Genomic DNA, 144,179 nt, shown 5'->3' with positions numbered 1-144,179 from the left:
ATGGGAAGTGAAAAGAACAGTGATGATGAGCAAACTCGACCGAGGCCGAAACCGGATGTGGAGTACTCGGCAACGGAAGACCCGGTGAGAACCAGATGACGAGTACCCGGCAAGAGCCGGATGGTGAAGACCCGGTGAGAACCGGATGTGGAGTACCCGGCAACGGAAGACTCGGTGAGAACCGGATGACGTGTGCCCAACAAGCGCCGGATGATGTAGGCCCGGTGAGGAGTGCTCACCAGATGAAGGGACATATTCGTAAATATGTTTCTGAGAGTCCATCGGGGCTATATTTGTAAATAGCCGAAAAGTCATATTAGTATAAATATGACTTAGGGCAAACGTTGTGTTGTTGTTGTTTTTTTTGGTCATTCTTTTTGGGTGCAAGATTAGAGCGCAACAGTGTACAGAGAGAGAGAGAGAGAGAAAGAGACGAAGAGTTCGTATCTCTGTTGTAACCGCCGCCTGTGGCGAAGACAGTGAACAAGAGGTCGTTGCCTTTGTGTTCATCTATTGTATATTGTCACATAGTGATAGTTAGCAATCAGTGGACTGCCGTGGTTTTTCTCGTGTTTGGGTTTTCCACGTAAACATCTTGTGTACTCTTCTCTCCATTGTGTCATGCATTCATTCCCGTTTTCTGTGTTTGATTCTAAGCTTTGGTTGTGGCCGAGCGTTGTTCATCGGGAGCGTGTAGTTCTTGACAGTTGTCTCGTCGCCGGCAAGGTTCAACTCACTCTCCTCGGTGATGAGCATCAACTCTTCTTCACTTGCCGTGAATGCCGTGGTTCCCTTTCCGGTCCGGTCCCCTCCGGTCTTTACCGTTACTGTCGGATGTCCGCTTCAAATCGTTACTGTCGGTTTCCTTGTCTTTTCAGAAGTGCCGACAGTTCTTCTGGAAGTGTCCCGGCTTGCCGCAATAGATGCAAGTAGGCCTCCCCCTTGACTTTGACCGTGTCCTCGACTTTTCCCGGTTCCTATGTCTTCTGCATTCCGATTCGGTGAGGAGTGCTTTGGAGTCAGAGCTCGTATCCTTGTCTTTCTAACGCGCCTCCTCATCTAGCAAGCTCGACTTCACTCTTGCTAGGGATAACCGTTTCCCTTCCGGTCCGGTGTTGCCCAAAGTGACAACCAACGTCTCCCAACTATCTGGGAGGGAACCGAGTAGGAGTAGTGCTAGTACATCATCAGCGAGAGGTACTTCCAATGATGTTGCCTGGTGGATCAGCCCCTAGAAGGCATTCATGTGCTCCGCCATGTTGGAGCCGTCTTGGTACCTGAGTCTTACTAGCTTCCGAAATACCGAAACCTGATTAACAACATTTTTGTTCTAAAACATAATGCCGATCTTCTCCTAGAGCTCATGAGCCTTTCTCTCTTCATTGAAGTACAATAGGGAGCACAGAGGCAACGACCTCTTGCTCACAATCTTCGCCTAGCGGCAGTTACAACAGAGACATGCTCTGTATCTCTCTCTCTCTCTCTCTCTGTACAGTCGTTACACCAATAACACTATACAGAGATAATCACAACAACTATGATGGTCACACACACTATTTGCCCTAGGTCACATTTATACTAATATGACATTAGGACTATCTACATATATGTCCCTTCATCCAGTGAGAGGTTCTCACCGGACCTACTTCATCCGGTTCTCACCGGGTCTTCCGATGTCGGGCCTTTGTATTCCATCCGGAGGGACCGAGATTCTAACAAGAAATGCGCGGAAAATCGCTCGGCCACAACCGAGTAGTAAGTCACTTCTATAAGAATCAAACACAGAAATGGGAAGTGGAGAGTACACAAGAAAATGGCACAAGATGTTTACATGGAAAACCCTAATAGGTAAAAACCACGAGAGATCATAGAATCCGAACTATCACTATGAAGAGAAGGGGTACAATCAAAGACTCAAAGGCAATGACCTCGAGCTCTGTTTCTTCGCACAGTGGCGGTTACAGCAGAGTGTCTTTCTGTATCTCTCTCTCTCCCTCTCTCTCCCTCTATACAACAGTTACAACAATATGACGACAACACAATCACACACACTCATATAAAGTGATTGCCCTAAGTCATATTTATAGTTATATGAACTTAGGGCTATTTACAAATATAGCCTTAATAGGCTTATTCAAGACATATTTACAAATCTGTCTTCTCTTCCGGTTCTCACCGGGTCCACCGATCTGGTTTTCGGATCTCTCTTCCGGTTCTGACCGGGTCCTCTTTATTCATCACCTGATCCCATCCGGAGAGACCGATTTCCCAACAGAACCCAAGTGCCCTCCTACATCAAGGAATCTCCAATCTGTAGAGCTTGGCCCCTCGTCAATCGTCGCTCCAATTCCTCTCCACCCCACTTTAACTATAGAACCCAATGTTAGTTTACCCAACAAGTTCGATGGCACAAGGGTGCGATTCCGGGGGTTCATAAATCAGATCAAGCTTATTATCCGGCTACAACCCCAAAGATATGTGAATTGTTTTTGCCAAGTTGGCCTCGTTGGGACTCCTCTCGAGAGCTGCACAAAGCTGGTTCACACCTTTGGTTGAAACATCATCGCCATTTCTCGACAATTTTTCTGCTTTCCTAGAAGAGTTCGAGGCAACATTTGGCGATATGGATCGGCGTCGAACAAGCGTTACCAAACTCTATGCATTACATCAAGGTAAGCGTCCAATGTCTGTTTATGCATCTAAATTTAGACAATTAGCATGTGATGTTCAGTGGGATGACCAAGCCCTTCATGACCATTTTCGTCAGGGCCTTTGAACTGATGTTAAGAATCTACTACTAAACTTCCCGGATCCGACTTCATTATCGCATGCCATCAAGCAAGGAGTCAATTGTGACAACAGTTTTTGAACTTCGACAAGAGGAACGGGCAACTTCCAAGTTGTCGCCCTTTCTCCAAGATAAACCTATGGCACAACCCCAAGTGACTGCAAGATCTTCTCCAACAACATCGTTCAATGATCCTATGCCGATGGAAATTGATTGAGCTCGAGCACCGCTCACCACAACGGAACAACACCATCGATGAACCAATGGGCTATGTCTATATTGTGGCACCTCTACCCATCTAATTCGTTTTTGCCCACTCAAAAGTAATCTACGACAAGTCTATCGGGACAATCCAACTAGCGGGTCCCAACATTCAAAAAACGACGATGTTCAACTACAGTAGGAGTCGTGCGGTTGGACAATAGACATACATGTTGCTGCCCCAGTCACAATGCACTTCATCTCAATGGGCAATGACTCAAAGTCGAGTACCCCAACTTTGGTTTCTATGAAAGCCAATCTGGACTCGCTTCCATCCAAATATGGTGATTTTTCTGATGTGTCCGAGAAGAAGAATGTAGATCACTTACCAGAGCATTGACCATATGATTGTCCCATCGATCTACAAGAGGGCACATTTCCACCCTTTGGGCCCATCTATGGTCTCTTTGAACCAGAACTAGAGGCTCTTCGCACATATCTCAATGAAAATTTGGAGAAGGGCTTCATCCAACCGTCTAAGTTACCAGATGGGGCCCCCATCTTGTTTGTGAAGAAAAAGGATGGATCGTTGTGTCTAGGTGTGGATTATCGTGACCTCAATAAAATCACGGTATGTAATCTATACCCTTTACCTCTCATCCTAGAGCTCCTCGATCGTCTTTGTTGTGCACAGGTCTTCTCCAAGATTGACTTGCGGGGAGCATACAACTTGGTTCGGATTAAACCTGGTGATGAATGGAAGACGGCATTTCGTACACGATACGGACACTTCGAGTGCAAGGTAATGCCTTTTGGACTCACCAACGCTCCAATTGTTTTACAACATATGATGAACAACATATTTCGAGAATATCTCAATCACTTTGTCATTATCTACCTTGATGACATTCTTGTCTTCTCGTCGATCATTGAAGAGCATACTCACCACATTCGATTGATTCTCTCGAAACTCAAGGAGCATGGACTCTATGCCAAGAGAGAAAAATGTGAGTTTGATTGCAATTCCATAGAATTTCTTCGTTACGTTGTCGCGTTGTTACGCGCGTGCGTGGAGAAAGGCGGGACCATGGAGGTCTTGGACTAGGGAGTGGAGGAGAAAGATTAGCTCAAGAGGAGAAGAGAACGAATATGACATTATGATAGAAGAAGAAGATGCAATCAAGATACTCAACAAGAAGTTCTATTAAGAAATGAATGATTACAACAAAATGGTGGCCGCCATAGCCGCACCAAACGACTATATGAAAAACCCTAAAGGAAAACCCAAGAAGAAAACCCTAACCGAAACCCTAACCCTAAAACGAAATGGGAAGAAGTAGAACCCTCGACTAAGTGGTATACCTTACTCACACAAAATAGGCAACCCCCAAAATGGTGCCTTCTCTCTCCTTTTATAGCACAAGGAGGGAAGACCGCTTACAAAAGTGAGACTAACATATCCCCTTTCATTCAAAGGGGATATTTGCCTTGATTTGGGGGAGGGTGAGATTGATGGCCCCTTAACTCCCACCTCCTCACAAACAACTAGGTACCTATGTATCGCATAGTACCTCTCTCTCTCTCTCTCGCGCGTGGATGTGCGTACAACCACATCACCTTTATACCTTTATTACTATTACAAATACATTATGTACGTGTGCAACGTTGCACATCGCTCTTTGGCTCTCGTTGCTCGGGTTTCCGCTTGTGGACGAAAATCTTCATGACAACGTTATCTCCCCCCAGGGCATCACCATGGATCCAAGGAAAATCAAGACAATTCAAGAATGGACCACTCCAAAAAGATTAAAGGATGTCCAGTCGTTCCTTGGTTTCGCAAATTTCTATCGGTGATTTATCAAGGGTTGTCCGTCATAGTCCAACCGTTGATTGAGCTTACTCGTAAAGGGCGGTCGTTTCAATGGACTCCATCTACTCAACACACCTTCGACCTACTCAATGAAGATTTTACCCGGGCTCCAGTCCTCCTTCACGTCGACCCTACTAAGCCTTTTCAAGTTGAAACAGATGCCTCTAACTTTGTCGTTGGTGCCATCTTATCCCAACCCGATGATGATGGCATCCTACATCCGGTGGTGTACTACTCCCGAAAATTCACAGCTCCAAAAATCAATTATCCCATCTACGACAAGGAGGTCGCGGATATAGTGGCAGCTTTCACGGAGTGGAGACCTTACTTGGCTAGGGTGCAACATCGGGTTCAGGTATTAACAGATCATAAAAATTTATTGTATTTCTGAACAACCTGTACTTTGAATCGACGGCATGCCCGTTGGTCAACTTTCTTAGCCGACTATGACTTTGAAATTGTCTTTTGACCGGGCGCACGAAACATGAAGGCTAATGCTCTTTCATGACGGTCGGATTTTGAGTTGAGCCCAAAGAATGATGCCTATGCTCAATAATCTCAATGTTTGCTTAAACCAAATCAATTCCAGCTCTTCGCCACATGCATGCTCCATGATGACTCTTTGCTTGAGGAGATAGCTAAAGCACTTCCCACTGACAAATTCGCCAATGCAATTCAAGAAGTTCTTATTGATCTGTCTAAATAGAAGACCAAGGAAGACCTTCACAAATCCCAGATGATGTCACCTCAGATCGCGGACCCCAATTTGTCTCTCGTTTTTGGTGGCGACTCCTTCAAACATTGGGTACTACAATGAATTTGTCTTTGTCCTATCATACTCAAACCGATGGCCAAACAGAGCGGGTGAACCAAATTCTTGAGCAATACTTTCGATGCTCGCTTAGTTACCAGCAAGATGATTGGGTTGACCTCCTACCCTTGGCAGAGTTCACATATAATAATACGCTACATGGTTCAACTGGGGTCACCCCATTTTTCGCCAACTATGGTTTTCATCCTTGCTTCAGTATTTCCATCCCTGGCAACTCTGTCAACCCATCCGCGGAAGGACATGCTCTTATTTTAGCCGACATTCATCAAGACCTCTCCCTCGAACTCATCCTTGCAAGGGACTGGTTGGTGATCAAGTTTGGCTCTTACGTCGCCATGTTGATACTACTCGACCTTGCGGAAAGTTGGATTACAAGAAGTTGGGGCCTTTCCTCATCATTGAGTGTGTCAATCCTGTTACTTTTCGGCTGGAACTTCCTCCACATTTCCGGATTCATAATGTCTTCCATGCCACTCTTCTCGAACCTTATCATCCATCCATTATTCCTAGAGGACACTCTCTAACTAGGTCGTGGGTTCACACTAGAGATACAATTGGGTAGAGTTGGCCTTTTAGGCCAACAGTATATACCTCCATACCTCACTATTCCTCACTATGTCCCTCTTACAAACACTTGTCCCCACCACCACCACCACCACCACCACCCACTTACTAACCATAAAAAAGCCAAGGTCACACCACCCCCACTCCACTCCACCTCTTAGTCTTTCCCCAACCTGTTTACTCCAACACGCCCCAATAAACATTCTCACATCCCCAATTCACCATCACCATACTTCATGCCTTCCTTGCATTTATAGTCACCCCTATCCATTACCCCCATCACCTTTGTTTGACACGCATGAGTCCGGACAACATAACCATCCATCATGGGGACTAGCATTTGACTAAAACAAAGGACCAACAAGTAAACAATTTGTTGGTCTTTGAACCCATGTCAACATCCTCCCTTATTCCTACAAATGAGATTTTGAAACCATTATTGACAAGAGTTTCACACTTGCCTACGTTACATTTAGTAGAACACCATCCCCCCTCTTTCTTAGAGATTATTTGTAATGTAAGCATAAACTAAGGAAATAGATGGTAGATAGTAAAGACACCCGACCACCCCCGAGCGAAGGAATCAAGACATACCCAAGCCTTGAACGACATTCTATAAATGTTAATGTGCGGAAGCGTCAGATAGAACCGGCTCATCCGGATAGCAATAGAAAATGAGATAAAGGTTTAATGGAAAAGCTTAAGAACACAGAGGAGATAGAGAGAGCAAAACATAAAACTATATTCAAAAAATTAACTCTAAAACTCTGTAGATACAACGTGCTAAACAACATTATTTATACAAGTCCATAAAGGACTGACAGAAGTATTGACAGGTACTTCAATGCTCACAAGTGTGACTGACACTAACTACGAGACAATGATTACCTAGTAGTCTAGGCTACTACTAGGCTTCCGGTTCTCGCTTGAATCCGGCTCTCTGATCCGGCTAGTTGTTTCCGAATACCAATCTGGCTCAGGCTTATTCAGCCAATCCGGATCCGGTTGAGCTTTCTCGCTCAACACTACCCCTCAAGCTCAACTTGAGGTTGGATCGTGGTGTTAGTGTCCGCGGTAGCCGGTTCTTCTACCCGGCTCCTTCTGGCATTGCTTCGTGAACTGTGTGTGTGTATGAGAGAGAGAGAGAGTGAGAGAGACAAGGAGTAAGACACAGAGTATACGCAAGGTAGATCATATTAACAAAGGAGAAAGACTCAACATTATACAAGGTGGAAGGAGGGTGCTTTATATAGTCACCCTCTCTCTTCATTAACTACAAGACTCATGGAGCATGGGGAATGTGAAAGCTCATAAGTTATGTGTCATAGAATATGATTCTATGACTCATACTAAATGCTAGAATACAAACAGGTGACATAATGGTGACTCTTGACCGTTGGAGTGTTTATTCACTCTCAAGGTGAGTTCACACACTAGACCAAGTTGAGCTTGATTCTCAACACTTCGCCTCACTCGCGTTCCTCGTCCGGTCCGGTCTTGTTTGCCACGACCCTTCTGGTTTTGCGCACCGACCTCCTTGGTCAGCTTGTCTGCTCAACAAGCCCATTTCAGCTCCCTCGTTGTTGTGACTCCGGCGCTTGTCGACTCGTTAGTTCCTTCATGTTGGCGTCGACTTCCGCTGCGTCCGTGTCCACTTGGCCTTTAGTTGATCCGGTTTCTCCGAATCTTGAACTGAATCGGTTTCCTTCGATTCGTTCTAGATCTTGTCCGAGTCGGTGTTCTCCAACTTGTCTTCCCGTTTCAGGTCCTTCACCACACTGGACCACATCTAGGTCTTGGTTGTTCTCTTCCAGTCGGCTCTGTCCTTCTTGACTCTGCCGCTTCTTCCGACATTTTCGGATATGCCGACTCCTTCGGTCGGCTCATCTTCCTTTTGACAAGGATATACGGAATAATGCTCGGCCATAACCGTGACTTCAATCACTTCATTAGAATCACAACCATAGAAGAAATGGGCAATGAAGGTAAATGCCGACAGTCCTTCTAGAAGTGCCCCAGCTTGCCGCAATAGAAGCAAGTGGGTCTCCCCCTTGACTTTGACCGTGTCCCCAACTTTTCCCGATTCTGGGGACTACGGTTCCTTTGTCTTCCACGTTCCGATTCGGTAAGGATTGCTTTGGGGTCTGAGATTACCTCTTTGTCTTTCTGACGCACCTCCTCATCTAGCAAGCTCTACTTCACTCTTGCTAGGGATAATTGTTTTCCTTCCGGCCCGGCGTTGCCCAAAGTGACAACTAACGTCTCCCAGCTATCCGGGAGGGAACCGAGTAGGAGTAATGCTAGTAACTGATCGGCGAGAGGTACTTCCAACGATGTTGCCTGATGAATCAGCCCCTAGAAGGCATTCATGTGCTCCGCCATGCTGGAGCCGTCTTGGTACCGAAGCTGCACTAGCTTCCAAAATATCGTAACCCGATTAACAGCATTTTTGTTCTGGAACATAATGCCAATCTTCTCCTAGAGCTCATGAGCCTTACTCTCCTCAAGGAAGTTGTTGTACAGGCTCATGTCGATGAAGCACCGTATGTACGTTGTTGTTTTCATGTGCATCACCTCCCATATTGTGGCATCGATCTTGTCCGGTCTCTTGTCCCCGAACTGTACCGGCAACCAAAGATCTTTAACCACGAGCATGTCCCTCATCTTCGACTTCCACACTGAGTAGTTGGAGCCGGTAAGCTTGAACATGCCGCCAAATGAATCTTCCATTTTCTGTGTCGTTTCGCTCTGATACCAGATTGACAAGAATATGTGGACTAATGCTTGGCCACAACTGAGACTTCAATGACTTCATTAGAATCACCACCACAGAAGAAATAGGCAATGAAGGTAAATGCACGTATACACAAACAATATGAGAGAGAGAAAGTACACAATATGTTAACGTGGAAAACCCTAAGAGGGAAAAACCATGGGAGCCCATAGACTCCAAACTATCACTATGTAAGAAGAATACAACAGTAATAAGTCACAGAGGCAACAACCTCGTGCTCTCAATCTTCGCCAATAGGCGGTTACAACAAAGATTGTTCAAGGTCTCTCTCTCTCTCTCTCTCTCTCTCTCTCTCTCTCTCTCTCTCTCTCTCTCTCTCTCTCTCTCTCTGTGTGTTACGCTCTGTATAGTAGTTACACCAATAACTCTATACAACAATCTGCAACAACAATACCTTTGTTTGCCCTAGGTCATATTTATACTAATATGACTTTCGGGCTATTTACAAATATAGCCACAATGGGCTAACAAAGACATATTTAAATATATCTCCCTTCATCCGGTGAGAGGTTCTCACCGGGCCTTCCTCATCCGGTTCTCACCGGGCCTTCCTTTGCCGGGTACTCATCATCCGGTTCTCACCGGGTCTTCCTTGCTGGGTACTCATATCCTATACAGAGGGACCAAAATCCTAACAAACTCCCCCTTCACTCCGGCATGGGATGCCTCATCAATCTGATCCTCTTCCTGCATGCATATAGCTTGTCGGGTGTCAACACTTTGTTCTCCTCCGTGTGGATCTTCGTCAGCACGAAATGCCGATCTTCTACTCGCTCCCGGATCTAGTGGTACCTGTGTTGGATGTGCTTTGTCCTGACATGATACGTCGCGTTCTTTGCAAGGTGGATGGCACTCTGACTATCACAGTAGAGCCGGTATTCCTCTTGCCGGATCCCTAGCTCTCCGATGAAGTCCTTCATCCATAATATTTCCTTGTCGGCTTCCATGACTGCCATTTACTCTGCCTCCATGGTTGATGATGCAACCGTCTTCTGCAGCCACGAAATAGCTCCCCTTGCATATGTCATAACATATCCCGATGTTGACCTGCTAGTATCCACATCAACCGACATATCCGAATCGGTGAAACCATCAAGTTGGGTTTTACCCAAGCCGAATCGGAGACACATACTTGAGGTGCCTTTCAAGTATCGGAGTATCGATTTTACCGCATTCCAGTGCTCCTTGCCGAGATTGCTCATAAACCGGCTCACCACTCTCACTGCGTATCCGATATCCAGTCGGGTGCACACCATTGCGTACATTAAGCTCCCAACGGTAGAGGCATATGGTATCTTCATCATATCCACCTTCTCTGCCTTCGTCTTCAGGCTTTGCTTACCGGATAACCTACAGTTTGTTGGGAGTGTCGATCCGACCGGTTTCGCATCTGACATGTTGAGCTGCTGAAGCACATTTGTCACGTACTTCTCCTATGACAGCCACAATTGCTTCTTTGACCGGTTCCGGATAATATGCATCCCCTATATCTGTCTTGTCGGACCCAAGTCTTTCATTGAGAAGGTCTGGTTCAAAGCCTTCTTCAACGTCCGTATCTTGACTTGGTCTCATCTGACGATCAACATGTCATCCACATACAGGAGGAGTATCAGGAAGTCTCCACCGTCAAACTTCTTCACAAACATGCAGTGATCGGCCTACGTCTTGTGGTATCCTTGATCCGTCATGAAGGAGTCGAACTTCTGGTACCATTGACAGGGAGCCTGCTTCAAACCGTAGAGGCTCTTCTTCAACCGGCAAACCAGGTGCTCCTTTCCTTTCTTCACAAATCCCTCCGATTGTTGCATGTAGATCTCCTCTTCGAGGTCGTCGTGGAGGAACCCCATCTTCACATCTAACTGCTCTAGCTCAAGGTTCATGCTTGGCGCTATGCTCAGCACCGTCCGGATGGAAGTCATCTTTACTACCAGGGAAAATATATCATCGAAGTCCACGCCCTTCTTCTATTGGAACCCCTTCACCACGATCCTGGCTTTGTATCTCGGCGGGTTGCTGGCATCTCCCAGTTGCAGCTTGTACACCCGCTTGTTTCGGAGTGCCCTCTTTCCTTTCAGCAACTCCACCAATTCATACGTGTGGTTCTCATGCAGGGAATCCATCTCGTCCTGCATGGCACTCAACCACTTGCAGCTATGGGTGTCATCCTTTGCATCTTCGAAGCTTTCCGGCTCCCCCTCATCGGTCAGCAACACATGCTTTGCATCCCGAAATCTCCGGGGGGGGCTTCTCTCTCTGAGAGGATATCTGCGTCCTTGGTTTCTGGCAACCGGCTCCTCTGTTTGTTCTTCATCCGAATCTGATTCTGGATCTTGGCCGGTTCTGGTGCCTGCTTCCTCTTCTTCTTCTGCCGGTTCGGTGTCCTCTCCGTAACCGGCCAGTTCTTCGAGTGTTAACCGGTTCTTTGCCGGTTGGGTTTGCATCTCATCAAATCGGTCCTTTCCGGTCAACTCGGAGTTCCTTATCTTCTTCTCTGACTCCTAGTCGGCAAGAGTCTTTTCCTCCATGAATATAATATCTCGAATCCGGAAATCCTTCTTGTCGACCAAATCCCACACTCGAGAGCCAAACTCATCATCACCATATCCGAGGAATATGCAAGGCCGAGACTTTGGATCCAACTTTTCTCTCCGGTCCTTTGCGACATGCACGTAAGCGAGACACCTGAACACCTTCAGATGCCGGTAAGACACTTCCTTACCAGTCCACACTCTCTGCGGCGTGTCTCCGTCCAAGATTACTGAGGGTGATCTGTTTATCACATACGTCGTTGTCAACAGTGCTTCAACCCAAAACTTCTTGGGTAGCTTAGCATGTGCCAACATGCTCCGGACCCTCTCCATTATGGTCTGGTTCATTCTCTCGGCCAGCTTGTTTAGTTCCGGCATCTTTAGCATGGTAAATTCGATCCGGATTCCCTTCGAGCGGCAGTACTCTTCGAATTGCCCCCTGTATTCTCCTCCGTTATCTGCTCGAAGCGCCTTCAGCTTCCGCCCGGTTTCTCTTTCCACTCTCGGGTGGAGCTCCTTGAAGACGGATAACACTTGATCCTTCATCTTGAACTATGTGGCCCACAGCTTCCGGTTGTGGTCATCTATGAACGTCACGAAGTACTGCGATCCGGCATGTGACTTCATGTCCACTTGACACACATCGGTATGCACCAACTCCAATGGTGCATTACGTCTCATCGGTGGCCTGGATCGGAAGGAGGTCCGGTTTTGCTTACCGGCCAAGCAGTCGGTGCACCTCTCAAGATGCACATCCTTCACCGGAATGAGGTTCTATTCGACAAGCCTCTTCATCCCCTTCTCGCTCATGTGACACTGTCTCTTGTGGCACAGCTCACCGACAGTGTCGGATACCACGTTCACGTCTTCCAGGCATAACCGGGCATTCATTATATACAGCGTGTTGACTTTCCCAACCTGAGCCACTATTAGGCTCCCTTTGCAGAACTTCATGACTCCATTCCGGATGCTACCCTTGTAGCCTTCATCATCTAGCCGATCGGCTGATATCAGGTTAAGTCGAACCTTTGGAACATGTCGGACATCCTTCAACAGCAGCTTGCATCCGGTTGATGTCGTCAACAACACATCTCCTATGCCGACAATTTGGCATGTCCCTTCCTTCGCCATGCTCATCGTCTGTGTAGGATGAGAAGGATTTCCGGTCCGGGGTAAGGTGGAATGACGCTCCGGAATCGACAACCCATGTTGTCTCATTGCCGGTAGGGTTCAACTCACTCTCCTCGGTGATGAGCATCAACTCTTCTTCACTTGCCGCGATCGCCGTCATTCCCTTCCGGTTCGGGCCTCGTTGTCGTTCCCTTCCGGTTCTCTTCTTCAACCGGCAAACCAAGCGCTCCTTCCCTTTCTTCACAAATCCCTCCTGTTGCTGCATGTCAATCTCCTCTTCAAGATCGTCGTGGAGGAACGTCATCTCCACATCTAACTGCTCTACCTCAAGGTTCGTGCTTGTCGTTATGCTCAGCACCGTCCGGATGGAAGTCATCTTTACTACCAGGGCAAATGTCTCGTTGAAGTCCATGCCCTTCTTCTGTTGGAACCCCTTCACCACGATCTTGGCTTTGTATCTTGGGGGGTTGCTGACATTGCCCGGTTTCAGCTTGTACACTCACTTGTTTCCGAGTGCCCTCTTTCCTTCCGGCAACACCACCAATTCATACGTGTGGTTCTCATGTAGGGACTCCATCTCTTCTTGCATGGCACTCAACCACTTGCGGCTATGGGTGTCATCCTTCTCTTCTTCGAAGCTTTCCGGCTCCCCCTCATCGGTCAGCAACACATGCTCTGCATCCAAAAATCTTTGGGGGGGCCTTCTCTCTCTGAGAGGATATCTACGTCCTTGGTTTCTGGCAACCAGCTCCTTTGTTTGTTCTTCATCCGAATCCAATTCAGGATCTTGGCCGGTTCCGGTTCCTGCTTCCTCTTCTTCTTCTGCCGGTTCAGTGTCCTCTTCGTAACCGGCCGGTTCTTCGAGTGTTCACTTGCCGCGATTGTCGTCGTTCCCTTCCGGTCCGGTCCCCTCCGGTCTTTACCGTTCTGGTCCGGTGACTGTTTCAAATCAGTACTGTCAATTTCCTTGTCTTTTTGAAAGTACCAATAGTTCTTCTAGAAGTGCCCCGGCTTGCCGCAATAGAAGCAAGTGAGCCAGCCCTTGACTTTGACCGTGTCCCCGATTTTTCCCGGTTCTGGGGACTTTGATTCCTTTGTCTTCCGTGTTCCGATTCGGTAAGGACTGCTTTGGAGTCGGAGTTCGTATCCTTGTCATTCCGACGCTCCTCCTCATCTCGCAAGCTCGACTTGACCCTTGTTAGGGATAGTTGTTTTCCTTCCGGCCCAACGTTGCCCAATGTGACAACCAACGTCTCTCATCTATCTGGGAGGGAACCGAGCAGGAGCAATGCTAGTACCTCATCGACGAGAGGTACTTCCAATGATGTTGCCTGGTGAATCATCCCCTGGAAGGCATTCATGTGCTTCGCCATACTGGAGCCATCTTGGTACCAGAGTCTTACTAGCTTCCGAAATACCGAAACCCGATTCACAACATTTTTGTTCTGAAACATAATGCCGATCTTCTCCCAGAGCTCATGAGCCTTGCTCTCTTCATTGAAGTTGTTGTACAGGCTCATGTTGATGAAGCACCCCCTGTACGTCGTCGTCTTCATGTGCACCACCTCCCACACCATGGCGTCGATCTTATCCGGTCTCTTGTCCTCGAACTGAACCGGCAACCAAAGATCTTTCACCACGAGCATGTCCCTCATCTTCGACTTCCACACTGAGTAGTTGGAGCCGGTGAGCTTGAACATGCACCGTAGGATTCTTCCATTTTCTGTGTCATTTCACTTTGATACCAGATTGGCAAGAATATGCGGAATAATGCTCGGCCACAACCGAGACTTCAATCACTTCATTAGAATCACAACCATAGAAGAAATGGGCAATGAAGGTAAATGCACGTATACAAAAACAATATGAGAGAGAGAAAGTACACAGTATGTTAATGTGGAAAACCGTAAGAGGGAGAAACCACGGGATCCTACAGACTCCAAACTATCACTATGTAAGAAGAATACAACAGTAATAAGTCACAGAGGCAACAACCTCATGCTCTCAATCTTCGCCAACAGGCGGTTACAACAGAGACTGTTCAAGGTCTCTCTCTCTCTCTCTCTCTCTCTCTCTCTCTCTATTACGCTCTGTATAGTAGTTACACCAATAACTCTATACAACGATTTGCAACAACAATACCTCTGTTTGCCCTAGGTCATATTTATAGTAATATGACTTTTGGGATATTTACAAATATAGCCACAATGGGCTAACAGAGACATATTTAAATATGTCCCTTCATCCGGTGAGAGGTTCTCACCGGGCCTGCGTCATCTAGTTCTCACCGGGTCGTCCGTTGCCGAGTACTCATCATCCGGTTCTCACCGGGTCTTCCTTGCCGGATATTCATATCCTATCCGGAGGGACTAAAATCCTAACATATTATTGGGAAGAGTATGGTTGAAAATAGCACACATTAAACAAAATTGGCAGAAGAATGTGATAACTTTCAGATGAGGGAAAACCAAAGTCTAGGTACCAACCTAAGAATGGGCCGGTACGAGCAAGTACTTGATGCCCCGATATGCTGAAAGTATTAATATGCTGGATGGATTGACAAATGACGAAATAGACCAGTACTTAGATGAACATTCCAAGATCGTACCGCTTTTCGAGGTAGATTTAGCCGTCACATCATACGTTACACATCAAGAGGACGAATTCAATGAGCTAGATTGGGATGCAATCCGGGAACAGGTGCATGAATCGTTAGAGTGAGAGATGGTCATATGCCAACGAGTAAAGGCATCCAACCTAGAAGAGGTTGACCTTGGGACAACTGAGGTGCCCAGACCGGTCAATGTGATGAAGGAAATGCCATTTGTAAAAGATTATGTGTGGAAGCAATACAAAACCAAACACACAGAAAATACGCAGGTTTAATGGAGATCTTGAGTATACGCAATACACGAGAGAGACAGGGAGAGAACACACAAGAAGTTCAATTCAAAAAATACTAACTCTGTGTACATACACCGTACTCAGTGAGCACCTTTTATACAAGCCCTAACAATCGGGCTAACACAAGTACTGACAATACTTGAATGCTCGTAAGTGAGCCTCGACACTCACTCCCAAAATTATTCCTTTACGAGGAATATCTCTCTAACAGCCTTTCGGTTTACGCACCGATACGGCCTCTCGTTACGCACCGATTTGCGTACCGGTTTACGCATCCATTTTACGCACCGGTCCGGCCTAACCGATCGGTCCCAACCGATCCGGTTCTCGGCTTGCACAGCCGATCCAGCCAATGTTGAGCTTGTATCTCAACACTCCCCCTCAAGCTCAACTTGAGGTTCCATCTGCTCTTCCAGGTCTACGCTCTGCTTCCTTCTAGCTTCATGCCTTGCTCGTGCTCTTCGACCTGTTCGATTCCGCACGCCTCGACCCTTCCGGTTGGCTTGTCTGCTCACACGGCCCTTCTCAGCTTGCTTGTTGTTGCGGTGTTGGAGCCTCTTTTGTTGCCTTTTCTTCCGCTTGGCCCTTGGTTGATTCAGCGTATCTGAATCAAACATCCGAACCGACTCGGCTTCCTCCGATCAATTTTCACTCTCGTCTGAGTTGGTTGTCTCCAACTCGTCCTCGGTCTTCTCACCCTTGGTTGGCTTCAGCTCTTTCTTTCGACTGTTCCCCTTATGTCCGCTTCTGGAATCTTCCGTAGGTCCACCCTCGGCTTCTTCAGCCGATCCGACATCGAATTCGTCATCCGACTCGGCGTCGCGGTCTTTGTCTTTCAGAACTTCTCTCCCTCTTCCATGGTCATTCGGGACGTCTCTCCCCCTCAAGTTCGGCACGTCGAGGTGATGCAACCCAAGCGTACCCGAGAATTGCCGCAACTTGTCCAGACCAAGAGGCTTGTTGAAAATGTCGGTGGTCTGCCGATCCGTCGGAACATACTGAAGTTCGACTTCACCAGAGAGAACATGCTCACGGATGAAATGGTAGTGCACCTCAATGTGCTTAGTCCGGGTATGGAAGACAGGGTTCTTTGCGAGATGGATGTTGTTGAGGTTGTCACAATAGATTATCGTTGGATCGGGTACCTCCACTTGCAGATCCTTAAGTAGCCGCTTCAACCATATGGCTTCACATGTCGCAACAGCCGCTCCTCTATACTCGGCTTCGGTGCTCGACAGTGCAACTGTCGGTTGCTTCTTGCTACTCCACGCGATCGCGGCACTCCCGAGAGAGAACGCGAAACCGGACATCGATCTACGATCGGCGACATTTCCGGCCCAATAAGCATCGGTGTAACTGACCAACTACGAGGCAGTATCGGCCTGATATAGTAGCCCCCAGTCCTTAGTGCCGCTTACATACCGTAGTACGCGTTGAGCACACTGACGGTGCTCCTCCATAGGTCGCGCCATGAATTGACTAATCACCCCGACCGGGTAGCTAAGATCTGGTCAAGTGATGGTCAAGTATATAAGGCTTCCGACGATCTGTCGGAACCTTGTCGGGTCGCATACCTTTCTGGAATCGGGGCGAAGCTTTACGGTTCTACCTGGAGGAGTCGAGACGGACTTACAGTCTGCCATCCCGAATTTGAAGAGCATTATTCAACGCGTAATGACGTTGCCCGATTAATATGCCTTCGGGGGTACGGATCACTTCGATCCCGAGGAAGTAATGAAGGTCCCCCAGATCCTTCATGTCAAATGATGCCACAAGCTGAAGCTTTACGCGGTTGATTTCACTTAGGTCGGCGCCAGTGATGACCAAGTCATCAACATAAAGTAAAATACTAACCGGCCCGAGTCGACCTTTCCGGATGAACAGTGAGGAGTCTGATTTTGACGTCGCAAAGCCCATCTGACGCAGTTGCTGCGTGATCTTTGCGTTCCAGGCACGCGGGGCTTGCTTTAGTCCGTAAAGGGACTTCTTCAATCAACACACCACCGAAGTGTTCGTTCTGGAGTGAAATCTGGGGGGTTGTACCATGTACACCCGTTCCTCAAGCTCACCTTGCATGAACGCATTCCTTACATCCATCTGATGTAAGTGCCACCCCTTTGCCACAGCGACCGCGAGCAAAACACGAACGGTCGTCATCTTCGCGACCGACGCAAACGTCTCATCGTAGTCGATGTCGTGTTTCTGCACGTAGCCTTTCGCTACTAACCGGGCCTTGTATCGGTTGACCGAGCCGTCAGTGTTGTACTTGACCTTGTACACCCACCCACATCCAATCGGCTTCACACCTTTCGGTGCATCAACCAGGTTCCAGGTTTCATTTTCTGCCAATGCACGCATCTCTTCCTCCATTGCAGCACGCCAATTTGCGTCCTTCGCCGCTTCTGCATAGCTCTCCGACTCACGCACTTCCGCCACTCGCGTCATGTACGCGTAATGGTGCGCCATGTATTCATTATAACCGAACCGCATAATAGGGTTCTTCTGGCGGGTTGATCGGCGTAATTGCTCATTGGCCGATGTTGAGGCTTTCTTGGCCAACACAGACTTCGGTCTCGAAGACTCGTTGTCACTTCCCTCAGAGTCAGACTCGTTGTCACTTCCCTCATTCCTATCCATGCCGTAATCCGACACCTTCTTCTTCCCATTTTCTTTGCGTGGAATGCACAGCTAAGTCTCCACTACTCGCCGGCTCTTCATCGGACTGGTCAAACCGACTCAGTCGTCCATCTGGTCCGCTTAACCGAAACGAAATTAGACTCTCTTCGGGGGTCCTGATTTCAGGCTCATCCGGAGGCACCTCGGCCTCATTGACTTCATCGTCAAAACTCGGATTGGAGGTGAGGACCGGAGTCGGAGGCAAGTACTAGGACGCGGACTCGTCAAACACAACGTCGCAGCTCACGCGCGCTTGTTTGGTGCGAGGGTTATAACACTTATAACCCTTCTGCTCATCCGAGTAACCGACCAAGATACACTTCTCGGCTTTCGCGTCCAACTTTCTCCTTTTCTCCTTCGATACATGCACATACGCAATGCTACCGAAAACTCTCAAGTGTCGTAGCTTCGGCTTCCTTCCGAAATACTGCTCATGCGCCGACACTTTTTCTCCGATCCAATTATGGATGTATACCGCGGTTCGTACCACCTCAGCCCAATAGAACTTGGGCAAGCTCTTTTCTTCTAGCATTGCCCGCGCCGCGTCCACAATCGACCGATTCTTCCTCTCGGCCACGCCGTTTTGCTCCAGCATGTATCTACAACTGAATTCGCGCCGAATTCCCATCTGTTGTAGATACTCGTTGAATTGACCGGAAAAGTACTCTTTTCCACCATCCGACCGCAGGCACTTGATCTTTCTTCCTATTTCCGTTTCCACTAACCCTTTGAGGTCTCGAAAACAGTCAAAGACTTCACTCTTCTTCTCAATAAGGTAGATCCACGTGTGCCACGTATAGTTGTCGATGAAGGAGACGAAATATCAACTCCCGCCAAGATTAACATTCTGTGTCGGCCCCCATACATCGGAATGTATCAAGTCAAGCTTGTTCCGGCTCCGGTTACGCTCGTTAGGAAAGGGAAGTTGGTGTTGCTTCCCTAGCTGGGAGGCTTCACAAATTTGTGCCTTCCGACAACTAAATTTGGGCAATCCGAACACCACCTATTTCGATTGCAGGTCCTGAAGCCGTTGATAGTTGACGTGGCCTATCCGCTTGTGCCATAAGTCGATGTCCAACTCGACTTTTTGTCCTTTCGCGAACATTGCGGTGCCACCGTCACTAGAGTCGAGGATAAACATCCTCCCGTCTCTACGCCCTTGCGCAATAACTCGGCCTTCTTCCTCGATGAAGCACCCGAGATGCGTGAACCAAACTTGCATCCCCTGGTCGACGATCTGCCCGACCGACACCAGATTCTTCGTGATTGTTGGGATGTGTAGCAAGTTCATAAGTTTCCCTTTCTGCCCAACATGGCTCAAGGGAACTTCACTAACATTTGCGATCGGATGCGGAGTGTCGTCTCCGGTTGCGACTACTCTTGGTTGCGTCGGTTTCTCAAGGTATGAGAACCACTCCTCGTGGCACGTTGTCACGTTGCTACGCGCGTGCGTGGAGAAATGAGGCGGGACCACTGGGGTCTTGAACCGAAGAGCAGGTGATAGAAGGGGAAAGGGAAAGAGAGAGACGCCCGGTCACGTATGAGCAAAGAAACACAGGTGGCACGGCCCGTCAACACAGAAGATGCGAATGGACACAGAGACAGGGAGACACAAGTGTTTGTATATTAATGAATATCAAATACACAACAGAGCACGCGAGCGGTTACAACCGAACAGGCCGGCGAACAGATGCCGATGCCTGTTCGTCTGCGCACGAAAGGAGAAAAGGGTGGAGGTGCTGCCAGAAGCACACGGGCGTTCCTCGAAGCAGCACGAGCCTCCCGAAACCCTGCAGAGAAGAGCGATGGAGAACAAATAGAGGAGAAGCGTTCGGTTACGGTCCGACAACACTTCGTCCTCCTTAATGCGCGATCCCTTTCTCCCCGAGTCTCCCTCTCCTTTATAGCTTCAAGAAGGGAGCCATCTCCCTCATTTACTTCCTACCTACCGAATCTAACTACCCCCGGATATGCCTATGTACTTAATTCCCTATTATATACATTAAAGGGCGCGCACGCATGAAGAGCCAGTTCACACGCGCTATACACCGATTGCGCTAAGGGACGGTTTTCTTCACGACAACGTCATGTGGTTTGACGCCCGGAGTCGACGTACCACACCTCCTCCGACTTCGGGGTGATCTTCTTCATCGAGTTTGCTTCGTGTCTCATCACGAAGACTGACCCTTTTTCGGCTTCTCCGGATCCTTCGGCGTAGTGCGATCGTTGCCGATTTCCTTTGTCAGTCTGTCCGGAACTTGTTCCGGACCCGGTTCTCTCCGAATCGGCGCGCTTTTTCCAGCACTCGCTCTCCATGTGACCTTTCTTGCCATAGTACCAGCATTCCATGGAGGATTTCCCTTGCCGGTTCTCTTCGCCTCGACTCCCCCTATTTCCGGAGGGTCCAGAATTGCTATCGGCATCACTTTGGTGCCTTCTTCCTTGATCCCGTCGGCCGCCTCCATTGCGTACCGACTCACCTCGTCCGCCACGACCACGAGACCTATCTTCCTCTGTGTACAGCATCTTGTTATCGGCATGTGTGCTTGTCGACGCACCCATGCGGTTCTCCTCTATAAGGAGCATCAACTGTAAGTCGAAAAACGACGGCGTATTCTCCCGTGTACACAGAGCAGTTCGGAACGCTCCGAACTTTGACGCCAGTCCCCCATGACAGATTTGCACCATCTCGCCTTCCTCGACGTTCACATCGATAGAGGCTAGAGAGTCCCATATATCTTTGATCTTCGAGGTGTAATCAGCCACCGACAAGTCGCATTGTCGTAAATTGCTTAGCTCCTGTCGGAGTTGAAGCTTCCTGGTTGTGGTGCTTGCGGCGAAGATCTTCTTCCGATTTCCCCCAGCATCCTTTGCCGTTTTCGCATCCCGAATATAGCTTAGGAGTTGTTCGCCCACACAAGATGCGAAGCAGTACAATACTCTGCTCGCCGACTGTTCCCAAGCCGGGAAGTCTTTTTGTGTCGAATCGGGTGCTGTGTCATTTGCTCCATCGACATAGCTCCAGTAACTGTGTCCGAGCATCTTGTAAGACCAAGACACGTAGTTGCTTCTATCGAGCTTCTCTGTTGCAAGCGAGCTTGCCATGCCTCTATCCATCAGTTTTGCCTGTTCTTCTTGGTTGGTTTTTCTTTCAAGCTATGTCGGCTGCAGAGGTTCTCAACCCTCGCGCTCTGATACCATGTAAAAGATTATGTGCAGAAGCAATAGAAAACCAAACCCACAGAAAATACGCAGGTTTAATGGAGAGCTTGAGTATACACATTACGCGGGAGAGACAGGGAGAGAACACACAAGAAGTTCAATTCAAAAAATACTAACTCTGTGTACATACACCGTGCTCAGTGAGCACCTTTTATACAAGCCCTGACAATCGGGCTAACACAAGTACTAACAGTACTTGACTTCTCATAAGTGAGCCTTGACACTCACTCCCAAAATTATTCCTTTACGAGGAATATCTCTCTAACAGCCTTTCGTTTTACGCACCGATACGGCCTCTCGTTACGCACTGGTTTGTGTACCAGTTTACGCATCCGTTTTACGCACCGGTCCAGCCTAACCGATCGGTCCCAACACGTCCGGTACTCGGCTTGCATAGCCGATCCGGCCAATGTTGAGCTTGTATCTCAACACAATCTAACGATAAAATGGCAATGATCGAATTGTTGAAAGAATTCAGGGATGTCTTTGCCTAGTCCTATGAAGATATGCAGGGATTAGACTCCAAGCTATATCAACATCAGATCCACCTCAGTAAGGATGCTAAACCAGTACCACAAAGACGATACCGGATGAACCTGAATTAGGTGCTAAAGGTGAAAGAAGAAATTGACAAATTGTTGAGAGTAGGTTTTATCCGGCCGGTGAAATAGGTCACTGGTTAAGTCTGATAGTCGTAGTACCAAAGAAGAACAGGAAAATCTGGGTCTGTGTCGACTACCGGAAACTCAACGCAACTACTGTGACGGATGCCTTTCCACTACCATTTACGAATTGAGTATTGGACGCGGTAGCCAGACATGAAGTTTACAGGTTCCTAAACGGATTTAGTGGCTATAATCAAATCTGGATGCATCCGGATGACCAGGAAAAGATGGCATTCGTGAGGGAATGGGGAGTGTTTGTTGGAGTCGTCACGATGTTTGGGCTAAAGATGGCACCGGCAACATTTCAACGGATTATAATGGAAATATTCGGAGAATATATTCCGGCCATCATGCATATGTTTCTCAATGATTTTGTTGTTTATAACGAGAGGGAGGACCACTGGGAGGAGGGTGCTTTATATAGTCACCCTCTCTCTTCATTAACTACAAGACTCATGGAGCATGGGGAATGTGAAAGCTCATAAGTTATGTGTCATAGAATATGATTCTATGACTCATACTAAATGCTAGAATACAAAGTGGTGACTTAATGGTGACTCTTGACTGTTGGAGTGTCTATTCACTCTCAACGTGAGTTCACACACTAGACCAAGTTGAGCTTGATTCTCAACACGCCCCCTCAAGCTCAAGTCGGGTCGGTTTCAGACGGTATCTGAAATCCGCTCGACTCACATTTATGCGGAGTTGCGGAATCCGTGCTCCAGCTTGCGTTGTGCGTAGTTGCGAAATCTGTGCTTCGACTTGCGTCTTTTTTCGCAACTTTGCACGGTAAATCGGCTCTTCACGGCTTCGTTGCGTAGATTCCATAATCCACGCGTTATTGCGTAATGTCTTTAGTACTCCCCCTCAAGCTTGGCGGGTCTGGGATCGTCAATCCGAGATCAGTCATGAATGGCCATAGCTTGTCGGCTCCTAAGGCTTTAGTGAAGATGTCGGCCGTTTGAAGATTGGTGATAATGTGTTGTAGGTCGACATCGCCAGCTAGAACGCGCTCTTGGATGAAGTGATAGTGCACTTCGATGTGCTTTGTCCGCGCGTGGAACACCGGGTTCTGAGCCAGATAGATACTGCTCGTGTTGTCGCAGTAAAGGAAAGTCGGATCCTTGATGGGTACGCCCAGATCCTTGAGTATCCTTTGGAGCCATACAGCTTCACATGCAGCCACTACCGCACCCCTGTATTCCGATGTGATTGAAAGGGTTTCATCATGAACATTCCGCCACGGTCGGACTTGTGTGCATACATTCCGCCACGATCTTCGTAGTCAAAGTTGTGCCCATACATTCCGCTATACTCTTCGTAGTCGGAATTGTGCGCGTAATTCGTGAGTTGCCAGCTTGTGGAAGCCGTTTCGCGCATCATCTTTTGGCACTCTTCTTCGTGGTGGCCGAGCTTTCCGCAATATCCGCATTCTGTTGCGTTTTGACGGCTCGGGCCGGAGTAGAAGCTCCCCCTTCTTGTGAAGGTTCCTCGTTGGCTTCTGTTTTGCGGCCGAAATTGGGAGTTATTGTTGTAGGTCAGACATCATCCGCCTTGTCCTTGGCCGAATCGGCCTCTCGCTCGTCCGCGTCCTCTTCCTCCGTTCGAGTGCGTGTAGAGCATGTGGCCTTCCGATTCGTGGCTCCTTGTATGCACGTGGTTTTCTTTGACCAATGGCATTGATTGGAGCTCGAAGAAGAAGGGAGATTTCTCCCTTGCTAGAACGGCAGTTCGCATCGCGCCGAACCATGGTGCGAGGCCGCCGAGGCATATTTGCATCATCTCATCATCATCTATACTTACGCTTATCGAGCCGAGTGAGTCGCAAAGCTCCTTGATCTTCAAGGTGTATGTTGTGATGGACATGTCCCTTTGTTGAATGTTGTTCAACTCTTGGTGGAGTTGAAGCCTTCTTGGGGTTGTGTTCACCGCGAAAATCTTTGGTAGATTTTCCCATGCCTCCTTCGGCGTCTTGGCTTCGTGAATGTAGCCGAGCATGTGATCGTGAACACATGTCGCCAAGCAATACATCACGCATCTTGCGGCTTGCTCCCATGTCGCATATCCGGGAGCCGCTTCGGCGGGTCGGTCTTCGTGCTCTCCTTTGATGTACCTCCAATAGCCTTGTCCGACAAGCTATTGGTGCATCTTGTACTCCCAAGATGCGAAGTTGTTTCGATCCAACTTCTCGGTAGGGAGAGCACTCCCCATTTGAGTATTCATTATGTTGATTCTTCTTCTTCTTCTCTCTTCGAATGCAAGCTATGTAGCCAAGCTACGATAGCGATGCACCGGTTCTTGGTCGTCAGCGTGGAGCACAACACACGATCACGATGAGGCGAATGGGCTAGATCGAGCTACCAAATGGCTTTGATACCATGTAAAGAAACGGGTGTGATTCTTGTGTAGCAGAATAGGTGTGAACTGTGTGTGTGTATGAGAGAGAGAGAGAGAGAGATAGACACAAGGAGTAAGACACAGAGTATACGCAAGGTAGATTATATTAACAAAGGAGAAAGACTCAACCCAATACAAGGTGGGAGGAGGGTGCTTTATATAGTCACCCTCTCTCTTCATTAACTACAAGACTCATGGACCATGGGGAATTTGAAAACTCATAAGTTATGTGTCATAGAATATGATTCTATGACTCATACTAAATGCTAGAATACAAAGTGGTGACTTAATGGTGACTCTTGATTGTTAGAGTGTCTATTCACTCTCAATGTGAGTTCACACACTAGACCAAGTTGAGCTTGATTCTCAACACATATGTTTCTCAATTATTTTGCCGTTTATAGCGAGAGGGAGAACCACTTGGACCATCTCCATATGTGTCTTGAGAAATGTTGGGGATATAGATTGAGTTTAAATCTGACAAATTGCGTATTTGGGGTAACCAACAGAGCCCTGTTCGGACGCATAGTGAGCAAAGAAGGAATTGCAGTGGATCTGGACAAAGTGAAAGCAATTCGGCAAGCATCGGCACCAACAAACGCGAAGACCTTGAGCCGATTCTTGGAGCAAATCCGGTGGCACAGCCGGATACTCCGGTACTTAGCGGATTTCGCCACTTAGTTGCATGCAAGAGTACATAGATTTACGTGGAATAGTGCTCGGCCACAACCGAGTCTTAAACACTCAATGGAGAAACAAAACAGAAATGAAGATTAAATGCACTTACACAGTATGAGACGACACCAGATGTTAACGTGGAAAACCCTAATCGGGAAAAAACCACGGGAGCCCACAAACTCCAACTATCACTATGAAAGGGAGGATACAATGTGAGACTCAGAGGCAATGACCTCAAGCTCTATGGCTTAGCCAACCGGCGCTTACAACAAAAAATACTTTCTCTGTCTCTCTCTTTCTATATCTCTATACAATGATAATAACAACCACATCATTACAAAGTCATTACCTTATGTCATATTTATACTTATATGACTTTACGACTATTTACAAATATCGCCATGAAAGGCACTCTAGAAACATATTTATAGATGTCCCTGGATCGGGTTCACACCGGATTCATCCGGATCCGTCTGGTCCGGTTCCTCCGGTTCTCATCCAAATCCCATCCTGAGGGACCGAATTCCCAACAAACTCCCCCTTCACTCCGTCATGGGATGTCTTGTCAATCCAATCTGTCTCTTGCACACATCCAACTTGTCAGCTGACAACACCTTGGTCAGCATGTCCGACCCATTCTCCACCGTATGGATCTTCGTCAGCAAGAACTCTTTATCTTCTACCTTTTCCTAGAGCTAGTGATATATTCTCTGGATGTGCTTGGTCTGGGAATGGTAGGTCACATGCCGCGAGGTGGATGGCACTTTGATTGTCACAATAGAGCCAGAATTCCTCCTGCCGGATACCTAGCTTTCCAATGAAGTCCTTCATCTAGATTACCTCTTTACTAGCTTCTACAGCCGCCATGTACTCAAATTCCGTTGTCGACAGTGCAACGAAATTCTGCAGCCTCGACTGCCATGATACAGCTCCCCCTGCATATGTCATGACATATCCGGATGTAGATCGGTTGGTATCCGCATCAACTGACATATCTGAATCCGTGGATCCTTCAACTTGGGGTTTTCCTTGCCCGAATCGGAGGCACATACTTGAGGTTCCTTTCAAGTATCGGAGTATCCACTTGACCGCGTTCTAGTGTTCTCTTCCCGGATTGCTCTTGAATCGGCTGACCACTCCAACTGCATATCATATATCCGACCGGGTACACACCATTGCGTACATCAGGCTTCTGACGGCAGAGACGTATGGTATCTTCATCATCTCTGACTTCTCTGCCTTTGTCTTTGGACTTTTCTTTCCGGACAGCTTGCAATTTGCTGAAAGTGTCGACCCGACCGGCTTGGCATTCGACATGTTGAACTGTTGGAGCACCTTTGTCACGTACTTCTGTTGTGACATCCACAATATTTTCTTCGTCCGGTCCCGGACTATGTGCATCCCCAATATCTATCTCGCCGAACCCAGATCTTTCATTGAGAAGGTCTGGTTCAAGGCCTTCTTCAGACTTCCAATTTTGGTTCAGTCCAGTCCGACGATCAGCATGTCATCCACATACAGCAGGAGTATCAAGAAGTCTCCTCCATCAAACTTCTTCACAAATACGCAGTGGTCGGCCAACATCTTTTGGTATCCTTGGTCGGTCATGAAGGAGTCGAACTTCCGGTACCATTGCCGGGAAGCTTGCTTCAGTCCGTATAAGCTCTTCATCAACCGGCATACCAGGTGCTCCTTCCCTTTCTTGACAAATCCCTCTGGTTGTTGCATGTAGATCTCTTCTTCGAGGTCACCGTGCAGGAACACTGTCTTGAAGTCTAATTGTTCGACCTCGAGGTCCATGCTTGCCGTAATGCTCAATATAGTCCGGATGGATGTCATCTTGACTACCGGGGCAAAGATGTCATCAAAATCCATTTCCTTCTTCTGCTGGAAACCCTTCACCACAATGCGGGCCTTATACCTTGGTGGATTTTCGGCATCTCCCGGTTTCAATTTGTACACCCACTTGTTCCAGAGTGCTCTCTTTCCTTTCGGCAGCTCCGTCAATTCATATGTGTGGTTCTCATGCACGGAATCTATCTCATCCTGCATGGCAGTTAACCACTTGTGGTTGTGGGTGTCTTTCTCTGCTCCCTCCAAGCTTTTCGGCTCCCCCTCGTTGGTCAGCAACACATGCTCTACATCTAGAAATCTCCAGGGGGGCCTTCTCTCTCTTAGAGGGTATCTCCTTCCTTGGTCCTCAACCACCGGTTCCTCCATTTTCTCTTCATCTAAATCCGATTCGGGGTCTTGTCCGGTTCCGGTGTCCAAATTTTTCTTCTTCGACCGGTTCAGTTTCTTGTCCGACTCCGGCTGGTTCTTCGAGTGTCGTCCGGCTTCCAATCGGATGGGTCCTTGTATCTTCTGGCCGATCTCTGTCGGTCAACCCGGAGTCCACTATCTTCTTCTCCGACTCCCAGTCAGCAATGTTCTTGTCTTCCATGAAGACTATGTCACGATTCCAGAAGACCTTCTTGACGACCAAGTCCCACACTCGGTATCCGAACTCATCATCATCGTATCGAAGGAATATGCATGGGATCCAACTTTGCTCTCTTGTCCCTTGCAACATGCACGTAAGTGAGACAACCGAACACCTTCAGATGCAAATAAGACACGTCTTTAACGGTTCATACTTTTTGTGATGTGTTTCCGTCCAAAGACGTTGAGGGTGATCTATTTATCACATGCGTCGTTGTCATCAGCACCCCATCCCAAAACTTCTTGGATAACTTGGAATGTGCTAGCATACTCCGGACTCTCTCCATTACAATCTGGTTCATCCTTTCGGCCAATCCGTTCAGCTATGGTGTCTTCAGCACGGTGAATTCCAGTCGGATTCCCTTTGACCGACAATACTCCTCGAACTGTCCCCGGTATTCTCCTCAGTTGTCCGCTCGAACCGCCTTCAACTTCTATCCAGTTTCCCTTCCCACCCTCGCGTGCAATTCCTTGAAGATAAATAATACCTGATCCTTCGTCTTCAGTGGTGAGACCCACAGCTTCTGGTTGTGGTTTTCTATGAACGTCACGAAGTACTGCGATCCGGCATGTGACTTTGTGTCCACTTGGCATCCATTGGTATGCACAAGTTGTAGCGATGCGCTCCATCTCATCGGTGTTCAGGTTCCGAAGGAGGTTCGGTTCTACTTACCGGCCAAATAGTCGATGCACTTCTCAAGCTGCACATCTTTCACCTCCGGAATGAGGTTGTCCTCGGCAAGTCTTCGCATTCCCTTTTGGCTCATGTTGCACAACCTCTTGTGCCACAACTCACCGGCAATGTCGGATGCCACGTTCACTTCTTCTTGGCAAATCCGGACATGCATCAGGTACAGTGTGTTGATCTTCTGGACTCGGGCCACGATCCGGCATCCTTTGCAAAAATTCATGACTTAGTTCTAGATGCTAAATATCTGTGTAGCCTTCATCATCTAGCCGACCGGCTGATATCATGTTCAACCGAACCTCCGAAGCGTGTTACACATCTGTCAACAGCAACTTGTACTCGGTTGATGTCGTCAACCACACATCTCCAATTCGGCATGCTCCTTCATTTCCCATACGGACAGAACCGTGACCTCCTGCTTTGTACGATGAGAAACACTTCCGGTCGGGGGTCAAATGCAATGACGCACCGGAGTCTAACACCCATGTCGTTTCGTTGTTGACAAGATGCAGCTCACTCTCCTCGGTGATTAGCAGTAGTTCTTCTTCACTTGTCGTGATCGCCGACGTTCCTTTCCTTTCCAAAATCTTCTTGAGTTGTCGTGATCGAAGTTCCCCTTTGGCTTTTTGGAAGTGTCGACAATTCTTCTAGAAGTGCCTCGGCTTTCCGCAATAAAAGCAAGTGAGCCTCCCCCTTGACATCAACCCCATCCCCAATTTGTCCCGGTTTTGGGGACTATGATTCCGGCCTCTTCCTCAATTATGGTCATCTTCCATGACCAAGGCCTTCGGATCGGTTCCGGACTCCCGGTCCCTCCAGTGAGCTTCGTCATCCAGCAAGCTTGACTTTACCCTTGCTAGGGACAACTATTTTCCTTCCAGCCCGGCGTTGCCCAAAGTGACAACTAGCGTCTCCCAACTATCTGGGAGGGATCCGAGCAGAAGCAACGTGAGTACCTCGTTAGCTAGAGGTACTTCCAGCGAGGTTGTTTGATTTATGAGTCCCTATAATGTATTCATGTGCTCCGCCATGCTGGATCTGTCCTGGTACCAAAGTCTCACAAACTTCTGGAATACCAAAACCCGATTTATGACATTTTTACTCTCCAACATGGTACCGATTTTCTCCCAAAGCACATGAGCCTTACTTTCTTCATTAAAGTTGTTGTACAAACTCCTGTCGATGAAGCATCTAATATATGTCGTCATCTTCGAATGCATCACCTCCCACGTCGTGGCATCGATCTTGTCCGGTTTCTTGTCCCCGAACTGTACCGGCAGCTAGAGATCTTTGACCACGAGCATGTCCCTCATCTTCGACTTCCACACTAGGTAGTTGGAGCTAGTGAGCTTGAACATGCTTCCAAATGAATCTTCCATTTTCTTCAAGGTTTAGAACCTTTGCTCTGATACCACGTTGAGCGGAATAGTGCTCTTCCACAACCGAGTCTTAAACACTCAATGGAAAAAGCAAAACAGAAATGAAGATTAATGCACTTAGACTGTATGAGACGACACTAGATATTAACGTGGAAACCACGGGAGTCCACAGACTCCAACTATCACTATGAAAGGGAGGATACAATGGGAGACTCAAAGGCAACAACCTCGAGCTCTATGTCTTCGCCAACCGGCGGTTACAACAAAAAATACTTTTTGTGTCTCTCTTGCTCTCTCTCTTTCTATATCTCTATACAATGATAATAACAACCACATCATTACAAAGTGATTGCCTTAATTCATATTTATACTTATATAACTTTATGACTATTTACAAATATGGCCATGATAGGTACTCTAGAAACATTTTTACAGATATGTCCCTAGATCCGGTTCACACCGGATTCATCTGGATCCGTCTGGTTCGGTTCCTCCGGTTCTCATTTGGATCCCATCCGGAGGGACCGAATTCCCAACAATATTACCATTCCAGTGCATAAAGCAGGAGGATAAAGCCTATCAAGCACTCAAAGTCATGCTTTCACAGGCACCGGTGGTACAACCTCCTGACTGAACAAAGGATTTCCACGTATTTGTAGATACGCCGGATGTAGCCATCGGAAGCGTCCTAATGCAACTCACGGAGCCAAAATGGTACCGACTGGTGTATTACGTGAGCCGGAAGCTTTCCAAGCTGAGCAAAATTATTCAACAACGGAAAGAGAAGCTCTTGGGATTTGTTTATAGTGTAACAAAGTACTGGCACTATTTGTTAGGCTGAAAATTTTCATTCCATGGGGACCACTCCGCGTTAGTCTATCTGGTATCAAAGGCGTCACTAACGGGGAAGCTAGCAAGATGGACCGTATTACTACAGGAATTCAAATTCAACATATATCATCAGCCCGGAGTGCAACATGCAATAGCAGATTATTTAAGCTGGTTGGAATCTGATGAATCCTATGACGGAATCTACGACGAGTTTCTAGACGTGGAGTTGTATATTCTGAACTTGGAGGTAGCGGTGGATGGTACGGTCGCCGGAGAAGATAAGTGGCTCACGAACATGCATCAGTTTTTAAGTATCGGATTACCTCTCGAAGAGCTGAGCCGGGACGAGCAGAAACAACTTGCAGTACAAAGCGACTTTTTTGTTTGGTGTAGGACACATTATATCACAAGGGACCTGACAGAATCTGGAGACGTGTAGTCTAGAGTGATGAGAAAGAAGCGGTATTACGAGAGGCCCACTGCTGAGTTGTCAGAGGACACTATGTCGGAGATGCTACAGCCCGAAAGATATGGTGTAGTGGGTTATGGTGGCTGACAACCCTTAAAGACGTGGTCCAGTACTGCAAGGAATGCGACTTATGCCAAAGAATGGGGCAACCAACGGAACAGGCTCGGATGCCGCATCAACTAGTGCTGTCGTTGGAACCTTTCCAAAAGTGGAGGTTGGACTTCGTCGAACCATTCAAGTTGTTGGCAATGTGTACAGGGAACCGATAAATTGTAGTAGCCATGGACTATTGTACCAAATGGGTGGAGGCTAAAGCTCTTCGAGATAACACCGCGGCATCAACGGAGAAGTTTTTGTACGAGTACATATGTTGTTAGTACGATTGCCCAATCGAGTTAATTACCGACCAAGACGGACACTTTCTTGTCCATGCCATGGAGAGTCTGACCACATTCTATGCGGTGGTCCACAAACGAAGCACGCCATATTATCCGCAGGCTAACGGATTGGCCAAATCAACAAACAAAACACTTCAAACCATCCTCTGAAAGATTGTGAACGAAAACTGGACGAATTGGGATACAAAATTGCACAGTGTGTTATGGGCATATCAGACAACGTACAAAACAAGCATCCGAACAACATCGTTCCAATTAGCATTTAGGCTAGAGGCGGTCATGACTCATGCCCAAAGAATTTCAAATTCCCAGTTTGCGGATACAGGTCCGGGAGTGATTGAGCGAGAAAGAATCCGAAAGAATACAGTTAGAAACATTGTGTGAATTGGAGGAACACATGATTGTTAGTCTTCTGCAATTGGAGTTCAAGCAACGGCGATGAGAAGATTTTTTTGGACCGACACCGACGGGGCAACGAAAAGGACTTCGGAATAGGCAAACTGGTATTGGTATTCCAGACCCGGATGGGCAGCATGCCAAGAAAGCTGAGGTTTCAGTGGACCGGACCATTTTGGATCACAAGGGCGTTGAAGGGATCCTATCAACTTGGTACGCTAGCCAGGGAATTGCTAAAGAAATGGGTCAACGGATTTCGGCTGAAATCTTACAAAGGACCGTCGCTGGCAAACCCGTTCAAGCAACCGGAGGAGCATAAGGACCAGACAACTAGCGAAATTCCGAGGATATTAGAGGAACAGACGGACCAGACAACCATCGCAATTCCAACGATACAGGATGAGCAGATGGACTAGACAACCAATGAAATTCCAACGATACCGGAGGAGCATATGGACCAGAAAACCGGTGAAGTTCCGACGATACCAGAGGAACAAGCGAACCAGACAACCGGCGAAATTCCAACGATACTAGAGGAACAGATGGAAAAGGCAATCAACAGAATTCTGACGACACCGGAGGAGCAGAAGGCCACCGGCGAAATTTTGATGGCACCGGAGCCAGTACAATCGGAAACTCTCGGATGACCCAATGACACTTGGTATGGCAAGGGAACCCAGGCCATACATGAAAAAAAGAAAAACAAGCTATCATGCAAAGGATTGGAAAGAAAAAAAAAAGAAAAAAAAGAGAGATTATTTCAGATTTTGAATGGTCGCCATGAAAAGGCGTCACGTCAAACTATTTAAAGCACACCATGCGGAGTACTCATGCTATTATGGTACACGATGTGCATGCACGGGAATCAAGAAGAGGCGGTTGTGAATGATGGGGGTACAAAATTTCTGGACACACGAGGGAGTCTCATTTCACGAAAGAAGGATCAGGCTTCCGAAAAAACACAGGCACTCAACCGAAGAACCGAGCTCGAAGAAGAACAAACCGAACCCATGGCGCTCTCAAATGCAACACGGGATTGGCTGATCAAGAACAGCCTCGAAGGTTTCATCCGGGTAGCTGAGGCACCACCACACGAAGAACCAGAGGAGGTAGCAATGACTATTGACCTCGAGGAGCTCTTCGAAGGAACAATGCAGGCGGTCATCGGATTATCTTCCGGAGGCCTGTACTCCATCGAGAATCCCTCGACCCAAATCTTGACAGACTATTTTGGGGAGTCCTCATTTGCAAGAAAGGCGTATCGGATACAGTGAGGCAAAGATCCCCTGTTCTAGGAAGTGGTTTGGGTATTACTCGAGTATGGATTTGTTCATCCCCGACCACTCGCTATGACAAAAAGCAGGGTTGGCTTCATCATTGCAATATTTGAAGGCCTATAGGTCGACTAGCCAATAATAGTAGCCGACTCCTTACAGATGGTGATTGCGGACATGATGGACGGAAAGAAAGCTTGGGTCGGATTAGCACAGGGCCTGATGGTGCTGCTACCACCGACACGCGCCATCAAACGGAAAAAACGGGTCTAGCCGAAGACCATGTCAAACAAACCATTGAAACGGCAACAGCTCCTAGCAAAACACACCCCCCGATGGAAAGCATTGGCATTGTCTCGATAGGAAGAATGTGTTCAAGATACACGGAGATAAGAGACGGTCGAAAAAGTTCCAGAGAAGACGGCCAAGCCAATCAAGATCAAGCTACACCGACAGGGAAGAGAGTAGGTGGAACCGATGAAACTGGCACACCAGGAAACCGTGGAAGAGAAGGAAAAAGAAGAAAAAGAAGAAACCCTCCAGTGTCGGCCAAGGCAACGCAGAACTGAGCAACATGGGGAAGGATCGGGTCCGGAGAAGGACAGTATACCGATTTCCCGCTCAACGATGGTGGAGCCCATACCGGAGGAAGAGCAAGTGGAAAGACCGGAAGCGGTGAAGACGGTTTAACAAGAACCAGAGAAAGAAAGACAAATATCACCGAGTCTTCAAATGCAACAACAAGACAGATATCACTGAGCCTTCAAACGCAGCAACAGCAAGCAAAACGCCAACCGGAACGAACGTCGGAACAAGAGGAGCTAGTTACACCGAGTCTCGGGGTGGAGCAAGAACTGATGTCGAAGACACTACCGTCGTTCGTTGTACTTGCACAACACGGAACCTGCCGGCAATGGCTGGAGTGGCTCTGAAAGCAGGTTTTCGGTGTGGCTAACCGGATGGACGAAGAACAACGGTTGAAGCAGAAATAGACAAAATGATTGCTGGCAACAACCAAAGATTTTGATAGGGCCCAGAAGCACAAAGAGAGAGAGATAGAGATCACAGGAAGACATCCGAGGAAGAGAAATGGAGAACCGAGGAAAGTCTCCAGAAGAGTCAAGCAAACAACGACCAGTTGAAGGAGGAAAGAGAGAACTTGCTGCAAGAGAAGGATAAGTTGCGGAGAATGATGGAGACAGAAATAGAAAGGCTAAAGGAAGAAGTCTGGCAGCAGAAGGATCGAGATGATTGGTTGCGGTCACAAGTCAACCAGCGCCTAAAACGAAAAAGGGAGGACTTCGAGACGTTGTACCAAAACCATAAGTAGCCGGAGGCGGAACATAAGAAGCTGGAGTCTGATTATGACCAACAGCAAGAAAAGCTAAAGGAGGCCCGAACAGAGTTGAAGGAAAAAACAGAGGCACTAATGGATCAAGGGAAGATGATGGTTGAAATGATGACGAAGGTGATGGAGGAAGAGGCGAAAGAAAGAATGGAGCTCACATCGCAGCATTACCAGGAGTTGGAACGTTCAAAGGTGGTTTTGGATAGGGTGCAAACAACCTACCAAACCAAATTGATGGAATATGAGGTGCAAACAACCGCTGCTACCGACCTCATCAAACAGCGTACGAATAAAAAAGAGGCCATGAATGACAAAACAAAACTGGGCATCGATAGAATCCGGATGATCGTCGCGTCTTGGAGGGACCGAACAAAGACAAAGATAGACGATTGTTCGGGGACGGTGTGGAATCAATGGATACGACAAGCGACAGAACTCCAGATACTCCGAGCGGATGCAAAGAACTAAAAGAAGGTCAGCGATCATTTTTACAAAATGTGTTAGGATGGCACTCGGATCAAATAGTACATCAATTTAAATAGATGACAATAATATGATAATATAGGAGCGGAGAAATAAATGACACAAGTATTTATGTGGTTCGGCCAAATTAGCCTACATCCACGGACAAGAGAGAGATTCCACTTTAAGAAAATATAACAGAGAGTTTACAACAATTAGAGAAAATATTCTCTAATTAAACCCAACACCCAAGAGAATAACCTCACAATTCTCTCACAAGAATTTTCTCCTACTAGTGTTTCCCAAACTTTCTAATTCTCTCACATCTCACAAGCCTACAACTCTTGGTGGTCTTCTATTTTAGATGCCCCTTCAAACGACTAAGGCTGCCTTTTTATAGCCTTCACTTCACCAACTTTTTATAGTAATGATACACGTGGCCTTCATATATTCACCAAGAGTGATGACTTTGCAATTAGTCATCATGCTTTGTGTAGATCATGCAGATGAGAGACGTGGCTTTCCATAAACCACACCAATTAATTCAGGTCATTTTAACAAAATGAATGAAGAAAGCATTGTTACCATCCAGAACTAATTGTCGGACGACTTTTATGCCTTGGCCGAAACACAAATCAAGGCTATCCGGAAGCTCATCAAAAGGCTTGAAGATGATCAACTCGACACGCAACTGCAATTCGAGAGATATGAGCGGGTGCGTCAGCGGAAATAAGCGGAAAGGTGAGCGGAGGCCATTAACATTAATGATGAGGAGCCATAGCCACAGCCTGAGTTGCAACCAAATCAACAGTTGGAAGGAGCCAGAACAGACTAGTCGAAAGGAGCCAGAGCAGAGCAACAACAACAACAGTCGGAGGAGCAACAACAGCGGATGGAAGAACCATTTGAGCCTTTGGATCAAAGTATCCTGAACATACCCGACGATGATTGAGGGGGTTGACCATGGGTTCGATGCATGGTTGTTTACGTACCCGTATTTAACGTTTAAATACGTATAGTACCTCATAATTTGTATAGTATGTACTATACCTCAATGTTGTTCGGTCAAATATCATGTACATTTGTCCAATACAGTATTTAAAGTACATTTGAAAAAACAGGTATAATACGTATTTATAAAAAAATGTAAGTAAAACCCCAACAGAAAGGAAAAGAAAAAAAGAATTTAGTGAAAAGAAGCGAAAAGAAGGAAGAACAGAAGAACAGAAGAGATGACAACGAAGAAAAAGAAGAAAAAGAGAGAAAAGAAAACAGAAACCTGTCTTGACTCTTGACTCTGACTGGCTTGATGAAGAAGACAGAAACTTATCCTGAGTGTGATAATCATAGACGATTCCTCAATTATAAAAGCATAATCGTAAATCATTACAATTTGAAATAGAACATCGTGATACACACTTACACTAATTTATAGAATAAGTGTTCAATGTTGACATCCATAGTATAAGTATTTTAGGATGTGAAATGTTCAAATGGCTTATATGCATTTTAGGATGTAGAAATATAATATACATCACAAAATTGTGTAAACATAGATGTTTTTTACAATGTTACAAATATTTTTTAGAAAGGTAAATAATTTTCAAATGATAGAAGTATTTAACGTATTATACGTAAAATACGTATTTTATAAGTATTTAACATATTAAAAACATATTTAACGTATTTTTAAATTGGGAGGTACTATACACGTATTAATACGTTATATACGTATGGTATCCGTACCGTATCTAACGTACCTAACAACCTTGGTTCGATGTGCAATGTATTGTCCCACGGGTGTGCCATGTGTGGGCCTAGAGTATGATCCGGATGGTTAATGTGTACAAGGACAAGTCGGAGAATAATATTATAATTAGAAGCATAATTATTAGTGAGGAAATATTATAGGAACGGTAAGATCTGGATAGTTGTACCAATCCAAATCCACACCGATTAATAGTGTCGGTAGCCGGTAAGGCACCGTTTTGTGTTTCCTACCGGAGACCTATGAAAGGGTCCGAAATCGATGTAATTGGTTTAACGGAAGTAATATGAAATTAGTGTTTTGTTTTAATTCTATTGTGTGTCTGCGTACTTGCCGTTCTGCGCTTCAATTGTTAATCTTACGTGTGTTATAACTAATCTACTTTGTCTTAACAATCCAGAAGTAACCAGAGTTAGTCAGATCGGAATCGGATAACCGGATAGCATCCATCCCTTAACCACCCCTTTTTGTGAAGTGTTCCAGAACGGACACCCTGTGTTTGAGGCTAAGTCCAACCTAGAGTAAACGTTAAAGACATGTATGAGCCCATCGATCGAGTAGAAATGCCCACAAGGGTATTAGAGTCTAAATGGAAACTTCTAAACAGAAAGGTGGTGGCCACCATCAGATAGTGCGTCAATGCAAGTGTCCTTCAGCATGCGGTGAACGGCACAAATTCCTACAAGATGTGGCAGAAGTTGTTAGGTCTATATGAGAGGAAGAATGCCCTCAACAAAACATCTTTGATGAGAAAGATTGTGAGGTTGAAATACAGGGATGAAGAAAACATAATGGAGCATGTAAGCACATTCATGGGGTATGTGAACCAACTTGCGGCAACCAAGTTTCCCCTTGAGGATGCAATGTAGGCCATACTGCTACTGTGTACCCTGTCGAACAACTGGAAGAACTTGGTGGTAACTCTCAGCACCTCGTGTCAAGAAGAGAATTTGTCCCTACAAGTGGTAAAGACAATAATCTTGAACGAGGAGACAAGAAGGAAGGACAAGGGTGTCTTGTCCCAATCGGAGTCAAACCTGACTCAACATACCGACAGAGAAAGGAACATGCAAAGAAGTCCGCAAAGAAGGGAAAAGTCTCAAGCCACATCTAAGTCCAGAGGTAAGCTAACATGCTTTTACTGTGGAAAACCTGGACACTTCCAAAAGGACTGTCGACACCTCAAAACAGACAAGGGTGTTTGTAATGATGTCTAGCAATGGGCCTGGTTCGGTTTCGAATCAATTCGGTTTCTTGGCCTTGAAACCAAACCAAACCATTTATTAATAATAAAAACCGAACCAAACTATTTTGAAATTTATGAAGCCATTTAAACCGAACCGTTTAGAGCCGAACCGTTAAACCAAACCGTTTAAAGAATAGGAGAAACCAAACCGTTTACGAAAAATTTAAAACCAAACCAAACCATTTTTTATTGATATTAATCATCATACTTATTATAAATTTGTGTGAGAAAATTATCATAAATTTTGTCATCATACTCATCATACTTACAATAAAATTTGTCATCATACTTATCATAAATTTGGTCATCATACTAATCATAAATTTGATCATCATAAATGTTATAATACATATAAAAATTAATAAGTTAAAATAAGAGTTTTAAATTAAAAGTTGAAAGTTAGAGCCTATAGAGAATATTTATGAGTATTTTTTAACCTATAAACCTTTAAACCTTTAAACCGAACCACATAAACAGAAACCGATAAGCTGATAAACCGCTAAATCGGTCAATTCAAAACCAAACCAAACCAAACCATTTATTTATCTTTGAACCTATAAACCGTTAAGCCAAGGTTTTTCGGTTCGGTTCGGTTTGAGTCAAAACCAGTCCCATTGCTAATGATGTCGAACCTAGGAAGATTCCTTATGAAAATGGCACATCAGCTCTAGCTACAAGTGCAAAGGAGATCATGTTCATTTGTGAGTAGGCAAGCACAAATCTTGCAAGTGAAGAGTGCACATGGGTGATCGACTCTAGTACATCATTCCATATAACTCCCTCGAGAGAATGCTTCTCGACTTACATAGCCTGGGATCATGGCTATGTAAATATGGGAGACAACGAAGAGTGCAAGATAGTCAGCATTGAATGTGTAAGCCTGATGACGCCGATAGGTTGTCGACTGACTCTGAGGGAAGTTCGACATGTCCCCAATATCAAATTGAATCTGATATCGACTGGAAGGTTGGATGAAGAAGGCTACAATGGTAGTTTCCGAAATGGCAAGTGGAAGTTTTGTCAAGGAAACCTTATAGTGGCCCAAGAACAAAAAGAGGGCACATTGTATATGATGCATGCCCGATTGTGCAAGTCAGAAGCAAATGTGGCAATCAACTCCAGTGGAGAGTTCTGGCATAGGAGGCTAGGCCACATGAGTGAGAAAGGAATGCACATACTGGTTGACCAAGAACTTCTCCCAGAAGTGCAAGGAGTACATTTGCAGAAGTGTGTCGATTGCTTAGTCAGAAAGCAGAATAGAGTTGCCCACTCAATTCCACCGAGAAGAAAAGAAGTGCCACTAGAACTGGTACACACGGATGTGTGCTATGTAGATGCTCCATCGCATCGAGGTGGACAATACTTCGTAACGTTCATTGAAGACTACATTCGAAAGTTGTGGGTTTTCGTACTAAAGTCAAGTACTGTCATTCTTTAAGGAGTTATAGGCAAGGGTCGAAAGAGAGTCAGGTCAGAAGTTGAAGGTTATCTGAATCGACAATGGTGGCGAATATAGAGGGTAGTTCAAAGAATACTGCAAGATCCAAGGTATTCGAATCGAATACACAGTACCAAAGACCCCTAAGTTGAACGGGCTTGCAGAGAGGATGAATCGGACGATAATGGAGAGAGTGAGAAGCATGTTGTCGCATGTTAAGCTGCCAAAATCATATTAGGCTAAGGCGATGTACACAACTGTTTATCTTATCAACAGATCTCCCTCAGTGTCATTGAAAGGTGATGTCCCACAAAGGGTGTCTCCTACCGACACCTAAGGGTGTTCGAATGCTTAGTGTATATGCATGTGACTAAGGATCAGAGGTCAAAGCTCGACAGTAAGTCAAAAGCATGCATATTCATGGGATACTCAGAGGACGAGTTCAGCTACAAGCTATGGGATTTAGTCGACAAGAAGGTAGTGAGAAGTCGGGACGTAGTCTTCGTGGAAGACAAGACAATAGAGGACTATAAGCAACAGAAGTCAGAAACGACTTCCCAATTGACTCCCTCTGACTTAAGACTAGTCGAACCGACACAGTCAACTGTTTAGAAACAACCAGTCGGCACATCCGAATTCAAGTTGGTCGACTCGGAGCAACCGACCAATACATATGAGTCGGAGTCAGCAGACCTGTCGAAGTCAATCGAGGAATACGATTCAAAGTTAGTTAACCCTCAACAACCAATAAACACATATGAACCCGAGCCAAGAGAAGACTCAATGGAGACATCTAAATCGGAGCCGATGACGAGTGGAAGGAGAAAGGAGAGCACTGACAACATATGCCAGTCAATACATCCTCTTGACTGATGAAGGTGAGCCTGAGTGCTACGATGAAGCCATTGCCAACAAGCACAAGGAGAAATGGCAAAGTGCAATACAAGACGAGATGGACTCCTTGCATGAGAACTACACCTATGACCTGGTAGAGTTATCGAAAGGTCAAAGAGCACTCAGAAATAAATGGGTCTACAAGGTGAAGAATGGAGAAGCCAACAACACACCCAAATATAAAGCCCGTATTGTGGTGAAGGGGTTTCAACAGAAAAAGGGTGTCGACTTTGACGAGATATTCGCTCCAGTCGTAAAGATGACATCAATCATAATTGTTCTGAGCATAGCTGCCAATATGGACCTAGAGATCGACCAATTGGATGTCAAGAAAACATTCTTGCATGGGGAGGTGGACGAAGAGTGTTGGCATAAAAGGCCGACTCCTTCCACTTTGTATCCTTGTGTGAACTCGTCCACATAGTTAGGGCTTAGTATATAAACAATAACCTAACGTTGTAAAGAATAATCTTCTTGATCATATACCATATATCGAGTCTCTGAGAGAGAGAGATAGAGAACGTAATAGAGCTTCCATTAAAGCTTCAATCTGTGTATATCTTTGCTTCTCTTTCTGTGTTGTTTTCTGAGTACGAACTGGGACAGATCCTCATACGTTTCCACATATACTTACGCTTCAACTGGTATCAAAGCGATCTGTTGCTTAGCGGCAACAGACAACAAAAAAGGCTGAAAGAAAAGACCAGGTTAGTAGATCTCACTTCCGAAAGAATCATGGCATCAACATCCGGTACAGGAGTTGAGACCTGAAAATTCGACGGCAAAAACTTTGCCCTATGGAAGGAGATGATGCAAGACGTACTGATTATTCGAGGACAAGTCGAGGCCATTCGACACTCCGAAAAGCCTGCTTCAATGTCAGCCGATGAGTGGAGATCAATGGACCAAATCTCACGCTCCACCATTCAAATGCACCTAGCCAGAAACGTCTACTTTAGCATGGCAAAACAGACGACATCGTTCTCACTATGGGAGAAACTACAAGCCATGTACGAGAAAAAGTCCTCATCTTCAAAACTGATTTTGATCAAATAATTGTTCAACATGAAGATGAGAGAGACCGATCTGGTTACCTCCCACATCAACACCTTCAATCAAGTGTTGTGAGAACTCTCCTCACAAGGAATCAACTTCGAAGAAGAAGTGAAAGCCCTTGCCCTCCTATCGAGCTTGTTGGCGAGTTGAGAGGTATTCTGCATGACATACACTAATAGTCGACCGATCCTAAATCTGGATGAGCAATCGGCCAAGTCCTCACCGAGGACATTCGGCGAAAATCAATGGGACTTACCATCGATGAATCACTTGACTGAGTCGTTCGACCGACCGAGTTGAACAAGAGAATAAGCCGACAGAACTGGTCGGAATACCAACCAATCAAAAACGAGAGGAGATCGATAGTAGTCAAAGTCGAGAACGGGCCGATCAAGCGAATTCTGCACACACTGCAAAAAAGCTAGCCACAACGTTTCTGACTGCTGGTCAATCAAGAGGAAAGAGAGTGGTCGGCAATCCGAGCGGAATCGAGAACGACCCGACTCGGACCACTCTCCAGTCGGCAACCAAATCAACGTTGCCGACTCCCAATCAGGAGAAGTTCTCTCCTTAGAGGACTCAATGATTGAAGAAGTCCTATATTGTGCACAAGATGCACACACGTGGTTACTGGATTCTGGTGCCACATTCCATGTGACCCCCAACATCAAATGGTTTTCAAAGTATTCAGTCGACGCTAGTGGCACAGTCCACCTAGGAAATGGGCAGGAGTGCAGAATAGCAAGGACCGGAGAGGTTCCCATCTGATTGCCCAATGGCAACACAATAACCCTGCACTGAGTTCGGCACGTACCCCATCTGAAAAGGAGTCTAGTCTCCATCGACATGCTAGCCGAAGACGGGTATCGAATGAATCTTAGTGAGTCAACATGGATTATCAACCGAGGAAACCTCAAATTGGGAGTGGGCACAAGTACAACAACTTGTACCCATTAATGCCGATCAATCCAGAAGGGGTTGTGAATGTAGCCGAAAAGACCGACCCAAACTTATGGCATGGTCAACTCGGTCACATGTCTTAAGCCGGACTTGATCGGTTGATGGCGGTAGGCTACATCCCAAAACTCCAAGCGAAGACGGACTTCTGCGAGCATTGTCGATACGGGAAACATACCCGAAATCTGCACACTCTCCACTACGAGATGGTACGAAAGCCCCTAGAGCTCGTGCACACAAATATATGTGGGCCCATGCCAAAGCGATCACTAGGAGGCTCTCGGTACTTCATCACCTTTGTAGATGACTATACACAGAAGGTCTGGGCCTACTCGATCAGGTCCAAAGACGAAGCACTCGAGGTCTTCACTCGGTGGACATCTGAAGTGGAGAACTGGCCAGGACACAGAGTGAAGACACTCAAATCCGACAATGGAGGTGAGTACACCTCCAAAGCCTTCAAACAGTACTTGTCCAACAAAGGGATCTGACATCAAAAGACCATTCCCTACACACCCATGCAAAATGGAGTGGCAAAACGGATCAATAGAACGATCTAGGAGAGGGTGATGGGAATGCTCCAGCAAGTCGGATTGAAGCTGGAATTCTGGGCAAAAGCATTCTAGAAGACAGTATACCTAATAAATATGGCACCGTCAAGAGAAATTAGGCTCGAAGTGCCACATGCACTATGGTCAGGCAAACAGTCGACCTACGATAGGCTCTGTATATTCGGATGCAAAGCCTACGCGTTCATCCCAAGGGATAAAAGGACAAAATTGGCACCCCATGCAACGAAATGCATATTTCTCGGTTATGGAATCGATGGGGAATTCGGCTACAGGCTATGGGACCCTGAGAACCGGAAACTGATCTAGAGCAGTGATGTAGTCTTCAATGAAGACTCTATCTTCTCTCAGCGGAACTAGCAGAGAACAGTTGGTAAGAAGGTATCCTTCGAAGACGACAGAGTTGTCATAGAAGAACCAACACACCAAGCCGAATCAGATATTCGACAAACAGTCGAACTCGAACAAGGCGACAATATATGTGTCGACTACGAATCGACAACAAGTCCAATTGTCGCACTCAAAGACAAAGTCATCAAAGACACAACCGAATCGACAAGAGTCGAAAAAGGCATAGTGAATAAGATGCAAGTCCAAGATAGAACCGAGTCAACAAAGCTCACAGGGGAGAACGGTACGACACCGCTGAAGTCCCAAATACCTAACAAGAAATGGTTCAAACAACACTCCTGACACAAATGGTTCAACAAATACCAATCGCCCAACTGAGTTGATCGACGAATCCGAACCACTTATCTCGGCACCCAAGAGATCTGGACAAGCTCGAAGGCTAACAGAGTTTTTTCAACCGGACCTCGACTACGTCAATTACACCAATGCAGGCGAACCAAGCACTTATGAAGAAGCTATAGCCGCAACGAACGCCAAGAAATCTGAAATGGACTCGATTCACAAGAATAAGACATGGGAGCTGGTTGAACTACCAACTGGAAAGAAGCCGCTACCCTACAAATGGGTTTTCCGATACAAATATGTATCTGACTCAGAAAAACCCAAGTACAAAGCTCGGCGAAGGGATTCAAACAAGAATACGGGGTCGGCTACGACGAGATATTCTCATCAGTAGTCAAGATGACCACCCTCCAACTCCTACTAGGTGTTGTAGCGATAAAAGATTTAGAGCTCGGGCATATGGACGTAAAGACGGCATTCCTACATGGAGATCTGGAAGAAGAGATCTATATGTTTCAATTGGCAGGCTTCACGGCGACGGGGGAGGACAGTCACCTTGTATGTCGGTTAAAGAAAAGTCTATATGGCTTGAAACAAGCGTCGAGGATGTGGTACCAGACGTTTTACTTCTACATGAGGTAGCTTGGATACCGCCGATCTAACTCCGACCCATGTATGTACACTCGGCAACTGGCCGACGAGTCCAGGATTTATCTAATCCTATACATCGACAACATGTTGATTGCAAGAAGCAATCAAGTAGAGATCGGAAAGCTGAAGCGACGCCTTCACGACAAGTTCACGATGAAGGAACTCGGACAAGCCCATCACATACTAGGCATGAGGATCGAGCGAAATCAGACGACCAAGACTCTCTGACTCTCCCAGTCCGACTATATCCGGAAGGTGCTAAAGTGATTCAATATGGAGAATGCGAAGCCAGCACCAAAACCGCTTCCGACGTTAATCAGACAAAGACTCTCCTGCAACGGACAAGGAGAGAGACCTTAATGGAAAGATGCCCTACATATCAGCTATAGGAAGTATCATGTGTCATGATATGGCAAGATACGCATTGGTCACCTAACAACACTCCTAACACAAATGGTTCAACAAATACCGATCGCCCAACCAAGTCGATCGACAAATCCAAACCACTTATCTCGGCACCTAGGAGATCTGGACAAGCTCGAAGACCAATAGAGTTTTTCCAACATGTGTCATGTGTCATGATACGGCAAGAAATCGACATGAGGTTACATCTTCACCTATGGTGGCGGTACGATATCATGGAGGTCAAAACTTCAAGAGTGCACGGCTCTGTCAACCACAGAAGCCGAGTACATAGCAGCATCGGAGGCAGCGAAGGAAGCGATTTGGCTGCATCGACTGTCTGCTGACTTCTCAGCTATAAGCCAAACCGATCGACCTGCGCCAACCATCTATTGCGACTCACAGAGCGCAATACACCTCATCAACAATCTTGTCTATCACGCAAAGACAAAGCACATTGAGATGCAGTATCATCACATCCGAGAGCTCACAACTGAGAAGAAGCTCGAGGTCCAGAAGATTGACACTGAGGTGAACATCGCCGATTGCCTAACAAAGCCACTCCCAGATCAACGCTTTGGAGCACCAAGGACAAAGATGGGACTACGACAAGTGACCGAGCAGAAGAAAGCCGAACGAAGAGCAAAAGGTAAGAGTCGGCCGAATCAATCATGATAATGAGCCATGCTAGACTCGACACGGACCTCACCTATGCCGACTCGACTATATGCCGACCGACTTGGAACATAAATTTAGATTATTGTTGTAATCTAGGTTTACAGGGGAGACAATGTAATATCTTTGCTTCTCTTTCTGTGTTGTTTTCTGAGTACGAACTAAGATAGATCCTCATATGTTTCCGCATATACTTATGCTTCAAAGAGATCTATATGCAGCAACCCGAAGGCTTTGTGGAGAAAGAGAAAGAGAACCTGGTGTGTCAACTGAAGAAAAGCTTGTATGGTTCGAAACAAGCTCCACGCCAATGGTACAAGAAGTTTGAATCCTTCATGTTGGAACACGGGTTCCACAAAACACAGGCAGATCATTATGTTTTTGTCAAAAGGTACAATGAAGGCAAACTCTTGATTCTCTTATTATATTTGGATGACATGTTGATAGTCGGACAAGACACAAAGAGGATCGTGAGCTTGAAGAAAGCATTAGGCAAGTTGTTTGCCATGAAAGACCTTAGACCAGCCAAACACATCTTAGGGATGCACATAGTTCGAGATAGAACTAAGAAAGTGTTGTGGTTGACACAAGAGAAATATGTGTCAAAGATCTTAGGAAGATTCCCCATGTCGGAAGCAAAGCCAGTCGGATCTGTGTTGCCGACAAACTACAAGTTGAATGCTAAGCAATGCCCGAGAGGGGAGGAAGAAAAGGCTAAGATGAGGAAAGTATCATATGCCTCGGTTGTGGGCAGTTTAATGTGTGCAATGGTTTGTACAACAGTCGGATCTGTGTTGCCGACAAACTACAAGCTGAATGTTAAGCAATGCCCGAGAGGGGAGGAAGAAAAGGCTGAGATGAGGAAAGTACCATATGCCTCGGTTGTGGGCAGTTTAATGTGTGCAATGGTTTGTACAAGGATAGACATAACATTTGTTGTAGGAACAATAAGCCGATACATGAGTAATCTAAGTAGAGAACACTGGGCAGTCGTGAAGTGGATACTCAAGTACTTGAAAGGCACCTCAATGGTATGCCCAAAGTATGGTGTTGGAAAACCTATGCTCGAAGGGTTTACCGACTCGGACATGTCGGGAGACGTAGACTCAAGCAGATCTAGTTTAGGGTACGTGATGACTAGCAATGGGCACGGCTTTGGCTCAAACCGAACCGAACCGTTAATCCATGGCTTAATGGTTTATTAGTTCAAAGATAAATAAACCGTTTGGTTTGGTTTCAAATATTATGATCCTGTTTGGTATCGGTTCGGTTCGGTTTGGTTTTGAATTTCATGGTTTAGCGGTTTAGCAGCTGATCAGTTTATCGGTTTCGGTTCGGTTTGGTTTTGAATTTCATGGTTTAGCGGTTTAGCAGCTGATCAGTTTATCGGTTTCGGTTCGGTTTGGTTTTGAATTTCACGGTTTAATGGTTTAGTGGTTTCGGCTTATGTGGTTTGGTTTAAAGGTTTAAAGGTTTATCGGTTTATAAATTTGGTTTGGTTTTGATTTATGATAAACCGATTTGGTTTGGTTCTAAATTTTTCATGAACGGTTTGGTTTAAACGGTTCGTCTCTAAACGGTTCAGTTTAAATGGCTTCATAAAATTTAAACAGTTTGGTTTGGTTTTTAATATAAATAAATGGTTTGGTTTGGTTTGTTTTGGTTTGGTTTCAAGGCCAGGAAACCAAACCAAACTGCGCCCATCACTAGTGATGACCTATGTAGGGGGAGCAGTGTCGTGGCAGTCACGACTTCAGAAATTTGTGGCAGAGTATATGGCAACAGTAGAGGCTGGCAAAGAGATGATTTGGATGAGAAATTTTCTCAGTGAGTCGGGAATGAAGCAAAGGGTGTTCTTGCTTCATTGTGACAGCCAGAGCACCATATAGAGGCAAAGTATATGGCAGCGATAGAGACCGGCAAAGAGATGATTTGGATGAGAAATTTTCTCAGTGAGTCGGGAATGAAGCAAAGGGAGTTCTTGCTTCATTGCGACAGCCAAAGCACCATACATCTAGCCAAGAATGTTGTGTACCACTCCTGAACCAAACATATACAAAGGAGGTATCACTGATTGCGGGAGAAAGTGGAGGAAGGAGAGTTTACTCTTGTCAAGATCCATACTAACGACAATGGATTTGACATTTTGACGAAGAACCTACCGATGGATAGACTCAGAGTCTGTCAACCGAAGACAGGACTAACCGACTCCACCCACAGGAGTGAAGGGGGAGTTTGTTAGGAATATGTCCCTCCTATGGGAGGAGCCAATTGCTCGGGTGAGTAAGAGCCAACAGTTAAAGACAAGGAATAGCCGACTAATTGGGCTGAGAGCCTACAGTCGAAGACACGACCGACTAGTCGGGCCGACTAGATGGTCGACAACAAGGCTGTCTGGACAGTCGACATAAGAGTTAGTTAGTCGAATCGAGTAGTCGACTAGTTGGTTGATTAAGTGCTACTATAATAATAGGCATGATAGTAGTAGAGGCTACATTTGTAAATAGACCATACTATGTATAAGTATAAATACACTTAGGGCAAACATAGTGAAGTGTTGTGTAGACAGAGAGTGAGTGAGTAAGAGTGAGTGGTGCCATAGCTGAGTGAGCTTAGATGCCAAGAACCCTACATGACTGATACACTTTGTACAGAGAGTGTCGTATTTTGATCTCCTTTCGTATTCTATGTTGTATAGTGGAATATTTGTTCATGTGGTTTTCCCTGTTTAGGGTTTCCATGTAAAATTGTGTGCACTATGCATTTCATTGTCTATTTTGTTATTTTACGTTTCCGCATGATGTCTTTTAGAATATCTTCCTCACAAATAGTCGATACGATCCCTTCACTTTGCTTGTTGTAGACCTTGACCACAACTTCCTCAGCTTGGTCTTCCTTTTCTTCCAAGCTCACATCCTTTACCTCCATTTGAGTGCGTATAGAGCATCTATGTTACCCATGTGAGATGTACGGGGATGGAAAAGGGTGAAAATCTATAGTTTTGTTGTTGTGTATGTGCAAATGTGCACGAGAGTGAGTGTGAATGTAAGTGTGAGTATATGCGTAATTATATGAGCACATGCACATGTGTGTGCACGTGGGTAGATAGGAAAGGGTGTGAGAGAATTGTGTGTGTGAATGGATGGAGGGGTAAGCACCCTTATGTATCTAACTCTTATTGCACTATTTAACCCCCTTATGGGGCATGAATGGAATATGAAGAAAAAGCTTCCTCTCTCCTCTCTCTCTTTGACGTCTCTCTCTCTCCCTCTCTTTCCCTCATGTTGAACCCCCTTGGAGTGGGGTGCAACCATTCTAGACACCACCCCCCACCCCACAACATCTTGGCGCCATCAAACATTCATCAACACCCCATTACCACCCCTATCATTAACCCTAAACAATCTTACCATCATTCATCGTGCTCTTCATGGCCTTCACATGGTTCTCTTCTGTCTTGTGCATATGGCATCCTAACATCCTAAACCATTGTGCAAGGCCACTTAGGCATACTTGCACCATCTAATCGATTTGAGGGAATTGCAGAGGTCCTTGAAATTTGATGTGTAGTCCGTCACAGACATATCGCTCTACCGAAATTGATTATGCTCTTGGCTAAGTTGGATCTTTCGAGCACGACGAAGATCTTCTTCAGGGTGTCCCATGCTTCTTTTGAGATCTTCACATCTTGGGAAATCGGGCATGTGGTAGTGAACACATACGACTAGACAATATAAGACTCAACTCATTAGATGCTTCTATGCCCGATAGTTGTGTCTAGTCAGGTTTTTTTGTTTGTGCCCTGTCAATGTAATGCCAATAACCTTGTTTGACAAGCTATCAGATCATCAAGTACATCCAAGATGTGAAGTTGTTACAGTCAAGATTATTTGTGGGAGGTTAAACAACTTTTTTTCCGTTTCTTGCATATGGAAGTGTTCTCTTTTCTTTCTCCTCACTATCTTTATATATTGGTGTCATGCTATGGCCCTTTCATTTTCTCCTTTTGCGAACTTATGCAGTTTGAGATACATCTCACATTCCTCACCAAATCAATATTTACATGGGGAACGAGATTTTTTATGTCTGCCAACATGCATTTGAAAGCATTGATATCCTACCTCAACTATAATATCTTTCATATGTTTTGAGTTTCTTTTAACATAATTGCCTAAAAATAACTTTAACAAATGGTTCTCAATTTCTTTTGCATATATCTTAGCTTTTTTATAACAAGGACAAATAATGTATCTTCTTTTCTCTTTCACTCTATAGGTGTGAGAGTGTAAGTCCATGTACCAGGGCTTATAATATGAGTCACAAGATAAAGGACCAATCTTAAATGCGTTAACCATGGATAATTTGCATGCCTTAATTCATACATAATCCACCACACTTCCTCCACCTGAGGCTAACAAACTTGTGAGTGCATTTGTCAAAGTAAAAATATTTATACAATTTAACACAATTAAGCATATATATGAGAATTCTTCCATAATTTGTCACAATGCAATCCTTTGAATCTTAGTTCTAACCTTTTTATCCCTTGGATATCTTGTACAATTCTAAAACATGATTTTTTTACTCGATGTATGTGTAGTCCCATCGGCTATCACTTGCTTTGCATTTTGAAATCCTTTTTTAGATGCATATGCTTGCCTTTTACATTCTTGCTCTTTTGGAGTTTAATTGTCCATTATGAAGAAACTTGTACCTGTGAGATATACTCACTACTATCTAAAATGACAACTTTTTTACGTTGATCGAAGGTTGTACAAACAATAGCTCAATAAGATGTTCCTTCTAACCTTTTCTTACCAACCCAATGTGTTGCATATATAGTAACATCTCACATAACAACTTGCTTTGCAAAGAATTTTGTAGTATTCTCTATAATAGAAAGAGTATTCTCTTGCATGACTCTAATAACAAGTTCATATTGCTCTTTTGTATTCTTTCTTTTTCTTCAAGTTCATATTGCTCTTTTGTATTCTTTCTTTTTCTTCAAGTTCATATTGCTCTTTTGTATCTTGTACATTTGTAGCATTAGAATTCATTGTAAGCTTTTATATGCACTAGATGTTTCTCTTAGGAGAATGTCTTTCCACTGCTTCAAGTATAGATTTCATTTCAACATTTGCCTTCATTAAGATCTCTTTTTCTACATCTCGATTTAACAATTTTCTTTTTATTTCAGCCATTCGGTTATCTTGCATTTGAATAGTCATATTTTTCATAACATGTAGTTCCTCCTTCAAACATTTCATATGATGATGAAGTTGACTTACTAGGAATCGGCAACGGTTTGGTTTCGGCTTAACTAGTTTGGCACTATACATACCAAATTGGTGAAGCCTGTTTGGGAGTTTTCAAACTTGAACGGAATGAACCGGGGCTCCTAAACCGCTTTAAGCTTAACCGGTTTGGCCTAAATAGGTTTAGGAGCTGGTTTAGCCAAACCAATTACCTTTAACCGGTTTAGCTCAAAATGGTTCGGTTTGGCTCAAGCCATCCCAAACCGAGCTCAAAACCGGTTGAGGAAGCTCAAGACTGAACCGAACCGAACCTCCAAACCCTTTAAAAACGGTTTAACGTCTCGGTTCCGGCTTGAGTCACATTTGTAGTTTAAGAAAACATGGGGGTCATAACTCCACAACTTGTCATAAGAAGAACAAAGAATTTCATGCTAGGGTTTCCATAGCTTTTTCTTCCTTTTTCTTCGTCTGTAATCCTCACCATCTGCTTCTGTTGTTGTCGCTGTTCTTCGTCTGAGCTGCTTCATTGTCTCGCCATGGGCCGGAGTGAGTCCTCATCTCTTCCGTCAGAATCATTTCCATATATCTCTTGGTTTTTTTTATTCTGTTTAATTACTTACTTAGCCTTCGTGTACGATTCATGCTTTCTTTTATTTATTATGTCGGTGTAATTGGGTTAAGAGGGGGTTTCTTCTGTTTAATTAGTTGAAGATTTAATTAGCTGACTTAGATTAAGGTTTTATTCTGAAATTTCCATTGCTTTCCTGGAATTTTTAGGTGTGGTTTTTTTATGTTTAATTAGGTCTAGCTTCCCTTGAAAATACATCCATTTGTTTCCGATCTTTGTTTTAAAGCATTCTTAGTCTTCGTTCATCATCATTTTTCTTCTCTGTCAACATCATCGTATTTTTTTTTTCTGTTGAATTTTGGCTGAGCTTCCATGCGTTCTTGTTTACATTCCTTTGATTTTGGCGTCTTCTTCTTCTTCTTCTTCTTTGCTCTTGTAATTTGTTTTATCACAGTATTGATGTTTTTCTTCATTCTCCCATGAAGAGAAAGAAAACCGTATCCAATTTGTCACTACACATTCATTTTCACATACACACATACTACCACATACATCAAAACAGGTGCATATGTATGTTTGCAGAGATAGTCATACCGTGAGATTAGTATATCAATTAAAGGAAGGGAGTTAGTATCTGATGCTTCCTCTCTCTACCGTGGAATGAACAAATCATTCCTTTCTTGCAGGACCTGCAAGGTGCTACAGACAGATCAAGAACAAACCATACCCTAAGTCTCGATACTGCAGGGGTGTTCCTGACCCTAAGATCCGCATCTATGATGTGGGCATGAAGCGCAAGGGCGTGGATGAGTTCCCTTTCTGTGTCCACCTTGTGAGCTGGGAGAAGGAGAATGTGACGAGCGAGGCTCTTGAGGCTGCTCGCATTGCGTGCAACAAGTACATGACCAAGTCTGCTGGCAAGGATGCCTTCCACCTCCGTGTCCGAGTCCATCCTTTCCATGTCCTTCGTATCAACAAGATGCTCTCCTGTGCTGGAGCTGATAGGTAATTCGAAGCTTTTCTTTCTTCCTTTTGTACAGATTCTGCTCTACTTCAGTTGTTATGATGCTTGCTTGAATTAGTCATATTCTACGTCATTTAAGCTCTGATATGAAGGAAATATCTGTGCAAATGTTTTATCTGTTGTATATATCCTATATACTTCTGATGACATATATGCTATGATCTGAAATAGTTTTCCTAATATACAATCATGTTATTTTACGTCTTGCTTTTGAAATTCACTTATTGTTAGTTTTTGGACTTACTTTAAGTAATCGTTTTTGTAATGTATTTTGGTGCATAGTTTTTTGTTTTTTTAATGTATGTTGGGAGTGCATAATGAATGTAGTTCGGTTCATTGAATAGGCTTCAGACAGGAATGAGAGGAGCATTTGGAAAGCCTCAGGGAACATGTGCACGTGTAGCCATTGGTCAGGTTCTGTTGTCTGTCCGATGCAAAGATAACAATGGGGTCCATGCACAGGAAGCATTGCGACGTGCCAAGTTCAAGTTTCCTGGTAGACAGAAGATTATTGTGAGCCGGAAATGGTAAGAAAGCTTGTCTCATTCTAAATGTCTTTTGACATTTATCTCTTCTGATTGTGCCCGAAGCTAAAACCTTAGAAAGAGATAAATCCTTCACTTGCTGCATATTTTGATATCTTATTAGCATTGGATAGTTTTGATGACATTGAATTCCTTTTTATCATAATGTCTTCTTTCTTTCTATTATATGAATTAGTTTCTGTTTTGTTTCTCCTGATATTTTTTACTCTTCTGTACTACATTGATCTGATCTATTTGTTCTATGTGTTTGTGATGTCTTATATTACATGAATCAAAATGAATAAATTTCTGTTCTTTGTGCTTTTGTTTCTCTTATAAAACAGGGGTTTCACTAAGTTCGCCAGAACGGATTATGTGAAGTGGAAGGAAGAGAACAGACTTGTCAATGATGGTGTAAATGCAAAGGTAAATAAAACAAAGCACCCTGTCAAAAACATGATGCTTATCCCTTGGAAAATAAATTTGCAAACTACAAACCAAGCTTTTATACGTCTAGCTGGTTTTGATTGTAATTTCCTTCTTAACATTGTCTTATGTTTTCTTTAACAAAACATTTCATTTTGCAGCTTCTTGGATGCCATGGTCTTCTCTCTAACCGCAAGCCAGGGAGAGCTTTTTTGACTGCTGCAGAGTCTGGTTGATTGATTTATATGATTGTTGTCATTCCATATAGCCTTCCTGATTTTGTTGGCTTCCTAGTATTGTATTCATGTTGACCGTATTTTTTTGCTTGAAACACCAGAACTTCTACTTTGGGAAATATAGTGAGGATTTATAAGCAGAATGGCCTCAGTTTTTGTCATTAGTTTTAATAAAGTTATCGTTGGTCATATTGTTATTCATGATGGATTTTTGTAAATTCATTTAAGCTAAAATTTGGAAAGAGAAATCAAATTAGGAAAAGACATCATTATTAATAGTCAAATGTTTTAAGGAATGTAAAGATGAAAACAAAATCTTTACACATCATTTTTTAGACTACCTTTCAGCTAAGATTATCTCCCTATACTCTCTCTCTCTCTCTCAGAGCCCTAGTCTTGCCTTAATTCTTTTGTGTTAAGTGTTTCTTGGCTAATCTTTGTGTTTGGTTTCTCATGTCTTCCTTAAATTGAGTGATTAAACATGAGTAGTAAAGGTCATATTTAGGTTAATTTATCATGTTTGCCATTTGAGATTTTACATTTGCCAAATCCCTTGCAATGATCTAAATGCAAAGTTAAATCGTTAGCTCATATCCTTGATATCTTGTGTGTAATACATTAAAAAAGCTTTGCAAGTTTGCACCACTTGCAAGTTAAATCGTTGTCAATTAGTGTGGGTATTAGTGATGTATTGTATCCTTGACATGTGGGATGTCATATACTCTTACCACATAGGATATCATACATCACCGACAAACTAGTTTTAGGAGTTTATCATTTGGCAACTTATCACCTCATCCATCTTATTTATTTAGGGTTTTGGTGTTCCTTATGGGATGTCATATTATCACATTTTCATCTCTTCTTGATTGAAACAATTTGGTTACCATATTGCATTAGACCTTCCATCATGGGAATTAGTGATAAGCTACTTCTTGATGTAATGATAATAATTTAGGGTTTTTTTTCAAGGAATGTATAGAACCATACTTCGGCGCAAAATATAATAATTAGTATTGTAAGTGTAAACACTTCATAAGAAAGATAAGGGAGAAATGACACAATGTAGAGAAAAAAAAGCAAACCAATAAGTAATATTACGATAGCGCGGAACATTGAAACATCACTCCTTCAACATTTATTAAGGTGCAACGTTGTATTGATGATAGTAGAAAATGCAAAGAGGGGTGATCTCTTGGGGTCCACTAACCCATGTATACCACACTCTATCTCTTTTTTATCATAATTAGCTTACCTTAAAAGTACCGCACTCTATTCTCTTTTTTATTATAATTAGTAGTAAGGTGTTAGGCTTATAACCGTAGGTCTTGGGTTGGAAACCCAATCTGCTCATTTCTCTATTACTCCCATCTATATCCTCTTAATTTACTAGGTGCCACTATGGAATGTGGGGGTTGAACCCATGACCCTTGCAACCTCTATTGGACACACCAATTTAGCTACATCCATTGGCATTTGTGAAATGTAATAAGGGTTGAACACATGACCTTTTGGTCTCCATTCGACACAACCTTACCAACTAATAACTCTTGCAGGTCGGTTCACGAACATCCGACGGTTCCTTCGAGCATGCGTCTTCTACCACATCTGAATTCCCCTTTATGCTCATATCGCCGAGCCACTCTATGGCTTGATGAAGAAGGGCAGGAAGTTCGAATGGGGGGAGCACCCAGAGGCGATTCAGAGGCTAAAGGGGATGTAGACTGGATTCAGACCGGAAGCTATACTTACCAGATGCACTAGCATCTTAACAGCATGTGGCAGCTTATGGGTTGTATGGAAAAGAAACACATTTACCCGCTGAAACTATTGCCGATCTCTTATTAGAGAAAGATGCGGTGTTTGGAAATGATTCAATGGAGATGTATGACAACTGCGGATACGTCAACGCACAACTAGCATTAGACAAGCTTTGAACTCGAGATGCGCACAGTCTCATGGAATGTATTCATTCCTGGACATTGTGCACGTGGAAACATTGAAGAAGCATTGATACACTTGGAGCATACGAAGATGGATAAGATCTCCAGTCTTTCTCACTGTCTTGAAAGCATGTGGAAACTTAGGAGAAGCCGACAGGAAGCCTACGAAGGCAAAACAATACATTCGAGGGCCGTGATTAGATGGGTTTATATAGGGCAATGACACTCTCAGCGGTGCATTGGTTGACATGTATTTAAAACCCGGCTTGGACTTTGGAATATAGTCATGTGGAAGTCTCCTTTGGCGAGACGTGCTCCCAGAGAGCATTTTATCGTTTTGAAAAAATGCAACTTGAAGATGATTTGTCGAATGGAGTCGCGTGCATCCACGTATTCTAAGCTTGTGCCAATGAAGGAGCTGTTGAAATTGGGAAAGAAATGTATGCCAAAATCACTAAGAGAATGAAAATCTCATCGCAAAACATTGATTTGATATGTACTCCACAGTGTGGTCAGCCCTCTTGGATGGTTGTGAAACGTGGATAAATGTGGAGTTTGTTGTTACTTAGCAATGGATCGGTTGGGTTTGTTGTCAATTCGATTTGAATTCGGTCTTCTTGAGCAATACTCAGAGAGGGTCTGAAGATTGCTGATTCAGTCGTGGACTTTGACAATTCTATGATTTTGGGAAGGGTTTTCAAGTCAGCTCTTGTCGAATTTTCTGGTCCGTTTCTCTGTTGCAAAACTTGATGGAATGCTCTGATACCACTTGTTGGCATTTGTGGTGGAATACGTATATGCATGGAAACCTATAGATGGACTTGGTTAGAGTTAAGCAAATTAGACAGAGAGCTTGAAGGTATGTTATGCAAGACTAACTTGCAATAGAGGGTGTATATACAATATACATGGTGGAGCAAAAGAGCAAGCCTTGTTATTCTTGGAAGGCTTACCTCCTATTTTCTACCAATGCACAACATAGCTACACTCGTATGTTGGGCCATATACAAAGGTAGAGGGCTAAGCCTTTTATCCAAGCAAAAATGACATTTTTCACTTTTGTATGTTGTGATGGTAGTATTTCATCGATGTCAAGTATTTCACATACTGCGTACCTCTAATTAATTTAGTAACTAACAGTGATGAAGAGCTATTGAATGAATTGCTTAAAGAGTGGAATGAATTACTTAAGAGTAGAAAGGTGAGAAGATTCAACAAAGAGTAAAACGTAATTAATAAACGGTGGTGCTTAACTATAATCACCATTGTTGTCTTACATAAAAACCCTTCTCCTAATCCTCTGAATCACTACGCGAACGGAAATATTAGAAAGCACTCTATAGCTGCTGACTATTCTTTACAGCAACCACATTAGGTGGTTTGACCAAATTCCTATGTTGCTCTTAGTTTTTTGATTAATCCAAAAATGCTAAAATTTTATCTAATAAAAGGAAGTAAAAGGTACGGCCCTTTAAATTGTTGGGGAAGACAACCAAGAGGATTTTCCTTTAAACCACCCTAAAAATGGTGGATATATGTTGTCCATAACAAGTGAATCATTGATTTCTATCAAGGATATCTTGTGCAAAGGGTATGGGCCATGGCTAGTTCTTATTTGTTGTAGGTGAGATCAAATTGGAAGTATACTAATGATTAAGAACACCCTTTGTTTTAAGCGGTAACATTTAATTCAGAAGTTTAATAAGTCTTTCCTTCCATCGTTCCCCAAATCTGGCGATGCATGAGGTAGCATTTTTATGAGCAAGCACGCGAAAGGAGGTAGTATATAGATCTTATGAAACAATAGTGCATCCATCTAGTTTGTTCTACCTAGCCACATGTACGTATCACGTGTTGAAGGGGGCCTATCTAGTACGTAAAAAAGGTGTTTACAAGGGTGTAAGGCATCTAATTCGTTTAGCACGCCTCGCTACCCGTTTTTTGGTTTGGACGTATAAACTGGAGTTTTAGTGGGGAGCGGGGGGGGGTGATGATTTGTTTTAGTTGTTATAAGAACTAAAATATGCGGTTTCTTTTCCATATCATATGATAAAAAAGCAAGGGAGGCGCGTGTATGGAATTATTAAGAAAAGGTGGAGTTGTATATGAGGAGTGACTATATTAGAAATGGGGGAGGGGCAAAGGAGTTCTACATAGCGGGAGGGGTATGTGAGGAAATAGAGGGGGAAATAGGGTGGGGCTCATTACAAAAAAGAGGAGGGGTAAGTTAGGAAATTTTCGAAAGTGGGGGGGAGGGGTATAGAACAAATTCAAAGAAACTGTGGAAGGGGTTTCGTGTGTGAAATCAATGCACCTTTGACTAAATATGATTTGATAGGCACATTCCAATATACCTGCGTGATCCCATGACGGGATACATGTAGAAGTCTTGTCCATAAGGCTTGATCAAGAAATTATGTATAAAATTAACTTGAACTCTATGCTTTCTTCTCTATCACAAAAGAGCTCTAAGTCATTCATGTAATTTGCAATTACGTTAAATGAGACTCAAAGTTGCTTATGCTACCATCTATAGTACACAAATTACGATTGCATTTGGGGCTTTTAACGTAGAAGCTTCATATCATTTGCATGTTAACGGTGGTATCAATCATACAAGGAGTGAAACCCCTCATTAAACTCGATAGCAATAGGATTATAGCTCGTTACGAATCACTAACAAAAGAATCGTAATGCTGTGACAGACAGAAAAGAATAGGAAATACTATAACCTATATTGTACTCGTGTAGTCATTACTCAAAGCCATGTGCAACTCATGAAGTTCCCCGTTTAACTTTTGATACTAACCATTCGCGCATCTGTAGCCAAAACTCAAGAACTTACTAGTACATATACAGTTTATTTTTCCATAACCAGATAAGGTGGATTTCCATATTGGGCTCAAATGAACGTCGCTTTTCATTAGATTTCAAAAACCTGAAAATGGACATACGGCACCATGTCCAAATCTTTTATGAACGGACGGATATTGTGCTTCTATCTATGTACAACCGGATAGATGTTAGTATAGAATGTACATAAATGGTCAAACCATTCCCGCACAATAAGTGAGCCCTATGAGTATCCTGTTACCAAGAAGACTTGATCCTCAAATCCTAGTGCTTTCTTTTGGCCCAAGGAGTGATGACCGTCTTTTGATCTTGATGTCGGTGCCTCCACCATCGAAACCTAAATCTTGATGCATACATATTCGTTTTCATTGATTCATGTGTCTCGACTTTAGTTGATGCACAGATATTTGATGTAGACAACCGAACATCAGAAGAATCAAGTATCTCGAAATCAACTTCGTGCTTATCATCATTAGCAATAGCATCTTTTGGTGCCACTGCCAGAAATAGCTCTTCAAGCTCCGGAAACACCATTGTTGATGCTAAACTTTGAGCTTGTATTGGGTCATGAATTAAAATATTCTCTGCAGGCAATTCTGCACAGCATGAGGTGTAACTCGAAACCAGGGATTGGACCTGAAAGGAATAGAAAGAGATTCTTCAGAAATACAATCGGCCAAAAATAAATTCAACAAATACAAATTCTTTGCAACTTGCCCTCATCAAAGAATGGATTCCTACATGTCACGCTACCCAATTCAACAAAGGTTTTAGGTTGAAAACGATGCTTACCAAAGGATGAAAAGCCGCAGCATTCTCACGAATTACTCCGATAAGCTTCAGCTGCATGGCAATCAACACTTTGCTGCACAGAGATTTTGATAGCTCCACCAGTTTATTCCTTAAGCGAAACTGGTTCTGGTCCAAAGATTGTAAATGCTGACAGAGGAAGGGCTCTATGTATGTTTCATAGATATAGTCTGTACCCTGAGAACAATGATAGTGTAACAGTTATTAGTTCATGAAACATCTAACACTTTTTGAGCCCTACAATGATCAAATTTTGATTATGACTAAACATGTGACTTCCAACAAACTATGACTAACAGAGACATGTACTGCGGAACTCGCTTGGATCGGTTTAATGTTCTTTATTAGTGTTTAAAATCACTTGATCGGGCACAAAAAACGAATCGTTGTCCTTGTGAGAAATATGATAATCGATTCTAAGTTACATTCCTTCTCGCTTCCGTAAACAGTGAAGAATCCATAACGATGTGTAACTCTTTTAATACAGCCAAACATTTGCCTCATTCACGTTTCAGTATAATGACTATAACCTACGTTTGTGTCTGCTCCTACCTTTGTATTTGGCAGCCATAGATAAACTATGAGAGCTACTTTACTTCCACTATAGAATGGTACCCTGCATAGGCAACATACAGAGATTAATGCATGTCCAAAACTACCTTACTTCCATAGAATTCCGATGGATAAATACCATGATATAAACGTGTCTGCCACTCTCTCAACTCCAGTAAAAACGGCCATGATCATCCTGCAAGTAAAAACGGTCATTGTCATATGTTTAGCGCGAGCGAGAGGGAGTGATTAGAATCAAATACCAAAAAACAACAAATCAACATAGCAGGCTTCCAAGAGATAAGAGATTTAGGAAAAAGGCAGCACATATAAAACGAAGTCACATCTAATCATCAAAACTTATGTCTCACTTGACATGCATAGATCATATAAGAGAACAAAGTAGGCGCTTATGCTCCATAAATTTTGAGATTCAAGGATAACTGATTAGGAGGACCAAACATATTGCCGTAATATAGGCAGGACAGCTTTTCTCCATTACATGGTACAAATCAAGAGACTTATTTCATACCAATATCGACACCATGTCCGCAAATGCTCGAATTTCGGCTTGCTAGAATTAAGCGCTGCGAAGCACATGCAAGCTGGATACAGGTATCCAAAACATATACTGAGAAAACAAAAGAACACAAATAATCAGCATATGTTTATGGTTGCTCAAGGTGAGCAAGTTCGAGCCAAAAACCAAATATTTAGATTCAAAGAATTTCCAATCATTGGTTCAAAAATAGAATAGATTGTATAAAAGAAAGTGTAACTTACATACAATTCTCGATAACAAGTCAATTAGATTAAAGCATAGGGAATGTTGGCACAACTTATAGAAAACATGATCTCAAAAATCAAAATTACATATAAATTCTTCACAAATTGGGAGATGTACTCTCATGTTCTCACATATTCATATGAAGAAGGAATGTTGGAGAGTGCGAGAGACGAGCACCAAACGAAAAACACATTTCCGCATCATTTGTTGAGAAATTGAGTAGATTTAACTAAATGAAACTGTGTTGTACAAGGGAATTCTGAGAAAGAAGTCCATTAGCTTCACTACAAATTATGAGCAAAAATGAGAGAGGGATTTCCATAGTTTCAAGATTCACAATTTCTTATCATTTCTTCATAGAACGAAGGAAACCGTGATCTATGATGCAGATTTCTGATGAAATGGAGATGAGTAAAACGCAGAACGAAGGAAGGATTAAGAAGGGGGAGAGAGAAAGAGGGAACTGTATCAGGGAATTCCGAGAAAGAAGTCCATTAGCTTCACTACAAATTATGAGCAATAATGAGAGAGGGATGTCCATAGTTTCAAGATTCACAATTTCTTATCATTTCTTCCCGGAACGAAGGAAACCGTGATCTATGATGCAAAGTTCTGACGAAAAGGAGATGAGTAAAAAGCCGAAAGAAGGAAGGATTACGAGGCGTGGGAGAGAAAGAAGGAATCGTATCAGTTCAAATTCATATTTCCATATCATTTCTTGAGAAAATGAGTGGATTGTTTGAAGTGAAGCTTGCTCAACATGGAATTCTGAGAAACAAGTCCATTAGATTTGCTAGAAATTATGTGAGAGCGACAGAGCAATTTTCATCCGTCCAAGATTCACCGTTCCCTTATCATTTGTTCATAAGACGAAGGACAAAACTGTGCAGGCAAAAGTGATTGTGATTAAACAGGACCTTTCATGAGATTCGAGAATCAAGGAAAAAAGTTAGGAGAAAGAGGAGAGATGAGGGAGAGAGACACTAGCGACACATCGATTCACATTTCCTTGTAAGTTATTTGAAAAATGAAGAGAATTATTCCAGGAAAGGAAAGTTGCGCTCTGACATGGATCTGGGAGCAAGAAGTTGGATAGATTGGCAGAGAGAGAGAGAGAGAGAGAGAGAGATTCACAGTTTCCTTGTCATTTCTTCACCAAACGAAGGAAAACTGTGTTCTGATATGCAAATTTCTCATGTAAACGTGATGTCTTATAGAAAGAGAGGCTGTGATGAAACAAGATGAGATTAAGGAATCAAGGAAAGAGATTTTGATCTCTCATGTAATCTCACCAGGTGTAATCGAAACAAAGACTGTGAGCTTACATCGAAATTCTAAACGAGAAGTCCATCAGGTAGAACTCATGACATGTCATTGAAGCATAGACTGTGAACTTACATAGGAATTCTGAACTAGAAGTCCATTAGGTGAAACAAGAAATCCATCAGGCAGAACTCATGAGATGTCATTGAAGCACAGATTGTGAACTTACGTAGGAATTACGAGTTCTGAACGAGAAGTCCATCAGGGGAAACAAGAAGTCCAGCAGGCAGAACATATGAGATGTCATTTAAGCAAAGACTGCAAACTTACATAGAAATTCTGAACAAGAATTCCATCAGGTGAAACCCGCAGCGAATTTCTTCTTCTTCCTCTTCTTCTCTTATTCCCAGGAAAGAAATGGATGGAAGGAGAGACAAAAGCTGGAAGCACTTGAGAAATCCTGCGAAGACAAACTGTTGACAAATAGTTCATGATGGATGATCGAGCGTCAATGAAGAAGAAGAAGACAGCGATGATGAATACGATTGAGATTGAGCTTCGATGACGATGATGATGATGATGATGATGATGATGATGATGATGATGATGATGATGATGAAGATGATGAACAAGAAGAAGAAGAAGAAGGCGCACGGTGATGGCGGTGGTGGTGGAGATGATGAAGAAGAAGAAAAAGAAGGCAATACAGGCAGATGCACAAACCCTAATTTCTCTGGTGATTTGCTTGCTTGTTATGTTCCCCGTGTGTGTGTTGCTTTCTTAGGGTTGGCGTTGGTTGTTCACCTCCTTCGAATCCAGAAATGAAATGGAATGGGAAACGAAGAGGAATTTCCCTCTCGTCCTTACTACTTACTATACTATCGTTAAAACGATTCAAACAGAGCACAAAACACGGAGTTGAGCGAAACAGGCTTCAGTTATGTATTATGTATTTTATGCAGTCAAAGGAAACAGGCTTCAGTTTATGTATTTATGTATTTTATGCATGCATGTCAAGGGAAACAGGCTTCAGTTGATGTATTGTGTATTGTGTATTGTGTATTGTGTATTGTGTATTATGTATTATGTATTATGCATGCAGTCAAGGCAAAAACAGTCTCGTGAAAAAACTTAAAAGAGAGAGACAGAAGAGAAAGGCAGAGAGGAGTTTCTTGGATGTATACATAACAAGGATATGGATGCATGGAGAGAATAGAAGCATAAGGATATAGATGCATGGAGAGAATAGAAGTATAAGGATATGGATGCATGGAGAGAATAGAAGAAACTACATATATACTGCACCACCGCACCATGCGTGCTCTACAAGCCCTATAGAGAGACGAAGCAAAAAAATGTGTAGTCGCTCCACAAGCCCCTACTAGCTAGCTAATCCATGAATGTTGCCCAGATTCAAATCTATAGGAGCATTTAGTTTGGAATGGCGCTATTTCAAATCAATTACCATTTAACAAGTGCATGTAATTTAATCTTAGAAGCCTCGATAGTCGTAAGAGATGCGACTACATATACGTACGAAGAGCTACATTGTAAGCGTGGTGAAGCCGAGTGAGCGCCTTTGGGACATATATTATATAACGCGTTGCGAGCAAGCGCGGAGGAGGGGCCCAAAGCATCCAGCTCAGCGTGTTTGTTGGTTCAACACGGATTCTGTGGGAATGAAACAATAAAAGTTTCGAATATGGGTGTCCATGTCGATTATATTCACGCGTGGTTGTGGTTGAGACGAAGCCACGTGTGGCACATTCACGTGCCTTCCAGTAAGGTAAGGCAGGCGTTTTCAATCGCTCCACGTGTAAGGGTGTGCGTGTGTGGAGTCCACCTTAATGCCTCGATAATAGTAATATAGATCCACGTAGTTATAGTCACGTATGTACTAAGAAGTACATTGTAAGCACGCGGGTTCAGCTGAGTCGATGCTTTTGGGGCATCTGTTATGAAGGTAGGAGTGGAGGTGGGACAGGGTGGGCATGGGAAAGAAAGTTTACGGTAGAAAAAGGAGGACCTAAGTTTTTTCTGTCAACATCATTCTATTCGTTCACGGGACTTCATCAAGAACGATCCTTAATTGTGAAAGGAAAAAGTTACGCTTTCCGCTAAAGTGATTCGAGAATCGATGGTGTGATGAATGAATCGTTTATAGCCTCGGTAAGAATGAAAAACGTGTGCAGGACTGGCACTCCAAATTCTTCTCCTTTGTCTAAACCACGACAACGGACGTGTACGTAAAAAAACTAGTAGGTATCTCTCAACCTCATATTCTTAAAAAACGGAGAGGAATAGTGCGAGTTCCAATTGTTTTGTTTTCTGGGTCATCGCCTTCATCTATTATATCTCTTACAAGGCCGAAAGCGAAGAAGAAGCCGAAGAAGCCGAGGGCGGACCCACGGAAAAGTCGGAAAGCGGATAGAAGGGGAATAGCCGAAGGAGAGAGGCGAAGCCAACCACTCATGGGGGAGATGACGCAATCAAGGGCGAGAAGACCGAAGACGAGTTGGAGACAGCCAACTCGGACGAGAGCAAAAATCGATCGGAAGTAGCCGAGCTGGTTCAGATGTTTGATTCAGACACGTTGAATCAACCGAGGCCCAAGCGGAAGAAAAGGCAGCAGAAGAAGTGTCGACACCGCAACAACAGAAGAGCTTATAAGGGCCACATGAGCAGACAAGCCGACCAAAAGGGTCGCAGCGCACGGAGTCGAATAGGTGGGGGAGCGCGAGCGAGGCGTGAAGCCAGGAGGAACCGGAGCTGTGAAGATCCCGAAGAGCCTCAAGTTGAGCTTGAGGGGGAGTGTTGAGAAACAAGCTCAACATCGGCCGGATCGGCTGAAGAAACCGAGGACCGGATCGGTTTGGACCGATTGGTTAGGCCGAGTGCGTAAACCGGGAGGCCGTTAGGAAAGATATTCCGTGAGGAATATATTTGGGAGTTAGTGTAGGAGCTCTTAAAGAGCATTGAAGTACGGTTAGTACTTCGGTCAGTCCTTCGAGATTGAGTGGGTTGTTGAATACAGTTCTCGTGTTTTCTCTCTCTGTCTCTCCCGCGTTGTTGTGAAGAAAACCGTCCCTTAGCGCAATCGGTGCATAGAGCGCGTGAACTGGCTCTTCATGCGTGTGCGCCCTTTAATGTATATAATAGGGAATTAGGTACATAGGCATATCCGGGGGTAGTTAGATTCGGTAGGTAGGAAGTAAATGAGGGAGATGGCTCCCTTCCTTAAGCTATAAAGGAGAGGGAGACGCGGGGAGAAAGGATCGCGCATTAAGGAGGACGAAGTGTTGTCGGACCGTAACCGAACGCTTCTCCTCTGTTCGTTCTCCATCGCTCCTCTCTGCAGGGTTTCGGGAGGCTCACGCTGCTTCAAGGAACGCCCGTGTGCTTCCGGCAGCACCTCCACCCTTTTCTCCTTTCGTGTGTAGACGAACAGGCATCGGCATCTGTTCGCCGACTTGTTCGGTTGTAACCGCTCGCGTGCTCTGTTGTGTATTTGATATTCGTTAATATACAAACACTTGTGTCTCCCTGTCTCTGTGTCCATTCGCGTGTTCTATGTTGACGGGCCGTGCCCCCTGTGTTTCTTTGCTCATACGTGACCGGGCGTCTCTCTCTTTCTCTTTCCCCTTCTATCACCTACTCTTCGGTTCAAGACCCCGGTGGTCCCGCCTCGTTTCTCCATGCACGTGTGTAGCAACGCGACATATTTGGTGAACCCGACGTGAAACAAGGCGGCAGAGGAGCAGAAGATGAGGGGGTCGGATCTTGCAGAGGCCATGGCTTCAGCCGTGGACCGGATAGTGAGCGCGCGAGGGCACCGGTGCCCTTGACAGGGCTATTGAGGCGATCGTCGGTATGATCGGCCGGTTCAGTGGAAAGGATGCCACGAGTTATTTGGCGTCCTACCGGGCGGAGATGTTGATGAGGGATATTCCGGAAGAGAGGCGTCTTGCCGGATTCCCTCGAGTGGCGATGCCGGGCATCCATACGGAGGTGCTCGAGGTCTGGGCGGAGAGCTGGACGTGGGAGGAGTTCGAAGGACGGCTCTTGGAGAAATACAGGCTGGATGACGCGCTTCGACTTTCGAAGCGGGGCTTCATGGAGTGGGTGGAGTCCCCCAACAAAGGAAGAAATGCGTCGGTACTCCTCCGGGAGTTTGAGGAACGCTTTGCGCGCCTTTCGGCGCTCGATCGGACTGTCCTGGACACAAGTCGTGTCCTACTGTTTATCAAATCGGTTGACGCACGGGATCGGGGGCAAGTTGGCTCCTTACTGGAAACCGAAGACGGGTTGACGGCCGACTGGGCTGCGGTAAAAAGAGTCTGCGGCCGTTTTGACAAACGGTGGGAGTGGGCTGATACAAAGGCAACCGAGGCGGGACCTGTCACAGCAAGGAAGGTCGAACCGATACCGCAGGCGCGAAGGGAAGAGACCCGAGAGTGGCTCGAAACCGGTACATCTTCGACCGGCGTGATCAGAGGCTCGTCTGGGGGAACAACTCTGGAGGAGTTGACACAAGTGGTGAAGGATCTCCAGATCGCCCAGGCTTGGAGGGAAGGCGGCGATCAGGCTCGTGACCGACGGCCTCCGGCAGGGAGTAGGTGCATGTGGTGGGATGAGGTCGGCCACATCCGGAAAGACTGCGGGGACTTTATGGAGGCTTTGAGAAGCCGGGTAGTGTACTTGTGGGAAGATCGGGTGCACGCCAGGGATACCCGGAGGGCCCTGAATCGAAACAAAGGGCGAGGAGGAATGAAAAGGCTGATGGAAGAGGCGGCAGCCCGGCACGCGGAGACCGTCCACTACTCAGCGTCAGCCGGTATTCGGGTCGGAGGCAGCGAGGCCCGGAAGGAGAGCAAAGCCGGGTTCTGGCCGACGGTGCTGGAAGGCCTCGCCGGTGCCCGACTAAAGAGAGACAAGGCGGACTGCGCGGAGAAGCGGGTCCAGGAGGTAACCGGGTGGAGTGACCCGGTCGAAGAAAAGATGGGTTTCGTCGAAGCAGCTTGCCATAACTACGAGGCTCTGGTTGAAGACAAACGGGTAGGTGAAACCGGAGGGGCCAGACCCTCACAGAGATACGAAACCCGATTCGGGCCGAAATGGAACGAGGCCGGTGAGTCCAGTGCCCGGGATAACCACAAGAAGGGCGGATACCGTTTGGGCACGTAGATCGAAAGGACCACGGACTTACGAAAGGTCCTGGAAGAACGAATCCTCGACAGCAAAGTAGAACTGTCGTTTCAGGAGGTGCTCGGAATCGCCAAGAAGGAGTTCCACGACTCCATCGTAGACTTGGTGAAGAGGAAGAGGCTGTCGACGGAGGCAGAACCGGAAAGGCCGACGGAGGTGCGGACGACGCACATAGAGGACATGGCGCTGGAAGACGAGTGGGCGGAGAGCCACTATTCGAGGCCACATTGGGCCCGAGCGACCACAGAAACCTCGGTGAAGATCGGAGATGTTCAGGAACCGGTGGTGGCGCTGGTGAACCACGGTTCGGAAATAAACCTGATGTCCATGGACTTCTACAAGAAGGGGAAATGGCCGATCAACACCAAGCACGGGTGGAAGATACGGGCAGCGACGCGCGCCACCGAGGAACTACACGGGGCCTGCCCAAACGTGCGAGTCAAGATCGGCGACGTTGAGATAGACCAACACTTCTTTGTGCAGGAGACGTCCTCGCACCCGGTCATACTGGGAGAACCGTACATTACGGCAGTGCGAATGGAGACCAAGGTGCTGGACAACGGGTCGGCTTACGCGAGGGTCAAGAGTCAGGACGGGCGTCGTTCGGTCCAGTTCCTGATGGTGCGACCGAACCACGAGCGAAACCGCGAGTCCCTCGGTGGCGAGAACCGAGAGGATTTTTAGAGAGGGCTGTCAAGGCGTGGGGCCGCGATAGTTCGGACACTCCGGGAAAACCCCACAAATGTACGATAGAGGCGAAACCGAAGAAACCTTGTACCATAGGTAGGAAGTTTTGTTTCTCCGACAACGGAGGGTGTACGATAGTCGGCGTCGTAGGCTGAGAAAAGACAAGGGCGGAAGAGCGACTTCGGGCGTGCGGAGTTCTCGGGCCCAGTGAGGAAATCAACGGAGCCGTGGAGGCGGTCTCCTTCGACGATACCTTGGGAATACTGCGAGAGGTGGTCGGAGAGGGCCTTAAAGAGGACCGGACGATACCGGTTTGTTCAGAAGAGATGTACGAAGTCATCGCGGACTTCAGTCCAGGGCTCGAGTCGGATCGGACGGCACGGGTTAACACGAAGTACAAGACTGTGGACCGGAAGGTAAGGCCAGTCGCGACACCCTTACCAGAGGGCAGCAAGTTGCGAATCAAGGGGGTCGCGTCGGACCCCAGTTTACGAGATTCGGCCTGCATAGGGCAACCTTCACCGACAGAACGCTACGGGAGCTCAAAATCGGTGGGGGCAGGTTCCTACTGCCGACGGAAGAAGACCGGTTTCGGAGAATGCTCGGAAGGCACGGGAAAGCCTTCGCATTCTCACCGGAGGAGATCGGGTGCGTAGACCCGACAGTCGTGAAGCCGATGGTGATATTCACGATCCCGCATGTGCCGTGGAATCTCAAGCCAATTTCGGTACCGAGAGCTCACATCCCGGAGCTGATGGAGCTATTGAGGCAGAAAGTCGATATGGGCATCCTCGAACCGTCGAGTGCCCCGTACTCGAACCGGTGGTTTACCGTACCGAAGAAGAACGGGACGTTGCGCTTCATTCAAGACCTGCAACCGGTCAACATAGTGACCATTCGGAACGCAGGAATCGGACCAATGATAGACGAGTTCGTGGAGGCCTTCGCCGGAAGGTCGATCTACTCGGTCGGTGATCTGTACTCAGGATACGACTAGTTCCAACTAGCCGTAGAGAGCAGAGACATTACGACGATGCGGACTCCTCTCGGCCTAGTGTGGATGTGTACCCTGCCACAAGGAGGGACAAACTCGGTGGCCCACATGGTGAATGCGATGAACAAGGTGCTGAGGGATTGTATCCCGGACATCACCATGCCATTCTTGGACGACATCCCGATCAAGGGATGTCCGGTGGAGAAAAAGGACGAAACGATCGGACCGGACGGATGCCGGAAATTCGTGGCGACACACATTGACGACTGCGAGAGGGTGCTGCAGAGGCTAGAGGACGTGAGGCTCACCTTCTCCGCGGAGAAATAGGAGATCATGGTCGTCGGACATCTATGCGGAGCGTATGGTCGGAAACCGTCTCCGGCTAAGGTGGAAGCCATCTCCGCTATGAAGCCCGACTGTGACTCGGTCACGGAACTACGGAGGTTCTTGGGAGCATGCGCGTTCTACCACATATGGATCCCGCATTACGCCCACGTTGCCGAACCGCTATACGGGTTGCTGAAAAAGGGGCGAAGATTCGAGTGGCGAGACGAGCATACGGAGTCAGTCCGGAAGATGAAGGAGGCTCTTGCTGTAGCTCTGGCGCTCCGGAAGGCTGTCTACGAGAAAGGCATTCCCATCTACATAACGGTAGATACAAGTCCGACCAGGATCGGATGGGTCGTCAACCAAGAAGATGAGGACGGCATTCGGTTCCCAATCCAGTTCGGTGCGAAGGTCCTCAACGAGCGACAGCGAGGATACGCCCAGGTTAAACGCGAACTCTGGGGTATCGTTTCGGCAGTGAAGGCCGATAAAGACTATTTGATCGGGACAGAGGTGATTATCGAGACGGACTGCCTGCCGATTCTCGGCATGGTTTCCGGATGCGCAACCCCGGACCTGGCAATGCTCAGGTGGATAGCGTACATCAAGTCCCTGGATCCAGAAATACGACACATTTCCGGGAAAGACAATGCCATGGCCGACATGCTTTCGAGGGCGCGATTCGACGACGAGGGCGGCATGGTTTCGGAGGACGAGGAAGTCGGCGTGGACTTCTTCGAGGCGGGTTACGTAACAACCGAAGGGGGGAGCACTCCGGCGCTTAACGATTTCAACGAGAGCAAGTACGACGGGGAGTGGCTGCAGTTGGGGGATTCTTGAGGACGATGACGCCGGACGCGTCATGGACAAAGGAAGAGGCCAACCGGATCCAGAAGAAAGTGTACCGATTCTTTCTCCGGGACGGATACTTGTGGAAGCACCCGAAGAAAAGAAACGACATCCCGCTCCGAGTAGTGGCGATGAAGGAGGAACGGGAGGAGTTACTGAAAGCCTACCACGACAGCCCCTGGGCTGGACACCGTGGAACGTGGGTCACGTTCGAGAAACTAAAGGGGAAGTACTGGTGGTCGGGACTGTACCGGGACGTGCATCGGTTCGTGACGACTTGTGAGAGCTGTCAGATACACTCCATAGTCCGACATCGGGACGAGCTTCACCCTACATACCCTCCGGCCATCCACTTCAAATGGATGGTAGATTTGGTGACAATGCCGATGGGCGTAAGGCAGATGCGATATCTGGTGCTGGCCCGGAAGGACCTGACGAACCAGGTGGAAGGCCGAGCCCTGCAGAACAAAACAACCACGGTCGTGTGTCGGTTCCTGATCGAGGACGTGATATGCCGGTACGGGTGCGTCAGAAAGATCGTGGCTGACCGCGGGGAGTTGGACGCCGAAGAGGCCGAGGAGCTGTTCGACCGGTTAGGGGTCAAGCTCTTGCTCACCACAGCGTACAATCCGGAGGCAAACGGGAAGGTGGAGCGCGGGCACGGACCGATCGTCAAAGCGCTAGTCCGGGCGTGCGAAGGACAGGTCGGGAACTGGCCACGACTGTTACCCTATGCCTTGTGGGCGGACCGGACAACGCACAGTTCGGTAACCAGGTTCATGCCATCAGAGCTTATGTTCGGACAGAAGCCGATCATGCCGATGGAACGGACGATCTCCTCTTGGGCGGGCAACAGTAGACTGGAGAGACGAGATGAGTCGGGAAGAACTGCTAGCGGCGCGTATACGACAGCTCGAGCGGAGGCTAGAGGATGTGGAACGAGCGGCGGAGAGACTTCGGACGGCGAGGATGAGGAACAAAGCCCGGTTCGACTAAACGCACCGGCTCCGACCAAAGAAAATCGAGGAAGGCGACTTGGTGCTAGTCTATGACAGCAGCCTCGATAACCAGCACCGGGCAACACGGAAGTTTGCAAAGCGGTGGTTCGGGCCTTACGTGGTAACGAGCGCCAACGACAACGAGACGTATCACCTGGCAGAACTCGACGGTACGAGGATGGCGATACCGGTGGCGGGGAAGCGGATCAAAGCGTTCAAGAAGCGCCACGACGGCGAACCGAACCTAAGAGGCCTGGGCAGTGACGACGAACAGTCCGAAACGGAGGACGAACCGATGGACGAAGAACCGGAACTCGGGCCGGTTTTCTCCAACTAGAGCACAATTTTGGCTCATACCGGTGGATGCGCGGTTAGGTGGGGGCGGATGTCGTGAAGAAAACCGTCCCTTAGCGCAATTGGTGCTTAGAGAGCGTGAACCGGCTCTTCACGCGTGCGCGCCCTTTAATGTATATAATAGGGAATTAGGTACATAGGCATATCCGGGGGTAGTTAGATTTGGTAGGTAGGAAGTAAATGAGGGAGACGGCTCCCTTCCTTAAGCTATAAAGGAGAGGGAGACGCGGGGAGAAAGGATCGCGCATTAAGGAAGACGAAGTGCTGTCGGACCGTAATCGAACGTTTCTCCTCTGTTCGTTCTCCATCACTCTTCTCTGCAGGGTTTCGGGAGGCTCGCGCTGCTTCAAGGAACGCCCGTGTGCTTCCGGTAGCACTTCCACCCTTTTCTCCTTTTGTGCGCAGACGAACAGGCATCGACATCTGTTCGCCGGCCTGTTCGGTTGTAACCGGTCGCGTGCTCTGTTGTGTATTTGATATTCGTTAATATACAAACACTTGTGTCTCCCTGTCTCTGTGTCCATCCGCGTCTTTTGTGTTGACGGGTCGTGCCCCCTGTGTTTCTTTGCTCTTTGGTTCAAGACCCCGGTGGTCCCGCCTCGTTTCTCCACGCACACGCGTAGCAACGCGACAACGTATACTTCGTAAGCTCAAGCTCTCCATTAAACCTGAGTGCTCTTCCTTCTGTTCTGTCTTTTTACAGACTTGTACCATCTCGTCTTCCTCTACGGTAACGTTGATAGAGGCAAGTGAGTCACAGATCTCTTTGATCTGGGCCATGTAATCCGCTACCGACATGTCCTTCTGTCGGACATTGCTCAACTCCTGTCGGAGTTGCAGCTTCCGGGCTATTGTGCTCGCGTCGAACACCTTCTTCAGGTTCCCCCAAGCCTCCTTCGGCGTCTTGGCGTCTCGGATGTGGCTCAGCAGCTAGTCTCCGACACTGGACGCGAAGCAGTACATCACTCTGCTTGCCGATTGTTCCCACACTGGGAAGTCCTTATGTGCCGCATCAGGTGATGTTTCGTTGGCTCCTTCGACGAAACTCCAGTAGCCATGCCCATGCTGGTACTAGTGCATCTTATACGACCAAGATGCATAGTTGGATCTGTCGAGTTTCTCCACGGGGAGCGAGCTAGCCATCCCTCTATCCATCACTTCTCTGTCTGTTGTTTTACGACCTGTTAGGGTTTACTGTCAAGCGTTTGTCGGTTGCAGAGAAGGTTCTCAACCCTCGCGCTCTGATACCATGTAAACGATTACTTGCGGAAGCGTTAGAAGTAGAGAAAGTAGGGAATACACAGAGTACGCGGGAGAGACAGAGAGAGCAGAACGTAAAAGCTATGTTCAAAAACGATATATGCCTCTATCCTTTACAATTGTGTTCAGTAGCACTATTTATACAAGTCCTCATGGGACTGATAGAAGAACCGCGTACTGCAATGCTCAAACGATCTTCTGACATTTACTACGAGACTATAATTGCCTAGTAGTCTAAACTAATATTAGGCTTTCGGTTACCGATTGGACCCGGCTAACCGGTTCCCCAGCTCACCGGCTCTGTTGCTTGCCGGCTCAAGCTTATTCAACCGATCCGGCCCTAGTTGAGCTTGCCGCTTCAACAGACATCCAGCCCCACCACATGGTGCCATGCATGCCAAAGCATCTAGCTCGTGTTTGTTGGTTGTAGAGTGTAGAGTGTAGCGTTGAAGGTAGGAGACAAAGTAAAAGATGTCTAGTCACTCCATAAGCCCTTGCTAATCCACGAATTTTGCCCATTTATTTATGCGAACATTTTAGAGTTTGGGATGACAATAATTCAAATAGATTGCCATCAACATATGCACATAATTTAATCTTAGAACGTGAAGTAGTTACTGGTGGATCTTGAGCAGTGGAATCTTCCATGAGTAGGAAGAAGCAACCATGGTTGTTAGGTACGTTAGGTACGGTACGGATACCATACGTATATAACGTATTAATACCCGTATAGTACCTCCCAATTTAAAAATACGTTTAATACGTTTTCTTAATATGTTAAATACTTATAAAATACGTATAGTACGTTAAATACTTTTAGAATTTAAAAAACATCCATGTTTACACAATTTTGTGATGTACAATATAGTTCTACATCCTAAAATGCATATATAAGACACTTACATTTCACATCCTAAAATACTTGTAGTAATATGGATGTCGACATTCCCTTATTCTATAAATCAGTGTAAGTGTGTATCACGATGTTCTACTTCAAATTGTAATTATTTACAATGATGCCTTCATAGATTGAGGAATCGTCTACGATTATCACACTCATGATAGGTTTCTCTTTTCTGCGTTTTCTTCTTCCTCTTCTATCTTTTGCGATTATCACACTTAGAGTCAGTACAAGTTTATGTCTTCTTTTCTCTCTTCTTCTTCATCTTCTTAATCATCGTCTCTTCTATTCTTCTTTCTTCCTTCCTTTGGCTTCTTTTTCACTAAAATCTTTTTTTTCTTTTGCTTTTTGTTGGGGTTTTACTTACATTTTCTTTATAAATACGTATTATACCTGTTTTTTTATAAATACGTTAAATACTGTATTGGACAAATGTACATGATATTTGACTGAACAACATTGAGGTATAGTACGTACTAGACAAATGTTAAATACGGGTATGTAAACAACTATGGAAGCAACTGACTTTTGCATTTTCAAGCACAGAGGCCGAATACGAGGGCGTGATTTGTGGCTGTATGTGAAGCCATATGGCTCAAGCGGATTTTGAAGGATCTGGGAGTTCCCATCAAGGATCTGACTCCCCTTTATTGCGACAACTTGAGCAATATTCATCTAGCTCGGAACCTAGTGTTCCACGCACGCACAAAACATATCGAAGTGCACTATCACTTTATTCGAGAGCGCATTCAAGCTGGAGATGTCGTCCTTCAACATATCAACATGAATCTTCAGACAACCGACATCTTCACCAAAGCCCTAGGAGCCGACAAGCTTCGGCAATTCATGTCAGACCTTGGACTAACAATCCTTGACTTGTCTAGCTTGAGGGGGAGTACAAACCAAACACTGTCTGAACAGGATACCAGCCGAAACAAACATCCACCGAAAGGAGCCAATCCAAGTTGAGCTTGAGGGGGCGTGTTGAGAATCAAGCTCAACCTAGTCTAGTGTGTGAACACACCCTTTGAGAATCCATGTACACTCAAAGGTCAAAAGTCACCACTACTTTTGTGGCATTAAGTATGTGTCATAGAATCATATTCTATGACACATAACTAATGAGTTTCCACATTCCCCATGATCGATGAGCTTTAGTGGTTAATGAAGAGAGAGGGTGACTACATAAAGCACCCTCCTCTTACTTTGTAATGTGCCAGTTAATCTCTTTTGTAATATACATTTTCTTGAGTATTCTATATTCTATCTATGTTGTGTCTCTCTCCTCTCCTCTTCTCAAACACACAACACACATCTCTAACCTATTCCACTGCACAGAATCATACCACGAATCTTTTACCCTTCTTATAGAAATACATCGACATTAGGTTGATTTCAGATCCATGGTCGATCAGAGCCACCACTGGTTCTTTCACATCCCCGATTCAGACGGGGGTCTCCATTGCCGCTCTTGCCCAATGCGGCTTTGTGTCGTAACTATCCGTAAATGCTTCCTCCATTGCCACCTCTTCTATGTGGGCCGCCTTCACCTTGACTGACTTCTCCGACTCTGGCTCTGTTGAGAAACGCTTCCTTTTTACGAGGTTGATGATGGAGTCATGGAACTCTTTCGTCGTTATTCCAAGCACTTCTCGTACCGAGAATTCCACCCAACAGTCGAGGATCCTCTCCTCCAAGACCTTCCGTAGGTCTGTCGTCTTCTCAATTTCTGAGCTCAGTCGGAAGCTCAGAAATTTCACTTTTGCTTTCTCCTGCGAGCTGACCTGAACCCTGTTGCTTCTCTTCGGTCCGCTCCGAGAGATTCTCATAAGTTGTTGCCTTGAGATTCTTAGTGTTGTATTTCCTCTCGATTATAATGATTCTTTTTCTCGGGGTTTGTGGACCCCCGTGGTTTTTTCCCTTTCGGGGTTTTCCACGTAAAAGATCTTGTATCTCTGTACTTGTTTGTTCTGCCTTCTCGTTTTTTTGTCTGTGCACTATCTATCTCGATTCTTTGCACCCGAACATTCGAAGTGAAACTGGTTGTGGTCGGTCACGGTCCCAACACTTCAATGCTCATAACTGAGCTATGACATTAACTCCCAAAAATATGCCTATCTACTAGGTTAGGATCGTAGGCCACTAACGACCTACCGATTACACTAAGATCTGGACACCAATCCGATGAGTCTACGATCCGGGGCCTCACCGATTGGTCTTGCTTACCCAACCGAACCGGCCTGGCATGTTGAGCTTGTCCAGTCAACACCCCTTATTGGAAGGTTTAACTGATTCGGACATGTCGACTAATGTGGATACCAACCGATCCACGTCTAGATATGTTATGACTTATGCAGGGGGATCTGTCTCGAGACAAGGGAGCAATTCAGGTCTAAGCGCTTAATTGGCGTGCCGAAGCACCTCTCCTCCTCAAGGCGTTCAAACTTTCATGTTTGTGTCCACGTCCCCCTTCTTGTTGTGCATTCACGCGTCTTGAGACAAGCAATTCGGGTCCACGCGCTTAATAGGCGTCCCGAAGCACCTCTCCTCCTCAAGGCATTCAAACTTTCATGTTTGTGTTCGTGTGCCCCCCTTGTTGTATGTTCTCGTGTCTTGAGACAAGGGAGCAATTCGGGTGTCCAAGCACCTCTCCTCCTCATAAAGTTGTTCGAACTTCCGTGTTTGTGTTCGTGCCCCCTTCCTTGTGTGTTTGGTCATCTTGTGGTGAAAGAGCGTTTCGGGCATGCCCATGCACCCCTCCTCCTCATGAAGGCGTCTGAGTGTCCGTGAATGTGGCTTTTTCCTTTCCTCGTGTGTTTGCCTTGTGTGCTCGTCTTTCCTTATGCACGCGTCCATCCACTAGTGCAGTGAGCTCCAAAGTTCGATGAGTTGTGGTCAACGAAAGCCTTCAGCCTTCAGCCCAACAAGTACTCTTCATTGACAAGCAAACCTCGGGTCTTCTCCACCCCTCCTTACTCCCTAGTCCGAGTAACACACTCACGCGAAACTTCGCGACACCGTGTGTGCCAAAGCATCTAACTCGTGTTTTGTTGGTTGTAGAGTGTAGCAAGGAAGGTAGGAGACGAGGCAAAAAATGTCTGGTCGCTCCACAAGCCCTTGCTAATCCATGAATTTTGCCCATCTATTTATAGGAACATCTAGCTCGGAATGGCAGTAATTCAAATAGATCACCATCAACAAATGCACATAATTTAATCTTAGAACTTGAGCGGTGGAATCTTCCGTGAGGCGACAATTCCCAGAGTGTGGCTCGATGACCATGTGCCCAATCTGTGTGCAATTTGGTGCCCCAATAATAAGTCTAGAGTATGATGGCTAGATGTGCCTTCCTCCGGGAAGGATGTTTGAACTCTTTTTTTTATGTGTGAAAGACAAATAGCACATCAAAATATGTATATGAAGAGATAAGTGTAGTAAAGAAAACACTCAGATTAGTCGGCCAAGGCAGGTTTACAAGTGGACCCTCCTCGAGAAGAGTGTGAGATCATTCATACATACAGAATCTAATTCTCTCTCAATCATGGAATCACATGGTTAACCGTGTTTTGGCCTTCCATGATTCCTGAAACAAAACGTGAATATATCAAATTCGAAACAAAAATGCTTCGTCTTTTCATTGTTTGAATTCGTTGGAAAATCTAAATCTCCTTCCGCGGGCCACGGAAGAAATTCATGTAGGAATCGAATCTCTGCAGCGATGGAGTCCATGGCCATGGACATGAATCCTCATCTTTCTTCTCCAAGTGCACACGTTTCACCCTCTGCTTGTCACTTCTTTGACGATGACGATGACGATGACCACCACCACCACCACAATCATCTACCAGTTGTTTCCCTGGCCCAGATCAAGCTATCGTTTTCTTCTCGCCTCCATGCACTTCGCAAACACGAAGATCTCGCCTATTCTTCTCTGATGAACGAGGTCAGCTCTGGTTCTTCTCGCCTCTCCAAACGCCTCAAGGTTGTTGTCCACTCACCGATCCATTCATTCCTTGAAATATTTCATCCATCCATTTCATTCATTCATTCAGCGGAACCATGTTTAGCAGCTTTTTCTTTCATATAGCAAGTTTCCTGGTTGGTTGTTTCATTCATCAGACTTATATTATTTCACAGGTATTGCGATCATTTATTTTCTCAGGAGTCTTTAAGTCTAAATTTATCAGAGACTTAAACAACTATTTCCGTTCTCAATAAATATTAACTTCTATATTACTTTGTAATCGAGCAACACATACACTGTATTATCCAAGGTTTAGATTTCTTCTGGATCCATTTTAAGTTTTGCAGGTTTCTGAAGTCGGATCATCTCCTTGTATTTGTAACCGAATGTTTGGTCTATTTTCGTACATATATGTACATTTTCTACCTTGTTTTAATGATTGATCAAGATGTCTACATATGGTTTCCAAAGCTTTCTTCTGATTCTTAGGTTTCCTTTCTCAAGGTTGTCCACCTGGTCTTTGATATGTCATCGTCTAACTTTTTCCAAAAATTATAAGCTTCTTCCACTTCTTAAAGTCTTAGTATTCTTTGAAGCTAGAAGTAATTACGGCTTCTGGCTAGTTTTTCTTGGCTTAAATTTCAAGATTATGCACTGTTTTTCTTCCTTTTATGAATATAATCTTTCATTTGGTTTTAACCAATGTCTAAATATCAGGCTTCTCACCTGCATATTGTAATACTTCTTCATTTTCTCCACTCTTCGTTTTTAAATTCTTCTTCTACATTTCTCTTCATTATTTCATATCCTTCACTGAATTGCTCGACATACATACAAGTCCTGGACCTCTGCATATCGATAACAATTCCCTTTAATGACCCTGAATTCAAGTATTATCTCTGGCACCTTAAATTAACATTATCTTTGTCTCCATCATCTGCTGCTGAGTTGTTGTTCTCTCATCGAGCATAATGTATTCCTTGTCTGACGTCTTAATGTCGTAAAGCTAACGGTAATCGAGAATACATTCATCCTAATTTTTTAATTTTCTTCACATGTTCATCCTTTCAGCTCATGTTTTTTTGTAGCAAAGCTAATCTTAATCGAGCACACATTCTGCTTCCGGGTTTTCAGTAATACAGCTAATATTAATCACATTGCTCTTCATTTTTAAATTTTTCTTATGTGTTCAAAACCTCCCTTTTTACTGTTCTTCATCATAGTTCTTCATTTACATTTCTCCCAGTCAAGGTGGCATAATACTTTCATCTGATTTTTATCTCTCGGTGATTCAACTCTTAGATGTCTTCACCGACATTTCCCCCCTTTGAAGTGCAACACAATGAGTCCCTACTCATTGTGATTTGGTTGTCATGACTATCTGATTCACGATGGTATTTACACATATAATATTGCATTTCTCTTCATGATCTGGATTTTCTTCACTTAATATTGCATAATTGCTTCACAAACCAGTCCTTGATTGTTCTAGGGATTCGGCTCTTCAAGCCTATCATACTGTCTCTCTTCATTATCTTAATCACCTGTCCCCGTTTCCCACATAGGATAAGTCTTCTCCACAAAATTGTTGTCAATTCTTGCTTTAGGATAATTCTTCTCCTCATAATTGTTTTATATTTCTTCTTCAATTTCTACGGTTACAAGAAACTGGGTTTTCTTATCATCAGCTCTTTTTTCAAAAAACGGGTTAATTAATCCTTAACAGGTGGAACTCCAGTCCTGTGCTCAGCAAATCCAGATGTTGGATCAAGATCTTGCAGATTTCAAAGAAGGCTTATCTGAAATTCAGGTTATAAAATTTCTGAGCTGACAGTTGTTGCGAATTCCACTATGTCAGAAGTACAGCCTTGATATAGCTAATCATCTCATCGTCAAACCTAAAAAATAGCGTAATCTCTATTAATTCATCATCAAAGACAACAGCCTAATTTCCACTAATTTCATCATCAGACCACAGCCTCATTTCAGAAAATCTCTTCATAAAAAGAGAGAGACTTCATTTCATAGTGAAACAACCGAATCTCAGTTAATCAATCAGAAAGAAAAATAGCCTTATGAAGGCTCATTCTAGTTCATTCTTCCTAGATAATGAGTCTTTTCCACATATATACATTCTGAGTTTTAATCATTCTGTCTGAGCAGAAAGAGTGTGAAGAATTAGCTTGTAAATCTCAGAAGACCACATCTCAGTGTAAGTTCTTTTGCCATAACTACATACAGCAAGAGAGTAATTAGACTAATTCTCTTGCAGAAGAAACTTGTGAACCATTATATTAACAAAGAATATTCTCTTACAGATATTGTGAAAAAATGTATTGGGGAAAAATATATGTGTTTTGATTAATATAACATACATTTGCATGATAGAAATGATGTTATTACAATGTGTTAAGAGAGTAGTATAAATTTTCGTATATCGCAGATACTATGAAGATGCTTCCTGGATTGATAGAGTCTGTGGAGAAGGACATGGAGAAGCTCAGAACTCTTCATTTCTCACGTCAACTTGATAAATAAGAGGAATAGAGGTCTGGATGTCTTCAGCATCAATCAAACTTCCAAAGCTGCAAACGCAATGAGAGAAAAAGAAACCGACGTACCCCATGTCATTTCGTTGCTTATTGGTTTTGCAATCTCCATAACCATTCCTTTTGAAGGCTTATAGAGGTTGTGTGACCAAGCCGTAAATGTGCACACACACACATACACACACACACAGGTAATATAAGCAGTTACTATAAATTTGAGCTGAATTATGAGTTTCAAGACATTTTGGGATCCATGCTACATATCTATATCTATATCTATATATGTATATATAATCCCTTGAAGAATGAGATCAGCAATCCATGTATGTGCATTAAAAATGGTGAGGTAAGCCCTGTTATATACAAGTGTAGATCATTGAGCATGTGGCATGTACGTGTTTTAGAAATGGTGAGATAAGCCCTCTTTATATACAAGTGTAGATCATGAGCATGGTTTCCACATGGCCTATCTTCATGACTAATTATCCTCATATTTTTTATGACAAGATAAAATAACATCTACATAGTATCCTAGTGGTATGTGTTAAATGGATATAACTTAGAGATATATGAGGTACGAGGTTCAAATATCTTAATTTTGTCCTCAACAGCCCCTCTCACGCATAGACTAAGATCATGAAGACCAAGCTTCCTTCTCAACTTAAAGAATTCCTGTTTGGGCAATGGTTTGGTGAAGTGATCAACAACTTGATCATCTATCCTTACATTTTCCAAATCAATGGCACATTGGAATACATCAATGTTAAGATGTATCAAACAAATAGTTGGAAAATTAATCTATTTGACTAGTATAAGACCAGATGTCGCATTTGTGGTTGGCATAGTCTATTGGTCAATTAGTAGAGAAAGGTGTTGATGTGTTATTTAATAAATCCAGATGCACAAGTTCCTTCTTACTTGATAATACCATTCAGAAAAGCATTTTTAACATTCATTTGATATAAGTCCAGTTTAGAATTGTTTTCAAAGAAATGTCATTTTAGCTAGTTGTGAAAACATTTCCTCATAATCTAGACCATAAGTTTAAGAATAAACTTTGGCTATTAATCATGCTTTACACCCAAAACAACCATTAGAATTGAATTTAGACCTATATACCCATCTACAACTAATGACCTTTTTTCCATTTCGGTACTAACTCCAAGGTATCATTTTTGTGTAATGCATCAAAATTTGCTTTCATAGTATATTTCCATTTTCATTTCTCACATGTATCTTTAAAACAATTAGGCTCAACGTAATTACTAACTATCACCATGAAATGTTGTGTAATAAATATATCATATCGTAACCTTTGAACATGATTTCTTACTCTAGTCGACCTTCTCAATTCTAAAATGGATGCTCTAGGATTTATGTTTGTTTTGTAGGCAAAATCATCTTTTTTCCCATGTTCGCCATCCCCGTCTTCATTCATGTCCCTTGCCTCACTTCACAAAAGTATTTGCCTATCATACTCCAATGATTTCCAAAATTGCATCCCATCAAATTCTACATGTTTTAAAACATAAAATTTATCGTCAATTGCGTCATGACATTTATATCCATTTGAGGCGTTTTATTATTGAAGTATTGTTACCCATTATGATTGTTGGCATTTTGTCTATCAAAGTCATTCCATAAATGACAAGTGTCAACTTCAAACAAAATTGCACTAATACCCCACAATCAAGATACCAAGCATTATTTGCACTCTTACTAATAGTAACTACAAATGCATTTTCATTACATTCATTTTTATCCCATTCATCTACGTAACTAGAACACTTTAGATTAGAAGTTGAATGACCACAAAGATTATCCCAATTTTTTTGAAATTTGATCCCTCTTTGTATTGGTCATCTTCCTCTATTATTAATATTATAATTCACACTTGCCTATTTGTTTTCATTGTAGTTTTGTTGATTTTACTGTCTTCCATAAGCTAGATTTCTATCTTATCATTGTCATCCTCCTCTTCCACTTTGAACCTTGATTTTGATAGCATAAAAAGATGTTTCTTTATTCCAATCCTTACCATTCTGGGATGCACTTGTATTTTATTCCTCTAGATGCAACTTAGGTACCAAATCATCAAATGACAACATTCCAATATCGTAAATAGAAGTAACAAACATATTAAAGCTTGATGGCAAATCTCTCAAACACCCACCCACAATGCCATCATCATCTATATTACAATCTATCAATGGCAAATCATCCACAATTTATCTTACTTTTCCAACATAATCCATGATTGTAATATTTCTAAACATTTTTACGTTTTCTGTATTTGCTCTTTACATTGCATCTTCCTACCATATATGCAAATATCCTACGTGAAATGACTTGAATCTTTAAAGTTACAATTCACCAAGTAGCACACTTTATAAAACCTTTCCAAGTAGCTAGCCCTCATCTCTCTACCATCATGTACCAAAATCTACCATTTTGTGTGGTCTAAAAACAGTCAAGACATTGAACCTGATAAAAAAAATAGCAACAATTTCGAGCCATTCTACTTAATTCTCATCTCTGTTGTCATATCTAAATTACTCATTGTGTCAATGGTCAAAAAAGCATGGAGAACTACATCTTTGTACATTAAACTTGGCAAAAGAACTTCAACATCTTTCAAATATTTTTTACAGATTCTCAAGACAAGACACCTGCCAATGAAGAGAGTGATTATTAGCCTACCAAAACATAGAACAAATACACACCACATATGGTAATCTTCCAACACTGCTTTTACCTGGATAACAATTCCATCTGTGGCCATCTGCCGTTAAGGCTTCAAAAAAAGTTTCAATGCAGGAAATAGGCCATGTTCTATGGTCCATGAACGTTGTTCCCATGCTTTCTGTGCTTCAGCAATCAGATCCTCATCAATCTCCATATCCTCAATGTCTTCTTGTGAATCATTTAAACAAAAAAGAAAATGTATTCAGTATTACGACTTGCATGGTCCACATAAGAAAAACGCTCAAAACTGACATTGTAAATATATCTAAAAAAGCTCTAAAACAGTTTTCTTGGATCCAAACACTTTACAAATGGAAATAGGGTAACACATTTTACAGAGGGAAAATTTTTCAATCAGGTTACATGTACAGGGTAACACAGTTGAGCAATTAGTGCCATTTATTATCTATAATGTCCTATGATCCTTTACATATTATGTATTGCCTCAATAAAGATTTCCACTGAAAGAGTGATATACAAAATAGAGCTATTAAGGCCATTTATCATTTGTAATGTCCGACATACTCTAATGTTGCCCGAATATAGATGTGCCATCAATTACCACTTGGCTTCACATATGGGCTATATCAACTTTCTCGCTACATCTTCCACTGCCAAATGCCACATTATTTCTAGCTCTTATTGAAGGGGATGTAAAAAGCTATCAATACATGCATACAACCACAATATGTAACTAATCATCTGTGTGTATGTATATGAGATACATGTACACTCTTATATAGAAATAGAAGTTCAATGGAATTTTTTTAATAACCTTTATCACGTGCTTCTGGATTTGAGGATTTATTTTTTCCAACGCGATAAAAATCTAGCCCATTTTCAGATGGGTTTGGCAGCATTGTGGGATGCATGGCATAGCAGTCAGCTAGGGCAACGGAAAATGTTTCAAAGCATTCTTTTTCTGTATCCCAATCAATCTGTAACCCAAAGTATCAAATTCACAAATTTAAAACAATACAAAGAAATGATGAAAAGGGAAAAAAATCCATCAGTTACACAATTCCCCAAACTCAGCAGAAATTTAGGAAGACGATCCATGTCTGGGGTATATTGGTCCAGAATTATAGGAATAGTGCATACATTTCCATCTACATCAATGTCGAAAGAAAAGTACTCTCTCAGTATCTTAGCCTTTGCCAGTGTATTTAACCACAAAGCTTCCATCTATAAAAAAAATACGAATCACATGACACAGCTTTCACATTTCAATGCAATTGCCATGATAAGATAATTAGGTGCAATGTTCCTCATCAATTAGATTAATCAACACAGGCTATGAGGATACCTTCGCTATCTTATCTTTCGGTCCATCATTCTCAGTCCAGTTTCCTAAGCACTCGTCTTCATCGAGAGCTAATAGCATCAGCTCTTTTATTGGTGCAGGATTTGTCAAAAGCATGGCATTAAAATGGGAAAAATCTTCAGACGGCTTGTTGGTAGAGAAGTTCCTTACTGTAAGCCACAAAATAGTGCTTTGAAAAAAAGAGAGGCAAGGAGAGTACTCTATTTGGATAGAATTTCTAGCCTCGCACCTTAATTTGACCACATCAAATAAGTATAAGCCAGTCTTATATTGAGATAATGCAAAGGAATTATTGGTCATTCCAATGTATGAACAATTTTTTATCATGTCCAGAAGACCTACAATTCCATATGTTCCAAATGATCGTCAGTATCATTCATATTAATACACCATTGACTTGCATAAAACATAATAGACCTGCATGTGTATCCCGATCAATTGCAGCTAACAGTTCTTGTACACTTGTAAGATCTGCACCTTCTTTCAGATTTCGTCTCAGCTGTACAGCATGCCTGATGGTGAGAAACATAAAACCTTATTGCAGTCAGCTCTTTGTCATCGTCCATGGGATTTGCATCCTTTTTCTGCAGAAAAGCATGTAATCTTCCAGCTGGATTTGATGAATCTACACAAACTAACTTATTCACAGGTGTTTTCTGAATTTGCAGAGTTGCATTTCCTGCATATTGTTTATTTCTGTGCTCATCAGAATTTACAAGGCTATTTGTGATGCTTTCTAGAACTGGACAGTTGCATAGTTAAAAAATCCAAATGCATCACAGAAACAAGATTTTTTAATCTGGCAGCATTCCATCAATATGTTCTTATTATCTTAGCATGTAGAAGGCGATGGTATTGGTGATGATATTGAAACTAGATATTCTCAAAGTATAGATAAGCCTTCACGTAAAGATACCAAGGGTTCATAACTCCAGCGACTCATAACAGGCTGTGAGGGTATGATTTTCATATGCTGGCAACCATGGTTAAACTCACATACCAGCAAATAAAAAAATCATATCACAAGTCTCCAATGGATATGATTTTCTCTTATGCCAACAACCATGGTTAAGCTCACTTGAGAGTGCAGAAACAAACCATATCACAAGTCTCCAATGGATATGATTTTCTCTTATGCCAACAACCATGGTTAAGCTCACTTGAGAGTGCAGAAACAAACCATATCACAAGTCTCCAATGGATATGATTTTCTCTTATGCCAACAACCATGGTTAAGCTCACTTGAGAGTGCAGAAACAAACCATATCACAAGTCTCCAATGGATATGATTTTCTCTTATGCCAACAACCATGGTTAAGCTCACTTGAGAGTGCAGAAACAAACCATATCACAAGTCTCCAATGGATATGATTTTCTCTTATGCCAGCAACCAGAGTGCAGAAACAAACCATATCACCACAGAAACAAACCATATCACCAGTCCCTCCAATGTGCTCTAACTCCTCAATTGTAGAAAGAGGCATGGCCAAACAAGAAGATTTTACAAGCTATTTTCTAGTTCCAACTTTAAACCTCATTTCTACCACTTAATATTCGGGTGCAAACTTCATAATGTATTATGAGACAGGAAAAACATGAAATAGCAAACAGATGCCTATCTTTAGAGAGTTATGTGCATCAAAAGGGTTTTTGGCTGATATAACTGCAACAATTATGTGAAAAAAAGGTAGAATCTAATCCCACATCCCTTTATTAATGTATTACCTGAATTCAGTGTGGGGCTTGCCTCGCATTCCCCACGAGAAACTTGTGACGCTCCAGGGAGAGTAGTCTTCATAAATATGAAAATATTTCAATATCAAACCTAAGATCATTCCATGTTTGCAAGGTCAGTGATGCACCTGTGTGTAAAATGTCCGTCTAGCATTTGAGTTCATAAGTTTTGCCTCAACTGCCTTTTGGATACTATCTATCAAGATTTCTTGATTCAAGAAGCTCACCTGAATGATGTTTGTAACAGATAATGATGAATGTACATGTAAGCTATAAACACTGGCTGGCAAATACTAGATGTTCAAAGGAACAAATGATGTAAATTAATAAGCTACCTCTTTCTTGTTCGGATGAACGTTTACATCAACATGCTCAGTTGGCAAGCAAATAGACATGTACACAAATGGCTTTGAAGCTATTGGAAGAATTAGTGCGTAAACAACCTCAATAGCTTTTCTCAACGCTGAGCATTCTACTAGCCTCTCAGCCTCAAGGTCCACCATGCCAGAGAATGTCCAATGTCTGACTAAGAGTTTAGAGACCATGAATTTTTAATGTTTTCAAAAACCATAGTTCAATAACAAATAAGAAGAAGAATGTGATTTCAAGAATTAGCAACCCAAGAAGACGGAACAAGATATGACTGATTAAGTTATTATAGTACATTGTTACCATTTATGAAAAGCACAAACGAGGTCTTTTTGGCACTATAATTGGCACTTGAAATAAACCCCTCCATCTCAAATTGAGCTCGCAATGGATCATCATCAGAAACTGAGACTTTAATCAATTCCCGTGCAACACATGGTCCATACACAGCCCGGATAGCATCTACTCTTGTTAATGATGCTGTTGTATGAATATCTGCACGATACGATTTCCACCATGCTGGTAAAGGGGAGTTAATTCAATATTTCGTATAGAATGTACATCAATTCAAAAAGCAAATGGCCCCATGCTATCCACCTTTTTGCACAAGAAACTTGACTCCAATCTTGTGAGCGGCAAACTTGCTGACTACATCTAGTATTGGACCATATTCCTCTGTTGGGTTTTAAAGGCCTTTCTCCAAACAGCTACATTGTAGAACAAATTCTCTACCTGTAATAATGTTAGTTACACTTTCTTTCAAGAAATAAGTTAATTCGCCTAAGAAATAAGTTAATTCGCCTCCATTACGCTTTAACTCTTCTCTTTTGCTTCAACCTCTCTCATGGAGCAATTTTTGGTAAATTTTTCACAAGAAGTGAATCTTAAAGGAGTTAAATCATGGGATATCACGTTATGAAACATTAAGATCATTCATCGTATGTATGGATTAACTAATGCTCAACGAAGAAGAGGTCTTCTTTGACAATTCTCACAAGTTCTATCCAGGTGTAATGCATTATTGATACATGCACCATTAGATGAGAAGCTTTTGGATATCTAAGATCAATTGCAGGTTATTATTCCTCAGTTACAATGCCAAAGTTATTGTTATGCAAAGATGCGTCAACTGAAGGATGGGCTCATAGATAATCAATGTCAATCTCATTTGTTCTTCCAAGCGTTACATCCTACTTATGCTCGATCTAATGTGGTACATGTGAAGCAAGGGGATGAATTGATAGTGGATCCTACTACAATAATTGGCATATGTGTTCATTACTTTAAGGAGTTGATTGGCCCACAATTGTTAATGACAAATGAGGTGAGTAGAGCATGTCATGAGTTTTATGATGTGGTTGGATGTAGTGTGCATGACCTCATTAGTCATGAATTGGATGCACATTTCACTGAGGATGGGTGGACACGGTTTTAGGACATCTTCCTAGTGGTAAGAGCCCTGGTTGGGATGACTTGAAAAATGAACTTTTTAAGTGATATTCGAACATTTTTAAGGGGCCCTTAACTTTGATGTTTCAACATTGTTGGGATTCTGATTGTATGCCTCAAGCTTGGAAGGTTGATCTAATGAAATTAATTCTGAATGTGACATCTCCCGAGTCATTTCATCAATAGAGACCTATTTCTTTGATGGTGGGGTTGTATAAGCTATTTACAAAGGTCTTGGCAAATAGATTGCAAAATTATTTGTCAAAGTTGATACATCCCACCCATGTATGGTTTTATTGCATGTAGGAATATATTGCATAATGTGTGGAATGTTTAAATGGCCATGGATTATGCACAAAACACTCATCAAGAATTGATTATGGTGCAATTAGATTTGGAGAAAGCTTATGATGATGTTAATTGGTCCTTTGTTTTTGGGTTAATACATAAAATGGGCTTTGGACCACGTTCTCACCTCATATTTTTATTAGGACAAGATGCGGTGTCTCCAGTAATGCTTAATTGCGGAGTTACATTAGATATTGCCCTCACAAGATTTGTTCATCAAGGATGCCCACTTAGCCTATTGTTATAATTTGCTATTATTACTCATCCATTGTTAGTGTGTTATTAAGGCTTACAACAAATGGTGACATTGTGGGTCTACACCTTCCACCTAGAGGGCAACTAGTAGCACAAGCTTTGGCAGATGATTCTTTCCTGTTTCTACAAGCCTTGCGAATTAATCTTGAGAAGGGGATGCTTGTAGGGAACCAATTTGCATTGGCTCCCGGATTACATATTAATTGGGGGAAGTATCGTCTCATATCATGTACTGAAAGGGATTTGGAATGTTTAGGATGCCAAGGATCCGTGGTGAAGAAAGCCTTTATTTTTCGACAATTGGGGTATCCATTGGGAATGATTATTACAAATGATCAATTGATTGAATGGATGTCTAGTAAGTTAAGGGATAAGTTCATGTATTGGAAGTCACAATCTTGGTCATTTCATGTACGCTTGAAGGTTGTACAATTTATTATGGAATCCATGATATTATATTACTTGCCACAGTTGCCATGGACAAAGAAGTCATTGCATTCTGTTTTGCAATCTCTTCAATATTTGTTGTGGAAGGAGAGGGATAAGATGGGAATCACATGGGTTGTGTGGAATCATCTAGCAACCCCTAAGCGCTTGGGGGGAGCTGGAATATTGGACTTATATATGCATATGATGGCTCATAGATTTTCATTATTACAAGATATGTGTTCAAACTCACAACCATGGATATCTATTGTTCAATATTTCATTGAGAACAAGGGTTTAACACATGGGAAGACAACGATTAAGGCTTCATGGTGGCAATTACTAAATGGACGCATTTCACTTAAGATTCCGGACTCTTCATGTATTCAACACTTGGTTATCTCATGGCAAGAAGCCCTCTTTGTTATGTGTATGGAAGCCATCACCTAGTAGAGAGTGTTGAGAATTGAACTCAACTTCCCATAGAGATAGTATTCACGCTAGCCAGTGGACAACATACTAGGCTAGTTTTGTAATTAGTGGAAAGGGCACTTGCCCTAGATCAGTTGGTATTTAAACCAACCCTTTGTAACTTAGTTACTACTGGACGTAATATACAGTTTCTTGTTTAGAGTTCTCTCTCTCTCTCTCTCTCTCTCTCTCTCTCTCTCTCTCTCTCTCTCTCGTCTCACATGCACATACACACACACATAGTCCTTCTGTTGCACAAAATCACTCTCGTTTACTTACATGGTATCAGAGCGTGTGGTAGCTTGATCCAAGCCCATCATCTTTACGTGTGTTGTGCTCAGGCTCGTATTTAGAGAGAAACAACTGATTGCTGTAGCAATGATCTGCACAGTTCGCATCAAGAGTAGAAGAAGTTCGACAATGAACACTCATATGGGAAGCACTATTCCCACTGAGAAGCTTGATAGAACAAACTTCACATCTTGGGAGTACAAGATGCATCAATACCTTGTCGGACAAGGTTACTGGAGCTACATCGAGGGAGCCCACGAAATGCAACCCAACCCGACACACGCTGTCGTGAAGATTTTCGTCCACGAGCGGAAACCCAAGCAACGAGAGCCAAAGAGCGATGTGCAACGTTGCACACGTACATAATGTATTTGTAATAATAATAGGGGAAAAGGGTATGATGCTAGAAATGCCCCATAAGATCCCTAAGGTATAAAGGCGATGTGGTCTTGTGCGCACATCCACGCGCGAGAGAGAGAGAGAGGTACTATGCGGTACATAGGTACCTAGTTGTTTGTGAGGAGGTGGGAGTTAAGGGGCCATCAATCTCACCCTCCCCAAATCAAGGCAAATATCCCCTTTGAATGAAAGGGGATATTTCAGTCTCGTTTTTGTAAACGGTCTTCCCTCCTTGTGCTATAAAAGGAGAGGGAAGGCACCATTGTGAGGGTTGCCTATTTTGAGTGTGCGAGGTATACCACATAGGTCGAGCGTTAGGGTTAGGGTTTCTTCATCTTTATCTTCATCTTCGTCGGTTAGGGTTTCAAGTAGTCGTTTGGTGCGACCTACGCGGCCACCATTTTGTAATCGTTCATTTCGTTTTAATACATCTGGTTGTTCATCTTGTCTCCATCTCCCTCTTGTTCGATCTAATCTCGTGTTCATTCTTCTTCTTCTTGAGAAAAGCTTCCATTCCTTGTCCGATTCCTTCTCCTCTACTCCTTAGTCCAAGACCCCCGTGGTCCCGCCCTTCTCCACGCCGACTACATAGCGTGGGAGCAGGCTGCGAGTTGTGTGTTGTACTGCCTTGTGTCATGCGTTCAGGACCACATTCTTGGCTATATTCGAGATTCGAAAACACCGAAAGAAGCTTGGGTAAATCTCAAGAAGATTTTTGCGGCCAATACAGCTACACGAAAACTCAAACTACGACAAGAGCTAAACAACATGCAACAATGGGATATGTCGATCATCGGTTATACCTTGAAGATCAAGGAGCCATGTGATACCCTCAGATCGATCAATGTCATCATTGATAATGACGAAATGGTGCAAATATGCCTCAGCGGCTTAGCACCGCGATTCAACACGATCAAATCGGCCATTCTCGCAAGGGAGAACCCACCTTCCTTTTTCGACCTCCCATCGATATTACTGGTGGAAGAAAACCATGCCCGACAAAGGAGCAATGCATCGGATGGTTAGATGCTCTACTCACAGTCGGATGATGGAAGAGGATTCGGCCGAGGAAATAGAGGTCGATTCGGCCGAGGGCAACAGGGTCAATTGACTCGAAAACGCAACTATTACCAATGGCAAGACGATAGGAGCAATGCCAAAGAGTTCGGCAGAAGGGGAAACTATCCTGCCGGACCGAGCAATCATAACAACCCTGTAAAGAATCGATGGTGATTCTTGTGCAGTGGAATAGACTAGAGATATATGTTGTGAGTGTGTATGTGTGTGTGTATGAGAGAGAGAGAGAGAGAGAGAAACACAAGATAGATAGATTTTAACAATAGAATACTCAAGACGATGTATATTACAAAGGAGATTAACCGAACTAATTACAAAGTAGGAGGAGAGTGCTTTATATAGTCACTCTCTCTCTCTTCATTAACTACCAAAGCTCATGGGTCATGGGGAATGTGAAAACTCATTAGTTATGTGTCATAGAATATGATTCTATGACACATAGTTAATGTGTAGATAAGAGTGGTGACTTTTGACCTTTGAGTGCACACTCTCAAGGGTGTGTTCACACACTAGACTAGATTGAGGTTGATTCTCAACACGCCCCCTCAAGCTCAACTTTGGTCGGCTACTTCGGTTGATGTCTGCTTCGGCTTGTATCCGGTTTAGACGGTATCTGGTACATCCGACTTGTATCCGGTTTGGTCAGTATCCGGTTTTCGCTTGTACTCCCCCTCAAGCTTGGCAAGTCAGGGACCGTCAATCCAAGGTCTGACAAGAATCGCCGAAGCTTGTCGGCTCCTAGGGCTTTGATGAAGATGTCGGTTTTCTGAAGATTCGTAGTGATATGTTGAAGGTCGACATTGCCAGCCTGAACGTGCTCTCGAATGAGGTGATCTAGTGCACTTCGATATGCTTCGTGCATGCGTGGAACACCGGGTTCCGAGCCATATAAATACTACTCATGTTCTTGCAGTAAAGGGGAATTGGATCTTTGATGGGAACGCCCAGATCCTTCAATATCCGCTTAAGCCATACGGCTTCACATGCAACCACCGCGGCGCCCCTGTATTCGGCCTCTGTGCTTGAAAGAGCGACGGTTGGTTGCTTCTTGCTACTCCAGGAGATGGCTCCACTTCCAAGGGAGAAGATGAAACCAGAGGTTGATCGTCGGTCGGCTTTGTAGCCTGCCCAGTCGGCGTCTGTGTACCCCTCAAGTTGAATTGGCGTGGCCGACTTATAGAGAATGCCATAGTCCATCGCTCCGCTCACGTATCGTAGCACTCTCTTAGCACAATCCAAATGGATATCTCATGGCATTTGCATGGACTGGCTAAGAAGGCCGACCGGATAGCTCAGGTCTGGTCGAGTGATCGTGAGGTAGATAAGACTACCGATCAGTTGTCGATACTGAGTCGGCTCACACTTTGTGGTGCCAGAATTGGCATCTAGTTTGAGGTTTCGGTCGAGAGGTGTTGCCATAGACTTGCACTCAGTCATCCCGAACTTGTATAACAAGTTGAGAATGTAGTGCCATTGGGAGATCATAATCCCGGCTGGAGTCTGAATTACCTCGATGCCAAGGAAGTAGTGGAGCTCTTTCATGTCCGTCATCTTGAATTTGTTGGAAAGGAGGGATTTCACCTTGTTGATGTCGACTAGATGCTCACCTCCAATGACCAGGTCATCCACGTATAGGATGATGATGATCGGACTTTCGGAATCGCTTCTTACATATAGAGAATTGTCGGATTTTGACATTCGGAAACCGATTCGATGAAGATATTGTGTTATCTTCGAGTGCCAAGCCCGTGGTGCTTGCTTAAGGCCGTAGAGAGGCTTCTTGAGTTGGCATATGTCTTTCGGATGAATTCTAGATTCGAAGCCTGGTGGTTGTACCATGTACACCTCCTCTTCTAATTCACCTTGAAGAAAGGCGTTCTTGACATCCATCTCGTGGAGGTGCCACCCTTTTGCTACTACAAGCGTTATCACGGTTCGCACGGTTGTCATCTTTGCCACCGGGGCAAAGGTCTCTTCATAGTCGACGCCCTGTGTTTGTGCGTAGCCCTTTGCTACAAGTCGAGCTTTGTAGTGGTTGACGGAACCATCGGCATTATACTTCACTTTGTATATCCATCTACAGCCGATTGCCCTCTTGTGCGGTGAGTGAGGGACGAGATCCCATGTCTCATTCTTGCTGAGAGCTTGCATCTCCTCGTTCATCACTTCGACCAATCGGGGATCTTTAGCGGCTTCGACAAAGCTCTCCGGTTCTTGAACTGCTGCCACCTTCATCATAAAGGCATAGTGGTATGCCATTTAGTCGTTGTAGCCGAATCGGTTAACCCGATTCTTCTCTCGGGTGGAGTGACGGAGTTTCTCATTTGCCGATGTGAGTGCTTTCTCAACTCCGGGTGACCTCATAAGAGGCACATCAAAGCCATCGAACTCACTATCGAGTGAATGAGTCGATTCATTGCCGTCGAAATGATCATCTTCATATTTCGGCATTTTGGCCTTCCCTTTGTCCATCTTTGGACTTGGCCGAGATGTGCTTTGGTTGCTCGGAGGCTCTTGTGGTTCGCTCAATCTGGTTGAGATCAGACTCTCTTCGAGTATTGACCTTAGTTTATCATTTTCTTCTGTGTTGTCGAGGTCTGTAAACGATTACTTGCGGAAGCGTTAGAAACAGAGAAAGTAGGGAATACACAGAGTACGCGGAAGAGACGGAGAGAGCAGAACGTAAAAGCTATATTCAAAAACGATATATGCCTCTATCCTTTACAATTGTGCTCAGTAGCACTATTTATAAAAGTCCTAATGGGACTGACAGAAGTACCGCGTACTTCAATGCTCACACGAGCTTTTGACACTTACTACGAGACTATAATTGCCTAGTAGTCTAAACTAATACTAGGCTTCCGGTTACCGATTGGACCCGGCTAACTGGCTCCCCAGCTCACCGGCTTTGTTGCTTGCCGGCTTACCGATCCGTCTCGCTTGCCGGCTCAGGCTTATTCAGCCGATCCGGCTCTAGTTGAGCTTGCCGCTTCAACACTCCCCCTCAAGCTCAACTTGAGGTTGGATCCTAGTGTCAGTCTCTGTGGCAGTCGGTTCTTCCAACCGACTTCTCCTGGCGTCCCTCCACCTTGCTCGCGCTCCTCGTCCGGTCCGGTTCTGTTTGCCGCGACCCCTCTTGTTTTGCGCGCCTCGACCTTCTCGGTCGGTATGTCTGCTCAATAGGCCCCTCTCAGCTCCATCGCTGCTATGACTCCAGCGCTTTTCGATCCATCGGTTCCTCCGCGATGGCATCGACTTCCGCTGCATCCGTGTTTGCTTGGCCTTGAATTGATCTGGTTCTTCCGAATCAACTGTCTCCGATTCATTCCAGGTCTTGTCCGAATCGGTTGCTCCCGATTCGTCTTCTGGTTCCAAGCCCTTCACAACATCGAACCATGTCCGGGTCTTGGCCTTCTTCCTTCGGTCGGCTCTGTCCTTCTTGACTCTACCGCCTTCTGTTCTTCCCTCACCGACACAATCGGCAGTCTCTTTGCCTTTGCCCGTTCCGGTGTCTTTGCTCATTCTCCCCCTCAAGTGTGGCACGTCGAGATGCTGAACACCAAGCATTTCGGTGAAGTGTTGCAACTTGTCCGATCCGAGCGGCTTGGTGAAGATGTCGGCAACTTGCCGATTTGTGTGAACATACTGAAGTTCAACTTCACCGCTCAGGACCTGCTCACGCACAAAGTGATAATGCACTTCTATGTGCTTCGTGCGAGCATGGAACACAGGGTTCTTGCCGACTTGCATGCTGCTTATGTTGTCGCAGTAGACCAGAATTGGGGTCGGTACCTCGATCCGTAAGTCTTGCCGCAGTCGCCGAAGCCAGATGGCTTCACGAGTGGCAATTGTAGCGCCCCGATACTCAGTCTCTGTGCTCGACAAAGCAACTGTTGGCTGCTTTTTGTTGCTCCATGCAACAGCTGCGCTACCTAGGGAAAACATGTAACCGGAGGTTGATCGGTGATCTGATGCATCTTCGGCCCAGTCGGCATCCATGTAACCGACGAGCTCTTCGGTTATTGTAAAAAGTAGCGTGTGGAAGCAAGTATAAAGACCGAACAGAAGGAAGAAAACTCAGGTTTAATGGAGAGCTTGAGCTTACGCAGTATACGCGGGAGAGACAGAGGGAGTGAGAGAGAGAAAACAAGAACTATATTCAACACTCTATGCATATGTGTGTTCAATGAACATTTTTATACAAGTCCTAGAAGGACTGACAGAAGTACTGACAATACTTCAATGCTCATTAAGAGCTCCTATACTAACTCCCAAATATATTCCTCACGGAATATCTTTCCTAACGGCCTCCCGGTTTACGCACTCGACCTAACCGATCGGTTCCAACCGATCCGGTCCTCGGCTTCTTTAGCCGATCCGGTCGATGTTGAGCTTGTCTCTCAACACTCCCCCTCAAGCTCAACTTGAGGCTCTTCGGGCTCACAGTTCCGGTTCCTCCTGGCTTTACGCCTCGCTCACGCTCCTCGACCTGTTCGACTCCGCGCGCTTCAACCCTTTCGATCGGCTTGTCTGCTCATGTGGCCCTTGTTAGCTCTTCTGTTGTTGCGGTGTTGACGCTTCTCCTGCTGCCTTTTCTTCCGCTTGGGCCTTAGTTGATTCAGCGTATCTGAATCAAACATCCGAACCGACTCAGCTACACCCGATCGGTTTTCGCTCTCGTCCGAGTTGGCTGTCTCCAACTTGTCTTCGGTCTTCTCGCCCTCGATGGCGTCATCTTCCCCATGCGTGGTTGGCTTCGGCTCTCTCCTTCGGCTGCTCCCCTTCTGTCCCCTTCCGGACTTTTCCGCGGGTCCGCCCTCGGCTTCTTCAGCCAATCCGAAGTCGAACTCGACAACCGAGTCAACTGAGTCAACTGACTCGGTGTCGCGGTCTCCGCTCCTTTCCTGCTGCTTTGCATGGTCATTCGGAACTGTTCTCCCCCTCAAGTTTGGCACGTCGAGGTGACGCAATCTGAGCGCACCTGAGAATTGCCGCAACTTGTCTAGACCAAGAGGCTTGGTGAAGATGTCGGCAGTCTGCCGATCCGTCAGAACGTACTGAAGTTCGACTTCACCGGAAAGGACACGCTCACGGACGAAATGGTAGTGCACCTCAATGTGCTTGGTCTGTGCGTGGAAAACGGGGTTTTTCCTGAGCTGGATGCTGCTGAGGTTGTCGCAGTAGATCGTCGTCGGATCTGACACCTCCTCTTGTAGGTCCTTAAGTAGCCGCTTCAACCATATGGCTTCGCATGTCGCGACAGCCGCTCCTCGGTACTCAGCTTCGGTGCTCGATAGTGCAACTGTCGGCTGCTTCTTACTGCTCCACGCGATCGCGGCACTCCCGAGGGAGAACTCGTATCCGGACGTGGATTGGCGATCAGCGGCGTTGCTAGCCCAATCAGCATCGGTGCAGCCGACTAACTGCGCGGCTGCACCGGTCCGATATAGCAGTCCCCGGTCCTTAGTGCCGTTGACATACCGAAGTATGCGTTGCGCACACTGAAGGTGCTCCTCGGTAGGTCGCGCCATGAATTGACTGATCACTCCGACCTGATAACTGAGGTCGGGTCGGGTGATGGTCAAGTATATGAGGCTTCCGACAATTTGTCGGAACCTCGTCGGGTCGCATACCTTTCCCGTATCGGGACGAAGCTTGACGATTCTGTCCAGAGGAGTCGAGACGGACTTACAGTCGGCCATCCCGAATTTGAAGAGCATACTCAGCACGTAATGACGTTGGCTGATCAATATGCCTTCGGGGGTACGGATCACTTCGATCCCGAGGAAGTAATGAAGGTTCCCCAGATCCTTCATGTCGAACGATGCCGCAAGTTGGAGCTTCACGCGGTCGATTTCACCTAGGTCGGCGCCGGTGATGACCAAGTCATCAACATATAGTAAAATACTAACCGGTCCAAGTCGACCTTTCCGGATGAACAAGGAAGAGTCCGATTTTGACGTGACGAAGTCCATCCAACGCAGTTGTTGCGTGATCTTCGCGTTCCAAGCACGCGGGGCTTGCTTCAGTCCGTAAAGGGACTTCTTCAGTCGGCATACTGCCGAGGAGTTCGTGCCGGATTGAAATCCGGGGAGCTGTACCATGTACACCTGTTCCTCAAGGTCACCTTGCAGGAACGCATTCTTTACATCCATCTGATGTAAGTGCCACCCATTCACAGCGGCTACTACGAGCAAAACACTGACGGTCGTCATTTTCGCGATCGGCGCAAATGTCTCATCGTAGTCGATGCCGTGTTTCTGCGCATAGCCCTTTGCCACTAGCCGAGCCTTGTACCGGTTGACCGAGCCATCAGTGTTGTACTTGACCTTGTACACCCACCTACACCCGATCGGTTTTACCTCTCTTGGTGCGGCAACCAGGTCCCAGGTCTCGTTCTCCACCAATGCGTGCATCTCTTCCTCCATCGCGGCACGCCAATTCGCGTCTTTAGCCGCTTCTGCGTAGCTCTCCGGCTCACGCACTTTCGCTACACGGGTCATGTACGCATAATGATGCGCCATGTACTCGTTGTATCCGAACCGCAAAACAGGATTCTTCTAGCGGGTAGATCGGCGTAATCTCACATTAGCCGATGTCGAGGCCTTCTCAGTCGACGCGCACTTCACCTTTAAAGACCCGTCAGTGACCGGTTCCCTCAGAGTTGGACTCGCGTCGGTCTAACTCGTTCCTATCCGTGCCGGGATCTGACACCTTCTTCTTGACTTTCTCTTTGCGCGTAAGCCGTCTCCTCGGCTTCCTGCGCGGGGAATGCACGGTCGAGTCTCTACTACTCGCCGGCTCTTCATCGGACTAATCGTACCGACTCAGTCGTCCAATCGGTCCACTTAAACGGAGTGAAATCGGACTCTCTTCGCGGGTCTCGATTTCGGGCTCATCCGGAGGCATCTCGGCCTCGCTAACCTCATCGTCAGAGCTCGGATTGGAGTCGGGGTTCGGAGTCGGGGGCTGGTACCAGTACGCGGACTCGTCAAACACAACGTCGCGGCTAACACGCGCTTGTTTGGTGCGAGGGTTATAGCACTTATAACCCTTCTGCTCGTCCGAGTAGCCGACCAAGATGCATTTCTCGGCCTTTGCGTCCAGCTTCCTCCTTTTCTCCTTTGGTACATGCACATACACAATGCTACCGAACACCCTCAAGTGTCGCAAGTTCGGTTTTGTTCCGAAATATAGCTCGTGCGCCAACACTTTGTCTCCGATCCGGTTCTGGATGTATACCGCGGTCCTTACCGCCTCGGCCCAGTAGAACTTGGGCAAGCTCTTCTCCTCCAGCATTGCTCGTGCCGCTTCCACAACTGACCGATTCTTCCTCTCGGCCACGCCGTTCTGCTCCGGCGTGTATCTACAACTGAATTCGCGCCGAATTCCCATTTGTTGTAGATAACCGTTGAATTGACCGGAAAAGTACTCTTTCCCGCCATCCGACCGCAGGCACTTGATCTTTCGTCCCGTTTCCGTTTCCACGAACCCTTTGAGGTTCCGGAAACAGTCAAAGACTTCGCTCTTCCTCTCAATGAGGTAGATCCACGTGTGCCGCGTGTGGTCGTCGATGAAGGAGACAAAATATCGGCTCCCGCCAAGACTAACGTTTTGTGTCGGCCCCCATACATCGGAGTGTATAAGGTCGAGTTTGTTCCGGCTCCGGTTTAGCTCATTTGGGAAAGGAAGTCGGTGTTGCTTCCCGACCTGGCAGGCTTCACAAATTTGTGCCTTTCGGCCACTAAATTTGGGCAATCCGAAAACTACCTGTTTCGATTGCAGATCTTGAAGCCGCTGGTAGTTGACGTGGCCTATCCGCTTGTGCCACAAGTCGATGTCCGACTCGGATTTTTGTCCCTTCGCGAACATTGCGGTGCCGCCGTCAGTGGAGTCGAGGATGAACATCCTCCCGTCTCTGCGCCCTTGCGCAATCACACAACCTTCTTCCTCAATGAAGCACCCGAGGTGTGTAAACCGAACCTCCATCCGTTGGTCGACGATTTGTCCGACCGAGACCAAGTTCTTCGTGATTGTCGGAACGTGCAACACGTTCATGAGTTTCCCTTTCTGCCCAACATGGCTAAGGGGAACTTCTCCGACATTCGCGATCGGATGCGGAGTGTCGTCTCCAGTTGCGACTACTCCAGGTTGTAACGGTTTTTCAAGGTACGAGAACCACTCCTTATGGCTCGTCATGTGGTTTGACGCTCCGGAGCCTACGTACCACACTTCGTCCGATCTCGGGGTGGTCTGTTTCATTGAGTTTGCTTCGTGTCTCGTCACGAAGGCAGACCCTTCTCCGGCTTTCCCGGAGTCTTCGGCGTAGTGCGATCGCTGCCGATTTCCCTTGTCGGTATGTCCGGAGCCATTTCCGGAACCGGTTCTCTCTGAATCGGCATGCTTCTTCCAGCACTCACTTTCCCTGTGGCCTTTCTTGCCACAGTACCAGCACTCCGCGATGGCCTTCCCTTGCCGGTTCTCATCGCTTCGACTCCCCCTGTTTCCGGAGGGTCCGGAGTTGTTGTCGGCGTCACTTCGATGCCTTCTTCCTTGATCTCGTCGGCCGCCTCCATTGCGCGCCGACTCGCCTTGTCCTCCACGTCCACGGGGCCTATCTCCCTCCGTGTACAATATTCTGTTGTCGGTGTGCGTGCTTGTAGACGCACCCGCGTGGTTCTCCTCTACCAGGAGCATTGACTGTAAGTCGAAAAAGGACGGCGTATTCTCCCGGGTACACACAGCCGTTCGGAACGCTCCGAACTTCGACGCCAAACCTCCGAGACAAATCTGGACCATCTCGCTCTCCTCGATGTTCACCTCTATGGAGGTGAGGGAGTCGTAGATATCCTTGATCTTCGAGGTATAGTCCGCCATCAGCAAGTCGCGTTGTCGTAGGTTGCTCAACTGCAGTCGGAGCTTAAGCTTCCTGGCTGTGGTGCTCGCGGCGAAAATCTTCTTCAGATTTTCCCACGCACCCTTCGGCATCTTTGCATCCCGAACATAGCTCAATAGTTGTTTGCCCACACACGACGCGAAGCAGTATAATACCCTGCTCACCAATTGCTCCCACGACGGGAAGTCTCTATGTGTCGATTCGGGTGCCGTATCATTAGCTCCTTCGACATAACTCCAGTAGTCGTGCTCGAGCAGGTACTGGTGCATCTTGTAGGACCAAGACGCGTAGTTGGTTCTGCCGAGCTTCTCTGTTGGAAGCGAGCTCGCCATGCCTCTATCCATCGTTCTTCTTGTTCTTCTTCGTCAAGCTGTGTCAGCTACAGAGAGGTTCTCAACCCTCACGCTCTGATACTATGTAAAAAGTAGCGTGCGGAAGCAAGTATAAAGACCGAACAGAAGGAAGAAAACTCAGGTTTAATGGAGAGCTTGAGCTTACGCAGTATACGCGGGAGAGACAGAGGGAGTGAGAGAGAGAAAACAAGAACTATATTCAACACTCTATACATATGTGTGTTCAATGAACATTTTTATACAAGTCCTAGAAGGACTGACAGAAGTACTGACAGTACTTCAAGGCTCATTAAGAGCTCCTATACTAACTCCCAAATATATTCCTCACGGAATATCTTTCCTAACGGCCTCCCGGTTTACGCACTCGACCTAACCGATCGGTCCCAATCGATCCGGTCCTCGGCTTCTTCAGCCGATCCGGTCGATGTTGAGCTTGTCTCTCAACAGTTATACCTCGCCGGTATAACAGTCCTCGGTCCTTCGTGCCGCTTATATATCGCAGTATACGTTGCGCGCAATGAAGGTGCTCCTCGGTCGGCTTCTGCATGAACTTACTTATCATTCCCGACCGGATAGCTGATGTCAGGGCGTGTGATAGTCAGGTAAATAAGGCTTCCGACAATTTGTTGGAACCGTTTCTCGTTGCAGGCTGGTCCGGTGTTGGGACGGAGCTTCTGGTTCCGGTCCAAGGGTGTGGAGACAGGTCGGCATTTTGTCATGCCGAACTTGTACAACATATTCAAGAAGTAATGTCGTCGTGAGAGTAATATGCCGTCGGGGGTTCGGATCACCTCGATCCCTAGAAAACAATGAAGGTCCCCCAGGTCCTTCTTCTCAAATGCGTTTGACAACAGGGACTTGACGCGGTTGATTTCTGGAACACCCGGTCTGGTGATGACTGGATCATCAACATACAGCAGTATACATACCGGTCCGGCTGAGCCTTGCCGGATGAACAACGAAGAGTCCGATTTGGAAGCCATAAACCCCATATTACGCAACCAGTGCGTGATCTTCGCATTCCAAGCTCGAGGGGTTGGCTTCAGGCCGTACAACGACTTCTTCAACCGGCATCCCGCTGACTTGTTCATCTCCGATTCAAAGCCAGGGGGGTGAGTCATAAAGACTTCTTCTTCAAGGTCACCCTGAAGAAACGCATTCTTCACATCCATATGGTGAAGATGCCACCCCCTTGCTGTAGCAACCGCCAGCACCACACGAACCGTCGTCATCTTCGCTACCGGAGCGAAGGTCTCGTCGTAGTCGATTATGTGGGTCTGACCGTATCCCTTCACCACTAACCGGCCTTTATACCGGTTAACAAAACCGTCGGCGTTGTACTTTACCTTGTATATCCACTTGCATCCGATCGGTTTATAGTGACGAGGAGGGTCAACCAGGTCCCATGTCTTGTTGACATCAAGTGCCCACATTTCTTCTTCCATAGCGATACGCCAATTTGCGTCATTGGCCACTTATGCGTAGCTCTCCGGCTCACGCACTTCCACCACCTTAGTCATGTACACATAGTGATGCGCCATGTACTCATTGTACCCGTACCGCTTGACGGGATCCTTCTAGCGGGTGGACCGATGTAACTCATTGTTACCCGGTTTGAGGCCCTTCTTAGCCAGTTCGGTCTTCATTGCCGAAGATCCGCCTTTCTCCTTGCTGGAGTCGGACGTACACCGATCCGACTCATCGTTGCCGGATTCGAATTCCTGAATCTTATTCTTCCCCTTCTCTTTGCGCGTGAACCGTCTCCTCGGTTCCTTGCGCAGGGAGTGCACGACAGAGTCTCCACTACTCGCTGGTTCCTCATCGGACTGGTAAAATTGACTCAGTCTCTCGTTCGGCCCAATCAACCGAAATGATTCCGGACTCTCATCCTGAGTCCACGCTTCATCATCCTCCACCTGGGCCGGTTCAGGATCAATAGCCTCATCCACCGGCATCGGGTCAGATTCGGAAGTCGGAGTTAGTAAGGAGTACCACGATGCCGATTCATCAAACTCGACATCTCAACTAACTTGGACCTTCTTTGTCCAGGGTTTATAACACTTATAACCCTTTTTCTCTTGAGCATAGCTGACTAGGATGCATTTTTCCGATTTCGCATCCAGCTTCCTCCGCTTCTCATCCGGTACATGCACAAATGCAATGCTACTGAAGATCTTAAGGTGTCTCAAATTCGGCTTCCGCCCGAAATACAACTCGTGAGTTGACACCTTGTCACCGATCCGGTTCTGGTTGTAGACAGCCGTTCGGACTGCCTCCGCCTAGTAGAATTTGGGCATGCTCTTCTCCTCCAGCATTGCCCTTGCTGCATCGATAAGCGACCGGTTCTTCCTCACGTCAACACCGTTCTGTTGCGGTGTGTATCTGCAGTTGAACTCTCGCCGAATACCCGTTTGCACCAGATAATTGTTGAATTGGCCGGAAAAGTATTCTTTCCCGCCATCCGACCGCAGGCATTTGATCTTCCTCTCCGATTCCCGTTCCACCATGCCTTGGAGACTCCGGAAACACTCGAAGCCTTCACTCTTACGCTCAATGAGGTAGATCCATGTGTGCCGCGTATAGTCGTCGATGAAGGAGACGAAATATCGACTCCTGCCAAGACTAACACTCTGTGCCGATCCCCACACATCCGAATGGATTAGGTCAAGCTTGTTACGGCTTTGGTTTCGTTCGTTAGGGAATGGAAGCCGGTGTTGCTTCCCGAGTTGGCAAGTTTCACATACTTGGGCCTTCCGGCCGCTGAACTTCGGCAAACCGAAAACAACTTGTTTCGTTTGCAGGTCTTGAAGCCTCCGGTAATTGACGTGGCCTATCCGCATGTGCCACAGGTCGATGTCCGATTCGACCTTCTGTCCTTTTGCAAACAGAGCGGCGCCAACGTCATTGGTGTCGAGGATAAACATCCTCCCGTCTCTACGCCCTTGCGCAATAATATAGCCCTCTTCCTCGATGAAGCACCCAAGGTGCGTAAACCGTACCTACATCCCCTGGTCGACGATCTGTCCTACTGACACCAGGTTCTTCGTGATTGTCGGAACGTGTAATATGTTCATCAGCTTCCCCTTTTGTCTGACGTGGCTCAAAGGGACTTCTCCGACATGCACGATTGGGTGAGGAGTGTCGTCTCCGGTTTCGACTACTCCTGGTTGATCCGGTTTTTCCAAAAAGGAGAACCACTCTTTGTGGCTCGTCATGTGGTTCAACGACCGGAGTCAACATACCATACTTCCTTCGATTTGGAAGTGGTCTTCTTCATCAAGTTCGCCTTGTGCTTCATCACCAAGGCTGGCCCGTTACCGTTCTTGGATCCTCCTGATCCCTTCGCGTAGTGCGAGCTTTGTCGGCCATCCTTGCCGGCCTTGCCGGATCCGGATTTGTCCGTATCGGCGCGTTTTCTCCAGCACTCGCTTTCTCTGTGACCCTTTTTGCCACAGTACCAGCATTCCGTTGCAAACTTCTCTTGCCGTTTTCCGGTGTCACCATGACTCCCCCTGCCTGTGGAAGTCCCGGAACTGCGGTCGGCATGTTCTCTGTGCCTTCGTTCCTTCTCTTGTCGGCCGCCTCCATTGCGTGCCGACCCGCCTCGTCCACCACGTCCACGGGACCGAGCCGCCTCCGTGTATAGCATCCGGCTGTCAGTGGGTGCGCTAGTTGACGCACCGGCCTGGTTCTCCTCTACAAGGAGCATCGACTGTAAGTCGAAAAATGACGGCATATTCTCCCTTGTACACACCGCCGTTCGGAACGCTCTGAACTTCGACACCAAGCCCCCAAGACAGACCTGTACCATCTCGTCTTCCTCTACAGTAACGTTGATAGAGGCAAGCGAGTCACAGATCTCTTTGATCCGGGCCATGTAATCCGCCACTGACATGTCCTTCTGTCGGACATTGCTCAACTCCTATCGGAGTTGCAGCTTCGGGGTTGTTGTGCTCGCGGCGAACACCTTCTTCAGGTTCCCCCAAGCCTCCTTCGGCGTCTTGGCGTCTCGGATGTGGCTCAACAGTTGCTCTCCGACATTGGACGCGAAGGAGTACATCACTCTGCTTGCCGATTGTTCCCACACTGGGAAGTCCTTATGTGCCACATCAGGTGTTGTTTCGTTGGCTCCTTCGACGAAACTCCAGTAGCCATGCCCAAGCAGGTACTGGTGCATCTTATACGACCAAGATGCATAGTTGGATCTGTCGAGTTTCTCCACAGGGAGCGAGCTAGCCATCCCTCTATCCATCACTTCTCTGTGTGTTGTTTTACGACTTGTTAGGGTTTACTGTCAAGCGTTTGTCGGTTGCAGAGGAGGTTCTCAACACTCGCGCTCTGATACCATGTAAACGATTACTTGGGGAAGCGTTAGAAATAGAGAAAGTAGGGAATACACAGAGTACGCGAGAGAGACAGAGAGAGTAGAACGTAAAAGCTATATTCAAAAACGATATATGCCTCTATCCTTTACAATTGTGCTCAGTAGCACTATTTATACAAGTCCTCATGGGACTGACAGAAGTACCGCGTACTTCAATGCTCATACGAGCTTCTGACACTTACCACGAGACTATAATTGCTTAGTAGTCTAAACTAATATTAGGCTTCCGGTTACCGATTGGACCTGGCTAACCAGCTCCCCAACTCACTGGCTCTGTTGTTTGCCAGCTTACCGATCCGTCTCGCTTGCCGGCTCAGGCTTATTCAGCCGATCCGGCTCTAGTTGAGCTTGCCACTTCAACAAGGTCGTTCGTAGATGGTTCAGGAGGAGTTGGCTCGTGTTTGTACCATGGTGTTGATTCGTCAAAGACGACATCCCGACTTACACGAGTGTTCCGAGTAGAGGGGTTGAAGCACTTGTACCCCTTTTGCTCCAGTGAGTACCCCACGAGGACGCACTTCTCTGATTTTGGGTCAAGCTTCTGCCGCTTCTCATTGGGAATGTGCACGTATGCAATGGAGCCGAATATCCTTACATGGGATAGATCTGGCTTCTTCCCAAAGTATTTCTCGTGCGGGGTGACCTCGTGCACTTCGGATGTTGTGCACCGGTTCATGAGGTAGACAACAGTATTTGCAACTTCTGCCCAATATGACTTGGGCATATTCTTCTCATTTAGCATGACCCTTGCTACTTCGAGGATGTGCCGATTCCTGCGTTCGACCACACCATTTTGTTGCGGTGTGTGTCATCAAGTGAATTCTCACCGAATTCCTTCTTGTCGAAGGTATGCCATGAACACATCAGAGAAGTATTCCTTTCCTCTGTCTGACCGAAGACATCGTACATGACACCCATTTGTCTTTTCGACTTCGCTTTTGAATTTTTGGAAGTGTGTAAACGCTTCGCTCTTCATCCTCATGGGTAAGATCCATGTGTATCTAGAGAAGTCATCGATGAACTTGGTAACATAGTACCGACATCCTCCGAATGTAGTTGTTTGTGCCGGTCCCCACACATCCAAGTGGACTACGTCCAATGGGCCTTTGCTCACGCTCCTCTCCTTCGGGAACGGGTGTCGATGTTGCTTGCCGAATTAGCATGCTTCACATACTCCTTCAATCTCTTTCTCTTTGAAGGTCGGGAGCCCAATGACGACTCCATTCGATTGCATTGCCTTGAGTTTGTTGAGATTGATATGGCCGATTCTATTATGCCATAGCTCTATGTCGGTGTCGGGTTTGAGGCCCTTTGCAAACATGGTCGATTTTACCTCGTTCGCTTCGAGGATAAACATTCGGCCTTCCCTTCGACCACGAGCAATTAGTCGGCCTTCCTTCTCGATGAAGCAACCTCCTTGGTTGAATCGAACTTGTATCCCTTGTTCCACAATTTGGCCGACCGAGACCAAATTCTTTGTTATGGTGGGTACATGTAAGACATTTTTTATGCAATTTTGTTCACCTTCTTTCCCAAATGGGACATTGCCAACATGCCGAATCAGATGAGCAGTGTCGTCTCCGGTCTCGACATAACCGGGTCGATCCAGCTCTCGAAGGTCTTTGAACCATTCTTGATGGGACGTCATATGGTTCGAAGCACCGGAGTCGACGAACCATACATCTTCTAGATTGGAGGCATTAGTCGAAGTAGAGGCCGACATAGAATTTGCTCTATGTCTCATCACAAACATTCCGCCAAGGTCTTCATAATCGGAGTTAGTGGCATAATTTGTGAGTTGTCGGCTTGTGGAAGCCGACTCGCGCTTCTTCTTCTGGCACTCCTCTTCATGATGGCCGATTTTTCCGCGATATCCGCATTCGATCGAGTTTTGTCGACTCGAACCGGAATGGAAGTGTTACTGGCTGGCAAGAAGGCTTAAGGAGGTCCAAATCAGAGTATGAAAAGGAATAGTTTATTCGGGAACTGTTGTAATTAGTAATCTTAAAATATATAGTAATATATGAGAAGATGTGGACGGACGGACCAGAATCGGTATGCCGATCTGGATCCGGAACGATCCCGTAAAGGTGCCGGTTGGCACCGTTTTGTATTTCGCACCGGAGACCTATATAAAGGCCCGGTTACAATGTAATCAGGAGCGGATAATTAATGAAGCTTATTGTCTTAATCTTCCAGTGTTGATTACCATTATGTATTCATTGTTATATCTTACGCGTGTTAATTACGGATTGCTAAGTAACCAATTAAGGTCTAATTAAGCGTTGTGTCGTAAATCATTATGCCGTACCACCCTTTGGTGAAGTGTCTTAAGTGGACACCCTGTGTTAGGCTGTTGTCCGGCCCTAGGATTAACACAGTTTTTGGCGACCACGATGGGATTAATATGGGACTTAGAAGTAACCATCGGGGGCCACACATTCCGAATCTCAGCCGTAGTTCTCCAGTTGCAGGCTCAAGGAGCGTACCCATTATTGTTGGGACGCCCTTGGTTAAAGACGCCACACATCAAGCAGAACTAGAGGAGGAATATGATTACGTTCCGGCGGGGAAAAGCGAAGGTACGGGTACCAACACAACCAAGGAAGGGTACCGGCAAGGATCTGACACCGTTATATGCGGAGTGCGTCAATATGCTGGAAGGATTAGCAGACGAAGATGAAGATCAGTACTTGCAGGAGAACCCGAAGATTGTACCCCTATTCGAAATTGATGTCGCCGAAGCGGTATCACCCTACTTACTGCAATCGGACGGCACCGAAGCGGAACCAGATAAAGAAGCAATCCGGGAGTTACAGCAAGCACAGGAGGCGTTGGAAAGAGAAATGGTCGTATCACAGCACGTAAAAGCGTCTCAATTAGAAGAGGTAAATCTAGGAACGGCGAAGGAGGCAAAACCGGTGCATGTCGCCAAAGAAATGAATGCAGAGAACAAAACGGCGATAATTACACTCCTCAACGAGTTTCGCGACGTATTTGCCTGGACTTACAAGGATATGAGAGGGCTGGATCCTCAGTTGTATCAGCACCAGATACATCTGAGCAAAGACGCTAAGCCGGTAGCATAGCGTCGGTACTGGATGAACCCAAACTACACTGCCAAAGTCAAGGAGGAAATCGACAAATTGCTAAGGGTTGGCTTCATCCGTCCTGTAAAGAAATCTACATGGCTGAGCCCGATCGTAGTCGTACCGAAGAAGAACAGCAAAATTAGAGTTTGTGTCGACTACCGGAAGCTCAATGCCGCAACGGTAACGGATGCATTTCCACTTCCGTTTACGGATGGAGTTTTGGATGTTGTCGCCGGCCATGAAGTCTACAGTTTCTTAGACGGATTCAAAGGGTATAATCAGATCCGGATGCACCCTGATGATCAAGAGAAAACGGCTTTCGTCACCGAATGGGGAGTGTTTGTTGCCGTGGTGATGATGTTCGGACTGAAAACGGCACCGGCAACATTCCAACGGATCCTCATGGAGATCTTTGGCGAATACATACCAGCTTTTATGCAGGTGTTCCTTGAGGACTTCACAGTCTATAGCCGAGAAGAAGATCATTTGCAGCACCTCAGACTATGTCTAGAGAAGTGTAGGGCGTACCGGCTAAGCCTGAATCCGGCGAAGTGTGTATTTGGAGTGTCCAGCGGAACGCTACTGGGGCATATTGTGAGCAAGGAAGGCATTGACATAGATCCGGACAAAGTGAAAGCAATCCTGGAAGCACCGGCAACGGCAACGGCAAAGGCATTGAGCCGTTTCTTAGGACAAATTCGTTGGCATAGCCGTATGCTCCGATATTTGGCGAACCTGGCTATACCTCTGCATGCGGCAGTACACCGAACATTGTTCCAATGGACAGACATCGAAGACAAGGTGTACCGGGCACTAAAGGTATTATTGTCACAAGCACCGGTAGCGCAGCCTCCGGATTGGAGTAAAGAGTTTCATGTGTTCGTGGACGCCTCCGACATCGCAATCAGCAACGCGCTCATGCAGCTTACCGAGCCAAGGTGGTACCGGCCAGTGTACTATGCCAACCAGAAGCTATCCCAAGCGGAACGAAATTATTCTACCACGGAAAGGGAAGCTTTAGGAATGATCTACAGTGTAACAAAATTCAGGCATTATTTATTGGGAAGAAAGTTCTCCTTCCATGTAGATCATTCGGCACTCCTCTACCTAGTATCCAAAGCGTCACTTACCGGTAAGTTGGCCCGGTGGACTTTGCTATTGCAGGAGTTCGAATTCAAGATATTCCACCGACCCGGCATACAGCATGCGATAGCAGATTATCTAAGCCGGTTAGATTCCGGGGAGATGGGTGACGGAGTACCGGACGAGTTTCCGGATGCAGAGCTTTTTCGAATCACCACGGAAACTTCAACAGATGAAACGGTGGCACAAGAAGATAAGTGGCTAACTAATATGCACCAGTTTCTGAGTACCGGATTGCCTCCGGAGGAGATGAACCGGGACGAGAGAAAATGCCTGGCGGTACAGAGCCGACACTTCTGTTTATTACAAGACACGCTATACCACAAAGGTGCGGACGGTATATGGCGCGAGCGGTGCGCAGCGACGAGAAGGAGCTAATACTATGGGAAGCACAATGCGGAGTCGCCGGAGGCCATTATGCCGGAGATGCGACGGCAAGGAAGATATGACAAAGTGGCCTATGGTGGCCGACGACATTGAAAGATGCAGTCCGGTACGCGAAAGAGTGTGATCTATGCCAGCGAATGGGTCAGCCAACAGAACAAGTTCGGATGCCACACCAGCCAGTCCTACCACTAGAACCATTTAAACCACCCGCAATGAGAACCGATAACCAGTACGTGATCGTCGCGACGGATTACTGCACTAAGTGGGTGGAAGCGAAAGCCCTACGAGACAACACCACGGCGTCAACGGCGAAATTCTTATACGAATGCATTTGGTGCCGGTACGGATGCCCCATAGAGCTGATAAGCGACCAAGGAGGGCACTTTCTTGGACAGGTGGTAGAAAGTTTGACGACGTTCTATGCGGTAGTACATAAACGAAGTACACCGTACTATCCGCAAGCAAACGGGTTAGTTGAGTCGACGAACAAAACGCTCCAGAATATCCTCCGGAAAATCGTCTACGAAAACCAGACGGATTGGGATACGAAGCTGCATAGTGCACTCTGGGCCTACCGGACAGCGTACAAAACAAGCATCCGAACAACACCGTTCCGGTTAGCATTCGGATTAGAGGCAGTCATGCCAGTCGAGTTCCAGATACCGAGCTTACGGATTCAGATTCGGGAACGACTCAATGAAAAGGAATCGGAGGCAATTCGGTTAAAGGCTCTGTGTGAACTAGAAGAACACCGACTGGCGAGCATCATGCACCTGGAATTGGAACAACGGCGACGGAAAGCGTTTGTAGATCGTCACCGGAAGGGAAATGAAAAGATCTTCAAAATCGGCAAGCCGGTACTAGTGTTCCAGACCCGAATGGGTAAAATGCCAGGCAAACTACGGTTTAGATGGACCGGACCGTACTGGATCACACGCGAGTTCAGTGGATCCTACCAGTTAGGGACACTTATTGGCGACGTGCAGGGTAAATGGGTCAACGGATTTAGACTAAAACCATACAAAGGACCTATGCCCAAGAACCCATTTGAATGAAGGGCCGCCACCGAATCAGATGCCGGCAGGCCAACCACAACGGCAACCCGTGAGGAATACAGCTACCACCAAGCCGGTAAGGGGGAGCACGAGCCGGCAACCGAGGAGAGCAAAACGACGGCAAACCGTCAAGAGGCCGACAAGGTGCGCGTTCCGGGTAAGGGTCTGACAAGACCGGAGAAAAATTAACCACACAATTAACTTTAAAAAATAATAATAATAAATAAATAAATAAATAAATAAAGGAACGAATCAAATACATCATGGAAAGGAGTGGTGGAAACGGCCATGCAAACGAATAAAGAGGCACGTCGAAAAGGTACGAGGGGCTATGAATAGGACATTAAACCACCGCCACATGCCACGCAATGCTATTATAGTAGACGACCTGCACATGCGGAGGCTCAAAAAAGGCGCCAAGATGCAGAGAGAAAAACCCCCACACATCGAGACCTTCTCCTATCGCGAACCAAGGAGAACAGACATAGACAGACGCGTGAAGATCAATCGTAGAGAGCTCGCACACAGAGAACCCCCTCCTTGAAAACTTTCTCTCTCACACTCTCCCCACCATCAAACCTCGCCAACGCTCTCCGACCTCGACGCAGAGATGGACTGCCAAACATTGTCTAAAGCCGCCAAGAAATGGCTACGACAGCACAGACTGGAGGGTTTCTTAACGATCATGGAGGCGGCGCCACACAAGGAGGCAGAAAAGATTATAAAAGAAATCGACACAGAGGTAATCACGGAGGAGGCGATCCGTGCGTTAATAGACCTTCCGGAGGGAGGCATCTACACGATCGACAATCCTACCTCTGAGCAACTCATCAAATATTTCGGTGAGTACTCTCTCGTCAGAAAGGGCTACAGGACACAGGGCGGCGAAGATATGCTATTCCGCGAAATTGCCCGTGTGCTCCATGAGTTCGACCACGTGTACCCTCGACCCCCCGTCATGCCTCAGAACCGAGTAGGCTTGATCATCGCAACGTACGAAGGGGTGAAGGTGGATTGGCCGGTGCTGATCGCCGACGGGTTGTGTACGGCGATTGATATAGTAAGAGGAAAGGACGGCAAGGAAGGCCGGAAAATATGGCATGCAGTGACGCAATGGCTCACCCTATTGGCGCCATCGGTCGAGCTCGTCCAAACCAAGAAGCGGGGAACAGCAACGGACGGCACCCCGAAACCTGCTTCGAAACGGCAACAATTGTTGGCTTCCAAGGCCACTAAGGGGAAGACGGCTGACACAGAGAAGGCGACAAAGGAGCGCGCCAGCTGGAAGCGGCCGACGGACACACACGAAGAGACACCGGCATGGCCCCTGAAGAGCCCACTACACCGACCGGTGTAGCAAGAAACGGACACCTTGTTGGCAAGAATGAATGTCGGGACTCACGCGGAAGAAATGGAGGAAGAACCCACGGAGCACCTCCAGCAGCGACCGGTGAAGAGCGCCGCTGAATCAGCCGGGAAGTGTTCGGACCCACAGAAGGATGGAACGCCCACAACTCACGTTGAGCATCCCACGCCAAGGGAGGCACCGGAACCGGTTCGGATGGAACCGGTCACAGAAGTCCCGGCACAACAGGCAGCACCGGCAAGCCCCGTAACTCAAGAGCCAGAGATACAAAGACCAACCTTCCCAGTCGGCCAAGAACAAGCAGACAAGGGGCGGCTAGCCGAAACATACTCAGAGCCGGAATGGCAAAGTGGTCAGCTAGCAGAACTAGAAGCGCAGCTCGACGCAGTAAGGCGGGACCAGCCACCGGCGAGTGAACCCATCAGCCAACTCTCTGTGCAAGCGCAACAACAGTGCACTAGCAGCCAATGGCTGCGGTGGATAGGAGAACAAATTGCCGGAGTAGTCGGATGCATAGAGGCGGAGGAAAGAGCGCAAACGAAACGGTTGCTCGTCGCAACCGATGAACTGGAGACGGCCCGGTCAAGGATCCGGTGCCTCGAAAAGACTTGGATCGGATTACCGAAGACATGGCCAAAATGGCCCTAACCGCGATGCAGATCCAAGCACCGGTGACTCCGGTTGATGTACAGAGGAATAAGACCCCGGAGACACAAACTGTCCCGGAGAAAGATACGGCGCAAGCCCAAGAGCTTGCGGAATTACGAGATGAGTTTGCCGCACAAGAAGCATTACGAAGCCGTGAATGCGACTTGAAGAAGGTGGCCGAAGAAGAATTAAAAAAGATTGCTGAGAACCTCCGCCGGGCAGAGGAAAACCTGCGTAAACGACATCAAGCTTACGACCAGTTGAAGGAGGAAAAAGAGAAATTGCTGCAAGAAAAAGACAAGCTGCGACGGATGGCGGAGACGGAAATCGAGAGGCTGAAGGAAGAGCTCCGTCAACAGAAGGATCGGGAGGACCGCGCGCGCCGGCAGATCAACCAGAGGCTGAAATAGAAGACCGATGATTTTGATCATCTGCATCGGGACGACAAGCAGTTGGAGACGGAGTATAAGCAATAGCAAGAACGGATGGCCGAGCTCCAGCAAGAAGTTGATAGGGCCACAACGGCACTCGCTGAAGAACGAGCTGAGAGTTCCAAGCTATTGGAGGAAGCGGCGAATGACCGGATGGCGCTCCACAAACAGAACCATGAAGACAAGGAAAGAGCGACAATGGTATTACAGAGGTTGCAAACAACCTATCAAAATCAATTGTCGCATTATAGGGAGCAGGAGGCGAACACGGTCCGAATCATCAAGCAATTGAAAGAGGAGCGACAAGCCGCAGAAAATAAATCACAGATGGGAGCCGAACGGATCCAGTGCATCCTCCGGTCATGGCTCACTAAGACCAAAAGCTTGATTGACGACAGCTCTGTGCATTGGTGGGCGAAATGGGCGCAGAATACGGCGGAACTCCAATTGCTCAGGGCGGACGTGGAAAACCGGCGAAAGAAGGGCGATGACTGTTATACGCTGACCTCGGAGGACTTCACCGCCATAAGGGATGAGCTGGCTGAAGATTTCACAGCCCTAGCGGATGAACAATTGGTGCAGGTCCGGTAGCTCATAGCTCAACTAGACGACGATCGGCTGGAGGCTCAAATCCAGTTCAAAAGCTATGAGCAGTCCCGGCTTCGGGAAGAAAAAGCGAGGAAGGCGGCACCGGTCAACCTTAGTGATGAGGAACCGTCGTCGGTGCAAGGACCAGACGGGGACCAGGCCAGGATCAGTCAGCCAGAGACAATTCCGATGGAGGAACCAACGAAGGAAATGCCGGTGCCAGAGCAACAAACGAAGCCGTAGCCCCAAACGGAGAAGGCACCAATGGAGCAGCCACAGCCACAAACGTAACAACAGCCACAACAGCACCAATAGATTCCCGACGAACCATTGGAAATTTTGGAGCAAAGTATTCTGGACATTTTGGACGAAGCGTAAAAGGGCCGGATAATGGGTTCGACGTACAAGGTACTGTCCCACGGGCGTGCCATGTGTTACCGGCTGGCAAGAAGGCTTAAGGAGGTCCAAATCAGAGTATGAAAAGGAATAGTTTATTCGGGAACTGTTGTAATTAGTAATCTTAAAATATATAGTAATATATGAGAAGATGTGGACGGACGGACCAGAATCGGTATGTCGATCCGGATCCGGAACGATCCCGTAAAGGTGCCGGTTGGCACCGTTTTGTATTTCACACTGGAGACCTATATAAAGGCCCGGTTACAATGTAATCAGGAGCGGATAATTAATGAAGCTTATTGTCTTAATCTTCCAGTGTTGATTACCGTTCTGTATTCATTGTTATATCTTACGCGTGTTAATTACGGATTGCTAAGTAACCAATTAAGGTCTAATTAAGCGTTGTGGCCGTAAATCATTCTGTCGTACCACCCTTTGGTGAAGTGTCTTAAGTGGACACTCTGTGTTAGGCTGTTGTCTGGCCCTAAACCGCTCTAATACCATGTAAAGAATCGATGGTGATTCTTGTGGAGCAGAATAGAGTAGAGATATGTGTTGTGAGTGTGTGTGTGTGTATGAGAGAGAGAGAGAGAGAAACTCAAGATAGATAGATTTTAACAACAATAGAATACTCAAGACGATGTATATTACAAAGGAGATTAACCGAACTAATTACAAAGTAGGAGGAGAGTGCTTTATATAGTCTCTCTCTCTCTCTTAATTAACTATTGAAGCTCGTGGGTCATGGGGAATGTGAAAACTCATTAGATATGTGTCATAGAATATGATTCTATGACACATAGTTAATGTGTAGATAAGAGTGGTGACTTTTGACCTTTGAGTGCGCACTCTCAAGGGTGTGTTCACACACTAGACTTGGTTGAGCTTGATTCTCAACAAACCCAATTGAATGCAGCTACTATGGAAAACTCGGCCACTACGAAGAGGAGTGCCAAAAGAAGCAACGAGAATCGGCTTCGACTAGCCGGAGATGACACAACTCACTCGATTCGTCATATCGTTAATGTCCCATTCGGGAATGATGGCAAACAAACCTACTTGAAAAATGTCTTGCATGTCCCAAACATCACGAAAAATTTGGTCTCGGTCGGCCAGATAATGGAACAAGGCATGCAAGTACGGTTCAATAATGAAGGATGCTTCATTGAAAAAGACGATCAAGTCATAGCGCATGGTCGTCGAGAAGGACGAATGCTCATCCTCGAGTCGAGCGAGGTGAAGACCACCATGTTCGCAAACGGCAACAAAGTCGAAACCAACTTGAACTTGTGGCACAAGCGAATTGGTCACATTAATCTCCAAAAGCTTATAGGAATGCAGCCGAAAGGAGTCATAATCAGACTCCCGACATTTACCGAAAAGGAGATACTTAGTGTATGTGAAGCCTGCCAGTTCGGCAAACAACACAGATAACCGTTCCTGAAAGAGAGGAACGTGAGCAAAGGAATCCAAGATGTCGTGCATTCAGATGTATGGGGACCGGCACAGACAACCACATTCGGTGGATGCCGATACTATGTCACATTTATTGACGACTTCTACAGGCACACCTGGATTTACCCCATGCAGCAGAAGAGTGAAGTGTTCGGCCACTTCCAAAGGTTCAAAAACGAAGTCGAAAAAGTCACGGGTCGGCACGTACACTGCCTTCGATCGGATGGAGGCAAAGAGTATTTCTCGGACAAGTTTATGACATATCTCCGAAAGGAAGGAATACGAAGATAATTCTCATGTTGGCACACACCTCAGCAAAACGGCGTAGCCGAGCAAAAGAATCGACACATAGTAGAGGTTGCACGGGCAATGATGAATGAGAAGAACCTGCCGAAATCGTACTGGAACACCCGGCCATTTGAAATAGGTAATATGTCGCAATTTAAGAATAGTCCGTCCAAAAAAGGCACAAAGTAGGTCATTTCACAAAAAGGACCATCGCATGCATAAAGGTTTTGGGAATTTGAATCAAAATATATTGATTTATACCATGTCCAAAAATTTAGGGCTTTCAAAAAATGCCCCTAATAATCGACACGTGAAATTTACAAGAGAACGTACAAAAATTACAAAATGACTAACATGTATATTTATACATATTTGTGAATCACCATATTGATGTAACATACAATATTTACATTTCATGTTTGAGATCCATCACTTCCTAGAGATACCAGACCCACCCGATGAACTAGAAGAGCTTTGTGAGGTCTCATCCTCATCATCACTAGCAACCAATGCATTATCTTCATCCAATTGCAATCCAATGTCACTGTGATTATGAGACATACTCCTTGTTTGTCTCTATGTTGCGTCAACAGGCACATCTGGGATCTTCTCTTTGATTATCTTGATTGTAGTCTGTCTTAGATGGCCTGTTTTGGTCAAGGAGAAGTCATACACGAGTATGTCGACATTATCAAGTGCTAGAATAGACATGCTTGGTAGATTTTCGCTTTCTACTTGTGCCTTCGACATTCTTAACCATCTCTAAAGAGTACTTCCCAGTAAATGCATCTTTGGAAGAGGTATGATACCAATGAACCATAATAGACTTTACGTGATTGCCTTCATCATCCTTAATAATTTCAATGATTTTGCCAATCCAAAAGGGATGGCCCAACTTATCACCCCTAGCTAATGTTGCAACCAACATAACAACTTGTAGCTCATGTAGATTGCCTTGCCACCTCGCCTCTGCAACATGCGATAATCTTGGTCCCACGTAAATATCTCTTTCTCATGGACAAACTAGATTATTCAATTCAAGATTATTAAAGGAGTCGTGCTTGCCATTGATGGGCCACCAATCACCCATTCGAATTGATTTTGTAGTGGCCAGTACCTTGTAAAGTGGTTATCTAATATTGTATGTTGATGATTAAAGAAGACATCCCACCAATCCACATCCTGATCACCAACATACTTTTTGGTTTGCTGAATATTTTTCTGTTTTTCCTCAAGGCACCACATCCAATATAGCTTTTGCTCTTCAATTGAATTACCAACATCCAATCTTTTATGGTCGGCATAGGGCATTTGCTTAGCACCATAGATTATTACATCTGGGAAATGCAATAAGAGCCTACATCCGTCTTGTGGCTCCCATTGTGAACTCTTGGCCATGCTTTTTAAACTCGCGCATATAGAACAAACACCCATCCGGACCTTGCAGGGTATGACCACATTGTTAAACTTCGATCTCCATAAACGATTAAAATGTCGATATTGTATGTAAGGTACACTTTCTAATAACATGTCATCCTTATACGCTTGGTATACCTCATGACGAGTGAAGTTATCGAACAAATGTAACCTTCCAGTGGTGGCCATAACATCACATTGCTTCGAGAAATATATCTCCATCCATCTAACGCTGTCGTGAAGATTTCCGGCTATAGTGTGAAATCGGGGTGGAATGGGCAAATCGGTGGTGTGCAACATGTGCACGTGTATACTAGGAAATGGTGTGTAGAAAGAAGAGGGGAATTTTATCCCACATTGTAAGGTCCCTCCCTCCTTGGGCTATAAAAGGAAGGGAGGGGTCACTTATGAGGGGTTGCCTATTTTGAGGGAGAGAGGCATACCACTTAGGTCGAGGGTTTCCTATTAGGTTTTAGGGTTTCGGTTAGGGTTTTCTTCTTGGGTTTTCCTTTAGGGTTTTCTCATAGTCGTTGGTGCGGCCATGGCGGCCACCATTGTAAAGCGTTTATGTTTCCTTAAGCTAACTTCTTGAGCATCTTGCCCCGTCTATTCTATGTTATTGTCTTATTCTTTCTCACCTCCTCTTGAGCTAAGCTTCTATTATGTGTCTTATTCTTTCTCCTCTATTCCCTAGTCCAAGACCCCCATGGTCCTGCCCCTTCCACATGCACACGCGTAACAACGTGACATCTTTGGTGAACCCGACGTGAAGGGCGGCAAGGGAGCATGGAGATGGAAGAAGACTTCGACTTCGAGGAGATGATGGCAAAGATCATGATGGAAGCCGGACGGAAGATGGCAAAGCGAGATGCGGCTCAACAAGTCGTCGAAAGGGTGGTCGATCGAGTCGGCCGGTTCAATGGGAATGAGGTCCTAAAAATTTTGGGAGCCTACAAGGCCGAGATGGCGAAAGGGGGCGTAGACGAGGTGATGCGGCTAGAGTATTTTCCTCGAGTGGCAGTCGTATCGGTGCACAAGGAGGTCAAGGAGCTACGAGAAGCTCATGAGTCGTGGGTGTCCTTTGAGGGAGTCCTATTGGAGGCGTACGGGTACACGGAACCGGAAGGAAGAGGTCGACATGAGTTCGATCAGTGGGTGTGCCGGCAACATGATGCGAGGCGTTCGGCCACAACACGGCCCGCGAGCGGCGGAGAAGAGAGAGCAGCGAGTGAGTACGCACTACCGTCGGAAGAGAGCTTAACGCAAAACGGTTCGGAGGAGCTCGACCTAGAGGTGCTAATACGGGAGGCATGCGAGCTTGTGAAGGCGAAAATCGGAGCCGAAGAAGGGCTTGTTATGGAGTCGGGCCGGAGGCGATCGGAGGATGCGGAGGAAGAAGCCTCCCTAGATGTAGAAGAAGGGGCCTATACGGAGGCCGGGAGAGCGTATGACGGCGACATAGGAGAGGGTGCGGAGCAAGCGACCCTCTTGCCTTGCGGTGAAGGGACGGCCATGGAGGCCGGTAACTACGGATTCGGGACATGGCGGCCCGAAACATCGAGTGGGGAGGAGACAAGCGGAGGTGCCGTGACCTTACACACACCGGTCCTAGAGGCTCCGGCGGTCGGCCCGAGTGCCGGCGTGAGACCTAGAGCGACGGGCGGTGGCGGCGGCAAGGCGGGCAACCGAGACGACGACATGGAAGAGACGGAGGCAAGCGTAATCGAGGCTTGCGCGATCGGAAGCGGGGTAGCCGCGGACAATGACGTCCAGACGGAGGCGGCTACGGACACAACGAGCGGTGGTGCCAAGTCCTTACCCACACCGGTCCTAGAGGCTCCGGCAGTCAGCCCGAGTGCCAGCGGGAGTCCTAGAGCGACGGGCGGTAGCGACGGCAAGGCGGGCAACCGAGACGAGGACGAGGACAAGGAGGTAGCAAGCATAACCGAGGCTTGCGTAACCGGGGATGAGATAGCCACGAACCACAGCATCCGAGCAAAGGTGGCTACAAACATGACATCGGCGAGTGATGGTACCGAGACTTTTCCCACACCTATTCTAGAGACTTCGGTGGTCGGCCCCGAAAGCCCACGTGAGACCGAAGAGACGGAAGGTGGCGGCGGTAGAGCGAATGATCGAAACGACAATGAGGAAGGTCATAGCGGATGGAGGAGAGACCCCTCCACACCGAGGCCGGAGACTACGGCGGTTGCGCTCGAATGCCAACATAAGACCGGAGAGAAGGGCGATGGCCGTGAGGAGGCGTGGCCTAGAGCGAGCACGTACGAAGATGAGGATGCGAGGCCCGGAACGGGCATGTACGAGAGGACCGACGGAGAGGTCGAGAGCGGCAAAGAGGAGAGAGTCGGGAACCGACCCGACCGGAAGATGAACCGGTCGATAATCTGACACGACCGGAAGACGACGCAGAAGAAGATTGGAGTGGGGTCCGGTCAACTAGGCCCGAACCGGAGAAGAGCCGGCAAGGCCGGATTTGTTCGGACAAACATGTACCGGCCGGTCACGATTACGGAAGGGAGCCGACCAAACCGGAACTCGATCGGCCGAGACCGATCCGGGCGAAGGCTAAGTCGGCATGATTGGAGGTCGAGGCGAACGAGCCACGACACCCGGTGGGAGCCGGTGAGCGCGAGAAGGAGGCCAAGCATGTGCGAGGAGTACGACTCGGTGGGAGGCCAAGAGCGAGAGGAGCCCTCCACATCTATCCTTGAGATTTCGGCGGTTGTGGATCAACATAAGACCGGAGAGACGACGGGTGGCGGCGAGGAGTCAGAGACCGGAACGGACGAGGCTACTAGAACAGGTACTCAGTGCATGAAGACGAACGAGCACGGCCAAGATGGCAACGACGAACGAAGAGACCGACGCGGAGGTAGGGTCTACGACGGACGAGGCGCGTAATAAGAAGTACGCACTACGGCGTAAAACGGAGCATGCACTACAGCCAGCGAAGGGCCAAGAAGCAAGCATGCACCCGGAAGAGCGGCAACGAGTGACCGGCAACGGCGGACCGGTCGAGCCTTTGAGAGGCAAGCACGCGGCGAGAGACGAAGCCGTAAGGTGCCGAGATCGGCGGATGGGTGGTGAGAGCGAAGGATGGTGCGCGGAGAACAACGGGGTACACACCGGGAAGAGAAAACGCGGCGGCTTCCCGGAGGGCATACAAGGCCAAGCGGGCCAAGAGGGCACAAGTCAAGGCGAGGCGGTAACGAGAGCCTTGTGGGACACCGACACGGAGGTCGGGATGATGGTACACTCTACGGCGAGAGAGCGCGACGGGCAAAGGGGAGGCAAGGAACGCGGAACGGGGTCACGTAAGGACCGAAGAACGAGCGCGCATTCGATGGACGACAATGACGCACGAAAAGTGCCTACGGAAGCCGAGCGCAGAACGAAGGGAGTCAGTACGAGTTGTTCAGGCTGAAGAGAAGGTCGAGCCGGAGGTGGAACACATGCGATACTCGAGGAGCGGCACCCGGCGAGCAATCGAAGTAATCGGGGGTCTAACCGGAGGACATGCGCGGTGAGCGAAGGAAGGGAGACCGGATCGGCAACGGTGTTCGGGTTGGCCGGTCGAAGAAGAAGGTGTGTGCGCCAGACATGGCGGATCGGATGGAGCCGACGGTTCGGGGAAACGCGGTGGATGTGGTGGATCAGATGGAGCCGGCGGGTTGGGGCCGGTAAGGAGTCAGCAAGACGGATTGGGATCGGCAAGGGACCGGCAAGACGGTTGGGTGTCGGTAAGGCAAAAGACCCGGTTGATCACCGTCGCCGAAATCTCTCACCCTTTTCCTTTCTTGGCACATACCGGTGGATGTGCGGTTTGGTGGGGGGTGGATGTCGTGAAGATTTCCGGCTATAGTGTGAAACCGGGGTGGAATGGGCAAATCGGTGGTGTGCAACATGTGCACGTGTATACTAGGAAATGGTGTGTAGAAAGAAGAGGGGAATTTTATCCCACATTGTAAGGTCCCTCCCTCCTTGGGCTATAAAAGGAAGGGAGGGGTCACTTATGAGGGGTTGCCTATTTTGAGGGAGAGAGGCATATCACTTAGGTCGAGGGTTTCCTATTCGGTTTTAGGGTTTCGGTTAGGGTTTTCTTCTTGGGTTTTCCTTTAGGGTTTTCTCATAGTCGTTGGTGCGGCCATGGCGGCCACCATTGTAAAGCGTTTACGTTTTCTTAAGCTAACTTGTTGAGCATCTTGCCCCGTCTATTCTATGTTATTGTCTTATTCTTTCTCACCTCCGCTTGAGCTAAGCTTCTATTATGTGTCTTATTCTTTCTCCTCTACTCCCTAGTCCAAGACCCCCATGATCCTGCCCCTTCCACACGCACGCGTGTAACAACGCGACAACGTCATGCCACCCAATTAGACCCTTACATGTAGATTCTATATTGTTGAAAGGTACCCACCACCCCTTTTAGTAATCGATGTTGAATTCTCTGTAGCCTCATGTTCCCGATGCTCTAAGCAATTTTAAAAGCAACTCGACAACTCTTCGTAGTAAGTGAAAGGTAATATTCCACCTATTGAGAACACGACATTGCCAGATGGTCCTTTACAAGTTGCATATTGGCAATCAAGAATGTATCTTGTTCGTCGAGACAAATACTTTTGTCGCAACCCCCACAAGTTTCCCTTTCCAAATTTTGATAGACAAAGCTCCCACAACATATCTTGCATATGTCAATTGAAATTTGTCAATCCGAACACAAAAAATTATATCGTTTAACACTCACTTGTCGAGGAACTCTTTGAAAATTTAGAGGTTTATTGATATAGTCTTCGTTAGCATTCGATAAACTAGACTCGACATGAGTTGTATCTACTTTAATATATCTTGTTTTACCTATGTTGAATGGCTCTATTGAAAAAATTGACGTCGAGCTTTGCTCTTGATCGTCATTGGTCTTAACATGGCACCTTTTATTTTTTTCCATAAAACATATGTTCCATTGGTATTAATAAAAGGCCCAGAGGCAGTATACAAATAGTACATAATATTGTTTCATCTCCACAAATATATATTATCAAAAACAAGACCAAATATAAGTTTTGGCATTTATCAAGATACTGCTAACTCGGCCTTGTCACTAACATCTTTACCAGGTAGAAGACCACATCTAAAACGAAAACAATGACCAACCTAGTTCTCCACCCTAGTTGGTAGTTTGAAAACCTCTTGTTCGCCTTCTACGAGTATCCAGCTTTTCGATGGTTCAATCCCACAAAGACCAACAACTTTGAAGGAGAGGAGGGCGACCATGTCACCAAATGAACCACATAATAACACCTCCTCAGAGAACTTGTCTTTTACATGATATTCCCTGTCCTCTGTCTTCCCACTCATCTATGTCAGGTCAGAGGATCTGTAAGAAGATTCACAATCCCAACCTAAACACTTGCAAACAAATCTGAACTGATTACAGCATTCCTGAATATTGTTGGGGAGAAATAAAAAACAACATTGATTCTAGAGAGTTGTTGCAAAACAAACATGGCTGCTCCAATTGACCATTTCGGGCTCTTAGAACAGAACTCCTTCATGTTTGCCTTTTGTGTCGCATGTACTGAAGACCATAGCCCACCTATAAACAACATCTACGAATATCCAGCTTTTTCGATGGTTCAATCACACAAAGACCAACATCTTTGAAGGAGAGGAGGCGACAATGTCACCAAATGAGCCACATAATAACACCTCCTTAGAAAACTTGTCTTTCACATCATATTCCATGTCCTCTGTCTCCCAATCATATATGTCAGGTCTGGATCTACAATCCCAACATAAACACTTGTGAACAAAACAGAACAGATTCCAGCATTTCTAAATATTGTTGGGGAGAAATAAATAGAAATAAAACACAGCATTGATTCCAGAGAGTTGTTGCAAAACAAACATGGCTGCTCCAATTCACCATTTCGGGCTCTTAGAACAGAACTCCATCCCAACTAAGAGCACTGCAGCAGGCAAGATGGATATCCAAAATCAATTCCTCCAACAACCACGAACAGTTTCTATTGGAAGCCCAATTACCAGAGCACAAAGTATTCCAATGCATGTAGCAATCTGGCAAAGACTACCATTAGAGACTACCATACGTTCCATTCCTGTACCTACTCATAATATTCTGCTTCACCCCCCACACCATCTTCTCTCATCCTTATCCCTCAAAACAATTTTGCTTCTTAAGTCCACATCAACCATCTCGCTGATTACCACCAAATTCCTGTATACAAAATAACAAAGTGATTATAAAATGTTTCCTCATCCCCTCATATAATTGTTTCAACCCCCATACCATCGTCACTCGTCCTCTCGTCATGACTAACTCTATAAAGACAATAACTACATGACAACAACTAGAAGACTATCCTGTTTGTTGCACTCCCTAAGATGAAACCTAAAATCTTCTTCACTCTGTGCCATGCCACCAAATTCCATCAAGCATCATCCACAACAACCATCTCGCCTTCTCGCTAATCGGCACCAAATTTTGGCTTGTCATGTCCTTGATTTCCTTCCATCAAGCATCATCCACAACAACCATCTCGCCTTCTCGCTAATGGGCACCAAGTTTTGGCTTGCCATGTCCTTGATTTCCTTCCATCAAGCATCCTGCCATATAGACCGCAAACAAATTAATGTAAAAATTCCCTCACCAACTCATGATAATATGCTTCTTCAACCCCCACACCATCTACACTCATCATTATCACTCATAAGAAATTGCTTCTTACATCCACAACCATCTCGCCTTCTCGCTAATCGACACCAAGTTTTGCCTTGACATGTCCTTGATTTCTACCAACATCACTTATCCTGACAAAAATATCAACAATCATGTATATTATATCATGTTATTTATACTAAAGATGGTGCCGGTGGCGGGAATAACCACCGAGGTAGTACATAGTTCCACTTGACATCTGCAACTTCATTCAACATAATAGGTATAGACGACCAAACTTTATGAATTCTCATTCTTTTCTTATTAGTTGCGTGACCAGAACCCTTATAACTATCATATTCACCTTTAACTGTATGTACCAATAAGTTCCAAAAAGACTTAACTTGATCCACGATGTGAGTGTTTTCATCATTGTATAGCTTGGAGCACCTAGCTTTCCAAAGAATCCATAAAGCCAAAGAGGAGACAATTTGCCAGACGTGACTACGGCAGAAAAACTTGATTCCCTGCAAGGAGGTTGAAGTATAATATACCTGCAAACTTGTGACACGTAATGTCAAAGAAGAATAATGATGATGATAGAAAGTCATTTGTTGATCTAACCTTCCCCATAAGACTGCACCCCACGTAAAAATCCCCGACCTATACTTACGACCTTGTAGCCTAAGAATTCTAAACCAAATTTTTTTTGCGACAACACATTCCCAAAATACATGATGCGATGACTCATGTACATAACCACACATAACGCATGACCGATCAATTACATATACCCTCATCAAATCACCTACTGGCAACGCATAATGAACATGGCACCTTTTATTATTAACAAGGCTATATTCCTCGATTGAGAATAACGAGTTATCAGATAATATAACGGGCTCAATAGAAAACAAAGAATTTTCATTCGATTTTGAGGAAATTTTGCTCAAGGCTAAGTCACAACAACAATGTCCAAAATAGGCACAAGTTTGCTTTTATAATAAGCACCATGTCCAAAAACATATTTATTTTTTTAAATAATTAAAAATATTTTTTAAAATAAAAAATAAAAAATATATAAAGGGAAGTCATCTTCTATTTCTCATTATCACGTTCATCGTCGAGTTTTCGCCTCCCCAGTCAAGTCAACATCTCCACCATCAACATGAACAACGGAAAGAAAATTGCCAGGTATGTTTTCTAACCCAACATTTTAGATTCCAAAAAGATTCCTTAAAGATTCTTTTTTTTATTCAACTTTTTTGAAAAATGGGCTTTTCATGATCAATAGATAAGATTTGGTCTTTTTTTTGGTTGTTTTTTGGTTTATTTCTTCAAGTTTTTTATGTGACATTCTATACAAAAACATATGATTTTCGCTGATTTTTACCTTAGTTTAGAGGTCTATATTGCTTATTATTAAGATTATTGTTATATCCTTGTCTCATGACTTGTTGTTTTCAGTGAGCCACGACAGAAGGTGTCATCCTTCAAACTAAAAATTCCATCACCAACAAAAAGACCTTCTGACACCATGATGAAAGCTGATTCTCGCAAAACATTTATCGAGTCAAGAGGTGACGACACTTCAAAGTCTTTTTTCGGTAACACGACGAAGACTTTAGGCGAAAAGAGTGGGGAGTCTCGCCTGAAGAGCTACCCCCATGTGGAGTGGACACTGATCTACACCAGGAAGAAGGGGACCTCCTTCTTATTCTTGCAAAGTCTGAAGGTGAAGGCAAGTTGTAGGTGGGAAAGACATTCACCTACGGCTACGTACGGAACATCAAATATGAAGACAACGACTCATCGAACCTCTTCTTCGATGTTGATAGCTCGGTGGGGGTTCGCAGAGTCAAGATTGATGAACATAATTTCAGAACTGACTCCTACCACCCTAAAGCCCTAAAAAAGGATGTTCAGACAAAAAACAACTTGATTCTTGCTTTGCACCCGTACATTAAGGGAGAGTTGATGGTCACACAAGCAACAACCCCACCAAAGTCTACCAAGAAGTCCAAACCGGAACATAAGAAGTATAAGAAAAGACAACAACCAGAAGAGGACGAGTCGAAGGTCCTCGAGTTCGTAGAAGATGAGGAGGAAGAAGTCGAGCTCGAAGTTATTCCTCCAGGGGGGGCACATTTCATCTGGGATACTCACCTCAGAACAGAACCGGATCAAAGAAAATATTGTAAAGACGAAGCTTGTCCGTAAAGGACAATTATTTCACTTACCAATCTGCTCTATTCAACGGCCACCCATCGATCTAGAGACAAGAAGATGGGCTCTAGAAATAAGAGAGCCACATTCAATGCATGTGCAGAACTTAAAAAGCAAAATGAAGATTAATCCACATGCGACTGTAGTGCCATTCTTAATAATGGTCGACCGAGATCAATGCCCTACTATTGCTGACGTCAAGTACAGTTCGGCAGATGACTACACATACTATGTGATTGGAGGATCCCACTCTGGTGAAGCTCGACGTCAACTAGTCAAGGAGTATCCTCTTACCCCTTTCTTCAAGTATCTAGAATGTAAAGTGTATGCAGGCCTTATACATGAAGAAGCCAAGTTGTTAGCTTGGGATCATAACAACGATAATGACTATAGACAAAAGATGTCATGTATCGAGCGCATCAGGTTCTTCCATCATGAGTACCTTGATGCGCTGCAAAAATTTGGTACTCGGTTGCATCTTGGATTGTGACAACAATGTCTGCTTGAAGTGGGGATAACAGTTGACGAAAGCACCAAGTCTGAAGGCCTGAGAAAATATGACTTGTGGTTTCAACTTGCCTTTATAACATGGGAGGTGTGGAACCTCCTAGATCGCATTTTTAGTATTTGGGAGCATAAAGAAATAAAGGGTCAAAGATCAAAGAAGGCTAAGCTTGACCCATAGGTGGAGATGAAATCTAAGTCACGTAAAAGTGACTTAGTAATTGAAGAGTTAGCCGAAGATATGAAGCTACTTCCTTGACGGTCACTACAAGGAATTAAGAATGATAGATTATTGATATCTACATTATCAAGAGTGGCCGCCAAGGAGTTTAGCCTTGACGAAATGGTCACAGAGTTTCAAAAGTGAGTGATCTATGTGCATGTATCATTTTGATTTGATTGCTTTGTTGATTTGTTCTTTATTCTAATTTTAGTTTCTTTTGTTTTTTAGCCATAAGGTGTATATGAAGATTCAAGAGCTGATGATGAAAAAATTGTCCCTGCCTACGTGGGAAGAAGTGGAGCAATCTTGCCCAAAAACATCATCTTACAAGGCTCTTGAAGAATTCTTTATTATGTTTAGAGAATGGGTATGTATGTTCTACAAATATTAATTGATTTTTGGATAATGGGTTTCTTCTTACAAAATTTATAATTACAGACACCACCCCGTTCAAAGAAGAATAGTGACAACAATGAAGGCATACCTAGCGCCTTCATCACCTATTTGGAATGAGCTAAATACAAGAAACAGATGACAAAAGGAAAGGAGCTCGAGGTGCCTAAGAACTTAGACACCGTAAAAAGCTTTTTGCACAAGAGCGATCCTTTCCAAACCATTGTATTATAGTGTATATAATGGTGATGTGGGTAATATGCTTGACATATTACCCAAGAGACATTATACATTGCTCGTGGCGGATACACCGTATGGCTTCAAAATATCAGGCTCGACATACGACGATGTGCCATACAAATATCCACAAATAGAAAAGATGGTTAAGGACTTTGCAGAGCTGACCCTTGCACCATTATGGCACATTGTTATATTTCACAGTATGGGTCAGGCGTTATCGGTCACGACTGCATTGAAGTCAAGATGCCATGCCACCAAACATATGCATTGGTAAGCATTATGTTACTATATATTTAATGTATGGATTCTATGTTTCTTATTACTTGTTTATTAACTTGTTTCGATTCAATTATAAAATAGGGTTAAAACGAACATAACTCGTACCCTAGGTGATCGAATGGTGAGCGTTGTGGAGCACATGTGTGTGGGCTACTACGACACAAATTCTAAGAAGAAGGCTCGGGCACATGTTAATGAGCGGGACGTTGTCAACTATATCATGTGCCTAGCTGTAACGAAGAAATTACGATACGTGTCTGGCGATAAGAGTTTAGTAAACCCTTATCAAAAGCCCCGACAATTGATTAATCGATTGGTCGAGTTGTTCTCGAACCCTGATGATTGGGTTCTCGACTTATTTTCTAGAATAGATAAAATCTCATAAGTTTCATCAAATTTTTTAAAAATTAAAAATTATTTCTTGTCTTATTTTCTTACTTTTGTATGTGTGATTGTTTATTTAGGAACGACGACTAAATGTGCTCTTAAACTGTTCAGGAACTGCATCGAATTAGAAAAGGACCCCGACCAAGTCAATTTTATTAAGATGAGGATCCAAGGCATATGGGATTGTCCCGACCAGGACCAAGAGATTGGGGCAAAGCATATCAACGAAATTGAGATGTTTCAGATGGCTTCCAAAGAGCCGATGGAACCTATAGATGAGGAAGGAGGCAACCTTGTTGACCTTGAAGATGCACCGGGTTTTGATCATATACAAGATTCAGTTGAGGAGACAGAACATGTTGATGCAACATCACTGTCAGCTAATCTTGGAGAGCAGCTTGTTCCAAACCTCCTAATGGAGTGATTGTATATTAGTTTGTATTTGTAACTATAAAATTGTAACACTAAACTTGTTTTGGAATATAAGATTATTTTGTTTGAGTACCATTTCTTTACACTATCTTATTGGTTTGCAAACTTTAAGTGTCTATCATATATTTGTATTGGTTGACTCGAAAAGTATGTGGTTGTTAAGTATAAATTTTATTGAATAGATGATGATGAACTTATCGATTGTATGACAAATGTTGGTTATAATTGTTTCTTTATTAATATAATTGAATTTAGCTTTATTCTAGGATTTCCGAGCTCTTTAATCTTGGCTATTTAGTTTCGAGTGTACAGAATAATATTAAGTCAACGTTGTTGCTCAGTTGATCTTACAAAAGGGGTATCCTCGTAGGGTACTAACTCGAACAAAAGAGGTACAAATGTTACAATCCTTCTACCCGAAAAGTTCGAGTAAGTCAATACGTTGTTTTCGACGAGTCAACATCCTGGTATGACCCAAAGACGAGTCTGTTTTCGACTCTAGTCAACCCAGAATTGACCGAACAAGAGATAGAAGACGAATTTCAACTCGAACACATGTACGAAGACAGCCTGTTTATGACAAGGCTGAGTGCCCCACAAGAGCCCCCGAGTGACCGAAGCGCATCTCGGCTGAGTCTGAAACTCGACAAAGGGAAGGCCAAAATACCAGAATATGAAGACCTTATGGACGATGAGTCAACTCACGAGTCACTCCCTCAATAGTGAATTCGAAGGCCTCGACATCCGGACAAATGGAGCAAAGAAAGCACTAGTCTCTGCGAACGAGAAGCTACGCCGATCCACCCGTGAAAAGAACCCCGTAAGCCGATTCGGCTACGATGAGTACATGGTGTATCATTACGCCTTTATGATGAAGGTAGCAACTGTCTGAGAGCCGGAAACATTTTCTGAAGCCGTGGAGGACCCACAATGGGTCGACACGATGAATGAAGAAATGCAAGACTTGTGCAAAAACGAGACATGGGATCTTATTCCCCATTCACCTCACAAGAAAGCGATTGGTTGTAGATGGATCTATAAGGTTAAATACAATGCCGATGGCTCAGTAAATCACTTCAAAGCACGACTCGTCGCAAAAGAATACGCACAAACACACGGAGTCGATTACGAGTAGACCTTTGCCCCGGTGGCAAAGGTGACGACTGTGCGGACCATAATTGCACTCACAGGTGCGAAAGGGTGGCATCTCCACCAAATGGACGTCAAGAACGCCTTTCTTCAAGGCGAATTGGAAGAGGTGTACATGGTTCAACCACCCGGATTCGAATCGAAAAATCATCCAAAAGCAGTCTGTAGATTAAAGAAGCCATTGTGCGGCCTTAAGCAAGCACCATGTGCATTCGAAGATCACTCAGTATCTTCATCAAATTGGCTTTCAAATGTCAAAATAGGACAACTCCTTGTACATCTGAAACGAGTCGAACAACCCGATTGTCATCATCCTGTACATGGATGATCTAGTCATCGGAGGGAATGATCTCGCCGTGATTAATAAGGTAAAATCACTCCTATCCAATAGATTTGAAATGAAAGATATGCATGAGCTCCATTACTTCCTTGGTATCGAAGTAATTCAGAGACCATTCAGGATATTGATCTCTCAACGACACTACGTTCTCAACTTACTCTACAAGTTTGGAATGACCGAGTGCAAACCTGTGTCTACCCCTCTCGACCGAAATCTCACGCTCGATGTCGATTCGGGCACAACCGAGTGCGAGCCGACTCAGTATCGAGAACTGATCGGAAACCTAATCTATCGAACCATCACACAACCCAATCTTAACTATTATGTTGGCCTACTTAGCCAATTCATGCAGAATCCTTGAAATGTTCATCTTGATTGCACTAAGAGAGTACTTAGGTACATGCGAGGCCATTTGGCTCAAACGCATTTTGAAGGATTTGGGCGTTCCCATCAAGGATTTGATTTTCCTATACTGCGACAACATGAGCAACATCTACCTGGCTCGGAACCCGGTATTTCACGCGACGAAACATATCGAAATTTACTATCACTTTACCCGCGAGCGCGTACAAGCCGGAGATGTCGACCTACAACACATCAACACTCATCTTCAAGTGGCTGACATCTTCACAAAAGTGCTGGGTATTGACAAGTTGCGGCAGTTCGTGACGAACCTTGGTCTCTCGATCACCGACCAACCGCGCTTGAGGGGGAGTACAGTAGCAGCTGATGCCGAATAGTAACCGATCAGTCGATTGAAGCCGACCAGAGGAGTCGAAGTACGAACAAACAATTGAACAGCCAAACACGAAGAATCGAACAATTGAAATCGTAAGCCGTGATGACTAGCCTTCCAAAAGCCGAAATGAAGATTGAACCGAACCAACTTTTCGACATTTGGAAGTTATGTTCGAAGGGGCGTGTTGATAATCGAACTCAACTTCCCATAGAGATAGTGTTCACACTAGCCAGTGGACAACATACTAGGCTAGTTTTGTAATTAGTGGAAAGGGCACTTGCCCTAGATCAATTGGTATTTAAACCAACCCTTTGTAACTTAGTTACTATTGGACGTAATATACAGTTTCTTGATTAGAGCTCTCTCTCTCTCTCTCTCTCTCTCGTCTCATGTGCACATACACACACATACAATCCTTCCGCTACATAGAATCACTCTCGTTTACTTACAAAGATCATTGTAATTCTTTGCAAAAAGAGTTACTTGGGTCTTCTCGGTTATTATGTTGTCCAAGAAAGGAGAGATTGCGCTAGATTAATTTAATCGTTTGTTTCATTTGGGGGTCAAAGAGGTGGGAGATATAGTTGAGGCTCCATCTCAAAGAATTTGGGAGTTTGTTGGAGCACAAGAATTGTTACGCATCACGCCTAATTATGGGTTTATTTGGTAACAACTACAAAATATTGCATTGATGCAAGGTCCTTTATATCTACAAACAAGAGAACAACCGTGGATTGATTGGTGTTTACGAGGTTAGATGTCATTGTTACAAGTGACTACTAATCTTTTGTACCATTGCTCTGTTGAGTCTCTTGGATGACTATCATCTAAGGCCGAAGAAGAATGAAAAATATACAAATCTGATCATGGTGGTGGTAGATCATAAAATGTAGTTGGCATTCTAAGTTGCCACTTGTAGCAAAGGTCTTCATTTGGAGGGTTGCCTCTAGGATTAGTTTTAAACTCTCGTGGACTAGCAACTGGTAATTGCTTATTTTGCATTGTTCAAATGGAAGATAGTACTCATCGGTTTATACAATGTTCGATTGCTTGTTAGATTTGGAGTTACATTTCTCAAATTTGGCAAGTTTTATCATGGTGTTATTTGACACCTAGACAGTGGGTGTTTGCACAATTTACATAGGTTGACCCAAAATCAGAGATGGAGATCGTTTTTCTATTTTTTAGATATTGGGGATTGCGTCATAATTGGAACATGCGCAACGTTTTTGTATTCGATGGTAGACATGGAGTGAAAGCATATCTACGAAAGTTGAAGGGAGTACTAATGTGGCGATTTTCTTTATTGGAGCAAGTGGAAATCCTTTCCTCAGTGGAGTATTCGTCTTGCCTATTGGCAATTCAACATGTTCCACTACCCATGTAGTGTAGTGTAGTTAGTGGGTGACCATACTTCATGGTCACACTCATTGTAAGTAGTGTTTCTTATACACATTTATTAATATAATTGTGTGTTTTCACCAAAGAGAGAGAGAGAGAGAGAGAGAGAGAGAGAGAGAGAGAGAGTAATATGGTCTAACAAAGATGTGTGAAATAGAAGGGCCCCATTTTAAAAAGAAAAAGAGAGGGGTATTTCCATAATTATTTAAAATACCTGAGGGTATTGGCTACACACACACACACACACACACACACACACACACACACTCTCTCTCTCTCTCTCTCTCTCTCTCTCTCCCCCCCCCCCAGATCTGTACCTTACTAGCGAGGGAGAACCCACGATTAAATCGCCTCTCTGTTCATGATCTTGTGTGCGTAGCAGAGATTTCTCCATCCCCTGAGCTTCTCTGCTCCTTGTCGACGAAATAATCATGCCTCAGAACGCTTCGCATCGATCTTCTTCCTCTTCTTCGTCTTCGACTCCATCAGGGTAACTGGGGACCTTCTAGTGTCCTTCTAACAAATTGAAATCGATCAATCTCATTTGCATCTTGCCGTTAAATTTGATGGATAGTGGTCAGTTTGTGGGTTGTGTTCCCCCCTTCCCCCCCTCAATTTCCCTCATCTAGTTCTGATGGGTGATATGTAAATTGTTTTTTGCGGTTCAGAATTTGGCTTTAAATCTGATGGATTATTTATGGGTTTCTTTTCCATACCTTTTAATCTGATGGGGAATGTATGATGTTGTTTTCATGTTCAATATTTCTCCGTCAAATGGGTAGTTTGGGAGGTTCTTTTTTAGTCTTTTCCATCTAATCTTGATGGTCAATATATGCAATATAACTCTGGTAGCTAATATGTAGGCTGCTTATCTCTTGCTCAAATTTTGCTTTTAGCTGATGGGTGCTATATCGATTATTGTTTTCATGTTCATTATTGCCTCCAAATCGGATGTGTAATGTGTTTTGTTCCTCTTTTTTCTCTAAAATCTGACGTGTAATACATGTGTTCCTTTTTTCCTGTGAGAAATCACATTATGTGATTTATTGTTTTCCCTGTTTTCCTTATAATATCAAAATTGATGAATTTTGTGAGTAAAAATTGATTTCTATAACTCATGTATACTCTGTAGGCTATATTGTTTCCCATTTATGTTTCTTCCGAGCAATGTATGTGAAGTAATGATTCAGGCCAAATCATGAACAGGAAAGGAGAGATTTCAGAACTCAAATCTCAACTTCGTCAATTAGCTGGAAGCCGAGCTCCTGGTGTAGAAGATGTAAAGAGAGAACTTTACAAGAAAGTCATCTCTTATATGACCATCGGCATCGATGTTTCACCCTTATTCAGTGAAATGGTCATGTGTTCAGCTACTTCTGATGTTGTATTGAAGAAAATGTGTTATCTTTATGTCGGCAATTATGCAAGAGTCCATCCAGATTTAGCTCTCCTCACCATCAATTTCCTTCAAAAGGATTGCCAAGATGAGTATCCTATGATAAGGGGTCTTGCATTGAGGAGTCTTTGCTCTTTGAGAGTGAAGAATTTGGTAGAGTATTTGGTCGGACCTCTAAAATCAGGCCTTACAGATAGCCATGGATATGTCAGAACTGTAGCTGCCTTGGGAGTCTTAAAGCTATATAATATTGCCCCGAGTGCATGCACTGACAATGACTTTCCGGCCACTTTGAAAGAGCTAATGCTTCGTGATGTCGATTCTCAGGTGAGCATCATCTATTCTGATAAATGCTTTTTCTGTTTCTTTTGAGGGAAAGCCTCTGAAACACTCTCAGATTTTTTTTTTACTTCTCCAAACGCCCCTGACTTTTCATTATTCCCAAATGTTCATATCAACCCCCGAAATAGCAATTATGTGCTTAGTTCATCTCCTTTTTTCTAAATGTGTGTTATTGTGAGCAATTATATGATCAATTCATCCTTTTCCCTCTCTTTCTGTGGTTGAACAAGGGTGTTTGGGGAATGAACAAAACATAGGGGCATTTGGAATAAAGAGAAACTGAGGGGTATCTCAGAGTTTTTCACTGTTTAAATCATTGACAAATTGAAGTGATAGGTCCTTATTTCCTAGTTCTAAAGCTATGCACAGTTTATATCATTTATAAAATACTATAAAAATGGTTATTGTGGTTATAAATATATATAAAAGGTTGTTATGATGATAGCAACAAGGGACGGCCAGTTTTCGGCGTCCCATCTGCTTCTCTCATTATAAAGAGGAATGACCATCATTTATGTGCTATGCAAATTGGAAGATTACATTAATAAATGTTCAATTTTTCAATTGCTGCCATTATTACCAATGAAGTTTGTGGGCATGGCTTTTGAGAATGAAGGTGATGTACAATCAAAATGAAGTTGAATGTTCATCGACCTTGGGATATAGCCCACGTTGCAAAATTGATAGTGGATAAACTACATATATAGGTGTTTCTATTTTGGGCACATGACTAGAGAAGCATTACATGTCCTTTTTATCTCACACACATACTTATTACAGAAGAGAATGCAAACAATGCTTAGCTGTAAACATATTTTTAGAGAGTGCCCATCCTGAGAGGGTAGGTGAAATGTAATTGAATATCTATTCCATGGGTGAGGTTGATTCTTCTTTATGCACAAGTTTTTGTTAACACAACCATATGGAAATAATGGATTCATCCATTTGTTACTGAATGATATGTTAACAACTACAGGAGTTTTGGAAAACTTCAATTTGAATTGGCCAAGTCATCAAAATCAAATAATCTTTTTCTTGGGACCTATGATCGAATGAATAGTAAATGGCATAGCTAGATTGCCTATTGAAAGCAATGCACATGTGTTTTGGCATATATCTCCATGTGGATGAAATGCTACATGGATCCAATGGTTTTGGCGAACATAGAGATTACTTTGGGGGTGGGGAAGTCTTCTAAATCTTGTTTCGAATGAATAGTAAGTGGCATAGGTATATTGCCTATTGAAAGCAATGCACATGGGTTTTGGCATATATTTCCATTTGGATGAAATGCTACATGGATTCAATGGTTTTGGCTAACATAGAGATTACTTTGTGAGGAAAGTCTTCTAACTCTTGTTGTCCTTGGTCTGAACTTTTAATAGTGGCTAGTGTTGGTAGTGGTTGTGGATGTGAAGTCATCAGGTTTGGTCTCTACTTCAAGTCACCCAGCTTTAGTGTAGTTATAGTAAGGGCCAGATTTAGTCGTCTACAGGAAAAGCTAGCAAACTAAGGAGTTCCACCATGGGGAATGGTTAGTCCTGTCTTCTAAGGGGCTTAGTTGGTTAGGTAGGGGATTTATGAGGCAATCAAATGTGATCAGATGCAGTCAGGCATTGTGGTGGCTGACAGAGGACTCCCTCTCTGGGATGTTAATTAATGAACCTAAAGACACACTTAAAATCAGTAGGGTTATTCAAAAGAAGCTTATAATAAGGATAAACACTAATTACAGTATTCTCTGTATACACCTTACTCTCCTAATCTTATGTGTTCTCCTATTTCTGCTACTATTTTATCTAGAACTGAGTGATTGCTTGTGCTTTTTATAGAATTGGGTGATCGGGTGAGATCATGCATCCATCACCCACGCTATTTGACCATATTGTATTCAATGTTTATTCGGGTCTTCAAACCCTTCAGACGCCATTGACTAATTTATGCTATTTTTTGAGGTCATCATCTTTAATGAGGCCAATTATGAGTTCTATCCTCTATTACTAATATTAATAATTAGTTCACTGTAGTTTATACCAGGTCCCTTTATATTTATAGGTGATCGGTTACATACTCGGCTAGTTTACAACAGCCTGCCAGATGGCTAACAGCTAGATTACCAAATATGCAGCTAATAATTAGAGAATCCCTATTGGCATATATTCATAGCGCAAACCAACAGCGTCTAAGTTTGATTTTCCTAAGATTACCTTGGTATCATGCAAAATTCCGTTATATATTAAAACTCTTGTAAACTGTGTTGCAGTGAGAATCATTATTTTATCCAAAATGAAGGATGATCAGGTAGTTAATATTACAAATCATGATTTTGCATGGAGTCAACTTGTCCAAAAGCTTATGATTAGTTGAGTTTACAGTGATCGAGGGGTGAACTGGAATTCGTGGCTTCTTTGAGAGTAAAATAGATAGACTTCTTTATTTTTCTGATATGATAGTTAGAATCATTATTTCCTCATTGAGATTCTTTTTGTTTTTAGAATATTTTAACTGATATTGTTTGAAGTCCAAAAGCTTTTGGATACGGGGATGAGAACCAGTCTTTTGTAAATGACACTGCATTTACATTTTAATTGTAGATTGCTCACCATTTGATAAAAAAATATAATTCTGAAGTTATATGGTAAATGAAGTTATGTATTCTATCTTAGTGCGACTAATCTGCTGAGTGTGGTGAGTCCATATTACAAATGGGATATAAGACAATCTTTATTTATTTCTGTGAAGTTAATCATTGTTACTTCTCTTACCAGGTGGTTGCAAATTGTTTGTGCGCTCTTCAAGAAATTCTGACTCAAGAGGGAAACAACATTGAAGAAGTGGGACTTGAAAAGGATTTTTTGATGGCTAAACCTATTATCTATTATCTTTTAAACAGGTTAGGAAAAGTGACGAATAAAATCAGATTATATCCCTCTACTCACATTGACTTAATTAATTTATGGTCTTTGTACATGTAAGCAGAGACAGTGTTAGCGTCAGATAGCAGAAGAGATGTATGAAGAATTGTAGATCATATTCAATGAAATTGCCAAGGTAGAAAACTATAGCTTTAGAGAAGATAAAGAAAGCCCAAGTGGATAAAAGTCTTGGAAACTAGTTGCAAATAAGAAAAGCTTAGTTTTCTTGGAAAAAAGGAACCACTACACCATTTCTCTGAAACAATTTCATTTACGACAAAACACATATTTGTTTCATTACACAGATTTGTAGTAAGTTATTGCCAAATACCTTGACTGAACTGACTTCTCTTAAGTTAAAAAATTATAAGGATTATAATTAAACATTAACATGATACTATCTTGCAGTATTGCACTATCATATACAGTATATGTATTTCCAATCATTAAAAAAAGTAATTATTTTCTGGAATATATAGTGAAATTTTGTGGGCGATTAATGTTGATTTGAGATTTTTTAAAGAACAGGATCAAAGATTTCAATGAATGGGCACAATGTCTTGTTCTTGAACTTGTAGCCAAGTATCTACCAGCAGAGCCAAATGAGACATTTGATATCATGAATTTGCTTGAGGATAGATTGCAACATGCAAACAGTGCAGTTGTGCTGGCAACTATCAAAGTTTTTCTAAACTTGACCATGTCCATGGCTGATGTTCATCAACAGGTAAAAGAATGTTGCTTTTCCATATAATAATGACACTGAAGAATTTTTTGATTTGTCCTGAGCAATGTACGTACCATGCATGATAAACTTCACTGCCTTCAGGTTCAAATTTCTGTTCCTTTTTCACAAAATTAAGCTTGGGAGATCTAGTAATATATGATTAGATATTTACATTCATTTACATTGAAATAAACTGTCCATCGTAGGTATCTTTTTCCTAGCGAAGAAGGAAAAATAGAATGAAAAAATGGCCTGCGCTTCATTCATGTTGGTGGATTCTACACTCAAGATTTTTACTTGCTCTTCAGACATCAATGTTTGTGTATTATGGGGATTTATGACTTTGTAGACATGTGGACATCTGATTTGCTTTTGTTTAGGGATAGCATTTTCTGTCTAATCTCTATTATAGAGTAGGATTCTCATTTATTTTTGTATTTTCATTTGATTAGGAAACTTAACTTCTTTCCATTGTAGAGGATCCCATCTATACAGAACAGGGTTGATTTGGCTCAAATTAGATCCAATAGCAGAAATAGAAGATGCATTTGTATATTCTGTTATAGTTCTCGTATACAATATACAATAGTATTTTCAACCATGTCTAGAATGCCCTCACACGAAGCTAGTATATCTTTCCTTTCTTTCTTGTTTTCTTCTCTAAATATCTGAAGCCAAAAATGTAATGGTCTACAAAGGTATATTTTAGGCTTTGTGAATGTTATATTCATGAGAGGTGTTAGTGAGGAACAACGTGGTATATGTTTTGCTTTGCAGTTGAAATGTTAAAGCATCCACTTATTTTTTCTTTGCATAGAGGCAAAATTTGCCTTTATCTGAACATTTTGAGTATATTTTAAACTATTACACTCATGTTTATTCTGTCAAAGATGTTTGTATGGTGTTTTTGTGGGGAAACCTCATGCTCATTTCATGGTTCTTTTCACCTTTGTCCAGGTCTACGAGAGAATTAAAGCTCCACTGATGACTTTAATCAGTTCGGGAAGCTCAGAACAGTCTTATGCGGTCTTGTGTCATCTCCACTTACTTGTGATGCGAGCACCTATTCTGTTCTCATCGGACTATAAACATTTTTACTGTCGATACAGTGATCCCTCGTATATAAAGAAGCTGAAGTTAGAGATGCTCACTGCAGTTGCAAATGAAAGCAACACATATGAAATTGGTATCGTCCTCCGGATTTCCTTGTTATGGACACATATGAAATTGGTAGCTATTGAATTAGGTTTTTTATGGATTGCCTCAGTATGCACATTATCATTTGGAGCTTTTCCTAGACGATGCAGATGCAACCAATTCTTTTTAGACTTACTCTTGAAGTGTTACACCTTTACCCATGACTCACTCACTCTGCTGCCTATGCTCATGTGCCCATAATAATTGCATAGATATGCTTGATTAGTCAAAAATTTATACCTAGGGAAAATTCTCGTGAGGTGCCCGCCGCTGAAACTTATGAAAGCATTCACAATGCTAGCCAAGTTGTTCATTGTTGTATTGTTTGTCTCTCGCTTTGGATTTGCATAAATTCGTTTTGTCTAAGTGGAGGGTGTTGTGATGAGCTTAGTACGTTAATCTTTTGTACTTTTATATGATAGTAATAAAGTGGGAAAATGTTTTAACATGCGTGTGTTTATTTTATTGTCTTTCATTATGTTTTGTTTATTGTGGAATTTCTTCTAATCTGGTCCAATAGATTTATGGTTATATATATCTTGTAATGTAGAATGATGATTGCAGATTCTAAACTCTAAAGTGTAGATTATTTGCTCGTTTGTGACTTTGCAGTGACTGAGCTCAGCGAGTATGCAGCAAACATTGACATTGCTATTGCTCGTGAGTCTATAAGAGCAGTTGGAAAGATCGCTTTACAGCAATATGATGTCAATGCTATTGTAGACAGGCTGCTTCAATTCTTTGAAATGGAGAAGGACCATGTTACTGCAGAAACATTGGTACGTTGGGAATACTTGTTTTGGATTTCCTGGCAAATAGGGCTTTGAAATGATATTTTGCATTCAATTATATACTTCTAAACAAATCTTGATACCAAATTCAAGTGTTTTAAATCTAGAGAATCATATCTACATCTGGCTTATGCATAATTAATGTGGTAAAAGAATCTACAAGAATACTAATAATGTCAGAACCACACCAATTCATTGCAAGAAAATGAATTTTGAGGCATTTAGTCTTTGTTTGTGTTCATTTTCTAGCCTAGGGCACATCCTAAATTAATAAGATATTGCACAACCTTTAGATATATCTACATCTGACTTATGTATAATTAATGTGGTAAAAGAATCTACAAGAATACTAAAAAAGTCAGAACCACACCCAATTCATTGCAAGAAAATGGATCTTGAGGCATTTAGTCTTTGTTTGTGTTCTTTTTCTAGCCTAGGGCACGTCCTAAATTAATAAGATATTGCACAACCTTTAGAAAAAAATTATAACATGAATGAAAAAGATCTGTGTTGATTTCCCTCACTCTATAGTAAAAACATAAGAGACACTGACACAAAAAATAGTAATTGTGAAGTGGAGATCAGGTATTTGTCACGTAAAGGCTATGAAAGAGTTGCATTAGATCCAGCTGTGTATCTATCTTTCTTGTTCTCGGTTTTTGAGAATTAACAATGAACATATGTTTGAGGGAACTGAATTAAATATTTATTCATCTGCATATGCCACTATATTTGGTATATGAATGATGTAGGTCTGTCTCTTGTCATCATTCATGGTTCTTTGATGTAACTGTGTATTGCAGGTGCTGGTGAAAGATTTGTTGAGGAAATATCCGCAGTGGAGTCATGATTGCATTGCTGTTGTAGGCAATGTCAGCAGTAAGCATGTACAGGAGGCAAAAGCTAAAGCAGCTTTACTTTGGATGCTAGGTGAATATGCATCTGATATGCCAGATGCACCATATGTTATTGAGGGTTTTGTTGAGAATTGGGCTGATGAGGATTCACCAGAGGTAAACTTATCTTTACTATTTTATATTATTGTTTGTCTTTACAAGTTTTGTAAATCCTTGACATCAACATCTTAAGAACCTTATTTTTCTTTACTTTATGGGTTAATGTAGCCTTTATTAGAGTGTTTTCTCTCTCCACATACTGTTGTTAAATTAGGTTACTTTTTGAGTCAGTTTCTTTAGTGCTGAAACCAAGTAACCTTTTTCGTCCTACATACGACATGAATGACACACTAATGCTTTGAATTCATCAATGTGCTTTTATGCTAGGTTCGTCTGGAGCTACTTACAGCTGTTGCAAAATGCTTTTTTAAAAGGGCACCAGAGACACAGAAGATCCTAGGATCAGCACTTGCAGCTGCTTTATCTGATGTTAATCAGGTGAGTGGGTTCACTTTTCTATGTTTTCTAGTTGGCTCCATACTAAGCCACATATGCATGTACAACCTATTCTTTACTCATCATTCCTTGAATGTCATTGATCTTCTTTGGTTCTCATTATTTAAACCTTGTTTTTATCTATGTTAGATGTAAAACCTTGGGTTTGTACCTTCGTATGAGTGTGCACATATCAGATAATTTCAAGCCATAGATTGTTACCCATACTAAGATTAGATTAGATCATTTTCAGCGTCCATAGAGAGGCCAATATTGACCCATGGGACCTAAGTACTCAAGTTTTCTTGATGTGTCTCCTTCCTAAGCAGGGATATTCATACTTCGAAGCATAAAGTCTTGATGTGTGAATAAGGCATACATATATTAGCTCAACCTTCTTGTCGTTCTCTTTAATGTGGTACTCAAGTCATCACTGCATCTTAATGTCATAATAGCTTTCACGAATTGCACCATATGTAGAGCATTTAAAAGCAAATGATACTATTCCTCTATTACCCCTTCCTTACACGTTACACACCTTTAAATTTGGCGGATTTTCATGCCATAATGCACGTCAATACCTAGCTTGTGTGAATGAGTGCGAAGGAGTATTAGGGCTCTATGAGAATTAATACTCATGTTAGTAATGACAAGGTTAAATACAATCACTAGACCTTCTTGCCTTAAATTGAACCCGACATTCTAATTTTGCCCTTTTTGGTGTCTTTCCATGTCTTCCTTAGTGGTTCCATTTATTTTTCCTCAATAACTACATAGTTCATTGAATCACTTGAAAGCTTTAAGAGATCTTCCACACCCCATCTTTTGAACCATTTTTTGATGTCAACTACCCAACCAAATGAGAAAATTTTGCTCTTCCAAGCAAGATGTGGTATCTATACTTTGGCATATTCATGACTTTTGTAATGTATCTATATACTCTCTGTGGTGTCAATATCTCTATAGGTCAAACACTTGTTTCCAAGAGCATAACCTGATAGGAGGTGGTGGATTTACTCCTAGTGTTCTTGTCAAAAACATCTTTTGAATCGTCTTAATCTCAGTTCATGTATTAAGAGGGATAGTGCCACCCTACACTTCTACGCCATAAAGCAAAAGTTTTGTTACCATGACATTAAATAACATCAGTTTCACTTCCCATCCATCACTTTGGTTTTATTGATTTTCCAACATATAATAACTTTTCCAACTAAGTCTAGACTCAAAGCAGACACTCCATTTGTTTGTGGTAGGTACATCGATACCAGGGTACTTAAAGCTTTGTACAAATTGTACATGCTCTCCCTTATATATAAGCATAGAGTATTGGTGAGGTTGGATGGTTTGCACTGCCATCATTTTTGTTTTATCCGCATTTACAGTTTTGGCCATCAACATCATATGAAAAGATAACCACGTCATTTGCATATAAAACAATAAGATAACTTGTTGCATATATTTTGGAGCATCTAATCCTTCTTCTCTTGCAACCTTATTCACCACTTCCAATTTATCAATACATAAACCAAGGACTATAGATGATAGTGTCGAACAGAGAAAAAGATAGAGTGATGGAAGAAGGATATAAAGAAAGAAAGAAAGAAAGAAAGAAAGAAAGAAAGATATATTAATGTCTTTTAAGAGGCCAAAGAACAGAAGAAGAAAGGAACAAAATGATAAGAGAAGAATGGGTGTATTAAGATAGGATGAGCACAAGAGGAACCGGATACAAGATAGGTGATGAGAGCTAAAGACCAGTGTTCATTCGAATTGATTTGAGAAGACCTGTATGTCTCTATTTATAGGTTCCTATAGAATAGCCTAGAGATTTCTATAATGTTCTATAATGTTCTAGACCTAGAATATTCCAAGATGTTCTAGGATATTCTAGAACGTTTTGGAATGTTCTAGAGTTTTTACAATAATCAATATATTACAAAAAGTAGCTTTTATCATCTCATATGACAATAGGATATCTTAATGGTTGGGTCCAGGCCATGATGTTAATTCGTTCATGACAGATAGTGGACATCCTTGCTTAACTCCCATGTTACTTAAGAAGTATTTTGAGGATTCATTCTCTATTTTTAGTTGTCATCTAACTTGTTCATATAATCGTGCAATAGCAACTTGATACTAATGGCATGCCCATTTCTAGCATTCTATTCCAAAGCTCACTTTGTGGTACTATATCAAAATTTTAAAAAAATCAACAAAACAACAATAGAGCGTTTTCCTTGTAGCTAACCTTCTTCCATAAATATGCTTAATGCAATCAAATGATCTACCGTGGAGTGTTTTGGTCTAAATCTTGCTTGCCAAAGTGCTCATTTGTTTTGACTTTTAGCCCATGCACTTATCGTTTGCTCCATGATAGTGCTATACAATTTAGTGCCCACCATGATTGTGCGACAATTTGATATACTTGATTCTTCATTATGCTTAATGTAACCAAATGATCTACGGTGGAGTGTTTTGGTCTAAAGCCCGCTTGCCCAAGTGCTCGTTTGTTTTGACTTTAAGCCCGTGCACTTACCTTTTGTTCCATGATTGTGCGACAATTTGATACGTGATTCTTATCTCTTGCTTTAAAAGTTGGCTTAATCGAATTCATGACCTAACCATCAAGCCTTGTTTATAACTTGATTTATAATGGTCATTATCCAATGGTGTTTGCATGGCATTGTCCATTTTAAAAGCTTAGTTTTAATGACACTTACATTAGTTGCTTCCCCAATAACCATCTTTTTTGCTCCCTTATTGACATCTTCAATGCATGTATTACAAGGTCTTTCCAATGTTCTCAGCCATCGGAGCCACTCCCTCATGTGTATATAGCCTTTGTAACATTAAACCATTTACAACGATCAAGTTTGTGCAGTCAAGCATATGTATAAGAATTCTTCCATAATCGTCACAATACAATATTTTGAGTCATGTAATAGACCAGAATCCACTTATATTTTCTTTTGGTTGTTGGGTTCTTATTTTGAATCCCCAAAAAACTTCACCACTTTAGGGTTATGAGAGTTTTTATGGACGGGGAAAAACCTCCTAAAGAGGGAAAAAATGCCCCTGTAGTCCTAAGTGTGTTCACACACATGACTGTCCTAAGTGTGTTCACACATTACTGTCCTAAATGTGTTCACACACATCACTGTCCTAAGTGTGTTCACACATGACTGTCCTAAGTGTGTTCACACATGACTGTCCTAAATGTGTTCACACACATCACTATCCTAAGTGTGTTCACACATCACTGTCCTAAGTGTGTTCACGCACATCACTACCAAAATATGTCAACAAAACCCCCTTGGGAGTGATGCGGTGAACAAGGAGCTGACACTCATGGTTAAACAAGTGCCAAGCTATGTGGATAGAGATGAATCCACAAATAGGATTTCTAAAGCTTTGCGGAAAGCTTCAAACTTCTCCCTAGGCAGAGCCTTTGTGAAGAGGTCTGCAATGTTCTCCTGCGTGGGCACATAAGCCAAACTGCTCTCTCCAGCGGAGAACCTTTCCCTGTCGTAGTGATAATGCACCTCATTGTGCTGAGTGCGAGCATGGAACACAGGGTTCCTCGCAACTGCCATTGCGCTTTGACTGTCAGTGAAGATGGTGATGGCAGAAGACTGACCAACACCCAAATCAGCTAAAAGGCGTCTGAGCCACACACACTCAACTGTAGCTGTGAAAGCTGCCCTATACTCAGCCTCACAACTAGAAGTGGCCACAGTAGGCTGCTTCTTGCTCAACCAAGATATGCATGAGCTACCAAGCATGAAGCAAAAACCACTTGTGGACACACGAGTGTCATAACAACCAGCCCAATCAGAGTCAGAAAAAGCATGCAGGTCTGGCGGTAGTGATCCCCCCTTGGGATAAAACAACCCAAGTAACTGCCTGCCAATGCTTAACTCCTGGGCAATGTATAAACCTGCTCATTTGAGAGACAAAAAACTGAATGTCA

At 44.6% G+C, this 144,179-nt stretch overlaps 4 protein-coding genes and 1 pseudogene across 5 annotated transcripts in view; 3 read left to right on the top strand and 2 right to left on the bottom strand.

Annotated features, from left to right (window-relative positions):
* Window positions 1-50,999: 50,999 nt before the first annotated feature.
* Window positions 51,000-53,546, top strand: LOC147850783 (large ribosomal subunit protein uL16). Its single transcript, XM_087335902.1, has 5 exons — window positions 51,000-51,126; window positions 51,835-52,153; window positions 52,517-52,699; window positions 53,041-53,122; window positions 53,284-53,546. The coding sequence occupies exons 1-5, from the start codon at window positions 51,117-51,119 to the stop codon at window positions 53,356-53,358; spliced, it is 669 nt and encodes a 222-aa protein (XP_087192028.1). The 5' UTR covers window positions 51,000-51,116; the 3' UTR covers window positions 53,359-53,546.
* Window positions 53,547-59,015: 5,469 nt separating this feature from the next.
* On the bottom strand, window positions 59,016-61,958 carry LOC147850782 (putative HVA22-like protein g). The gene is made up of 4 exons (XM_087335598.1): window positions 61,897-61,958; window positions 60,049-60,147; window positions 59,517-59,712; window positions 59,016-59,141 (listed from the first exon to the last, which is right to left on the bottom strand). The coding sequence occupies exons 1-3, from the start codon at window positions 61,920-61,922 to the stop codon at window positions 59,625-59,627; spliced, it is 213 nt and encodes a 70-aa protein (XP_087191724.1). The 5' UTR covers window positions 61,923-61,958; the 3' UTR covers window positions 59,016-59,141; window positions 59,517-59,624.
* Window positions 61,959-76,707: 14,749 nt separating this feature from the next.
* On the top strand, window positions 76,708-80,131 carry LOC147850781 (uncharacterized). Its single transcript, XM_087335430.1, has 4 exons — window positions 76,708-77,123; window positions 78,832-78,915; window positions 79,269-79,317; window positions 79,549-80,131. The coding sequence occupies exons 1-4, from the start codon at window positions 76,860-76,862 to the stop codon at window positions 79,641-79,643; spliced, it is 492 nt and encodes a 163-aa protein (XP_087191556.1). The 5' UTR covers window positions 76,708-76,859; the 3' UTR covers window positions 79,644-80,131.
* A 2,018-nt stretch (window positions 80,132-82,149) lies between these two features.
* LOC147850780 (DNA mismatch repair protein MLH1-like) lies at window positions 82,150-123,770 on the bottom strand (annotated as a pseudogene). Its single transcript, XR_015531633.1, has 16 exons — window positions 123,692-123,770; window positions 123,390-123,507; window positions 122,607-122,696; window positions 122,111-122,240; window positions 121,702-121,816; window positions 86,130-86,345; window positions 85,793-85,983; window positions 85,586-85,684; window positions 85,449-85,515; window positions 84,141-84,402; window positions 83,953-84,061; window positions 83,706-83,872; window positions 83,417-83,584; window positions 83,175-83,337; window positions 82,410-82,564; window positions 82,150-82,323 (listed from the first exon to the last, which is right to left on the bottom strand). The product of XR_015531633.1 is annotated as a DNA mismatch repair protein MLH1-like (transcript).
* Window positions 123,771-131,759: 7,989 nt separating this feature from the next.
* The window catches only part of LOC147850779 (beta-adaptin-like protein A), a 21,262-nt gene continuing 8,842 nt past the window's right edge, over window positions 131,760-144,179 (top strand). Inside the window, exons 1-8 of the mRNA XM_087335608.1 lie at window positions 131,760-131,940; window positions 132,657-133,173; window positions 135,957-136,081; window positions 136,632-136,830; window positions 137,788-138,016; window positions 138,640-138,806; window positions 139,622-139,831; window positions 140,102-140,212. Of these exons, the coding sequence (XP_087191734.1) occupies window positions 131,882-131,940; window positions 132,657-133,173; window positions 135,957-136,081; window positions 136,632-136,830; window positions 137,788-138,016; window positions 138,640-138,806; window positions 139,622-139,831; window positions 140,102-140,212 (1,617 nt within the window). The 5' untranslated portion in view covers window positions 131,760-131,881. The remainder of the gene's footprint in view (window positions 131,941-132,656; window positions 133,174-135,956; window positions 136,082-136,631; window positions 136,831-137,787; window positions 138,017-138,639; window positions 138,807-139,621; window positions 139,832-140,101; window positions 140,213-144,179) is intronic.

This window comes from Azolla caroliniana, unplaced genomic scaffold, assembly GCF_043228905.1.
Source record: "Azolla caroliniana isolate FFs.n. ecotype wild unplaced genomic scaffold, voAzoCaro1.0.p SCAF_20, whole genome shotgun sequence".
Classification (NCBI taxonomy): domain Eukaryota; kingdom Viridiplantae; phylum Streptophyta; class Polypodiopsida; order Salviniales; family Salviniaceae; genus Azolla; species Azolla caroliniana.
Note: the sequence above shows the minus strand (reverse complement) of the source record. Positions and strands in the feature narration are given on the sequence as shown.

Coding starts and splice junctions, on each gene's coding strand:
- LOC147850783 (XM_087335902.1), top strand. Junction 52,154..52,516: donor TCCTGTGCTGGAGCTGATAG/GTAATTCGAAGC, acceptor TTCATTGAATAG/GCTTCAGACAGGAATGAGAG. Junction 53,123..53,283: donor ATGATGGTGTAAATGCAAAG/GTAAATAAAACA, acceptor TTCATTTTGCAG/CTTCTTGGATGCCATGGTCT.
- LOC147850782 (XM_087335598.1), bottom strand. CDS start 61,922: ATGGAATTCTTGTTCAGAATTTCTAT. Junction 60,148..61,896: donor TTCTTGTTCAGAATTTCTAT/GTAAGTTTGCAG, acceptor TTGTTTTCTCAG/TATATGTTTTGGATACCTGT. Junction 59,713..60,048: donor CGGACATGGTGTCGATATTG/GTATGAAATAAG, acceptor TTTTACTTGCAG/GATGATCATGGCCGTTTTTA.
- LOC147850781 (XM_087335430.1), top strand. CDS start 76,860: ATGGAGTCCATGGCCATGGACATGAATCCTCATCTTTCTTCTCCAAGT. Junction 77,124..78,831: donor GCCTCTCCAAACGCCTCAAG/GTTGTTGTCCAC, acceptor AATCCTTAACAG/GTGGAACTCCAGTCCTGTGC. Junction 78,916..79,268: donor AAGGCTTATCTGAAATTCAG/GTTATAAAATTT, acceptor CTGTCTGAGCAG/AAAGAGTGTGAAGAATTAGC.